The sequence below is a fragment of the Ciconia boyciana genome, chromosome 3 (genome assembly GCF_034638445.1).
Source record: "Ciconia boyciana chromosome 3, ASM3463844v1, whole genome shotgun sequence".
NCBI classification, from domain to species: Eukaryota; Metazoa; Chordata; class Aves; order Ciconiiformes; family Ciconiidae; genus Ciconia; species Ciconia boyciana.
This window is the reverse complement of record NC_132936.1, coordinates 16,858,700-17,000,961: the sequence shown is the minus strand read 5'-3', so window position 1 is coordinate 17,000,961 and position 142,262 is coordinate 16,858,700. Positions and strand designations below refer to the sequence as shown.

Below are 142,262 nucleotides of genomic sequence, written 5' to 3'. Positions count from 1 at the left end.
TCTGCCAGTAGACCACTGGCCCAGTGGATGTCTTCTTCCTAGGGAACAGAGGGACCTGATAAAATGGCTCACGTAGCTGGCGTTAACGTGTAGGCTTGGGCTACAGCTTTTCCATTTATCGAGGCACTTACAGTACATTTTCTCTCCCTGCTACTTGTTTAGCCCCTGTGCTCATGAAGCTTGAGGAACTAGATGATCTCTGAGTCTTGCTCTTCTGTCAACTTCTGGCTGGGATGAGCCAAAGGGTTCAGAAGTTATTAGGAGGAGACAAGAAGGCAGTGTGACTGTTAAGCCTTGTTCCCATAGAAACATGTCTAAAAAGTGTATTCATCCTCAATGGCAGGAAGGGAGAGCTGCAGGGGACAGCTCGCTGTTCCTGAGAGCTTGGCCATGGGCAGGGGGACATGTGGTAGCTGTCTGGTTTGCATCTTCGTGTGCTCGATCCTGCGCTTTTTCAGCAGGGCATAGCCAGGCACCAGGGAGGAAGACTCCCCGCTGGTTGCCTGGTTCTGGCTGCTGATCCTGGGTGAGGTGGGGACCCTATTTTGGAAAAGGGACTGTGTGCCTGCACCCCGGGAAGGCACGTATTCAACACAGCCTCCCAGAGAGGCGGGCAGTGGGCAAAGAGACCGGGAAACTCCCGAGACAAACGTGCTCCCAGCTGGGTTCAGAGAAGAGGGAAAGACAGACAGTCCCTCAGAGGGACTGCACAGGGCTCGCTGCAAACTAGGAGCCTTGTTGAGCTGACCAAAGGTAAGCCCAGAGGCTGGGATCTGCCCTGCAAGGCCATGGAAAGCAAGGAAGAGACCTGCTTGCATCTTATCTGACATAGTTGAGTTTCTCTACACAAAAAGCTTATTTTACAAGTAAAACATAGCCTTAGAGAGTTGACTTTCTTGATGTTTTTGAGCGTTCCTGTTAGATCCACCTTTTAGTTTGCACTGGTTTGTGGTGAACCAGCTGTCACAGGCGTAGTGGTTTGCCATCGTGGTGTTTCACTACAGCATGCAGCTTTGCTATAGCAAAGAAAGCTGCTGTGAGCTGAGAGAGAGAATGACTTCACTGTGCCTTGGTGACAAGGACTCTCTATTCCTAGTACTCACATTCTGCATGGGTGTCCTATGGTCCTTATGTCCTGTCACTGGGCATCTGGGGGCTTTTCTCACAGATTATTGAGGAATACCAGGTAGAAGTTGGCCAGAAAAAACAGGGTTTCTGGAAATTGGGGCTGACCTTTCTTATTTCTTCAATGCATCTTGTAGAAAATGATATTACAGTGTCCAAGTCATCATGTTGGACCAGGCAATACGCTGCAGCATTATGAAGCAACTTTTGCACCCAAGGTCCTCCCAGATTATTTCTCCATGCCAAGCACAATACATCCTAAAGCATCTTGACTTGTTCTGCATGCTAAGGGTGTCCTTTGAACTCCTCACCACCTGCATGTGCTGGGTCACCGAGCAGAGCAATGACGTGACGATGAGCTGTTGAAGATGCAGGTTGTCAGTTTAGTAGACAAGACACTACTGGGTCTGCCTGAAAGGTATTTTCTGAAAAACCTGTGCAGGGTCTTCCCTGAACCATTTAATAATAAGCATGGGTCATGGGGCTGGGGAAGAAAGGGAAACAAAAACCAGACAAAATCCCCATAAACAACACCACATTTTGGGCTTACCTCACTGCTTTTGCTGAATATCTCTTTCCAAGTAGTTACTAAGCCCTTCTGGGACCACATCCTGCTCAGCAGAGCTCCTCTTTTTGACATCTTCAGCAGAATTTCAGTCCTTAAATGGACTGCACTTAATATAAGTTGTCATTCCTGTATAAATCTAAGCTGACATTACTGTATATGAGTGGTCATCTGGGCTCCTTTTGAAATCAGCCATTGTTCTTAAAGAACAGAGCAACTGAAGCCTTGGAAGTATGGAAAAGAGGTGTAGAAGAATAATGAAAAAGATAATATGAAATCATACCAACCCAGTTCATGGCTTGAAGTGACTCCTGTTCCAGTTTTGACAGTGCGATTCTGTTAGAAACGTTCCTTTTTTCTCCACTGGGACGATGTCGCAGCCTGGTGATGACTCAAGCTGCCAATGTTGAAATGCCAGCTGTTTCTACCCTCCTTAGTTGCAATATTGCATCAAAGAAGATGAAAAGTCTTCTATATACGTATGCGGAGATGTGGCTGAGGGGTGAGCAGTTAGTGTTCTGGTAAAGGCCTGATAATGCTGAGCCAATTAAAGATAATTCAGGATATTTAGGTTCTGATTCAGTAACTGCAGGCTGAAAACAGTTTTTGCAGAAAATGAATACATTTTCTTCCTCAACTATTTGGAGTTGTTGGAGAATTTAGTCTTATTTTTAAAGCAACTTTTTAAAGCATTGATGTTTTTTTCCCTCCGTGTTACTTGAATTTGGTAACTGCATATTTATTTGGGTAAAACAAGCTCTTTCTTCTATACACTGAAGTTCTTGTAACTTATATCCTGTTTGTCTCTTTGAAATCCAGAGTTTTTTTGTAACCAGCCTAAACTTAAGGAACTGATGAAGACAACCAATTTAAATGTGCTTAGAGAAGAACTGGGTTAAAAGTTTTGGCCTAAAATGTGCTGCTACTTTTTTTAACTCTTTTTCCCTTTGTTACATTCTCTAAAAGATTGGAATGGAAATCTTCAGGCTTTCAGAATGGCATTTTATATGCACAGTGCTTTTTTTAATGTCAACAGTTGTTTGTGGGTGTAGCTCACCATTTTGGGGAAACTAGCTCACTCTCTTCCATCAGAAAATGTCTTTAACATTACATTTGTTGAATTCAGCAAATTGCACCTTCCGTGATAATGTAGGCTGATGTGTGATCTTTCCCAGACTATACCCAACTACCTTTCTGCATATGGTTTGTTTATTTCCCATTTGTCAAATATACCTTCTCTCCCATGTTTCTGAAATTACATATAGAGAGTTCACACTTCTCTTTTGTTTGTCTCTTTTTTCTTCACATCAGTATTCTGGGTATACCATAAAGCCCTTCACCTAATGTGTGCTCTTAGTTACCTGAACAAGTTGCTTTGCAACTGAACATCCCTTCTAAAGATGTATTTGGGTTTTTTTAGTCTGCATAGGAAAACTCTGTCTACACTGACTTTTCTAAATAGTGTCAATTTCTTGACTGTATTCTCAACCAGCCCAAGACACCAAAGCTGCTCTTCCCTCATTTACGTAGTATTTTGCAATCTACATTAGTACCATGGCTCTTGCCTCCTGGTGTATGTGTCCCCCGTGTCCCCTGAAGCACAGTCCTTCAGGAAGCAGGCTGAGGTTTGCCCATCTCTTGCTCTGGTTGGTTTTTGTTTCTGCCCAGCAGAGAGAAGTGGGGTGCTGCAGGTGCCCAGAGCAAGGGCGTTGCTACTGGCCACGCTCCAGAAGCAGGTCGCAAGGCTGAACGGGAAGGGCTTGAAGGTAAAACCAGGCACAAGGTCACCTTTGATGCAGAAACCCAAGAGATCCTGCTGTTGGTCTACATTTCTCTTGAAGACTGAATTTTACACTGCAGAGAGTTTGGACCTCAAGTTTCCCCTAATTATATCAGCATAGCTCTAGCTTTAATAGCAAATCCCTTCACTTAACCCTCTTCTCTTTTGGACTCCTACACAATTTAATAACATTCAATAGCAAGAAATTAAGGACTTGGACTGTGTAAGATCCCCTTGCACTTCATTTATATGTGCCCATTGGAATTGCCTCTGAACAATAATTTAATAAAGTGCAAACCTGGATGAACAACTATTCCCACATTTATGAAGACCACGTTATGCTGGCAGACTGTCATCTACGCTAAAACAGGACAGGAACAAAACATTCTCTGCTCCACAAAATGAACTTTTTGGAGAAACCACAGGGCTTCCACAGCATACTCTTTGGAGAACTAGGCCAAAGATCAGCAAGCGAAATCTTGGGCTATAAGAAACCAGCACTGGAAACTCAAAAATGCTGCTGCTGATACAAATTCTATAGAAAAAAACCCAAATACCTAAAATATTGATTTTAAAAGCAAGGTCATTGGAAAGAAGCTTATAATACTGTTGTATCCTCAAAACACTCATGAGGAATAAACCCCTACTCTTCACAAACCGCCACTTCACTTTTAAAGGAAAATCACCATTCTCTAACATTTTAACTGCCTGAAAATTTTGAGGTACCATTGCAGAAGCTTTAAACTCTCTTAACCCCAAAATTTTGCTTCTGTGGAAATGAGAATAGGATGTAAAAGCCATAAGTATTATTTTTTTGTTGTTAGAAGAAATTTTAGCTTGCTGTAGGGGTGAGTTTTCCTGTTCTTTTCCATTTCCATTTTCTTTTCTCCCTTCATAACAAATGAAGCATTTCTAGAGGCACAGAATAGGCTTAGAAAACCAAGGCTGATTTAATTAGTCCCTGTATTTGTTAGATTGTAGGTGCTTGACCAGTGTATCTCAGGGTCTACTTACCTCGCTGTAATTGTTTGGTTTCCCACTTTCTTATAAGCAGTGGAATAAGAAAAAAAGCATTTTCCTCCATTGCTGCCACAGTGAATAAACTCTCAGGGAAAGAGCAATAAAAGCTTCAAAGAAATAGATGGCAGAAATATCTTAGTTCTGCAAATGCATACAACATCTTGTTGTTATTATTATTCCTGAAACAAATTCAGGCACTAAATTTGTGAGGTCCAGGGACAGTGTTCCCTGACTTCTAGCAGCAAAAATTTGAAAGCATCATAAATTATCTGATGGGAATGAGGGAAGAAAAGCATCTTAGAGGTGGGTTAGTGAGGAAATAGCAGAAGCTATAGAAAGCCGGGGCCTGAGGGGGGAAGATAGGCCTGCAATTAGGCAGCATGTTGAGACTCCAATCTCAAATCAGTTCTTGGCTCTGTCACAGGCTTTTTTTAAGCTTGGGCAAATTAATTGGTTTCTGTCCCTCAGTTTCCCAGAATGTCCCCAGAATATCTGGCAGGAATTCAAGCACTATTGTTACAAGCTCTCTGTAAAAACTGAGATATTCGGGGTTTAGGCTGAGTTTTTGACAATGCAGAAATCTTACCCAATCAGTAGCTCTTGCACTACTGTTACTTCAAATGGTGCCAGAAAACAGCCTCATCTTTTCCTATATATTTCAGGAATTTAATTTGGATGCCTCCTCACCAGCAAGAACTAACAAAGCTCGAATTTTAAAGTTCTAATTTTAGTTCATCACTATTACAAAGTCAAGGGTTTCTGGGTTTTTTTCTTTGTTTTGTTTTTAATGGAAATTCTTCCCAAAATATGTCAGTGATGAAGAGAGTCAGACACGATGCACAGCATGAAGGATGTGATAGCGGCAGCTCTCAGCACAGGCGGAAACGCTCAGCTCCCCCAGCAGCTGGTTACTGCAGAGTGATTAATAAAGCACTGATAGCAACTGACTGGGACGATCGAGAGCAGGGAGACACGGTGGTAACAGAGCTATGTCAAATAAAAAAAAAAAACAACAAACCAGTGGCTTTCTTGTTTTCCTTCAGGCATAGTCCCACAGGACTTTGTACTCAGGGTGTCTGTTTTTCTTCTGCAAGTAACTTGGATTAAAAGAGGCTTTGCAAAACTTATATTTGTTAGTTTGCAAAGAGGGGAGGAAAATGACAGTAAAGTTTGAATCTACTGTCTGATGAAATGGCATGTGGTGGGGTAGGTCTGTCCATGGGATGGGATATTACTGTGTTATGAATTTCATTTCATATATGCATGGTAAAAATTTATCACCAAGCACTCTCTAAGCAATAAATCTCCCAGCATCCCAGATCACCAAGGACTTGAGCTTTTCCATCCTTTCTCTGGAGCTCTTAGCATGAGTCATCTGTTAGGAACAGCTATCTGAATCCCAGATCATTAATCTCTTGTGATTACAGTGGTGTCATTGCATCTTCATCTGTCTTCTGTTTCTCATGTGAAACAAATCTTTGGTTATTAAAGTAGCCAACAGAGGGGAAGAGGCTAGGGGCAATGCTAACAAGAAGCAGAGGAGTGAATTGAAGTTTTATATATATATGTATATACACTGTTATTTATCAAGCAAGTGCTGTTCCTTGGAGTACAGCAAAAGCCTGGATTAGACTTTGGCCTGACGGTAATGATCAGCCATCAGTGGTGTTAGGATAGATGCAAGAGAGGAAAGTGGGAAGAAATATGTGAGCTCTAGAGAGCAGGATTCAGATTTCAAGGATTAACAAGGATTTCCAGTTGCTAAAAACAAGGAGGAAGCTGCTATGAAAAAGTATCATCATCTGCCTGCTCTGCACTTTTTCCAAACCAATTTGCTCTTGTACTGAGATGTCAGACACAGTCACTGAACTTTCCTCCTTTTTTCCCCCCCTGTTTTCACTATATTTTCTATGACTTTTCACCTTTTGTACCTGTAGTTCTCTTTTTTAATCATAGGTAAAGCTTTCTTGGCCTGTGGTGTGAGCAGCTGATGGGGAGTGATGGAATAAGAGGGAATAGAAGTCCCACTGATGGGTCAAGGCTAAGTATTAATGGCACAGCACAGCTGCCTGCGATTGCTGGAGCTGAAGCTGATAAGCCCAATGATCCCTTCTGCCCTGTGTTCCTGCTAATGAGTTACAAAAGATAGGAAGTTATGTTCTTGTTCTCCTCCTCCCTGTAAAGTAACAACAGCAACTGAAGAGCAGACTGAATGTAGAGGTCCTATGAAGAAACAGGAGTTGCAAGATTTTGGTCATGCTATCAAAGTGAGGACAGCTGGTTTGGGTATAATAGTTGCGTAGTTGTTGCCATTTTAGAGTATTGCTGTTCTTTGTCATCCAGTATTACCTGGAAAAACTGCTGATGGAGTTCAGCTGTAGCTTGTGCCAAGCACTTTGTAGTCACGACTGAAAAGATGATCTGCTGGCTTCAGTTTCCTCATGTAATGAAATGTGAGGCAAATATTGGAGAGGAAACTCTTGCACGAGGAGATGAAGTGAGTCCCTTGTGGTTGTGCTATCAGTCAGCTGCAGAGCTGGGACCAGCGCTCGGCTCCGGAGGGTCTGACCAAGGCAGCTCAGTCCTGTTCCTAGCTTGAATTGACTGATTTTAACTATAACTTCCAGCCGGAAAAAGTGTTTGTTTGTATCCTGGTGTGCTTCTTGGGATGGTGGCAACTTGGCAGGGCTGAGGGCAATGTCCCTCTAATGCAAAGTGTGGGGGTGCATTCATTGGGGACTTAAAATTGTTTTCCTGTTAAGGGGTGTGCTGTGTAATCCATGTGTTTCTGACTGAATGTAGCCAGAGACCCATCTTATTAGCATTTCTACCCACAAACATCTTTAGTCTTCACTTAGAAATGGGAACTATTTTAAAAACAGGCTATGAATACAGATTCAATGATGTTGTTATAATTACTGTACCAGACAAGATGGCTCATTTTAGGAAGGGGAAAGTAGTTACAAATACAGCATCTCATAAAAGAGACTTTAATTAAGTCGAGAGGAAAAATATAATAACAGTCTTTTTAATGTAGATATGCTGTATCAAAGATCCCCAGACTGACAGGAAGATTAAGCTGGTTACGGTTTCTATGTTAGCGTAACTGTTGAATTCAGCACTTGCCAAAATAAAGCCTGGATCATAAAATAGGTGAGTTCCTATATAGCAAACTATGGAAAGTTTTCAGGATTTTTAATTTTTTTTAATTTAGATGAAACAGTTTTATTCACAGTGCATGGTTTAATACCATGCACATTTGTATAATGAGAGATGGAAGATCCTTAAATTAATGAAAATTACCCAGATTCTACCTTAGTTCTTCCCAATACAATTAAATGCTGGGCACAGCTATTCATATATACAGTGCTATTCGTATGTGCAGTGCTCCCACTAAAGCACTGCCCATCATGGCAGCACCTTCAATGGTTTTTCCCATGTCCTGCAGGAGTCCTTCAGTGGTGGTCCTGTGATGTTCCCCGCTAAAACCCTCCAATGACCTTCCCCAAAATCCCCAGCCCTTGTGCCTCCCTGGGGGTGACTCTACTTCCCACCCCAGCTTGTCTGTGTTTGCAGTCTTTTCCTGCTCTGTGTTGCTACCTATTCTCCATCCCTGCAAGGTGGCAGGGCTTCCCTTTAGGTTGGGCTTGGGATGCAGTAATAATCTCAGAGGAAGCAAGGAAAACTTCTTCCATATCCTTATTCTCTGAATGAGCAACTGCTTGCTTGTGTGATTTAGAAAGCCAGGGTGTGTTGGCTTGATCCCTGGCACTGCTTTTGGAGTGGGTGGTCCACCTGGGCTGGCTCCTGGATATCCCCCCTGCTTCCACGCCATGGTTAAAGCCCCTGGGTTTGGCTGCTCTAGCAGCAGACGGGACCATCAGGGACGAACGCTGGCACTTGTACCCCAAGAAGAAAATGGTGGGCTTTTCTGACCAAATAAGCATCAAGTACCTCTTGCACTGTGGGCTTCTGCTGCCAAGTCCTTAAGACCTTGGACTGAAATCAGAGAGGTATCAGTTCCTACATTTGCCACAGACTTTTTTTTCCAAGTCAAGTAGGACCCAAGGTCCATGTCAATAAAGATAACTTTAGGAGCCTGACTCCACTTGCAATGTTACTTATTTCTGGTTAACTTCAGTGTGACCTAAACACTTGGGTCTAGATCTTCTCTATTTATAAGACGTGGATCCTTTGCTTCTTATTTGCCAAAGCTGGTAAGTCTGTTCCCCACAGAGCTAACTCTGTGCATGTGAAATGATTTGTATAATAGGACACTGCTACAGAAATACTATTAATTGTTAGTGAAATTCTGGCACAGAAGTAGTAAACGAGAGTTGAGAATCACTATCTGTTTATGCAGCTTCACTGGGACTTTGAAGTGGGGAGCAAAGCAAGAATATGGTGCTATAGGCTAGACCGTAACTTATTGATAATTTTATTTATAATGGTCCTTTTGAATGAAAGGTATTTTGTGAATGTTATTCGTAATCATTCAGTGCTTCAGAACTACCCTGCTACTGCTGACTGTCATTACCGGGAAAAAGCAGGCCTTTTGGAATTCAAATGAGATGCAGAGAGCATCATTCACCAGGCTGACTCCACTTTTGTTGGCAATCTATTAAATACACTGCCAGTGGGAGTCCGATTCTGCAAGATGAAGAACAGTCAAATCCGCTGGCCCTGCTGCACCCCACGTTGGTTTTCAGCCATGTTTGAAGAAGGGTTACTAAACATCCATTCTGAGCCACGGCTGGTGGTGGGGTTGATCATGGCTGCTTGAAATTCTCTCAAAGGTGGGAATGTTTCACTGATGACGGGAGAGACACTGAAGGCTCATGGACCAGCGCCTTGTTGCAACAGCATCAGCATTTTCATCAAAAAGGTCCTCAGAAAAGGTTTGATGGTTTGATGGTTTCTTCCATCCAACTTAGCTTTCACTTCATTAAGAAATTACAGGGAGGTATTGGCTTGGTTTGGAGCCAGGAAGCAGTTTCCCAGGGCCGGGGTTATCTGCCTGCGTGTTTGGGTCAGCTCTCCGGGCACGGTCCCACAGGCGGGGACTCTCTAGGGACATCTGGGCAAAGCCGCTGTAGCTGTTGTGGTTCTGCTGCTTTGTGCAAAGGCTACTCTGAACTGCTCCATCCTGGGCTGCCTGGGAGATCCCACCTTGTTTTGGCTGGTCCGCAGCTTTTGGAGGTGTCCTTCAGCTGCTTGGCTTCTGCTCTGGGACCGGGCATGCCATGAGCATCCCTCTCCTGCCCTCCTCGGGGGGCCACAGGCTCTGGCTCACTCATACTTCCCTGCTGTCCCAGGGCTCCCTGCCTTTCGGCCCATACTTCATCACAAGCACAATTCCTATCAACAACTTAAGGTTTCAACCCAGAATAGGAAAAGAACAGGTTACAGAGTAGTTTCTGAAGTTAAGAGTTCATTCTTGCTTTCACCTTTGAAGATAAAGCAATGCGAGGATCGTGATGGATGGATGAGGTATTTGCAAGTCCAGCAGCATGCAGGTGTACTGAAGAGAAAGTGGAAGAAAAGACGCACAGATGAGTCAGCTGAAAGTACCACCCTCCTACCCGAAAGCACATGGAACGATAGACTGTTGGAAAGCACCTGGAAGGACAAATACAACCCAGTCTTTTAAATTCCCAGGTATTTTATCTTTATAGTCAGATAAAAGCCAATGTGCTCAAGGGAGAAACAAGTATCAGAAGTACTGTCCTCAGGCTTTGGATGTTACATGTGAATGCCATGTCTGACCAGGAAGGGAAACACGGTCTGGCTGAACCTACCATGACATATGTGTGACGTTAGTTGACAACAGTGTATGAAGTCTGGTAATGGTTCACTTCAAAAGGAAATGATGTTGCTGTCAGGCATTGCTGCATCTGTCCTGGATGTGGTTTTGTTCTGTGCTCTTCAATGATTACCTGGATGATGGACCAAGGCAGTCTGAGCTTGTTAATTTGCAGACAACATGCAACCAGGAGTATCTGCAAGTGCATTGGTGGGCAGGGTGAGAATTCAAAATAACCTTAACAAAAATGGACTAAAACTGTAGGAGGTGAGTCAATGACGGCAAATGCGAGGTGCTGACATGTGTGGGGGAAGACAGGGAACATGAGGGTGAGTGGCAGCCCCCTCGGGGGGAGGGCTGACCGAGGCGGCAGGCTCGCGGTGACCCCGGCGTGGGGCTGCTGGGAGAGGCAGAGAGGAAAGGAGAAATCAGTTCTTTGTGCCCTTGATGGATAGGGTAAGAAATGAGAAGCTTAAATTTGCAGGGAGAAAGATTCAGGTTTTACATTAGAAAGAAACTCTCAAACCGCTAGGAAAGCAGGGTCGTGGCAAAGCAGGGGGAGGAAATGTTTTCTTTTCTTATGTCTCCCTTCTATCAACTGCCAAATTATCAACAGCTGAACTGTTTCTGATGGTGGACAGTCTAGTTCATCCAAATTGGTTTCAGGCAAGTGCTTCTTGTTTTTCAGACCAAAGTGCAGAGATCAGCGCTCAGTCATCTGTCTCCATGACAGCAAAACACTAATTTTGTGGGGAGGGGAACACTCGGAGATTTAAATCGGGAACCTTTTGGCTCTTGAAATCTGGTGGATAAACACTAGTTTTGCTCCTGGCAGATGTTCTTAGCACGACTCTAAAAGTAAGATGTGAAGTTGGGCTGCGGCCGAATGTACAGGCGGTGCGGGGCGATGCGCTGGCACAAAACGGGCTGGAGGAGAGGTGTCTCTGCCTCTCTTCACAAAGTGCTTGGGAACTGGTGAAACGAAGGGCTAAATATGAGCCTGGCATTGTTGTTAATGTTATAAATGAGATGTTAAGCCAGAAAAAAAATGGAGGAATTGAGTCATTCCTTTTTGTCCCTTACCCTCTCTACTTGCCATCTTTAGCTTGCCTCTGCTCGTCATGTTCTCTTCTCGCATCCAGCAACCAGCCACAGGCTTTGGCAGGTTTCCCAGCCCTGCTCCACAGTCCAGCCACCACAGCTGGAGACAGCAAGCTCTGCTGCTGGCCACACTATCCCGAGAGGGTGGATGAAGACACTTTCCTCAATCCAGGACTAGATGATAACATTCTTTAAAAATAATGGGTCCTAGATTTTGCAAAGATCTTGTCGTGCCTCCAGCTGCGCTTACTCCTCTACAAATCCTTATGCAGTGAAGTGTCCTAGCGCTTGCTGTGGTAAGGTGTAGAAATAGCTCAATTATTTAAAGATGCAAAACAGTGATAACCTTGCTGGGTTATATTCCTGAGGCTGAATTCTCTTCTTACGCACTATTGCCCATTCAGTTACTATGAATGCCTGGGTAGGTGAAAGGCAGTGTTGGGTTTCTGTTGTTATAAGTTCCTTCTCAGTTGCTGCCAAACTGGAAATTCAAATAACATATGTGGGTAAAGTTCCAGTCAAGCTGTAGAGGTCCCATTTGGATGCAGAGTGTCAGGGTTATATTCTGATCCTTAGAGAAGCTGAAACGTGTTTTGTGAGATGGAGTCAGGCAGTGGTCAAGGATACTTGAATCTTTTATGACTTATTTGATAAACGAATTTTTTATTGCTATTGTAGCAATCAGGCCAATGGATTGAGTTTTCTTTTTGCTTTCTGATATAATTTAGGAATTGCAAATGCTTAAGCACCTGCATAGGTTTTGTTATCTGCAATATCAAAATTAAATATATTAAATAGAAATGAAAGTAAACCTTGCTTGTTTCTCCATGAGAAGCATTTCCTATTTAATTTCTGAGATGTTACCAGTATCTGCATGATACTGGTATCATGCTTAGGGAATGGCACTTCCTGGTAAAACATGACTACTATTAGCACGCTTTAGGTTATAGTTTTAGGCACAAGGAATTACTCAAGTGCATAATCCTGCCTAGATGATGATCCAACCGTTCCCAGAAATCTGGTGATTTTCAGAGTTATAGAAGATTGAAGGAACAGAGTGAGCATGTGGCAACATGTTCACACCTTCTTTCCATCTGCATCTCCAACCTGTTGAGAGCCACGGGTGGTATTTCTCCAGGTTGATACTTTTCAGTGGGCTCCCATCCTCCTCCAGATTTGTGTAACTCCATTTTTTGCACCCACAAGCTTTTTGTAACCTGCGGCAAGGAACTAGAGATGTTTCATAATCAGGTATTTTCTGCGTGTTCACCATTTTGTCCAGTTGGAGAGCATTAAACAAAAGCAGTCAGAGCCAGGTTCAGAAACTATCATCCTGTTTGCCCTTCCTGTCCCACTTGGATTTTGTGGCTTTCTACAGTGCCTCCGATCCGTTGTCTCTACTGGCCTGAAGATGACCGGTATGTTGAGCCTTTGTTGCCCTTCTCTGTCTCTCCCAGCTCCAGTCGATGCTGCTGGAGGTGGAGGGTACCCAGCCTGCACACCGTGTGCCAGATGGAGGTGTTCCCTGCATGGTCCCAGTCCCACAAGTACAATTTATTTTCTGTTCTTTGCTTCTCTCCTTATTTTTATGTTCCCTCCTTTTAACAGCTACTGTGTTGAATTTTTCAAAAACTATCCCATCCATTAACCATATGGAAAAAGAGAATTTAAAATTCATCATTGTGTAGGATTAGGATTTTTTCCATGTGTGTCACTTTGTATTTATCCATAAATTACTTACCAGCTTGCTGCCCAGCGAGGTCCTTCTGAAATTCCTCTGTCATCTTCAGATTTTTTTTGTTCTAAATAACTCTGTATCATCAGCAACATTTTTTGTGTCATTATTCAAGCTCTTTACAGCTCATTACATCTATTATAACTTCAGGATCTTTTTTCTGAGTAGTAATGGTTTGTTCAGAAACCACTATCGTGGCAGTAAAGCAAGAACTGTTCTTCTCGTGTTTATTTACCCACAGTGAATTTAATTTGCCATTATAGAAAATTATGTTGCTTTAAAAACCAGAAGATATTTATTTAAAACACATTTCAGTAAGAAGCAAAGTTAAAATTAAACTACAATAATGAAACAGACGATCTGTTTTAAGACATGAAATTATGACAAGTGTATTAAGGCCAGAACTTGCTATAATATCTGAGAATTTAAGTTGATGTAAATGAAATACAATATTTAAAATGACATTGCTTATTTCCAAAGTTTGAAAAAGCAAGAGCATTAAGCTCACAAAAGTTACCAGACAAGCATCTAAAACAAGTTTTCTGTCAAAATAATAAGACAGTTTTACAGCTATTTCATCTCAGCAGGAATTCAGTGGGGTTTTTGTTTCAGCATGTTCATCTAGTTCAGCTCAAAGACAAGTTAATTGAAAGCTGAAAAACTGTTTCAGAATAGGAAGAGCAAAGTGTGATTTTTTTTTTTTTTTTTGCACTAACATAGAAGTAAAAGTGGGATGTGAGGAGACCAGCTCTACTGGTTTTAATGGCTTCAAGGATCTTGTGGTTAGTAATGGCCAGTTCAATTCACTTGCCATAGAAAATTAATATGTTAATAAATGAGAAACCTTTTCAATAGCAATCACATTTCATTAAGGATTTAAAGATTATACAACAAAAATAATTGCTTTTTTTAAAAAGTTGTTGTGCTTTGTATCTGTATTTTTAGCCAAATACAGCTTGACCCCAATTACCTAGGAAAAAGTCACAAGCAAATAACAAATCTTTAACTTACTTACATTTTGAAACAGGAAATTATGAGCTACAATAAAAATTAGCAATCTAGATGTACAAATACAGTCTATCCCCCCAGTCCTCAGAAAGCACCGTGTGTACCTCCATCTTTTATTGAGTTGCAAAATGTTGTCGCCTGGTGGATGCCAGGCAATAAGAATGATTTTTGGTTTTTTTAGTTCAAGTAAAATATGCAAAGTATGATTAAAATTAATTAATTTCTTTCTGCAGTTGGCAGAACTTGTTGAAACTGGTAAAAATTGCAAATGGTCAGAGCCAACTCTTTAGGAGAGAGCTGTTGCTGTATGCGTAATTCAGTATTCTCTGGTCAGCCGGCAGCTCAGTGCACAATTCTCCCTGGCTGTTCATATCAAAATAATCTCCTAATCTTACTTCCAAGTCTGTAAGCAAGATATCACAGCCAGAGAGTCACGCATGATATTGGTCTATGGCAATAGGTTAAAATCAAGGGGAACAGCTGGGTGACTTGAGTAATATATTCTGGCTAAAGTCTTAATGCAATTGAGCAGCTATTCCAGGTAAACCTTAGCATTGATAATGGAGGTCTCCTGATTGGGAATGAACTGGGGATTCCCTTCTTGACAATGCCTCTGACACCCTGAGCTTGTGTGAGTTTTCATTTTCAGGGACTCGGCAGCGATGTGCGAACAGCCATCACATGCCGCAGCTTCCTCCGGGTGAGATCTGGCACTGAGGACTTCCCTAACTTCAACAGACTCCTCCTGGACCCTTTCGGCACCGATCCAAGCCTTGGCCAGTGCAAATCTGCATAGCCCCATTGACTGCAAAGGAGGCCAATTAACAGCAACCATGGACTGAGTCTTGTTTATGCATACGTGTGTGTTTTACCTTTAATATAAAATAAATGTGGTAATTGTTTGTGTTGGTAATGGCCTCCCTTCTTCATCTACCCCCTCTGAGGTATGAATTAGCTTTCTTGCTTCTCTGATGAGCTAAATAGGGTGGCCTTCTCAGAGGAGGATTCAATTAACATGCAAATATCAGATTGTATAGAGAATAGCTGACACCTCTGTCTAGACCTTTGTGAACTTAATTCATAAAGCATTGTAAGCAAAATAATTGCTTCTTTTCTGAGGCTGTAATTGCCAAGTACATTATACTCAGTGTTCAGGACGAAATTATCACTGTGCTATCAGACAAAAAATCAGGAACTAATAGGAAACACACAATTTTATGTCGGAGAAATACAAAACAAGGTCATGTAATTTCTGCACATAATTGTGATAATGTAAGGCCTAATTCTGCAAGACCATGAAATTCACCCACTGAACAGGAGTCCTGACCATGACAGGAATTCAGGAGTGGGCTCCTATTAAAATAACAATTGTGAATAACATTCCTAACTAGATTTAAGTTAGGATAACCAAGCACTGCAGTAAGCATTTGGATAAGACACGCGTTAGATTCGATCATAAGATGCATATATAGATAATGACATTTACAAGTTTCAGGGAGTCAGCTGACTTGCTTTTATCACATGTAGCTTTCTAAAGCAAATTATAACAGACCACCTGATTAGGGAGATAGTATCTCAGTTGCTGATGTGAGGAAGAATTTGAGAGTAGATGTTCTCTCTCCAAGTCAGTGATCTAGTACAATCAGTCAGATTTCTTTTGATTGTGGTATTTTTGTGGATGGACCAGATCAAGGAGATGGAGCTAGTCTTCAAAAGCAGGTTAAACATGTAAAAAGAAAAAAAAATCCTTTTTAAGAAAGAAAATATGAACAGAACTACATTGGAAAGGGAGGATGTTAGATGCTGAAATCTCATGTACTAAACTTGCCTAAGCAAAATACCTGTAATGGGGTTATCAGCTTCAAAACAAGGCTCATGTTGGTAGCGTTGCCCTCTGAGCTATTGCAGTGCTCCTGGGATAGCTCAGGCAGCCAGAACACTAACAAAGCTGATTCTTTAAAGTATGAAATGAGGAGGAGAAAAAATGTCACTTAATGTAGAGCAGAAGCAAGTGATGGCATGGGGTAAAATAAGAGAAAAGGACTAGACTCCTGTCCAGGCTGCCTGCCTGGCGTGGCTCGGAGCAGTTCAGAAAGCACCATGCCCTTCCCTTGGGAGCTGCCCTCACCAGGCACTGGAAGGGGATCACTTCAGATGCACCAGGGCGTGCAAATGCATGCGGGGAACCGATGAGATCTTTGCTGCCAGCTGCGGCAGGAGGACTGCGAGAAACACCTCCCCTGCACAGCTCTCCCAGCCCTGCGCAGCCGGTGGCAGGGAGGAGACGCTTGTCAGCACAGGGGCAGGGCTGGCCAGATTACGCGTGCCTTCCCCGTGGTGTTCACCAGGTGAAGTGCTCTGCAAGGGTGGATAAAGGCCTCAGGTGTCCCTGTCCACACCGAAGAAGACAATCTGCAACAGCAGCTGAGAGCCAGTAACTAACGCAACTTGGTGCCCAGTACTGAGCTCACTTGTCTTAATGCAAAAACATGCTTCGTCTTTCCATGTGCGAAGCCCTGATGTGTTATAGTTGTATTCGTTTTGAAAGGAGATTGTAAGGTCTCTTTAACTATGCTTTTTAACGCAACTCGATACTGTTGATGGAAGTGTGCATGGGCTTGCCTTGGACTAGGTGAAGGAGTAAGCAAGCTCTGACACAATTGCTGTATAATGAGAGGTAAGATTATCCCCTGGAGAGAGATTTTCATTGCTACTAGATTAATCTAGTTAGGCTTACTTATGCCAGGCATTTATGAGTATGTTTAAATAAAGCACAAGACGTGCTCCTTTTTCAGGATTGACTGACTGCCTGGGCGCTGCGTGCCTTTCCCTGCCCTTCACCCACATGTCGGTATCCAGTGGGAGTAGCCACAGCCTTTGTCAGCTGAAACTGCAGCTTCTCACACAACGGGACCCCAAGTCAGGGCATCCGGACGGTCCCGTAGGGTAAACAGCATGAGTGGCAGTATGTTACATAAACTATGGGAGAAAGAGATGTTAATGTGATTATGAGACTTCACCATTGCGCTTCTGAATTTCAGAAACTAATACCTTCTGCGTACGCATGCCACTCTGTACCTGGGATTATTGACCGAACTTTAATTTCCATGTTAAATACAATGCAGTCATAGTATTGGTGCGATATTGCAGCAATCTTCTTATTTTTCATTACCAACGCCAGAAACAAAGAATATTTTATGCTGGCATCTGCATTATTTGTAATATGTTCTCCCCATTCATCACAATGATTTTATTTCTTCTCCCCTTCCACATGCATATGCAACATAGCAGCCCATTTGTTTCTCTTATTGTTCAAGATTAAAATTCTCAGAATCGTATTTTCTCTTCCAAGTAAGACTGACCATGCAGTCTGATATTGCTTCTTTTCTGAGAGTATTAGATTTCTGAACAGATAAAATATGGACACTATTAGATGGCATTGACTTTTTTAAAGCTGTAAGTAGTAACTGATAAAATCAGTAACACAAACCATTTTAAGCAACCTTTCATCCTAATAGTTCTTTGGCATAGTCTGATACGGAAATTAATTTTACATAATGGGAGAAGATATATTTACAGAGTCTTGAAAGAGCGTATCTTCTTCTGAGTTATTGAGAAGAGGAGCTCTATTTTCTTTTTGAAGTTTGTCTCATTCTTTGTGGTAAATGACTAAAGATGCTGTTCGGCTCTGTGTGTTAAAATTTTGTGCAGTGGAAGATCTGGGTAATCTGCCGTATAGTTATTACAGTCATGCTGTGTGAGTTTTATAACTCTGTGAGAGTCTGCAAGAGGCAATCAGTAGCTGTGATGGTCTGCAAGAGGCAATCAGTAGCTGATGCTGCTTGGCTGTTTGAAGGTGGGTATTTGCAGCGGTTTGTTAGAGAAAGCAACACCCCAATGTACAACAGAGAGATCTTGTAAAGACGAAGTTGTGAATGTGGAGTGGCAAAGGGTCCTCTGCAGTGCTGAAGTCCTCTGCTAAGGCTGTGACAGCAACTGGAGAAAGTACGTGTGGCTGAGGATGAGGGTGGTGTGATGAAGTCACCTTGCCCCAGGGCTGTGTTGTGTAGATAGGTTCAGAGCCAACTTGGGTGCATGTGTTTGGGGATGGTCCAGCAGCTTGTGATCTGCAAGGAGGAAGGTTTACATGAAGAGCTGAAACAACGTCTAGCAGATACCTAAGCCAGAGGCATTGGTTTTTTCTCCTTTACCATAGGTGGGTTAGGTAGAGTAGATCCTCAAATCCAGAAAAACTACTGTCCCAGGCTCCTCTGGAAAGGAGCTGCAGAGAGACACTAAGTGGAGGACAGAGCTCACACTCTTGTTCAGAGACAAATATCTGGGTCTGCGTCTGTGAAAGAGGACTGTGGTGGGAAGGGCAGCCTGCAGCATTAGGGTCAGGACATGATCCAGAGACCACAGCTGTCATTGTTAGTGAAGTGGGAGCAATGGCACCCGCTTCTGTGAAGCATGGAGATGGAAAGAAAGAGCTGGGGAAAAGCCGTGCCAGTAATAGACAAGTAATATTGTTGATTCATATTGTTGTAACACTCAAAGGGCAAAGCTTGGGGCTCTGCTGTGTTGACTGCTAGGTAAACCCATAATTGCCATCAGCAAATGAGAGCAAATGCCAGCTTTGCTTTGAGGTGAGAACCCCTTTCTAATTAAGGGTAAACTAAAGCCCATGACAGGCCCAAATTACTTGGAAATGTCATGTTCTGCAGTGTGGTACAGGGTAACATAGACACCTACTTTTTGGGGTAATCAAGCAAGGTATTCCTGACCTATAAGACATGACCATGAAAGGTCTTCCTTCAGCTTGTAACTCAATCTTCCATTTTTTGTCTTTCAGAAGCTTGAACTGGGTATTTAGGAGGGGCTCAAGATGACTGCTGGCAACAAAACTTGACATTTTTCTGGCACTTAATGAGATAAAGCTTGTTTATTCTCTAATTTTTTATGTTCTCAAATATGAAGACTGTTACAGGTATCCTGTATTTCATCAAGGCTTACCTCTTCTCTGTGCCTCCAGACTCTTGGAGGAGAAGAACATTTAAAGTTGCATAGCTGTGTAGACTTAGAGTTACTAAAAAATTTCCATTCTCAAGTCCTGTTTTTAGTTCCTTATGCCTTGTCAAATAAGATTGAATCCAAGTGGATTATGTATCCCAGCCTATCCCAGTGCTTGGTGGCTTTGCAAGCTTCAGAAATCTGATCCAGCAAATTTTGAAAAAGTCTGACACAAACCAGTTTAATTTCCTTAAGTCAGAATTCTTGGAGCTCTTTAGCCCAAACTGCAGTACTTCATTTTTGAGCAGGAATTGAAGCTCACTAGGAGGGTTCGATTTGCAACTGGATCAGTTTTCAGTTTTCCCTCTCACCCAAGTTTGGCCAAGATACAAACCTCTGAAAAAAATAAAAATCACTATTTCACATACACTTTAGATATATGGTGGTGCGGGTAAATTCTTGGATTATTTCATCTCCAAACCCAAGGCTCCAGCCCGCGTAGTCTCTGGAGCTCTTCCTTTGTAATTGGGCATTGGAGCCAAGAGCAAAGAAATGCTATGCTTGCAGCTGAAGCATATGGATGCATAAGGCAGAGCTGTGAAAAGCAGATGAAGATGAGGCAGACTGGTGAGTGGGGAACAGATGTAAAGATAGACAGGGTAATCTGGGTGGTAGGAATCGGAGCAGCGTAAAAAGCATGGGAAGGAGCTGGGATTGAAGCAAGAGAAGATGGTGGGGAGGCAGGTGGGTCTGTAACCAATGGGACATATGACCTTCTAAGATCAAATTCAGGATGAGTGGGTTTCTTTAGCATCTTCCCCAACAAATGGACTAGAAATAATGTCAAGTAAAATGTGAGTGTCTTCCTACACAGAAGGCAAGAGTTTGCTGTCTCTGCTCCACTAGCTTAGTTTGAAGGGATTCACAGATTGAAGCAGACCAGTTTGGGTAAGGACTGCTTTGGGGTGGAGCATAGAGACACCTGAGGTGCCCCATACACACAAGAGACAACAGGCTAGTGCATCAGAGGGAAGCATTGAGACATTTCAGTGGAAAGCCTCCTCAGTCACTGCTGCGGGACAAGGCCACCTCTGAGGAACACGGCTGCAACATTAAGCAGACTAGTCTCTAGTGATAGTGTTTGAATAATCCTGTCAAAATGCTGGCAGACATGTTTCAGAACACTCTAATATCTTACATAATATCAGCCAAGGATTGAATTGCTTTGCCAAGCTTCATCAAGACAACTGGGACAGATTGGCAGAGCACATCATACCGCAGGATGCATGATACTTCAGGGGAGAGAAGTACAGGAGAGAGGAGATATTGAACTTAATATCTTTTGTATTAACACTGGCTGCAGAAAATAAAGAGCTCTGTGTGTTTCCATGCCAAACCTGAAGCGGTCCATTCACATCCGTATTGCGAACCCTAGCACTTATTTGTCATCTGGGTTAAGGGTCTGCTTATCTCATACAGGAGAGACAACTTGGGCGGCAATGAAAGGGCTGTGAAGGGTTGTCAGCATTTGAGCAGGACTGATGTGGAGATGCAGTGAATGGACCAGGCAGGTATTAAACTTAGCAGGTAGCCAAGGGGCGTTGATCATAGGAAAGTGACAATCCTGCAGCTTGAGCACAGGCTGGGTGTGATACCTTGGCTAGGAGCAGAAGAAGTGAAAGACTGGGGAAGAAGTGAGGGATGCAGCTGAGTCATGAAGGCAGGAGGTGTATGGGGGTGTATGGGGGGTGCTTCGCGCTTCCATTCAGAGCCAGGGAGATGTAAGCAGCAGTATTTCAGTTGTGCATGACTGATGCAGGCTTGTTTTGAAGAAGCAGCCTGGAGTCTCTGCAAAATATTTGTTGGAGGTAACATTTGCAAGAGCAATACATTTCCAATACAAGATTAGTGCTCTTGAATCCAACTGAGGAGGCTTTTGTGAGAGATAATTTGACTTGAAGGGAGCCCAGGGGTGCACCCTTGTTGGGGCATGGGGGCCAGGAGACCACCCAGCAGTCTCGGCAGGCCCTCTGAGCAGCAGTGCAAAGGGCTGCTGGCTCTCAGAGCTGTCTGAGTGCAGTCATGACATTGGTACAGGGAAGGGACCTTCCCGTACGCTCCCAGTTACATCCTGAGTTTGCCCACCTTGATGGGATGTAAGATGAACAATCCCATGGTCACTGAATACTTGTTTGTAGAGCTGCTACAAAATAATAATGAATTTGCAAGACTAAACTCAAATAATTGAATTTACTCATTTGGAAATTTTTCCTGAAGCCTTGTTTGACTTCTGCATGCCTTTAGCATATGCATATTCTGTAAGTGCCAAAATAAATTCTATATGCAGGTCATGAAACCGACCTTTGGATGGCCTCTCAGGGAAATGCAGAGATATTTAAAACAAGACTGAAAAAGTACCCTTCCAGGGCAACACTTTTCTGGCAGAGATGGCCTAAATGGCCCTTTTTGATCACCATATCAACAGAAGAAAGTGTGTCAGAGTCTTACTTCTAAAACAGAGTAGGATTCAAAACCCTCAAATACTGGATTTAGCAGAAATATGTAATTTAACAATTTAATATTAACTATGTATTAACATAAATTTCATATTAAGTGCTGCTTCATGTGCACTTAGACTGAATCTAAAATAAGGCACAGGTCTGTGGCTGTCCCCTGCATCCTTGGTCCCCATGCTGGGACGAAGCTCAGGGTTTCCTTTCTGTGGACTGAAGGGATGAGGTGGGGTGTACCTGGGTCCTAACATGGACTTGGACAATGTCTGGGTCCCTCTATGCCCAGCAGAGCCTAACAGACATTGTGTGTGTCACAACAGGCTTTTTCTTGCCTTGCAAAAGTCTGCATAAAAGAAACTAACCTTGGACACACTTTCAGCAGAGAAATGATGTGCTTAACATACACAAAGAACAGGGTTCATGCACTTTCCTGGAAACCCAGTTTTCACGGGACAGTCTCTTCTATCAGTGTTAATGATTTACCTTGGGAATACGTTTCTGTAACTCTACTCAGGTTCTTCATCTAAGTAAAAGAAGATAAATTATGAGCTTCAGAGTCTGAGTCAGGGCAGGTAGGTAATGTCTGAGAGGGTTTGCAAACTGGTTCTGGTGGTGACTGCATCATATTTCTATAAATGCTGGTTTCAGTGCTGATACCATCAGCATCATGTAGGCCTATTGCAGCAGCATTGTGTATCCAGAAGAAAAAAGAAAAGGAAAAAAAAGCATTGGTTTGGAGCTGAAATTTACTTTTCCCTCTTCTTTTAAGCTCATGGTTTTTGTATTACTCATTTAATTCTGTGGTCACTTTTCAGGAGCTCCTGCAGGAGATTTTGCCTCCACCTCTTCCCTGGGAAGAAGGTTATACAGGGAGTTTCCAGCTGTGTTCAAGTACTGTGCAAATACAAACTTTAAAAAAAAATCTCTCGTTTTAAAAGGTGAGAGTCAGATATCTTTGCACAGAGTTGCTGGAAATGATGGATGAAGTTTGGAAGCTTGTGACAAACGTGAGTGGTTCTGCTGTCTGATCTATTTGTTTTGTACTTAATTGTGGCTTAGTTTTAAATGAAGCTAAATGCCAGAGCTGTCAATCTAGCACAGAAATGGTACAATATCTGGGAATCTGGCTGCAGAACTCATGTTGCTCAAGGCAACCTGCATTCGTAGTCAAAGAAAAAGGTAGCCCATCTTGCTTTTCCTACACCACACAGAGTAAGCCATTTGGGTGATGGATATGCTGCTGTCTACTGTAAGTGTTGGTGATACTTTCCATGTAGAAAATGCCATCAGTGTGACAGATATTCACTACCAACACATTGAAATGGAAAGCCTGCTGCAATTCGAATAGAAATATCCTGGGAGATTCTCAGCTATGTCGAATTAAGGAAGGAAGAATAGATCAAATGTTTTTTTTCTAAGCTCAGTTAACTCCACAAGAACAGGACACAGCTGTGAATCCCTTAAAGGCAGTACACATTCTCTGCCAAGTTAGAAGGCAATTATTCTTCATAAATCTGTCTTTTTAAATCCAAGCAGATCGATTGTCTCATCCATCCTTTCCCTATGCAAGCACCCAGAAAGGCTCTTTTAGCACCACCTACGACTAAGTACCCTGCTTATCAGGAGAGCCACACCATGGAAGCAATGAAAGCCCTGTCAACCCTGCATATCCCTTTATAATGGTGGATGTAAAGGTACATTCAGATTTTTAATGTTTTAACCAAGAAGTTTCTGTGCTGTTTTTAAACATTGTCTTGGCTTTAGATACCTGACCTCTATGCAAAGAAATAGGACACTCCTAACAATTTATTGTCTAGCTAATAGGCAGAAAAGTGTTGCAAGAACAGGACAGTTTCCTTATGTATACTGTCATGGTTGCATCAGCATAGGGCTTTCCAGAGCTGTGCTAAATTGGCTTGGTTACAAGACAGTCATCTCCTAATAGCCCTGTTCAGCCAAATCACCCTGGCTCTGAAAGTCAAAATGGCTTCTGCGCTTTCTGGTGACCTGTAATCATGGCTAGACATTCAGCAGGTACAGTGAAGGCAAATATTGTTTGGTGCAGTTGTGAGCAAAGTCTATGTAAAAACATGTTTGAGACTTGGGAGGATTGGTTGCCTTCAGGGCTTCAGGGCTCATTGTGATCTGAGTAACATGCTAGTCCTGATGGTTTCCGCTTTTTTTCAGATAGGGAGAATGCTTTGCAGTCTTTGTAAAGTGCTTTTTGAGACTGTACTGATCACACCCATTACGGCTATGGTGTGTCTTCTCTGGCTGACATTTGGTGGATTTACTAAGGCCCTGAAAGACCAACAAACACTACAAGAAAGGGAGAGGAGTTAGCATAAATTGTCTTCTCCCACACTGCAGTGGCACAGCAATGAAAGAAAGGGTGTTAATTTATCTTTTTTTTTTTTTTACGACCATATTAGTATATGTACCTCGTTTGCATTCTGTTGTAATGAAACAAAGCACGTAAACGAGATGTTTGTCCTTATCAACCCACCTTCAGAGCCCAGCCAGAGAGATGTGCCAAGGACAGCTGAGGGGTGAGATGTGGTGTGGAACAGACCGAGCAGCAAGTCCGGGATCAGCTGCTTGGTGGCATTGGGTAGGACTGGGGCGGCCTGGGGACACACGCTAATTGTTGCCAACTTAAATCCAGGGGAGAAGTGTGTGCTAGGTATGAAGAAGTATGCGAAATGCTGCTGTCACTTAGGAAACTTCTGGTTTACCTCCACTGGTATCCTAGAAGGCTCCTCTGGGGTCCACCCCTGATCCCAATATGGCCAACTTCAAAGTTAGGTGAGGTTGTCCAGGGCTTTGTCTCATTGAGTTTTGAAACTCCGGGATGGAGATACCACCGCTCCCCCGGGCAACTTTTCCCTGTGCTTGACCACCAACCCTCATGATGAAAATTTCTTCCTTGTTTCTAACTGAAATTTCCCTTGCTGCATCTGTGACCGCTGTCCCTCATCCTCTTGTTCTGTGTATCTGCAAAGAGTCTGGCTTTGTCCTTCTCTGTCACCCACCAACGCTGTTAGGCAGCAGGAGGCACTGCTGCTTCCCCCAAAAATAGCAAATGAAGGAACTAGAACTGAGCCAACATATTCATAATAGCTTCTGGGGGACTGAAAGGCCATGTGAATCTCAATTTGTGAATCATTTCTGCTACAAAAGCAGACGGAACTCGGAAAAGTCAACAGCTTGGCATTGGCAGTTCCAGGACAGGAATGTGAGTTTTCTTCTTTCACCTTGACTTTAAAGAGACCAAGACAAGGGATGATGGGAGAGGAAAGCGTTAAACAACCTGGAATCTGAACTGAAATACTGCTCTTATTTTGGCTCATCCATAATTTTTGGTTGATATTTCAGTTCCACAAAAACTGGAGAGAAAAGCCTGGAGCATTACTTTCTCAGCTCCTGAGGAGAGTGGAGCACAGCTTGCTGGTGACTTCATGGGGGCTTTGCTCCACAAGTGGTGGGGTGTCACTGGGCTTAGACAAGAGACCTTCCACTTTCTCCCAACTTCTCCACCACGGTGTTGGCCAGTAGAGCTGCATTTTTAAACCCTGAAAGTGTGTAAAACTGCAGATGCGAATCCTCTGATAAATCACAGAAAAACAGGGCTGGAAAGATTCACAAGGGCTCATTTAATCTTTTCTCCAGCCTCAAGGCAGGTTGTACCACTTTATCATGTCTAACCACCACTTGTCTGACCTGTTCGTAGTGTGATGGAAATTTCAATTCCCCCCCACAGCGATCCAGTCCAGTGGTTTGCTGCCCTTACCTGCAGAAATTTCTTTTTCACATGCATGCTCTGACTCTTACTTGCTTTAATTTAAGCTCATCACTCCTGTTCACTGCAGACATCCGAGGGGGATGACTTAAGACAACATTTTACATAGCTGGAGGATTATGTTTCCCTTCAGGCTTCGCATATTTAGGCTAAACCCCAATTCAGTCAGCCTCTGCTCTCAGGGTGTTTTCCACCTCCCTGCTTGGCAGCCGGGGTCTCTCAAGCCACTTGAGCCACTCCTCAAGCCACAGTGCATCGCTCTGGCTGGTGTGGAAGGGTAATTCCCCATTGTATGGGCTCTGCTCCTCCTTTATCTACCCTAGAACATCTGTCTTCTCCACAACAACATGACGCTGTTGATTCATGTTCACTCTGCAATCCACAACCACCCTCTCAGACCTTTTTTTGGCAGAGTTGCTGCAGCTGAACCCAGGCTGTGTTTGCACAGCTGATTGTTCCCATCTACCTCACACGCGTCTCTACTGAACTGCATCCTTTTTTCCAGGCCTCTTCCCCACCTTGTCAGCATTGCTTTGAATTGTCATCCTGCCCTCCTCTGTGCCTGCAGCTGCCACTTGATTTGCCTTGTCTATAAGCTAATAAGCATACTCTCCATTTCTTCATCATCTGTACCCTTACCACATGCTCTTCTCTTCAAATGACTCTAATGTTTTTGGACACAAGGGAAATATGTGATGCTTTACCTGCCACCCACTTAAGAGCTTAAGAGCTCTAAAGAGCTGAGTCTCGTAGAGATGGCCTTTTGTTCCCCTTGCAGCAAGAACCCCACAGCAGAGCTGGATGCATTTTTGACTGATACAGTAATCCTTGCTTCCTCTCTCCAGTTGCTTTGTGTTATGTCAAACAGCTCCCACACTTATAAATGAAGGACAGGATATCTGCTTATAATACATGTCTCCTCTTATGCACATTTTAAGTTCAAGGAATGGCATGGGCTTATAGGAGAGCCTTTCGCTTTGAAGGATGCCAATGTTCTTAATAAATGAAGTCTATAGAAAACCATGGCTCACCACTATGAAAAGAGCACTCGTCTGATAGCATGCTATGGCCGTACCAAATAGCTTCATATTGGGAAGGAATAATGCTACAACAGGGAGCTCATGGAAACATGAGCTGAGATGGGACAGACTCCTCTGCCATTCTGCACGTGTCTTTGGCCAGGAGGTACGACTGGAAGTGCCTGGTCCTGTGCCACTGAGAGTCACACTGAACCAGGGCATTGGACATTAAAACAGCTCTTCTGGAGCAGGGATAATCTCCCTGTTTGTTAGTCTGTAAGCAGCCTGCCACTTCTGGCTTGCATAAAACTGAATTCTCAGGTGATCTGTTGCTGTTATTAAAAATGGCAATAAATTTCTGCCTCTGTGGGGGTATGCTCTTTTTCCAAGAGGCCAGAGTCTGTCCCGGGGAGCCCTGTGCGGAGCCTCGGGAAGCCTGCTGAGATGCTGAGGGCACAGGGGTTGCATGGTGCCAGCCATAAACCCGTCACCCAATGTTGGCTCCTTCAGTATTCAATTAAAACATGCCCAGTATACATCCTGACTACCTGTTAGTCTGTAAGCTATAAAAATCCCACATCCCCCTACCTAAGAGTGGCAAGTTAAATGAGCAGTCCCAAGGATTCAACACCTTCAATTGGACACTGTAATGACTGGCTTAAAAAACTGGGAAACTGGAAGAAAACATCTGTGTTTGCCTGCTGGTGACTCAGGGCTCCTGTTTTCAAACTTGCGATGAAAAATATGGACTAGAAATAAAACTGGTTTGAAAATTGAAGGTCGCATTCACAAGCAACATGTGAATTCCAGCATCTGGAGCTTTGAAAAAAGCCCAAATGTGATAAGGTCTGCAAAGAAATGGAGATTTTATAGGACCAGTTGTAACACAGTAGACGTGATAGTGGAGGCAGGCTGGGAGGAAGCAGGTTAAACTAGCATTATAACAAAATATTTCAGAAAATATCCCTCCCTGTTTACAGCTGGGACAGGAATGCTAACCTGAAACAATTTCACTCGTTTCTTCTATGCTTTCTATATTAAGAGGTGCTATTTTAGATTTCTACTCACTTCATCAATCTAACTGCAGGGTCTGCTTTCTCTCCCTGGGCTGAATCCATCCCAGGAGGAGCTCTGTAGAAGACTATGCAGTTCTGTTGAGTATGAATTTGACCCACTGTGCTCGGTTGTCCTACTAATGCATCTGTCTTGGGTCCAAGTGCTCTCCTGATTTGTACTATAATTATCCTAAAACTAGATTTTTCTAAATTTCATTCTCTCGTAGCTTTTTATAGTTCTGGGAATTAATTATTCAGAGCTGTGGAAGTTCTCAGCAGCGCTTTTCCCCAGCTTTTATGGACAGGGATGCATTTGGCTCATGTACAGTGGAGTGCACGCTGGTGCTTCAGACGGGGACGAGGGAATGACTTTGGCCAAATGTTAAACACACTGTGTTCAGCGTTTTCTTCTCTGACACCATCTCCTTGAATCTTTTGAGGCACTCATAATCTCTGAGCCTAGTAACATCTGTATTCCCTCCGAGGTGTTCACAGGCATTAAAGTAACCCTTTACCCATCACAGCTTGATGCCACCCATAGCATCGTGGGGCAGGGGGACCAGTGTGGCTGCAGAACTGGGCACTGCCAAAAACACCCCCACATTTTGGCTGGGAAGGGAGTAAAGTGGAGCAGGGGTGCAGTGGGGAGGCTGAAGGACACAGACTTCTAGCCTGGAACCAGAAGCTGGGGAGAAGTCAGCAATCTCATTTTGCTGCCTGGAAGTGAGTGGACATGTGGTTGGGGATGGCTGGGCTCTGGGGGACATGCCAGAGGGGTGTCTCTCCGGGGTGCAGGCTGGGGGAGATATGCCCCAGCCCCTAAGGCTTTGTTTGAATTTCACTTGAGTTGGAAGTTATGAGGCATGTTTGGAGGGCATGGAGGCACCAAAACACGGACTTACAAGGCTCCTCTGGTTTTCTCGGCTGGGGACAGAGCGGTCTCCAGCACCGGTGTGTGGGGAGCAGCTCCCTCGCCAGGCTCGCCCCAACGGCCCGAGGAGTCACAGCCACTTCTTTCACTGAGCCCTTTCCCCTGGAGATTGCCACTCACACACTGGGGGTTTCCATCGCATGGAGTGGTGGTGAAGGGTCCACACTACAGCCGCCGGGCTCTGAGCAGGGCCCGGTTCCCCCACGGCTGGCTCTGCAGAAGCAATACAGCAGCAGAAAATGAGACTGAGCCTCTTCTGCCTCTCACATCCTCGTTTGGGTAAGTGCAGAGTGTGTACTTTAATTAGCGATGATACATGAGGGAGACAGGAGATGAAGCAATGTTCAAATTAAGTATCTGCAGAGCTGGTGAGAAGGTAAATATGAGGTCCCAGACTTGGGGGATTTTTTTCAGTCCCTTCTTCTGCAGCAACAGTTTGAGTTTTAATTTAAAAAGCAAAGAAATCATTGTTGCAGCCTTTTTTTTCCCCAAAGCCATCACCTTTGATGTCTACCTTCACAGCCCCCTGTGCTTTATGGCATTGCAAAACCCAGGCAGGGTTAGCTGGGCTCCTGCCGTGGATGGGGGCCGGGTCCCCCCCACGCACAGGTTTGCATCAGGCAAAGGGATGCTGCTCCCATACTGCAAACCCATGGGGAGGGTGATGGACTGACACCTGCATGACACCACCAGCCCTCCTGCAGCAAATCACCCTTTAACAGAAGCAAAACACAATAGACTTCGGGTCTCTGTCAGGGCTGGAGGCTTCAGCAACCTGCCCAACTCCTCTCTCCCATCACTTTGCACTGTCAGGGGGGGCTGTGGGGGCACCTCTGCCCCCAGCCCTGCATGCATTTCTGCTCCCACAATTGGGAAGCACTGCTCACAGCCATGTACTTTGTATTGCTGTCCATGCCCGGGACATCCCAACAACTCATCCTTCACACTGAGCATCCTCTTCCCTGCTGGCGTGGATGGGGGCTTCAGGCTGAAAGCAGGTGGGATGCTGAACACAAATATTACACGTGTCAGGAGGATAAATGAAGGTTTATTGAAGAATAAGTTAACCTTACGTTTCAAAATTGTTATTTCTTAAGCGCTTGACTTCCTCTGTGCCCTGTATGACAGATTTTTTGCTTGTTTTTGTAGATAATACAGTATTTAATTATTGAACAAAGTGTGCTCCATAGCGAAATATGGTTTCTAATACATTTTAAACTGGTAAATACCAAGTATTCACACCCCCTTTGCTACAATTTCACTTTAATAATGATTTTGGTGTTTCAGTATGAGTCAGGCAACAACATGGGAATTGCTGAAGAAATTTCACTGAAAACCTCTCTGAAAAACCAGTAATGAGTCAGAGGAAACATAGCCGAATTTTACTGGTTCAGGCCTGGCTTGGTTGGGTCTGTAATTTCAGAAACCAGATTCCACATCTGGAATTGTCTATAGTTTGGCTATTAATAGGTTGTCTGTGTTTTTATTTCAACACCACCACCAAGGGATGGGACCTGCCTTGGGGAAGACGGCGGCCGCCAGCACCCACTGCTGCCTGGCGGAGAGGACCCTGCTAGAACGGAAGACTTCCTGCAGAGATGACTCAGAAAAAACGACCTTTTTTTCCAATGGAAAAATGCATTGCTAATGTGAAAGAAAACCATAAAGAGAAGCAGCCAGGAGAGGAAGACACTGGAAGACCCCAAAGGCTCCAGAGTCCCTACTTTTTGCTTTCTGCCCCTGCTAGTGTAACTTGTTTACCTACCTTTTTGTTACCAAAACCTAAATTGTATATGCCATTAAAGGCTGGCTGTTCCCAACAGGAGCCCAAAGCAAAGTAGCAGTTGTGTCGCTCTTGGGAGTTCACATGTGCAAGGGCAGAAATGTGTTCTTTGCATGGTTGAGGACAAACCGTATGTTAATTAAGCAATGCTGAAACTCTACCAGTTTATGTTAAAGGTGACCCAGTCCAGCACTTTTTAGGAATTCATCTGGTTTAGGAACTCATTGGGTGACCTTTATCGCTTCTTAATCTCTGTCAGCATGAAGCAATGTCTCTAAAAGTCTCTATCAGACAGCATTAATGTCGTTCAGATACCCTCACCATGGAGTAACTGAATTTCTCTTACTTGCCTGGGTATCATTTTATATAAAACAGGACACCTCGTATCATGATAATATGAAAAATCTGGCTGTATTTGCATGGCAATCTGAGTGCAGAGAAGCTGCTGTGGCTTCAATAAGCTGTGCAACTGTTTGCCTTTGAACGCTGTTGGGTGTATCGGCTGAGAGCGGCCACGCCGGCGGGTGTCGTGAGCACCAGTACCTTGCCAGAACACCAGTGGGATGCTGATGAGAACATGGTGTCACGCATTGTCCAGGATCCTGCCAGCAGGCTCTTTTATTGGATTATTGTCTGTTTGGAGGGGGAAAAAAATATCCTCTGCTTGAAGCAAAATGGCTCATGGCTTGTGTTGTGATAAAGGGCGATTATACATCCCTGAAAACTGCAATTGCTTTTATTTGCAAAGTTGCTGCCCCTCTCTCTGTTGGTTTTATTAAAAAATGCATGTTTTGGTAGCACTGTGGCAAAGGCAGGGCAGGAAGCTTGGCAGGGCCAGAAAGTAACCTGCCCTTTGGAAAAGTCCTCCCGTTTCAGCAAGAGCCCTCTACATTTTGCTGTGATATCCCCATCGGGTGAGCAGCACCAGCTGCCAGTCAGGCTCCTGGGGGGATGCTGCTCCCCTGTCTGCCTGCCCAGGGCCACCACGTCGATGGGTCCTTCTGCCTCCCCCTCCTGCTGCACCCACCAGGTCGGGCACCGAGCCTGCCTTGCTGCCATCCCAGCTAAGCCCGTCCCAGCTAAGCTCATCCCAGCTAACCCTGGCGCCCGGCGGGCCGGAGGCCTTGGCAGTGCCTTTTGCTCAGCCTGCAGGCTGCCGTGGCTTTGTGGGATTGTACCCTGCAATCTCCACCCGATGGGAAACGCACGCGGATTTTTCAGGCAAAGGGCAGAGAGTGAAACATGGTTGTCCGCATGCTTGAATGGTCAGAGGGCTGGAGCACCTCTCCTGTGAGGGAAGGCTGGGAGAGTTGGGGTTGTTCAGCCTGGAGAAGAGAAGGCTCTGGGGAGACCTTATTGTGGCCTTTCAGTACTTAAAGGGGGCCTATAAGAAAGATGGGGACAAACTTTTTAGGAGGGACTGTTGCAATAGGACAGTGGTTTTAAACCATTGGTTTTGGTTTTAAACTAAAAGAGGGTAGTTCGGACCAGATATGAGGAAGAAATTTTTTACAGTGAGGGTGGTGAAACACTGGCCCAGGTTGCCCAGAGAGGTGGTAGATGCCCCATCCCTGGAAACATTCAAGGTCAGGTTGGACGGGGCTCTGAGCAACCTGATCTAGTGGAAGATGTCCCTGCTCTTGCAGGGGGGTTGGACTGGATGACCTTTAAAGGTCCCTTCCCACCCAAACCATTCTATGTTTCTGTGATTCTATATTTCACTCCTTGAAATCAAAGCTCGAGGCAGCAGAATTGGGACATTCATGCAATAGCACAGAAGATCTGGTGATTATCTAAACGCTTAATCAATACCACCATTTAATTATTAGTGTGCATTGTCAAATGCCCAGCAATGTGATTACCCTATTTAAGGATTTTCTCCAGGCATAAACCAACCTTTTTTGAAATTAGTAACTTTTTTCTTATTGAAAGTGTTGTTAATTAATACTTTTATTGTCCTCCCCTGTGATTTGCTTTCTCTTAATTACCAACAGGAGCAATACAAGAGTGCTCCATTGCCTGTGCCAAAATTAACCTGACTTCCTCCAAATTGCACTGAAAGATCCACATGGCTTTGCCGTTGGGTACTGAGCAGGAGACCTTGATCCTGTGGGAAATGCTGCTTTATGAGATCCCCTGATTTCACAGAATCATGGAATAGTTTGGGTGGGAAGGGACCTGTACAGGTCATCTAGTCCAACCCCCCTGCAAGAGCAGGGACATCTTCCACTAGATCAGGTTGCTCAAAGCCCCCTCCAACCTGACCTTGAACGTTTCCAGGGATGGGGCATCTACCACCTCTCTGGGCAACCTGTTCCAGTGTTTCACCACACTCATTGTAAAGAATTTCTTCCTTATATCTGGTCTAAATCTACCCTCTTTCAGTTTAAAACCATTACCCCTTGTCCTATGGCAACAGGCCCTACGAAAAAGTCTGTCCCCATCTTTTTTATAAGCCCTCTTTAAGTATTGAAAGGAATTTCAATATTAAGTATTTCAGGGTCGATTTATGCAGATGGGAGCCGTGTGAGGACACGGGTGTCCTGACAGGAAGGTTTGAGCCCTGGATGAGGGATGCAGCATGAGGCAAAGCCCTGTAACCCCAGAGCTCTGGGGCAGCAGCGTCCTGATGCCGGCGGGTTGGGTCCCGCGGCTCTCGCAGGGCTCTGGAAGGCATCCCGGAGCACGGAGGCTGGCAGAGCGCTCAACTAGCATCTTGTTGGCTCCAACATCCCAGAAAGCACTGTCAGGTTTCTTTCTTTTCCTATTTTGTTCAGCCATATGAAAAAAAAGCGGCCTTAGCAAAACCAAAAGTCGCTGTGGGGAAATATGGTGTTTACTATATTATTTTTTATTGCCCCGATTGAACAAAAATACTTGTTTTGTTTTGCTTTTTAAAGCTTTTGTAATGTCAGGCTAAAACATTGATTTTCATTTAGACACACCAGTATTTTTCAAACTTAATTTCTGGCTTTTGCATTTTCCTGTTGTGGTTCAGAATAGAAACAAGTAACAGCATTGATATTTTCTGCTGCATAGAAACACTTGAGTTTTCTTACTCTATCCCACCTCTCTCAGCATAAATCTGCCATTTTGGACCACAAACCCAGAGTTCACTCTGTTGCATCCCATAGACACGGCAGGCTTTCGATGGCTCTGTGGGACCTCTTCCATTTCGAAGGCTCCCTGTTATTTTCTGCTCAGACAAGTTGCACACAGCATTTTGTGTTTTGATATTGCTGCTGCTGCCGGTGTGGGTTAAAACGCCGGGTGGGAATGCCAAGACCAAAGATGCTGAGGCCCTCGCCGTGCCACAGGATGGTGGGTGGATATGCAAAGCCCTACTGCTCTGCCCTGATAGCAGGTATCCGCGCGTAGAGCCCGTGGGAGAACTGGGTTCTCAGTAGATGCAACTCGAAATAAGCGTGTGCAGGCTATGGAGCGTAGGAAATTCCAATTTTTTCAGTAGTTTTAGTTAAAACACCCCTTGGCCCACACTTTTTTTTGACGAAAAATCCCAGCAAACATTGTGGCAAACCCCGGAGTGGAAAACTACAGTGAAGCACCATGGAAAGAAATGAGGCTTTTTAATTTTCCTTATTTAGTGAGGATTTTCCCTTTTTGTGTAAGAAGCTTTAATATTAAAATCTTATCTTAAACATCTAACTTTAGTGTTTGGCGTAGCAACTGCAGCCTGGGAGGCAAAATCAAGTCCCTTTTAGATTCCCATGTAATAAACTGGTAGACAACAGTAAATGAAATGAAAATGTGCTGGTTTAATTCATAAATTCATCACCTCTGTCAGGCTTAATTTTTTTTAATATTTCCTCCCTCAGACATTCTATTATCAGAGAGAAAAACCACGCAGCCAAATTTCCTTTATGTTGCTTTAATCGTTGCTCTCTTTGACTTTGAAAAGGACACCAAGTGTTCTTATATATGTAAATGTGCCTGATGGCTTTGGCTGTTCATATGCTAAGTCCCCCGTAGGCACTGGGGTATCCCTGGGGCAACCTTAATACAAATGTAGGTAGTGAAGTGCATTTTTTCTTTGTCCAGCTGTGCAGGCTCACATCTGCTGTTCTCAGGCTTACTGCCAATCATCACAGCTCTTACTATTCATTTTTCCTCGCAGGGGAAGAAAGCACCCAAGACAATCTCCTGCTAAGAGAAAGAGCAGAAATCATGCAATGATGGAGTATTGTCACTATTTTTGTTACTTTTTTTTTACATCTATCTGATGTTACTGGCACAGTGGCAGGTATAGCAAGTAGGCTGGAGATGAAAAAGCATGCAAAAAAACCTACGTTAAATATTGTGTTATAACTAAATTCTCTGAACACCCATTTGCACTTGCTCCACATTATATTATTCAAACTCGACAAAGAGACTCTGGAGGGTACTAGCAGATTCTCCCCCTCCTGCCTCTCCCCACCCTCCAAGGTCATTTAAAACAGGCCAGGAAAGTACACTAGAAGATACTGCAGGGAATAACCCTGCTTTGGCAGGAAAAAGCACTGTAAAACCTACCTGCTCTTTTCCACCTCCAGTTTCTGTGATCCAGACAACTGGCAAAACCCCTTGGCTTATTTGTTTTGGTAGTACATTAAATACTGGGTCTGCCTGTTCAGGCGATGCTGCTTGCCCATACTGCAGGTGAGAGCAATGCGTGCAGCTGGCATTTCCCAAGTTATGTTTATTTGCCTCTTATGTCCAAGATGGAAATACAAAGGAAAGGAGCACAAAGAGGGGTTAAACTGATGCAGGCAAAGATTCAAGCCCAAGCATCTGGTAGCAAAAAAATGGGAGGCTTTATAGATGGGCATCCAGGTTTTTATTACTGGAAGATAAAACTTACCAAAGAAAATAGTTCTGATGAACAATTTTCCCCCATATTTCCCCAAGCCCCTGCCATCCAGCTTGGCTTTATCACAGTGAAATAACACTGGCTGCACTTCTCCAATGCTGTTTTCATTTGAATTTCTCTAAAGTGATTCCTCAGTGAGGGATTTCCAAAAGCAAGATTAAAAGAGGATGAAAAAAATAATTAGTGTCTTTTGAAACGTTGCTTTCTTCTGTCAAACGTAAGTTGTGAGGACACTCGGTGATGGAGGGGGATGCTCCTCCAACCGCTCCCACAGGGTTGTCCTGCCAATGCCCCGGCAGGCAGGATGCTCCTTCCCAGGCTAAGCTGCCGGCCAGCAGCTCCCCCCGGAGAAGTGCCATCTGCGTGGGGAGGTCAGCGTGGGGATGACCAGAATGACCATGCCCCCAGCTCAAAGCCAGAAGACGTGCTTTTGCTGTCCCTGCCTGCAGTGGAGGCAAGTCCTGGCTCTCCTGGGAGAGGCAGATCAAAGCCTGTCTGACCCATGCAAGCTTTCCACCAGACACCTGGCCTGAAAGCGGCTGGAGCAATCAGCTGCCTTCAAGGATGCCGCTGCCGACCAGGCCTTCCTGAAGCACCGGCATTTTCCATCCCGACAACCATGACAGGTATCAGGAGACCGATGGGGAAAGAGCGGGCTGAATCCTTAATCCTTGCCCGCAGTTTCTTCCTTTGTTTTTTTGGTGCTGGGCTGTCCAGGTCAAGCTGATGGACCGCTCAAAAACGGTAAATATCGCTTTAATTTCTTCCTCGAGTTAATCATGCCAAACCACAGGAAGGCAGGTAATAATTCAAGATTAGCAATAGCCTTATGAAGCTCACATTATTATGGCAGATATTTAAAGAATAGCAGCGTGCCACACACCTCAAATACTTTAGTTTCCATCTAATCCCTTGGTGATTAAGCCCCAGACAGCAGAAGGAATTTCACACAGTATTTTCAAATTCAGCACAGTTGGAATGATCCAGATGAATCTAATTTAATCCCTCTTTGTTTCTTTCTCCTGACTGCGGAAACAGAATGAAAAGCAGAAAGAAAAAGCAAACAAAAGGTGAGATGCCAGAGCAGCTATGGATTTAAGTTTGCGAAGGCCAACGCTAGGTCATCACGGGAGCATTACAGATAGGCTTAATGAACGTAACACCATCAAAAGAAGAACTTCAAAAAAGCCAGATTACACCCAGTGGGCCCAATCTTGCAAATGTGCCTACTTTCACAGGACATTAAGTTCTTGTAGTAGTACGCTCAAGTACACACTTAAGTGCATAATATGAGAAAGTAACTCTCTACATATGGATCTTAACCTGCAAATGCAGGGCTTAACTGTCTTCATGTGGCGCGTTCTCTGAAGAGGAGAGCAGAGCTGGGAGGCTGCAGAGCAGGAGCAGCAGCCCTCTAACTCATCGCAAGAATGTATCTGCAGCTTCTTTTCATCTCAGATGGTTTGTGAGCAGTCGACTACTTTCTAAGGCCATCCTTCTTTGTTTCCCAAGGGCTTTCTGTAACTCAGGAATTGCTCGTTATCAAGCATCAGGACTCAGAATCGTCTGCAATCTTGGCGCTGTTTCTTTGGTTGGCTATCTGGATTGTACCATCTTGTATCCGGACACAGCTGGAAGGGTGTAATTCTTGAAGAAAGAAGCTGGGTATAAATGACAGTAACGCCTCGTTTGGTTCTTGTTGTGTGTTTCCCAATAATTGTTGAATCCAGAATTATTTTCAGTATTTATGCAATTTATCATGGGATAATATACAAAATGCTGGAGGGCTTGAAGAGAAGAGCAGCCAAGAGTCCTTCCCAAGTAAGTACCTACTGACCATAAAACGTCCTGGAGTCTCCCAGCATAGGCAGCTCCCAACAGAAACGTTTGAGCGCTGTGCTGAGCGGGGTGCAGTGCAGCACAGGGACACCCACCCAAGGATCACCCCAAACCGAGGGCAGAGCATTCGCAGCCGCCGAGCCCCATCGAACCAGGGCATCCCCGTGAGGAACCACTGCAGCCTCCAGCAATGGCTGCAGGTCTCATCTCACACTGTCCTGTCCACTGCAGGACGCGGGGCAGCGCCGTGCAGAGGAAAACCTGCTGCGGTTGGGGCTACCGGGTGACAACCTCCTTACAAATGAAAGTGGGATTGAGTGCCATAAACTGCCTCCTCTCGCCAGACGTCAGCCCCAAGAGCTGTAAATCTCGGAGGCCTCAAGTAGGTACTTGCTCTGTTGCCACCTATTCCTGGGCGGAGGGGGTGTCCTCACCCGCGCCACCGCCCTCCCTGGCAGAGCAGCTGGAGAGGCACGGCAGGAGCCGCAGACTCGTCCCCACGGCCGCCGCGCTTACGTGGGCAATGCTCGCGCAGGGAAGGGTTTGCGGGAAATCAAGGGGATTACTCACGGGTAATCATCTCCTGCAAGGAGAATCCAGCTTCAAGTATGTGAAGTTGGCAGCGATGGTGGTTGCATACAGTTTTCCATTATATGTTCCTGGTCGAGTTGCTTCTAGTTTTTAACTGTTCAGGTTTTTTAGTTTCCAAGCTTGTTCTTTGCCTTGGGCCAACATTTTTATCCTTTTTTTTTTTTAAACTGGCAAAATGGTTGAACTATTTCTGAAAGGCTTTGGAAAAAATGGTTATTGTTGAGTAACATTTCCATCTCTTTGCATCAATGTATTCAGTTTCAATGTATTCAAGCTCTGGAGTACATGTGAAAGGTTTGGGTTTGGTTTTTTTTTTGCTGTCCTTCTAAAAAGCTATTGGACTTAGTACAGAGATAAGCTTTGAAGAACTGCTGCTTTGGTGGTGGTGGTATTTTTCTGTTTGTTCCCGCCCCCCCTTGCCTCCCAAGGTTTATTGCTAAAATCTTTTAAGTATCTTTTTCCTGGTGTGGCCTTGATTTCAGCTCTATTCAGTTCTTATCTCGTGACTGCACTGAATGTGCTCACTTAGTCTCCTATAAGGGGAGGCAGAGTGAAAGCTACCGATAAGGCACAGTGGCAACTACATTAAACTCTCCATGCATTTTTGACTTGAAAATGTGCTGGGCAGGACCTGGGGGAAAAAAAAAATCCTAACGGGAGGATTCATTTCTTTGTCTGTGCTGCAGGCCGTATTTCTGAGCAACGCTTCCAATTACCTCCCTCGGGAAGCAGATTAGCATCAATCCCTAAATCCCCTCCATTTTGTGATGGGGTATGCGGGTGAACTGTGCAAGTTCACGTCTCGCACAGAACCGCGAGCGCCTGTCTCCAGCCGGGCGGGACTGCACCCGTCCACCGGCTCCGCTGACGGTACCAAACCGACCCGCGCCCAGTCCACCTGCACCGCCCTCGGCCTCGGTGCGGGCCGCTGCTGGGATGGGAGGGGGCACTTCGGGTGGCACGGGGGCTTGTCCGCACCCCGGGCTCCGCAGGGCAGCGCGGGCTGTGTGCGGGGCTGTTGTGCTCGCTTCCAGCGCCCGCTCCGGAGCTGCCACCGTCCTCCCCGCGCACCGAAAACTTGCCGCCTGCAGCCGCACTGGAGACGCGCGCAGGGCCTGGCATGAGCCGGTGCCACGGGAGTCCTGCTCCGCCGTCTCCTTATCTGCTCTGGGGTTAAAAAAAGAGGGGAAAAAAAGAAAAAAAAAAAACCACGAAAACCCCTAACTTTTTCCCACCCCCCTCCCCGTGCCCACGCCCGCCTTGCCGGTGAGGCCGGCAGCCAGCGCCGGCGGGGCGGGCGCACCCCCCCGCCCCGCGGGCGCGCAGCCCCGCGGAGCCGCCTCTCCGCGCTGCCCCGCCGGCCCCGCACTTCCTGCCCGCCGGCGGCGGCGGCGGCGGCGGCGGCGGCGGCGGCGGCCCGGGGAGGCGGGCAGGGCGATACCAAGTGGCCCGGCTCGGCGGGAGCGCCGGCGGCAGCGGGGTCGGGCCGCCCCCGCGCGGGGCTCGGCGCTGCGCACGCCGCGGGGCGGCCGCGGAGAAGCGGCGCGGTCCGCTCCGCCCCCCCGGCGCGCCCGCTGCCCCGCCGGGGAAGTTGCGCTCCGTCCCTCGCTCTCCCCGGTCCCTCGGCGACGGCTCCTTCCTCCCCCTCCCTCCAATGCGCCTCCCGCTCATTTCCTCTTTTCCTCCCCGCTCGCCGCCGCTCCGCAGGCGCGCGGCTCGCCCGGGCGCCGCCGCGGAGTTGTAGCTCCCAGGAAGCCGCCGCCCAGCCGCCGCCGCCGCCGCTTCCAGGCCGCCGCGGGACCCCGCTCCGCCAGCCGGGTAAGGGGCCGGGGCTGCCCCGCTGCCGCCCCGCGGAGCGGCGCGGAAACTTCGGCGGCGGTGCGGGAGAGCCGCGCTGCTCTCTGCCGCCGCGGGGACCGTAGGAGAGCGCAGTTGGGGGGGGCGGGGGGGAGCTTTCCGGCTTTTGGGGGGGTGTTTTTTGGGGAGCGAGGGTTGGAAAGATCCCGGTTGGATTGCGGGCGCGGCGCGCTCCGCGCATCTCTTCTTCCCCCCCGCGGGGCGCGGAGCCGAGCGGGGCGGGCGCGCCCTTCGCCGGCGGGGGATGCGGAGCGGATCCCCCCGGCCCCGCCGCCGCCGCGGGGCTGCGATGGCAGCGGCTGCCTCGCCCCGCGCAGCGCGGAGTGTTAGCTCTTCCCTTGCCCTCGGAAAAAATCCGTATGTGCGTATTTCTACCTATTTGTCTGTATATGTTTGTGCATGTACGTATCCCCCCGTATGTATATGTGTGTGTGTACCTACACATGCAGCCCGCGTGTGTCTCTGGGGGCTGTGCGAGTCTTGCCTGATGATAAAGGGAGTTACGCAGCTCTGCTTTATGGTGGTTAATGGTTTACCCGGCGAAGTTCCCGCCGCATGAGTGTTGCAGGGCGCTTCGAGTCAACTCCTTCAGATCCGGACTTCCTATTTGCCACCTTCCCAAACGGCCTCTAAAAAATACTGGCGTTTGCCTCTGGTGAGTAGGCTTTTTTGGCTGCCTCCTACCCTGGGAGATGTCTGCAGCCGCGCTGGAGGCCGGATGGCTGCGGCTGAGGTCACCCTGGTCCCCTGAACCGGTGGCAAGGGGGAACACCCTGCTCCCGGGAGGTCGTGGCAGCGAAGGCGTCTGCCAGCCTTGGTTCGCATCGGGCTGCCGGGGTACCTGCTGGAGCACAGGGCTCTGGCGCGCAATAGCTGCCGGGGTACCGAGAATCACAAGAAATAGGGAATAAAACGAGGCAAGTGTGTTTACAAGTGAGTTCCCATGCAAATAAGTTTCTGCTCGGTTTGGGAAAAGGTCGCGTAATGCATCATCTGGAATGAAAGGTTTGCTGAGAAAAACAGCGGGGTGTTCAGTAGGTCTGTGTCTCCTGCTCGCAGCTGGGTAATTTGTAGCTTTATGACAAAATCCGGAGTGTTTTCACAGGAATACTTATAGGCGAGCACTGGAACTGAGCATTATCCTGTAATCCCATTCACAAATGAAAGTCTGGTAGGGAGATCAGATTTTCTCTGTGGGCGAAAGAAAGAAGGAAGGAATCAATTATTCTTTCCCCCAAATATTCTGCAGTTTTCCCAATAGGAGCCATTTGTCGTGGTTTTGGGTTCAAAAGCTCTTCTTGCCGGAGATGAAACTTGAGCAAAGACCATGGGGCTATTTCAGCAGCCCACTGGCATGATAACACTGTCCTGTGTGAGGTCCCACCAGCATCATTGGGTGCTTCCCGTAGTGGCTGGGGAGCAGAGCCAGAGAGGAGCCCACGCGGGGCCCTGCCTGCTCCGGGGCTGAATATCCACCTCGCTCCCGGCACCTCGACTCTTCTTGGGTGCTTCAGTCGGGAGCGCTTTGATTCAGGGGAAAGGATCTTACAACTGCATATGTTTGATTTCATCTGGCATGGTGAGGCTCAGGAAAAAAGGCAGATAATCAGCCCAGATCTCCCCTTAGGTTAGGTGGGGAGATGCTGGCCAGCCAGCAGGGCACGCAGCACCTCTTCCTGACACCTATTTTCTGCTTTTCTTTTTTCTTGCCTTAAATTTAGGGTTTCTCTGTGTAGAGGTGGAAGTGTAGGAAACTGGGAGGGGAAAAAAAGCGCGTGCTGCTATAGAGTGGCTGTCGCAACGCTGGCAGCAGCTCTGCTGAGGAGTCAACTATGCTGGCAAAAAAAGTGCTTTTTGTTGGCATAGCTTAGTCTGTTCAGGGAATTGCAACAGTGAGAAGAGTTCTGCCAGCTGCAGTGGTGGGGTTTGCTTTTACAGCTGGATGAATGCATCGGCAGTAACTTGCTGCGTAGGTGCAGGCGATGCTTTGCTCGCTGTGTGTCGCAGCTGGCACCATGGTGCCTGGTTCTGCCACCCAAGCGCATGGGCATGGCGATAACACGGGCCAGTTGTTGGGAGCTGGTGATAGAGGTTACTTTGTAGCCTAAGCAATGTTAAACTTGGATTATGACTCTGCAAAAAAAAAAGGGGGGGGGGGGGAAGCATATGATCTGTGATTAGAAATGGTTGCAATTAAAAATACTCATGCAACATGATTTTATTTTATTTGCAAGCAAGACAGTATTCTTTTGAGCATTGATTACGTTGATGTGAGCGAGACAGGAATGCTGGTAGACCAAGGGGGCAATCTGAATTCAAATTATATATTGTTGGGGTTTTTTTCTTGCTTTTAGTGAAGCAAGACTGTTAGGAATGGGGTTGTGTGTCTGCGTATGCAAGATGCACTGATACTCATGGGAGGAGGATCTCACACTTTTCCAAAGAACTGCTGGTCTTCCTTCAAGCACGACTTTTAGGTCAGATTCAGTAACAAGTGCAATATGTTTTCCAGTGAATGAAGGAAAAACAAACTTTTTTTTTTTTAAATGTACTTTTCCTCATGTTCCTAGGATGCTTCCCATAATGTCTGTATGTGGGATCAGTTTCTTTGTTTGTTGTATTAGGAAATACTTCGTGTCCAACTTCAGTATCTTCATGGAGCTTAACTCGGACTGAAGTTAAATTTCTTTTGGCATGAAGTGATTTATCTTAGCTCAAGTTGACTGTATTACTGTATTGTGTGGGATCCTACCCATGGATTGTGGAAGGATTTGCTCTTGCAAAGTTATTGGGTTTTAGCTTTAATGAGCAGAAAATGTTTTAAATCAATGCCTGAAATTTCCGTTGTTCCAATAATCCTCTACCATCCTGAGAGTATAACAAATGCAAACAATTATCTTCACTTCATCAGCCTTTTGCTGTATAAAAGTTTTCACCGGTCAGTTGTGTTTTGCTAACCTGCTAATTAACCCATTGATTTCTGCATTTCTTGACTTCCCCAGATAAATATCTTCTGCCTGTTGTCACACTCCAGTAGCGAAGTAATTGTGAATCCTTAAACAGTGGGTGCAAACACTCCATGAAGGAGCTCCTTACCTCCCTGAGTCTTTCAGTGGATAGGAGAGAACATCCTTCAGCTGAACCTCTGGGAAGTGTGACCTTTCTGGAAATTCAGTGTTGTGTTGCTTAATGACTGGGAGACCCATAGAGTCGACCACGGGACGAATTATGCATTATCCTGCACTGATTGCACTGGAATTAGAAGGCAGGAGCTGGGGGACTGGATCCATCTCGTAATCTAAGAAATATTGCAGTTCTTCTGGATTGCACTGCATGAAATATGCCTTTATTATTATTAAGAAATGCTGCTTATAATTCGCACGGTAGGTTTGCAGATACCTGTAGATACCTGGAAGAGATGGCAATGGTACTTTGACTCTTTCAGTGTTTCTTGTCCTGTAGGTGTGTATCTTTTTAAAGTCAAAGAAAGCAGCAAGTAGTTTAAGGAATTCTCCCTGGTGATCTACATTTAGTTGAGCTACTGTGGAAACCCACACCAGCAGCATTCCGTGCAAAAGATGCCAGCTACCACCTGGTCAGCTTTTCTCTTCTCTTGCACGCCGCATGTTTCCCGGTGATCGAACTGCCTGTGTCAGGCGACACAATCTACTTGAAATCTGGCTGAGGAAAAAAAACCAGCAACAAAACTTAAGACGTAGCTATAGTTACACACAGTGCATGCACCAGGCTTTGAGACCTTCTGCCAGTTTTTTTGGTGACTTATACAAATATGTTTTAGCCTTATTTTCTTTTTCTGCCCTCTCTTTTCAAGGGAGATCAGGCTGCCTAAATGGGAAAGGGTGCAGCTGGATAAATTCATATTTAACAACTGGGGGAAAAAAAAGGATGCTTGCTAGTATTTCAGTTGCTGTAATCTTAATGTATTCGGAGAGGTGTTCTGAGCTGATGGTATCCCTTTAAATATCCACTTGGGTTGGAAAACACTGGGTTTGGGTGACAGGGACACCTGGAGACTTCAAGGGTGGAAGGCATGGCTTGCACCTACAGAGATGCTTGCTGAAACCGAGGCGTACTGAGATCCTGACGCGCTTGCCAAGAGCGACGGCTAAACTTGGGTAGCTGGTTTAGCAATTAGATTATGTTTTTGTTTTGGACAATGGGTTTATCATAATGAATTAAGGGACGAACTAGTCAGAGTGGCAAATGGGTTTGTTTTTGATTCCCCAACCATGCAGCGTGCCAGCATCGGGAATGTACTTCCCACCAGTGGAAGCGCAAGGAGCGTTTCATATGAATGCCCAGGGGACAGGGCGAGTGTGTGTGTGTATGTTCTGGTGTGCGTACACCAAATTCCTGTGATTTCTTGAAAATACAAGCATGTGATGGATGGTATAGCTTGGGCATGGGATAAGGAAATACATCTTGCTGATGCTTGAAAGTTGGCACATGGCTCATGCAAAGTCATTTTAGAATAGGCGGGGGTGGCGGTGGTGGGAGGAGGGAGGAAAAGAAATGCCTTCGGGGGGCTGGGAGCCAGGGCGTGGGCGTGCTGCAAGCCTTCCTCGCTCTGCTTCTCCTTCACCTCTGCTCCGCACAGGCTAGCGTGTCTGTGCAGAAGGGATGCTTTTCCTTGCTCAGAGGTAGCAGGATTTTTTTTCAGGGTTTTTTGTTTTTCTTTCTAAAGGGCATTGTGCGCAGGATGCTCTGTTCTCGGCAGCTCGCCCGTGGTGCGAGGGGAGAAAGCTCGCTGCTTTTGGCCGTGCTGCAGATAGCCGCCGTCAAAGCCAGTTAGCATTTGCAGGGCATCCTTTCCCTTTTCTCTTTAGTGAAGCTTTTTTTTTTAGCAGATGAATGGTGTTTCTCCAAAGACATCGCTTTGTCTGTCTCAAAACTTACCTGGGGAGAAGCAGACTTGCCTTTGGAGGATGATTTGGGGCTGGTTGATGAGAGCTGCTTGCGCGTGAGAGGGGAGTGGGAGTTACAAGGGAAGACGTTGTGGATGCATAACCATTAGCACTGACTTTAATTATGAAATGTGTGTTCAAAAGAAAGCAAGCAAGCGTACTTTGCGGTGCTTAGGAAAGGGCCTAGAAGCAACATCTGTTAAATATGTCAGAAGATGCTTGAAAACCCTGTATCCCCTTCACCAGAGCTGAAGGGACGGCAGCAGCTTGAAGCTTGGGCTTGGAAACGCAGGTCTGGCAGGACCTGCCTGGCCAGTGGGTATCGCAGGCAGCTGCCTTTTGTAGTCCTCTCCGCAGGGTGGTCAAAGCACTGTCCAGGAACAAGCCAGGGCTTCTGCTCTTCCTTCCAGTTTCCAATTTGAGTTTTTTCTTTGACAGTCAATACCCTGTGTCTTGTGTCACCTCTCTCTGTCTCCTCTCCCTGGTGTCTGTCCTCCTAAAGCTCTTGTACCGAGAGAGCTGGAGTTGCTCTATAGAGGAGAGGGGAGAAGAAAGCGGGCTCAGCATAAAAGGCTCTCCGTCATTAGACACTACTTTGATTTTTGCTGGGCTGAGTTTTATTGCTCTTGAGCTCATGTATGTCCGCTTTGCTTCAGAGGGATTCTGGGGGGCTTTCCAGAAAATATGCTCCTGTGTGTAAGAGTTTATTAAAGGAGGCACTTATGCAAAATAAAACGGGGGTTGGAAATGCAGGTACTTGACACTCACCTTTTTGTGACCAGTCTCTGAAAGCCAGAACTATTTAGATGGGAACGAGCATGTGCCAGTGTCCAGCCTCTCTCCTGGCTTTGTGCAATGAGGCCTGAATGGTTACGTCCAGTGGAGGGTGGCAGGTCAAGCCTGTCCCTGGTGTAAGGAGCCCCTGATTCCCCCAAATCCTGTGGCAAATGATTCTCCTTGGCTTAGGTTTGACAAGGAGCAAACCCACTGAAATCAGTTGTGGGAGACCTTTTCTTTTCAGTTGGCTCCCTTGCTGTTGGTAACTCATCGGCTGGGGGGGTTGCTGGGTGCTGCACTCTCAGTGGTGGCTGTCACCCCTTCTCGGGTTGGCGCGATAGGAGTTTGGTCGCTGCATGTGTGCCTGTCCCCTGGGGAGCACAGCGTGAGCCTGGGGGTGCTGTGCTGGTCAGGAGCAGCAGGCTGGTCAGGGGCTCTTCTGGGGTTGTCAGAAGATGTATCAGAAGATTTTTTTTTTTTTTTTTTTTAATGGAAATTGGATTTCATTCCAGCTGAGGGTAATTGGAGCTGTGGTAATGATCTGAAAGCAAATGAGAATGAGCTCTGTAGAGCTCTAGCCACAAATTTCTGTTCTGCTCATGTCATGCTTCTTAAAATGGCATTCGTTCCTAAAACTGGCCATAAAGCTCCATTACTGAGAGCTGTGTTTTTCTCAGGAGATATGCAAAGTGCAGGAAGACCATCCTTCATTTTTTAATTCATCCTCTAGTCCTCCTTTCCCATCTCCTTAAGGATGCCCTGAACCTGCAGGCAGGCTGGTCCAGCCAGGCTTGTCCCCGTGGGAAACCTCCTGACCCTGGTGGCACTTTGCAAAGGAACAAAGAGCCTGCCCTCGTCCTCCTCAGATCGTGAACAGCTGTGGCTGGACCCTCCAAAGCAGCCTGCAGCTGCAGGAGGAGGAATCTGTGACTCCAGCAACATCTCCCTGCTTGGCTGGGAGGAGGAGAGGACTTTTTGCAGAAGAAAACCCCATCGCTGACACCTGCCAAGGTACCGCTGGATCCTCCAGGGTGGAGAGCTGAAGCAGTTGCTGTGCCTGTTGCAGGAGAGGGTCTCTCTTCTGACAAAATGATTTGCTGCCTGCAGGTTTTGCCAGATCTGAGCTTCTCAGCCACACCAACTGTGATTTCTCCTCTCTCAGATCTCCTGGTGTTTGCCCGTGTCTTTCATCACCCCTGGCGGGGACTGTCATCAGGCTGTTCGCAAGGTGTGTGCTGCAGCTTTCCAAAACTCCTGTCCCTTAAGCGAAGCAAACTGTTACGAACCGATAGCACCAGAAAGAAGTTAATTTACTGAATGCTCATTTTTATGGGCATAATTCAGAAGGCATGACCTGGAAGTGAAGATGCCCTTGCTTGCCGCTTCCAGAGCTCTGGCTTGTTGCAGGACATGTTCAAGGATGTTCTTCCTCGGCAGTTGGCTTAGCCGTCATCTCCTGGGGACTGGAGCTTCACAGCCGGGTTCGCTAGTCCCATTTGTGTTGGGAGTTTTTGAGTTAGCTGCTTCTTGGTGCTGAGCTTTGTTTTCAGATGCTTGGTGCCCCTGGCTGGTGCTGGGGGTCTTGTATGCCTCGTTACCTGGCCCTGCTGGCTTTTTACGCTTGGTGGGGAGACATGTTTCTAACAAAAATGCTCTGCATTGCTTGCTCAGTTTCAGGAAAGCACTGCAAAACCATTTTGGGGGAAGTTTTAATATCCTTGAGCTGTATGCATGCGAAAGGCTGGGCTGGCTATTGAATATTAATGCCTGCTAAGTGGCTTGTAAAGAGCGTGCCTCCTGGTGTAATAGTCATTAGATGGACAGACAAACCGTCAGTGGCTTTTAAATATCACGAGGGGTATGGCATCGTGCCTCCCACTTTCCATGCGAGCACACTCTCTGTCTCTTACCTGCTGTTCGGGCGGACGCTGGCCCAGGGAAGACGTGCGGGTGCTGGGGCAGAGTGGTGCCGCAGGCTGAGCTCCTCGGGGCCAGCCACCGCTGCCACCTCTGTCTGTGGCAGCATTAGTGACGTCTCCGTGCCGGGTTCTGCGGCTCTGGTCGGCGCCCACGGCCAGCGTGATGCAGGGTTTGCAGGGTGCCCATTTCCCACCACTTGTCTCCTCTCCTCCCCCAGCTCACCCTGCTGTCCACGTCAAGCCATGGAGATGGCAGGCTCTTGCTTCCCGTTATTTGCCTCCATTTAAACCTAAGCTTGGCCACAACATTTCTTAATGTCTGTCAGCAGTGGAAGGAGAGGGAAAAATCCCTAACTGGAGTAGCAATGGTGGCAGATCCCAAAGCATAGACTTCAAGGTGGTCGCCTGTCAGTCTTCTCCAGGTGCCTGGCTTCACGCAGGTCGTGGCTGCCACCAAGTACAAAGAGGAGGGGAGTTCCAGCGCCGTCACCCGAGTGTCCCTGCTGCTCCCGAGGAGGGGTGCACCCGGCTGTGTTTCAGACAGCCCTGCTGCTGGCTGAACCCCGTCTCCACATCCCCGGTTGTGCTGGGACGGCCCGTGCCAAGGTAAGCTGTGGGCTGTGGGAGGGCTGCCTGCGGGGAAGTGGCAGCCTGTCCCGGCAGAGCGGGGAAGACCCATCAGCCTGGAAAAATCTTTGTCACCTGAGGTTGATGTTTTACAGCCTCTAAAGCCGTGATTGATGTGTGCAGGAAGTTTTGCTCTTAATGTTGCTTTTCCAGCTCTCTGGAGGTTAACAAGACACCGGTGCATCTGGTTTTTGCTTTGCTTTCAAGGTGGTTTTCCCCTTATAATTATAAAGATGAGAATGTGTAAATTTTTTTAAATTAATAAATGGTCTGCCCAGGAGCACTAGTTCCTGATAAACTCAATTTAAACACAGCTGCACATTCTGTAGCTGGAGTGTGGTTTTATGTAGCGTAAAAGAGCCTCAATATGCAGAGAGGGTTAAGGTTATATGAGGCACCTTGGCTGTGCCATAACATCATTTATCACTGTAATTTCATTTTTGAATAAATTCAGGCTTCATTCAGTCCTTGGAAAGTTTTTGAACTCTTTCAACTACTGCTCTGTTATGTCCCTCCATCTGGTATCTTAGCTGATACAAATTTGCAATCTTCTTTAATAAAAGGCAGATGACACTATGTCCTGCGTAGCTGCTTAGCAAATCTTATTTTAGCAGATACCTCCCTTCCCATGACCTTCTTTATTCACTCCATTCCTCCCAAATCTTTATTGTGTAACTTGAATGTAATGTTTAGTTTAGAGCATCCTGTGAAGCAGGGAAATGCAACTGAAAAGGAGGCTAAAAAGGGGAAGAGAGAAACTTCCTGGACAATGAATGTGTAATGACATAATTTAGTTAATTGTATTGGGAAAAAGTTTAAAAGAGGAAATAGAGTAAATAACTGGCACTGTTCTGTCCCCAACTGCCTGTATCCTTTTTAACTGTAGGCTGATTGCTTCTGTGCAAGTCAGACCAGGCATTTGTCTATAGTCTTTTTGGGGAAGAAACAACAAAACGAACCCTGCAATTCAGCAAGGGAAGAATATTTAAGTGAAATTAATTCATCTTGTTCTGACACTTTAAATTAGATTTAATAAAATGTAATGCATTTAGTCATAGCAGAGTCTTTGAATTTCCATACCTTCCTTTCCTTCTTTCATGCACATGCAGCTTCTAGGGGAACTTAGTGCAGTATGTTGAGCTTATACAACTTACTTTGGCAATCAGTTCTATGATAACATCAACTTACCCGACTTGGCTTCTAGTCTTAGCGCTAGTGCTGTCCTGAAAAAGCCTTTGCTTACCCTTGAATTAGTAAAGCTTCCTTACCCTGTTGTGGTTTCCTTTTAGTTGCTTTTGTGGAACCCAAGTTTGGGGTGTGTTTAATAAGCCAAATAGCTTTGCTTGTGTGAAACTGGCCTAAGGACTGCAGATATTAATTACTCATTGAATTGGGCAGAGGAGATGTTTGTACAGCTTCCTCACCCCTCTGAAGCAGGGCATCACGGCATGGTCGTCCTCGGTGGCCAAAGGTTATCGGCCAGCTTGTGAGAGGGTCCATTAGCAGGAGGGACTGGAGCCAAAACTGATGTGTAACGCAGAAATGCAATCTGCAGCTTTGGGTTGAAGCGAGCAAAACTCTGCCGAAGGCAGGGGTATTGTATCTGCCTCCACCGAGATGAATCTGTGGCGGTGTAGCCCATGATGTATTTCATGATAGGTCTTGTTGCCGTGCAGGTTTCTCCTTTGCACAGGTTTCTTTCGGTTTCCGTTGGTTTCCCTGTTGTTCCCCTGAATCTGGCAGGGATAACTGTTTGTGTTACGATAGCATCAGCCAGAGATAAGATTCTTGTACCGCACGCTTCAGGCTGTTCTTCAGTCAATGGTTTAACCACTGCACTGCAGCTGTGTTCAATAAATAAACCTTCGGGGATGTTCAGAGTGGGGTTTTTGGAGATGTGGAACAACAGTTACTCACTGTAGACCTAATCTTCTGCTAATTTAGGTCCAAGCTTTTTGGATTGTACTCCAGGTCTTTCTGTGCTTTAAAGAGAGCTCCAGCACGGCAGATGTGCAATGGAGATGTGCGGGGCAGCATGGAGCGTTTCCTAAAATCCCACAGTAAAAATCAAGGGGATAGATGTGTTCATTTGGTAGGGTTTCTGTGGCTCCTGTGGGCGCAACTCTGACATCTCACAGCTAAGGCGTGACTTTCCTGCTTGGGTAGGAGTACAAGTCACAAACAGTCTTCCAGACAGAGACGTAGGTCTCATGCTCACTTGGAGAGTTTACATTTAAGCACCCAAGTAAACATCTTGTTGTGCTCTCAGGACTTGTTGACTTACCTGGTAGACCTGGGTGCCAAGGGAAACCGAAGGAGAACAACCTTCTGCCAGGGCAGAGATTACACCACCATCCCCGCAACACCCAGCAGCCCCACTCTCCCTGTTTTGTTTTGTTTTGTTTTTAATGGTACAATATTCACCATTCTTTGTTCTGTCTTCTCTGCTGAGAGGTGGACCTGGCTTTGCATTTCACCTCACTGTTACAGGTTAAATTCACCAAGCAGTGTCAGGGTGGCTTCGTGAGCAGGTGTAGGTACTGGTGATGCTGCAACATGCTTCAGGTTGCAAAAATTTGTGTTGGAAAGTTGTCCAAATAGACTGCAGAGGGAGAAAGCCTGAAGACAGAGATCTGGCAGGAGGTGGGCACCTTCTGAAAATGCAGGCTGCTTTACAGCATGAGAAATCAAAGTAGCCTGGGAGCCTGTTCAGTCTGTTCAGTCAGTAGGTGCAGGAGGTGCTCCAGGTAAGCAAACATGGCCTCTGAGGAATGTTTTGAACTCCTCTCTGTTGCCATTTCCTGTACTGTCAGTGCTTGGTGTTTCCTCGTGCTCTGGCAGCCGCCTGGTTACAGTCTTCCCTGTGAGATGTGGTGCTTCACTACGGTGACTGCCGGGAACTTTCATCGACAGTTTTTGGGCTGTGTGACCATCTTGGTGCATACCTCCAGTTTGATGCGTTCAAGTTGAGATTCACTGTTGTTACGGTCGTGGTGGCAGCTGGAAGCAGGTATAGGGCGTATCTCCTACCAGAGCTGATGCACTTGTGGCTCAGCTGATGGCCTGGGGCTTGAGGAAGCAACATTCAATCTCTGACTTAACTGTACGCCTCCTGAGATGTTCCTGGGGAGGCTGCAGGTCTCCGTACATCAGTTTCCCATTGCAGTGTTTGGATTCTAATACATTTCTGGGGGTGTTGCGAGCACATTGCTTAGGTGAAATGGTAATGGGAGAGGTGCCACAAACAGTATCCAAGGCAGAGAAAGGAGGGGCAGCAGTTCATGCTGTTGACACAACAGAATTCTCTCTTAGCAGTACCAGTCCCTCAGGGGACACACAGCCTGAGGTGTATCTGCACTGCAGCCGTAGGAGAGTATTGAGGAGAACACCTGAATTAGCTTTTACATTAGCCAGCATCTAAATCTCTACTTGTAGCACCCTGGAGCTCAGTATGGGCTAGAAAACCTGCCTGGGAGCCGAGGGAAACGAGCCTGCAGTGGCATCTGGGCTCTCTGAGCTGTGCCGAGTGGTGTAAGTGATCCCTGGGACTTAGGCAGGCTGTCAATGAGCTTGGGCAGTGACAGTCCCTTGACGGACAGGGTGAACTGACCGACTCCTCTTCTGGGATGTAGGGACCTTAAAGAAAACAACCTGGAAGACAGCTTCCTCTGGGAGTTTCCTTGCACTGTGGGTTGAATTATATGTTGAGGTGCGACCTCTCAGAGCTGCTGAGTGGGCTCCAAGCGTGGTGGCTTACAGGCCTGGTGTGCAAGGTGGGGAGGAGGAAGGGGGCGAGACGTGAGTGGGAAGAGACTGTGCTGTGGAGGAAGGGGTGGGTGGACACACTCCAGAGCAGTTTGTCAGCCGGCACGAGTGCTGGCACGGCTACACGTGCAGTCTGGATGCATCCAGAAGCATTTGTAGAAGTGCAACAGCCAAAGATGAGGTGCAGTAGTGGGTGATGATCTGGCTGGCAGGGGGGGACACTGGAGGAAAATTAGAATAGAGTAGTTCAGTTGGAAGGGACCTACAACAATCATCTAGTCCAACAGCATAGCAAGTGACAGGACAATTAGTTTCTTGGCTGTCCATGGACTGTTGGTACCCACATGTAAAGGGGACTGCAAAATTGTATGTCCTACAAGCCCTCACCAGTTTGCATTTGCAAGAAAAAAAAGAAAAAAAACCCACAACACATTTTTATAAAATAGCAGAGTCTAGTTGAAAAAGAAATTGCAAATAAGGGAGAGCAGAGACTTCATGTAGTGCTGGGAGTTATCTCCACTGCTGCATGTGGTGTTTGCAGGCAGGTCACACCATTCACAAACGTAGCAATGTTAATAACAGTATTGATTTGTCTTAATGCATTTATGAAAGCTGAACCTTGGAGGTGTGGGAGGGCCTTATTGGTAATCAGCATCGAGATTGATCAAGGATGGTATCAGCCAAAGGGGAACAAATGGAGGCTAGAACAGGGCAGGGTAAAGTAGTGGCCATTAAAGGAAGAATAGTGTCCATAACACTTGAGGCTTCTCCATCACATAGAAAGTAATCTACTTAATATAGAATGTCTATGACTTAAAGCAAAGGAATGGGGTTAAAATCACTTTGGAAAACAAGACAAAAGAAAAATAAAGGTGGTTGCAACAGTTTTGCTGCAAGTAAGGCAGGTCTGAGGATGCAGGAGATGGCAGAGCTGCAGTGCCCGTGGGGGAGGCAGGGGTGGGTGATGTGTGACCATCGGGAGGGAGTTTTACCCCTGCCAGGTAGGTCAAAGCATGGTCTGAAAAAAACTGTTTGTCACCTTGGTTTCTCCCGTCCATCAATGAAGCTGTTTTTATAAGGAGGATCTTTACAGATGATTCTTTGGAGCAGCCTCGTCCTTAAGCTTTTTTGCTAGCAGCTCTGAAGATAGTAGATTGATGTACTCGCCTCTTCCTGCCCAGCCTCCAAAAGTTACTGACATCTCTTTCTTTAGTTCTGCTTTGTAATTTAATTTCTGCCATAAGTTTCTTCTGCTAATTCAATTATACCTTACTTTTAATTGGCAGTGGATCTAAATACTTCATGTGCCATTAACGTAGAAATTAACGTGTGCTGTCTGCTTACTGTCTACTCTGTCAGGTTGGAGCAAAGGTTTTGTATGATTGTAAGAATTTAAGTAGCCATTTTTTTTTCCAAAAGTCTTTTGGGATGCCAGAATGTAGCCAAGGACTGGGAAATGCCATTTATTTTGAACGTATAAACATGGCCAAATAATCTTGCACTATTCTGTAAGGTTTGTTGAATGGGGAAGGCACAATAATTTTGTACCAGCAACACAGAAGAGAAATCAGAAGAGCTTCTGGGTTGTGTTTCCTATTTTGCCATTGACCGGGTTCAGTCCTTACCTTGCCTTTCCATTGGGTTTCATTGGGTTGGCAGCTTGGAGAGATAACATCCATCCCTGTATAAAATGAGGATACTAGGTTTTCTTCCTAAAAAGACATTGAAGCTAAAATGACTTGTTTAAATGCTTGTATTGCTGCCAGGTTGCAACATTTGTGAGTGCCTGCTGGGGGATCTCAAGAGTAATAGAAAATTTCATGGAGGCTTCGATCTTCCTTTCCGTGAGCAGAAGACTGAAGTAGTTAACATCTGCACTGATGAGGGAAGATACCAGGATAAAATAGGAAAAGAATCATTTAGGGAGCACTCACTTAAGGGTTTTTCTCTTTTTCTTTATTTTTTTCTTCCAGGTTCTCTGGGCCTTAGGGAAGGGTTTGTTTAAAACAATCCCCCAGGTGCTGGGAGGACGCGTGTGGCAAGGTTGGTCTTCAGTAAAAGCCGGTCAACCGGCACCACCAGCAATCAGGGGAGAGGGCATCTGCAGGGGGTGGCTGGTGACTCCACAGCAGGGTGGGATGCCCTGACCTCACCTCCATGACACTTATCTTGTTCTCACGATTTGTAGAAGGAGCTGGATTTCAGCTAGCTGCTTGACTTCAGTTCTTTTCAATTTCTTCTGGGTGATTATTTCTGAAAACCTGCAGAGAATTTGTGAGGTTTCCATAACAATGAAAAAGCAAAAAATGTAGTGCTAAATTTTTTAAAAAGGAGGAGATGGAATTGCAGTACAGTTAGCCTGACTTTATTACAGTATTTTCCTCAAAGTTAATAAATTGTTTCCCACCTAGGCATCTTCTGGGTGCTTATGAGTATCAGTCAGCATGGATTAGTCTGGAACAAATCATGTCAGATATCCTCATTTCCTTCTACAGCAGGGTAACATGTCTTGTGGATAGAAGACGAGCAGATGATACGATGTACTTCAATGCTAGTTAGGTTTTTGGCACTGTTTTGATATTCTCAGAAGGAAGCTAGGGAAAAGAAATTTTGGTGAGACTTTTGCTTTATGGATGGTGCAACATAGGTGTGCTAACCATGCTCCAGGCTTAGCTCCAGTATGTTGTCAAGCTCAGAAGAAGTATTGGGTAGGGATTTCCAGAGGTGGACCCTGTGGCTTGGGTCGTTGTAATTGATGCATTTGATAAAATACTGGTTCAGACTCAACAGGTAGCACCAAACTAGAGGAGGTTACAGGCACTTGGGAGGAGGGATTAGATTTTCAAATAGCTTTGGACAAACCCAGAAAATTAACTTGGAGGGTCCATCATTCACACCCGAAGGGATTAACGTGGGCTTGCAGTTATCCCTGGTGAGTGAGTTGGCTGTACAGACTATCCAGGGGTGGTTGGAGGGGCTCCGCTGAAAAATGTCTTGGGTTCATGGTGGGTCACACAGCGCTTTGCCGGAGTCATCCTGCCCCAACAGCAGCAGACACGGTCTTCCATAAACAGGAGGATGCACTTGCTGTGTCCTGTGTTGTGTCTCCTGGTGCTTTGGCATCGCTGGAGTACTGGAGCCAGCGTGGGGCACTGCATCTGGGGGAAGACATGGAGAAAATGAGAGAGGCTAGCAGGGATCTGAAGAACAGGACCCAAAAGGAAAGATGGGAAGGAGTGGGATGTTTGGTCTGGAGAGAAAGCGAAGGATTGGCACGACGGGTTTGCAGTGTCTAGAAGACTGCTGTGAGGGGAGAAATATGAAACCTCTGCCCCACGTCTGGTGGGGTTAGGGCAAGCGGTAATGAGTATGAATGGTATCACGAAAGGAGGAAACTCCTACCTGTAGGGATCATGAAGTGTTGAAGGAGACTGCTGGGAGGCTTTGGTAATGTCTGGGATCTCTGTGGCTGGGGTTTTGCGTTGGGCAGACCAAATGCGTGTGTGAGGCGTGGGCTGGAGGCACCTGGGGATGCGGTCCCAAACCCGGTGGGATTTTGTTTGCAGAAGTTGGGGGGTTACTGGGTCAGACAAGGGTCTGGCAGGAAAGAAGTTGGTGTGGTGGGGCTGGAAATGTTGGGCTGGAGGAGATGAATGCTTCCCAGCCATGCCTGGCCTCAGCGGTGGGGGACATCATGGCAGGCTCTGTGGGAGGGTGGGAATAGGAGCGAGTCACTTGTTTTTGATGTTCTAATCCACAGATTTTGAGAGATTAGGAATCACAGGAGCAGGTGAGCTGGCTCCTGGTGCTCTCCTCTGTGACTCCTTAAGTGCTGACGAACCCTCAGGATTCACAGCTGGCAGACGCTGAAGGGATGCAAATTATTATACTCTGCTTTCTCGAGAAGCATGCTCAATGGCAAGAGAAGTGATTTCTAACCTTTCAGAGCAATGCTTAATGGCTCCAGAAAACTTGAAACTGGCTCCCTCATATTTCATTTCTTTTCCTCCTGTTTTTAGATCTTGGCATAGTAATATTTTGAGGTATAAGCAAACCTTCTGAATCTGAACATGATACTTGCTTATTTTGAAAGATGAGTTTTACAAAAAAGATTTAAAGTAGGAACGGTGGTTTCAGCACATTTTTGAATGCCAGAAGAATTTGCTGTCCAAATTTGAGAGAAATCTGTGCTTTTTTCAACATGGGAGCTGTTTTCTATTTCAGTACAAATAATAAAATGCAAATGCAGGCAACAAAGTTGTTTCTCAGTGTAGGGCAAGAACTGGAGCAGAGTTTTTGCATGTTTAGACTAATTCTGATTTCTTTTTCATCTGGGAAAATTGGTTTTTACAGGGGAGGCCAAAAAGTGGGAAGGTTGTCACTTAGAAGAAAGCCATAATGTAAAGCATGTTTGGTTTGTGTCTTCTCCTCCAGGCAATCAAGCCCTGCGGACTTTCTCTGAAGAGGTTCCAAGATAGGTGGTGAGTACTTTCCAGAGCCTGCTCCTTTCAAGGCACTCTTCAAATTAGTAGTAGAAAAATTAAATTAGTAATGGAAAATACAAGTGTTGGGTTTTGTTCTGCATTGGGTGCAGAAGTTTGTGTTTGCTGAGCTTGTGGCACGCTTTAATTTTAGAGCTGGCAGGGCTAATCTTTGAGTAGGGCTTTGGCATCAAGATGGTCAGCTTTACCTTTGCACCAGAATGAATATTCTGAGATTTGATTAGTGAAATAAATGTTATATTTTTAAAAATATTTTACTTCAGTGAAAATCTGTACAAATTGTGCTGTATTTTTTCCTAAAAGCCTACACTGTCCAGTGGGACAAAGTGTTTTCTGTGTTAGAGTAACCTTAGGGTTTTTTTTCCTTCTGTTCTGACTGTCTGCGTTAATCTAAAGGAACGCAGCTTCCAGAGGGTTAAATGACCTGCATAACTCGTGCTAATCTCTGCTGCATGTGACTGATTTTTGTCCTGCCTGCACCCAAGACTTCCATGTATTTTATTTGTATGCACTTCATTAAGTCCTTATTTGTAAGTAAGTGAAACATTAAATCAGTAAAGAGCTGCAGGAGAATGAGATTGCTAAGAAATGCCGATGTTGTGGTGTTGCAGCCGGAGAGTCACCTCTTACGCTGATGTAAATCAGTGCAATTTCTTCTCCTCTGGTGGAGCCGATCTCTTCCAGCGAGTGCCAGCCAGGACTCTGCTCTGTAGCACCCTTTGCTGTTTGTTAGAGAAATACGTACCCTGTTTGCTCTTTCAATTCTAGATTCTTTTCCAATGAGATTAACCAAATTATACCATTACCCATTAATTGCTCAGGAAATTTACTCTTTAGTTGCATTTCCCTAGTGCACAGGATACAAGCTATTAGAGCTCTTGTGTGTTCAGACTGACTAATGAACTACAGTGGAATGTCCCAAACCTCTAATGGATTTCTCCATCTTCCAAATCAATGTACTTACCATAGATAAGGTGCCTTTTGATACAGATGGTCCCAGGTTGATTTGAAGTGTCCATACAGCTGAAATGTAGCTGTTTGCACTTGTTTCTTGTTGGGGCAGGGGAGGATGCTGGGGTTTGGTGTGTTGTACTGTGCTTGTGTCCACCTTAAATATGTGTTCATTTTGGCCAGAAGATGCTTATTAAACATTTATAAGGGTCTTACTTAATGCCTCTTAAATGTATTTGTCACCAATTACATCTTTCATCCATCAAAATGTCCCCTACTTAATAAACTGTTATTCATGTTTTCTGTATAAGGGGAACTAATTTAACCCCAGATGGTTCTTCTGACTAACACTTATGTCCGTAAACCATGAGTCTTATAAGGCCAAATTATGAATCCTGTGTGCCTTTTGCCAAAATGCTCTTGTGAGTAATAGCTTATGAACCCCTCCTCTCCCCCAGCCCCGCAGCTACGATTGGATCTGTATTATAAACCTGCATGCTGTTTGTCCTGATAATTGCTGTATTGGGACCTAAATCATCAGTTGATCTTTTTGAGATGTTGAAAGATGAATCAAGTTCTTTTCCTGAGGGCAGAGGGGAGTATAGGGCTGGTGACTGTAATGCAATGTGTGTAAAGGCCAGGCAATTTTAAACTGTAAGTTTAGGTTGTACTTACAATTGGATTTTCTTTTCTTGTTGTTTCAGGTAACACCTGAATAGGTTGTAAGTAAAAAAAACCTTGTTAATACTCCAGACTGTGCTTGCCAGAGTTAATGTTTCTTTCTCCTGGGTAGTCCCTTTAGGTAGTACTTTCAAAAGCATGAAGATCCTGTGGTCTTTCGGGGAAACCTGGGGTCCCAATGCACTTTTGCAAACAGAGTGTAGAGGTGTCGGGTGTTTATACATCACATTTTTGCTGCTTTAATGGTCTGTATTCCTTCTTGCCTTTTCAAATTCAGGTGTGTCCTTTATTCCAGTTTGGGAATTTAGATGATCTGTACAGTATGAAGGTACATCTCCAGGGTGTAACAGTTTCTGTATGGAGCCTTACAGTAGTCTGGCTGTGTCGGTTCATATTAAGCATACAGTAAGAGATACACGTGAAGGCAGACCGGTGCTGAGCCAGCTGGGCATTTACCAAAATGTAATGTGTGGCCAGTGGCACATGAGTGGCTTCAGAGCAAAGTGTAGCATCATGAAAACAAAATATATATATGAAAGTGCCTGAAAGTAGCTCAAATTTTACCCCAGCTGAGCACACCTAGAGGTGAGGGTGCTGGCTGGGGAAGAAGGGAACAGGCACTTGGGTGCTCTCCTGACGGGGTACTGCGGGCTCTGACGGGGCAAGCTGCTTACCTGTGTTTCTGCCTGTAAGCTTATAAGCAGCTCTGAGCAGCGGAGACCGGGGAGCCAGACACACGATGGGAGACACATCAGCGTTGGGGCCGCCCAGGGCAGGACAGCTGAATCGGCACCTGTGCTGGGGTCTCTCATGCCTCGGCGTGTTTTGGGGTGCTGCTGGGGCGCTTGTGCCAGGAGTGTTTTGGGGTGCTGCTGGGGCACTTGTGCCAGGAGGTTGGAGGTGTGATGTGGGCATGAGGGCCATCTCGGTCCCAGGTTTGATGCGGTGGGGCTGCAGCAGTGGCATCACCATAGCTGTGTGCTGTTTTGGAGGAGTGCGTGAGCAGCTGCGGCCAAGGGAGGCAGAGGATAGGGCATGAAATGGCCTGAACAACAGAAGAGACTGCCTGTTGCTTGCACAAGCGTGAGGCTCTGCAGCTGAAATGGGGCTCCTTGCTCCTCCAGTGCAGCACTGCTGTGCATCGCCACAACATCCAGGACTTGAGTTTTGAAGTGAAACTTTTGGCAGACAGAGACTGACAGATCTGTCCTACCAAACTGTCTTTGAGAAACATTTTGTTTTTAAACTGCAAGCTGAGCTGAAACCTGTGCAATCTGTTTTTGAGGGAAGGTGGCTCCCCTTGAATGGGAGGTCACATGGCGTACTGGAGGGTTGGGCTCCTGGAGATGCCTCGGGACCACCCGTGGCTCGGCATTGAAATTGGTGGATGTTCTTGCCGGTGGTGCTGGGGTGTTTTTGGAAATACTCCTGTATGTAGAGTGGGGCCGTGGGCACCTCCCCATGGCCTGGCTCTGGGACCTTCTCCATCGCTAGGACATCCCCCCTCACTGGGATGTCCTCATCCCTGAGCCCTGGTGCCTACCTGCACGGCTTCTCCTCTGCTGTCCCTGCCAGCACCTCCCTGCCTTCCCCGCAGCCCACCCGTGTCCCCATCTCCAGGGTCCTGCAGGGTTACCCTCCCTGTGAGCATCTGGGCTCTGCGGCGAGGAAAAACCAGCAGCAGAGCTGGGCTGAGCACCGAGGAGGAGGAGGAGGGAGCAGGCAAGACAAGGGGGAATTTTGAGGCTGTTTTCCCCTTTCCCTGGGCATCCTCTGTGCTACAGCCTTGGAAAACTCCCTGGTTTGAGAATTCAAGTCCTGTTGGGGAAAGGGAGACCTTTCGGCGTTGTTACTTTTTCCTGTTAGCTTTCCCCACAGTCTGCTAAAACCCTCTGGAGGAAGCTGCGAGGGCCAGGTGTTTGCCATACATACGACTATACCGCAGTGGGGGGAAAAAAAAGTGCAATTAATTGGAAAATGTGTCTTAAAAAAGAACAAATGTGGAGCACAATAGCAAATGAAGTACCTCGTGTGAGTGGCTTACATAACGAAATAATTAAGAATAATTTATTATGGTTTAATGTGTCACTAATCAAAGCTTGCGTTTTTCCTCCCTACCGCCTTTAAAAATAGGTATTTGAGTCTGTTGTCTATATTTTTAATATAAAAAGGTTTCATTATTTTCACTAATGAGGCATTCCTGTGTTGTATTGTGCGTTTGCTTTCCATATACTCTGTTCGCTCATTCAAGGATATTAAGAAAATAATCAGAATGAATGGGCAACACTGCTGTTCATCTGTGTTTGTTTTTATGAATGAATCTTCTGCCTGGTTGCACAAGGCTTCGGGGTTGCCTGCTTTTTTGAGAGCTCCTAAAATTCAAACGTTTTCATCAATTCTTTACTGTGATGGGGAAAATTTAAAAGCAGGCTTTGCTTTAAAAAATGTATTAGCCAAGATTTCTAAGCTGGAAGATAGTGGGGTGCCGGGTTTGTATTATCCTATAATAGCACTGTTTTCCCCGTCGTGTACTGTGCCTCCTACAAACACCGCCTGCCTTCTACATTTTGTATAGATGCTGCTATATAGCATGAAAAAGGAGTGTCTCCTAATGCAAGTATCTCATGTTGATTCACTGCTATACAACTGTTCATCCTCTAATAGTGTGGGATTACAAAGCATTATCATCCTCAGATTGACTCAGGTAGTGCTATTTTTATTTAAGCTGTATTAAGGTATCATTGTGAATCTTTGGTCTTGCAGCATGGGCGTAATACGATTTACTATTTTTATAAAAAATCAACAGGGCTGTACAAATCCCGTCCATAGCAAGAGCTGCAAAGATTAGTCATGAGCTCAACACTTTCCTCCCCCCTTCCCTCTACAGAGAGTCATTAAATTTTTAATTTTTGTGTGACCTCCCTCATGTTGGCCAGGCTTGGAATAAAATAAGAGGGTGCCTTGGCTTATGGTCAGGGACTTGGTACTTGCTAGGAGAAGCTTTGGTGTAAGCGGGGTGCTTTGGTGTAAGAGGGTGAGCAGGTCTGGGGATGCTCGGTGGAGCTACCTGGGCAGCCACCGAGGGGATGCAGTGGATTTCATCCATCTGAGCCCTTGTGGGCTCATCTAATTCAAGGAAATGAGACCTCCTGTGGGACATTATACCAGCACTTGCGTCCCTCCACCTTGCTGGCTTTTGGATCAGGCCCAGCCCCTCTCAGTTAAAAAAAACTGCAGTAATTTGGTGTGGATCCTTTCCTCGCTCCTCTCCTGCTTATCACCCTGCAGCAGCTTGGTGCCCTGATAAAGCAAAAATAAACATACGTCCTGGGGTTGAGGTTGGCTGAGGGGTGCAGTCAGAGCTATCTATGGACAGGATGTCTGTCTGGCTGGATGCCTGTGGGTTGGATTGACCGCCAGCCGTTGTGTTTCCAGAGGGGGAGGAAAAAAAAGCATGGTCAGGGATCATGGTGGTTTGGATGCAGCCCCCTTTCTGGGGAGCATAGTAGGAAGGACATCACCCATGGGTGGGCAGGTCACCCCCAGACTTCCCACCTCCAGGATTTGCCAGGATGGTGGGGCTGCTTCAGAGCAGGGGATGCAGCACTGTCTCCTTTGGGGAGTTTCTGGCCATCTTTCTGGCCTTTGTCGGTGTTTGGAAGAAGAGGCGATGGTTGACAGAAGGGGAGCGGTGGTGGACCTGCCTGTGGGCATCCTCCTGGGCTCTGCATCCCAGGGGGGCTGGGCTGGTGAGCTGCTTAATTGCTCTAATTGGCTCATGGCACCCAAAGGCACCAGGATCCTGGCGGGAACACTACCGTGAGCAGCCGTGGCTGTCTCAAGAGTGATCCCCAGTTGTGTGAGTATGAACACATGTGGAGACACAGGGGCCCTCAGCCTGGGGCCTGCAAAAAAGCCTGCAAAAAAATGTGAGTGAGTGTTTCCATCCCCTTCAAGCCTTCATTTGAAATGAAGTAGACATTCAACAATGGGTATTTTTACAGCTTTCTCATTAATTATCAGGAATGCAGAATAACTTTCAATAACTACTTGATTTCTACCTTACACAGAAAAAAAGCCAGTGGTAGTGGCTGGATGCTCCACAGTTTGGCATGGGCAGCACAGCACATCCATTGGAAGGGGTGAGAAGATGCCGTAGGTTTGCCAGTGCAGCACCGCAACTGGCTTCTTGCAAAGGCTTTCAGTCCCGTTCCCCGCTAGCCATGAGCTGTTGAGTTGGGTATGGGAATCAGCTGGTGAAGTCTGATCTTCATTATGCCATTTAGGGTAGAGGAACATAAATTGTCAATTGTGCCATAATAAAATATGTGAATAATTTTGATGTGGGATGCACGCTGTGTTTCAGAATAGCCAAGCTTGAAGGAAGGGAAAATTTTCTGAATGTTAATTAAAGGTTTTTTTGAAGTGAAGGCTGAAAACTCCAACTTATTTTGAGGGTTTTGACCTATCTAATGTGTTTGTCTCTTTAAAAAGAACAACACCCCCTTTTCATTATACCCCTTTGTATGTTTAACATGTATTTTAGCTGTATTTAAGTATTTTGGTAGCAAAGTTAACCATTTCACTAGCTAATGACATGCAGACTTACAGGTCTAATGAGCATTTTGCTGCAGCCTTGTTGCAGCATTTCTGCTGTGGCCAGGGGCTTGGGCTCCATTGCTTTGTTAATGGTTTTTTTTGTAGGGGTTGGTTTGGGGTTTTTTGGGGCTTCTTTTTCCCTCTGACACCACCAAGTGTTGCATCTACATTGGCTGTCAGGTCCAGGCATCTCCCTCCTCCTGCACAGCGTTCTGGTGAAGCTTTAGTGTAGCGTCAGTGAGGTTGGTGGGGTGCAAGCTGGTTTTTGTGTGAGCAAAGAGGGTCTGAGCTAAGCTAGACAGTTTTCTTTCCTTCTCCCTAAGCATTCAGTATTTATAAATACTGCCCTTGAGTAACCAGAAAATCTTGTCTCTTAGCAATCAAAATCCAGATTGCTCCCTTCCAGAGAGCTGCCCCGCATCGCTGGGGAAGCAGATGTGGCCATCAGACCCTGGTTGCTGTTTTCTGGATGAAGAATCAGGATCCGCAGTTGAACTAGATGATCATTGCAGGTCCCTTCCAGCTGATCTCCTCTCTTCCGCTCCTCTCTTCTCATGTAGACAGGATTGGGGAGCTGGAAGAGGACTGGGCTGTAGATCCCAGCTGGTATCTCTGTTCCTGCTTTGGTGCAGAAGGGGTGGGAGAGATTTTCTTTGCTAGGTGCTCACTGGCTAGCTGCCTTATACCCTAAAGCCTGAGAATTAATTGTCTCAATTTTGATTTCATCAGCAAATGGAGTGTGGTCACAAAATGCAGTGAATCTGCTACAGTAAAACTGAAGTGGATTGAAATACAGAATTTTCATTTCAGAAAAAAAATCGGTCTTTAATGAATTTCAGGGGAAATATAATTTGACGTATTCTTCTATAAAATACCAGAAAAAAGTCATTTAGGAAAAATTTTAATTTTTTTAATTTGTGGGAGAAATTTCATTTAAGGGATTTACTATCAATAGATTATTCGTGGCACGTCAGTATTAAGGCATGTATCATTATGGGTGTGTATCATGTTTCATTGTTTGTTATGTACTGTTACTACCTATATGTCAGAATAGTTAATTATCTAGTTTTGATCATTTATACTGGAATCATTAAGGCAGTTTGGTTTTAAGTCTTTTTCTAGGTTAAAATACCTTTTCTCTGAATGGTGATTAAATATTTTAATGCTGTTACAAGGAGCACAATAGATATGTTAATATAAGAGTATGAAAATAGAAACTTCAGGATTCAAAACCCTGAGCAGATTGGTTTCAGAATATACTAGGAGTACCTTCCCTGAGTTTGCATATGCTTCCTAAGTGTTTTGAATCTGAAAAAAAGAGCTGTTTCCGTTGGTTTTGCTTAGGTTTTGGTTGGGTTTTTTGTTTTAAGTTAGACCAAATGTATTTGACAAACTCTGCTCCTCACTTTAATAGTCAGGTAAGAGCATTGAATGGTCCCCGTTCACCACTATAAATATAGTGGGAGATGAATTTACCTGCAAAATGGTGAGTGAATTGAGGATTGAGAGATGATAGCATATACAAAAGACGTTTCAAAGCAGGAAGGCACTAAATGTTGAATTTTGTAGAGTACCTGGGAAATGACTTCAGATTGTCCTCTTGAATCAGTGGGCTTTTAAAGATTGTAGGCTGGGTCTCTAAGGAAAGGGGTTCAGTTTTCGAGGCCAGCTGGTTCCCTGGTTGTTTCCAGACATCTACCAGCCCTGCGGTTGCATTCCCCTCCAGCCACATGCTTTCTCTGCACCCCGAATAAAGTGTGACCTAGTAGGATGGTGGGCCTTTACCATGCTTTCCATCCCTTCCCGTGATGGGAAGGGAGTCGTTCTGTCTATTTCTAGCTAAGTGAATATAAAACTTTGATTTTTATTTCTCATTGCATCTCAAGCAACCTTCTCCCTTCAGCCTCCCGTGCTCTGTGAGATGCCCGGGGCCGGGGTGACCATGACTCTGCCTGGAGTTCCAGGCACCCCGGGGGAGCAGAGCAGCATCCACCTCCATGACAGCACCCAGGGAGAATCCAGGGTTTATCATGCCTAAAGGCAAGTCAAAACCTGCAAGAAGTGGTTTAATAATTGGAATGTCAGCCGACCCCTGAGTACAGTGATGCTTGCTGGATGCTTTCATAAATCTAAGGTTTAGGGATGACAGTTATGATGCATGGCACTGGGAGAATGTGAAACTGCAGTCATTAAACAAAAATGGGCTTTTAAACTAATGGCAGCTGCCTAAACAGTTCTGCAGTGAAGCAGATTCCCTTAGGCTACCATTCTTCAAATAATACAGGTCCTATTGACTTTAAAAAAACAGGAAAATACTTTGTTTTGGTGCTGTAGCACTGCTTTTACATTCATCCCAAAGGTCAGGCTGCTAAATGTTTGCTAGGTTTTAAGCTAGAGGTGTTAGAAAATAATGAATAGCAACATTTCCAGATAATTCAATCGTTATTCCCCTGAATTAAGACACCTGCAATACCAAGGATTCGCACTTGTTTCTAGATGGGTTTCCAAGTGAGTGTGGGGGCACTTTTCTCCATCCAAACTCGGCTGTGTTTAACCCAGTAGGTAGTTCTGTACAATGTCTCTGTTATACAGAATTTTATCCAAATACCTCCATCAAAACCTGTTCCAACTCCTGCTGGTTTAAAATGAGACATAATAAAGCAGTGTGTTGCCTTGTCTCCTTTGAAGCCATCATTCCCAGCCTAAAGCTGGAGGTGTAAAGATGCATGTGTTGCCTTTTCCTTCATGCCAAAGAGATCCTGATGGACAGGCGCTACCCATGATCTGAAGTGCGTTGGCCAGTTTCTTGAAGAGGCATTTCAAGAGTGTTTGGTGATTGCAGAAGGCCAACCCATTCTCAGCCACCCGCTTTCACATCTTTTGTAACTTTTACTTTACCCAGGCTTTGTTTCTTCCTGAAAATAGCTTGTTTTGGCTCAGTCTCCCTGTCCCCCTCATTCTTCAGCTTGATCAGAACTCATCATCTTTTTTCTTTCTTTTTTTTTCCCTTTCCTTTTATTACAAAGAATAGAGGAGAGGACAGAGTAACCCTGACTGTGAAAGGATGCCAAACAGCAGAATTTGGTTGTTTTGTCTCATCTCTCTCTTCATACCATACATAGCTCAGAGTCCACTTCTTTCCCTAGAAGCCCAATTTCAGCCTGGGGCTGGCCTTGCTTGCTGAGTAACTCCAGATTGATTTTTTCTTTTCAATTTATTTATTTCTATTATTTTTAAAGCAAACAGTTCCATTAGAAATGTATGTGAAATCCATTGCGATCAGTCATATTTCACTTTGAAGCCCTCCATGTCATGATATGACGGTTTGAAGTTGGATGTTGTAATGCTCTCTAGTTTTTCTAGGAGCCCTGCAAGACCGAGCAGACGTTGGGAAGGATGGGCTGGAGGTCTGGCGGTCTCCTGCTCTGTTGGGGAGGTTGAGCGCAGCTTTCGGAACCTGATGAGTTTTCTTCCGAATGTCACCTGCAGTCCTGGCTCTCTGCAGGTTTTGGCTGTCCTGTGAGACCTGGATAACATACTGCTTCTTTCCACCACTTTTCTTATTTGCTTCCGTAGTCTGTCCTAACCATAAACCTGTTTTCTGTGGGCAGTTCTTTGTGGTTGAGGAGAGCTGTCTAACTGCGGTGACTTCATCCAGGTTTTCTTCTTCCTGGCGATTATGCTTGAGTCAGGAGAGGCGAGTGGAAGAAGAAAGGTTAAATTAGCTATGACATGAACATTTGAACAGATGGCTGACCTTTGTAACACCAACAGCCGTTTACTTTTAGAAATTCGCAGGCTGTTTTAAGTTTGTCATGCTCTTTACGACCATCTGATTGTAGATAGATGACACAATTTGTTAGCTTAGGCTCCGTCGCTTAATTTCCCTGCTGTTTGAAACGCTGAGCTTTCGGTAGAATAAGCAGGATCCAGGAGCATCGGTGGGATTGGCTCCCTTTGTGCCAACTTTCTTTAAACTCCTGGAAGCTGAGGGAGGAGGGATGCTCCTGGTCATGCTGGAAGGAGCTCAGCTCGCTCCCGCAGGAGAGCTCAGCCCTAGCACGGACGAGGGCCATGCAACAGTTAATTGTGGACAGGGTGGAGACAGATGATCATCTTGCCCCAAATCACTTAACCGTCTTAAGGGTCTACCCTTGCCTGCCTGAACGAGCGAACTAATCTTTCAGTGAGCCGCACAAGTGAGCCCTGAGCTATATATGGTACGAAGAGGGAGATGACACAAAACAATCAAATTCCCCTATCCCCCCCCCCCCCAAACCTGTGCACCGTGTGCCTGCTTAACAGGGGAAGAACATCACTGTTCAGAGCAAATTGTTTCAGGCTATGGTGGGTTCTCTGTCCTCTGAAGGCTTTTTAGGTCAGGGTTGCCTATCTTCTGAAAACATTTGTGGTGTAGGCCAAACAGGTGGTGGCTTGATGCAGAAATTCCTGGAGTAGTTCTTTGAGTCAAGAGGTGTGGGACTAGATCAGTTGTTCTCAAACTAACACATTTTGTGAGGTCACAGCAAATTCCCAGGGGCTGTGCTTTGGACAGTTGTGTGGTGATTTGGTAAAGCAATATCTGCATGGTGGCCACACACTACGTCCTTGGCACCATCCTGGAGACCTGCTGGGATGAGTGATGCCAAGGGTGGAGGAATCCCCATCTGGGATTCAGTCGAGTCAAGGGTGGAGGAACAACTGTGAAGTGCTTGGAAATTGTCTTTATAAGGAGTGCACCATGTTAGTCCACCAAAAAGTGAAAGAAAGAAAGAAAAAAAATCTGTATCAGTGCAGCATGTATTTCTTTTACAGAGGTCTGGCTTATCACTACAGTTGGCTTTTCCTAATTACTGCTAATGCTTCTGCAGGCTGTGCACTTGGAGCTGGAATGTAGCTGGCCTGGAGTCAGGGTGCAGAGGCTTTTATCGGGGCCACTCAGAGACAGGCCATCTGCAAGATGTATTTATTTTTTTCTTATTTGTCTTCTCTAAATAAAAACGTGATACTGTGAGAATGTCCATTCCATCCTATTGCTTCACTCCACCAAAGTTGCCATTTTCTGACAAACTGTTTTAGAAAGTTATATTTAGCAAAGGGCTGTTTACTTAATTCCTCTCCTATTGTTGCTGCTTGTCCATGAAACCCAAATCTGATTGCATGCAAGCTCAGCTGTAGCTCAGTTCAGAGGATTCTTTAAAACATAGTTGCTTTCTGCTCTTGTTTGCCTTTTTTAGCTCCTTTTCTCTCACAATGGAGGAACTGCAGGTACTTCATATCTGATGAAGACAAATCCAGTACCTGCAGAGCCAAGGGCTGTTAGAAGCTCCGACAGCTGTGTGGTCTGGTTTCCTTGCTTACCCCAAGTGTTGGAGCTTCAACACCCTTGGCATCCTGCAGCTATAACACAGAGAGTGGAGCGAGAATTAGATTTGCAGGGGTGTTTCTTCTGTCTGCAGAAAGCCGTGTGAAGCTCCACAAAGGAGCAGCCACTCATCTTGGTTCCCCAGGTCCTGCTGGCTCAGGTCCTCAGCCAACAAGGGGGAGACTTCTCCATGATTACCTTCAGCAAGATTGGCTTGTCGGGAGGACCTGGGAGAAAGAGCTTTTTTGCCTCTTTTTTTTTTTTTTTTTTTAATTGAAGAAAAGTTATTTCCTTGGGCTCAGTGCCCTCTCTGAAGTGAACTTACCTGCTTGGGACACTGGGATTTGTTTTAGAAATAAAATACTCCTTCATCATGGAGCTCTGTGCAAAACTGTGCTGTTCACATCACTGGGGGAAAAGGGAGAGTCCCTGGATGAAATGAGTTGTTGCAGGGTTTTTCTTAGACTGATAAACTTAAGGCTGTCCCTTAGATTAAAGTGAGCTTAAGCAAGGCTTAATATGCTTTGCCCACAGTTACTGAGATATAACCCAGCTTTGGCCACCCTAGCCTAGCAATGTGTGTTTCTGGAGGAAGGTAGAGCATAGGGACTGTAGTTAGAAAGGGAAATGCAATTATAAAAGCAAGAGAGCAAACAGTTGTTTATAATCTATAAAAATTGATACTCATTGGTCTCGGGTTCGCCTTCCTTGCCTTAAGGTTTTCTCATTAGAAGCAGTTTCTGTAAATACCATCTCTTTCTTTCCCCTTGGAGAGATTTCAAATTGCTGGGCTGGAATTGTTGTCTGGGTAATCAATAAACTTTAATCTACATGACAGGTTTTTTTCCTTGAAGGTAGTTCTTTCTGTACTGAAGATAACATGTCTAACACAAATGTAAAATGAAGAAGGGTTAGATTCGACTTGACTCACTCTTACAATTTTGCAATATGAATGTCTTCCTAAACAATTACTGTTATTGCTAAGTGGACACTAAATGATTAATCTACTAGCAGACAGCCAGTGCAGTAGTGTCTTTGAAACAATTTTTGAGCCTCTTCCCCACTGTTCTTTCCCTGCAAGACTGCTTTAAAGTTAAGACACTGACAATAAAATAAATTGTGATTTGTAGCCCAGTTCTCTTTCAGTCTACTCCTTTGCTTCAGTGTTGCACTTCTGTCTCGCACTGAAAAGCATGTAATGAAAGGGGTTTAAAGTCTGCCCTGAGCCCCGAAAATATTCAGTCTTGTATTTCATTTGAGGCATATGCTTAAATTGTCATGGGGGTGGCTGGATTTATTTGTGTACTTAGATGCATGCTTAATCCGGGTAAATAATGATGCCTGAAAGCTTTTGTTGATGGGAGGTGACAAGTGCTCTTCTTTGTGAGTTGATGGCATCATGTGCAGAACATGTGAAAATATTAATTGATCATTTTACTGTCTGGAGTAGTCTTTGTAATGGGAATACCTGCTTATGTCCTGGTTTTCTTCTCAGAAGGTCTCTCCTTTTGGCTACATGGTGTGGAGAGAGAACTTCCCAGTGCTTAATTAAGGAGCTGAATTTGCAGCTGAATTTAGGGAGATGACTAAACACTTTCAAACGCAATTATTTGTGAGAGAAAAGGCAAGACTGCAGCAAAGACTCCAGTTTGGTTCCTCATACATTCTGTAAACTTGCACATTTTTAACATTTTTTACAGCTACGAGTCATAACACTACATACCACGTTGCATCGAGACAACTGACTCAGAAAAATCCTCTGGAGTCTGTTGATGCCGTGGACTTGCCTATGTGCTAGTGCTGGTTTTAATTGTCTTTCTGTTTGAGGAGATGTCCTCAAATCTGACCTCAGGTTAGAGGTTAAGCTGTTTCTCATTACTTTGAATAGCAATGATGTGTTTGGTTGTACACCCAGTTGAGCCGGCTCAGAGCTGGTGAGCAGCAGTGGAGCTGGGCATAAGTCATGGAGTTACTCATATAGCTTCTTACCCTTGCCTTAAGTTGTTCTGGTTAATAATATAATAATAATTCTGGACAATAATAGGTTTGCTTCCCTGGCTTGTGTGATGGCAATTCTGTTATTGCAGAGGTTTTGAGTTTAACTCTCAATAAACTGCAGGCACAAAGCCACTTACTGCGTCTATAGTTGAATACTGGCTTGATGGAGCTCCAAAATATTTTCTCTGCACTTGGAAATAGTTTCTCGTCCCCTAAAGGCAACCCTGTGCTCTGATAGCAACACTTCCATTGGAGAATGAGAAGGCTTAAAAACTGGCTCATACTGCACACTTTTTTAGTTCCAGCTTTCTCAGGTAAATGAATCACCTTTTCTTAATTCCACGTGGTGGAAGAGACAGTCATGACGGTGCTTATAAATGATGCAGTTTGCTTTTGCTCAGGATGCTGAAGTCCGGGAGTGAACTCCAGGCAGACTTCTGTGCTGTGTTAAGGTTATGCAGAGCAAAGCTTGGTTTTAGTCTTAACGTATTTGCTACCAAATTTTAGTAGGTACATATGAGACAGACTGCACCCACCCAGCAACAGATTATTTTGGTGGTATAGCTTTGGTGCCTGTTCCAAAATGACTCAGATGACCAGTGCTTAAAAATAAGCACCCTCCCCTCCTCCAGACCTCTGGGTGTGGGAGCCCGTGCTGCAACTTGTGGCCAAGGAGACCAGAGAGGGGTGATGGTGTGCTGAGGTCAGAAAAGGAATGCAAAGATGCTGAAGGAGACCACCAAGAGCGGTCTTGCCTGTGGGTGTTGCAGGATGAGGCTACAGGTGGCAATTAATCCCATTTAATCTTATTTTTAAGATAGTTTTCTCCACGCATCGTCAGACTCTCTCATCATCCTGTTGTTTAGGTTTCTCTGTGAACTGGGGGTGGTCAGCATGTTTCAAAATAGCAGCTTTCACAAAGCCGTGTTGATTGCAAAGCCCAATCTTGTGCTGTTGCCGCAAGCGGTACGTAGACGTCCAACCCGAACAAACTAAGAGGTCCCCTCTCAGGTGTTTGCCCTGCTGAGAGACTGTTCACCTCCCTCCCTGATTAGAAACTGCTCCACTTTCAGTTTTAGCTTACTCACAGCCTGTTTTATAGTTTGGGGTTCTTTTTGTCAGTGCTATAGGTTTTTTCCATCTGCTGTTTACCATCCTGATGCAGTTACAGCAAAAGCTCCTCTCCCTTCTTGTGCTTTCGTTTTAAGATGCATCAGCCAAGTCCTGCTAGTCTGCCACTTTCCTTAGCCTTTTTTTTTTAAAAATTTGTATCACTGAAGAGCGTTTTGATCTTTGCTATTTATTTTTATTTGCATGATCTAATTCAGCTTGACTTTGGCAATTTCTCTTTACCCCTTTGCTTCCTGACCTCCGTGACACAGCTGTCTTTGCCGAGCAGCCCTTCCTTTCCATTCCTCGCAGGCATTCTGCTTAGTCCTAAAATCCCTTTTTTGGTGATTGTTTCTCCAGTTAGATCAGGAATCATTCCCTAGATGTCTCCCACACTTTGCTTGGGGTTATAAGTACCAACTCTTTCTTTTTTCATCTTTGCCATAAAGATAGTGTAAGCTTCTTCCAAGTGTGTCCTTGAGCACTTCAGTCCTGTTGACTTCCATGCCGAGTTCCTTTGATTCCTCAAAGCTCATGGGAAATTGAAAATACTAATTTCTATATTTCACTTCAGAGCATTCTTCTACCTAAACCACCTCTCCATGATTACAATCACCTCCAGAGTTACTTTCTGTGAGCACTTACAGCTACTTAGAGTGTCTAATTTAGTATTGCCCTTTTCTAGTTCAGCAGCTGGAGGATTACAGCTGCTGTCTGCTGCTTCCAGGAATATCTGCGGTCAGCTTTTAACATTAATAGTAGGTTCTTCAGTTGAATATTTTGGGAAGTTACAGTCCCACAGTAAGATAAGCCCTGTTAGCACTTTCATCTTGCTGTGGACCTTGCAATCTATGCTGCACTCCCATGCAAACTCTGAAGGGTGTAGGACAACCCGTGCTGTTGTACCTCCTTCTCCCAAGCAGCGTGGACCCTATAGCACCATAGACCGGCCATGACTGCCATCCTCCAGAATTTCTTCTCCTTCTGCTTCCTGACTTTTGCATTGCATTGCCCTGGCTCCCAGTATCAGTATGTTAATCCGTGATCTTGTTTCTTACTCATCATCTGTGAATTTCTGGCTAATTATCTATCATCCTTTCTGACTGCTGCTATTGATGTTAATATGCTCTTTGTTCTCCTAAGTTTGGATGATATTATGTGCTCTTTTTTTTGTCCACGTTTACCAGTCCCCCTGTCTGTTTATTAAAACCAGATGCAGGAATTAACTGATTTTCCTGATTATCCCTTCTCTAGAGTTTTTTTCTTTTTTCTTTAGTTTAAAACTCTCAGCTGTGCCTGCTGTGATCACAGAAGGCCATCTCTCATCCACAGAGAAACGTCCTTTTTCCATGAATGCCTTCTGGTGGTGGAACACTCTAAAACTTCCCTTGTAGAGTCAGTTCTTGAACCATGTGGATGACATTAACTTGTAATGGCTTTTCCTTCCTTTTGTAGTGTCAAAGGAAAGTCCCTGGGGATGCGACTCAGAGGCTAAGCCTGGTCTCCCCAGGCTCTCTCTGTAGCCTAGAGGGAGGTAGGCACACCAGGGAGCATCTAAAACAGGCTCCTGCTCCAAATTGCCTTCCTAGTCTACTTCTCCCACTGGCAGAGAGGCTATCCTCTTCTGGGCTAAATTTAGTCCTGAGCCTTGTCCATGCCTATGGTTGAGTTCTCCATCTGCACACTGAGAGCAGGGGCACTTCATCTCTTACCAGAAGGCCAAAGATAAATCTCTCAGGGAACAAGGATCGCGAATACTCTTAATAATAAGGACCAAATAAAGTGGTGTAAGTAAACAGAGAGCTGAGAACAGTACAGTGGAGCAGCCAGGGGCACAGCATGGAAAAGGAGATCGAGAAGCAGAGTATGATGGAGAAAAGTCAGGCCCCCAACACGTGAGCTGTGACCTTGCAATCAGAAACAGCTGAAAGACTTTCATGGTGCAAAGACATCTTGCAGCATCTCTCCAAGCAGGAAGAATGAGTCCAGATTGCTGTGTCTACAGAGGGCGATTGTTTTATTTCCCATTTAGAGGGTAGACACAAAATCAGATTTCCACTCTGAGTTGTCTGATATTTTTAGCCTGTGATTGGATTGCAAATACACACTGGATATTTACATTTCTGGAAGCAGGCTCTGGTGCTATCTTCTTAACCAGGATCCAAGTTAATTTGCTGAGCTTCCAGATGGGAGCCATTCATTTCTCTATTACAAATTTGCAGGAATGGTTAATTTAATCTAGATTTTCTAGCTCAGTAGTTTGCCTCTTCTAACATTCAAGCATTTTCCTTACCTCCTCTTCTGCTTTTTTCTTTTTTTCTTCCCCTTGAGCTGAATTATCCACTTGTGCAGAATAAAGAAAATGGGGTTTGCAGAAGGAGCCACCTGTCTGTCATCCATTCTGCATGGAAGCAGATTGTCCTTCCATCCCCTACAGAAGGTTTTCTAAGAGGGGACTAAGCGCAAGGGGTAGCTGGTAGAGCTTCTTAGCCCTGTTTCACTTGGTTTGTTGAGGCTTATGAAATTTTGCTGGCTTCTTTGTTTTAAACTATTCAATGATCACCTTATTCTGGTCTAGTACATGTGCTGAAGATGATGTTAAACTACTGGCTCTTTCTCTGTTGCGGGTAGATAAGGATATTTGCAGGGGGAGGCTCATAATTTTCCTTAGCAACATTCAGCCTCCAGTGCATTGAGTAACTTGTGATTGTATTATAGCCATTTCTTTAATGACATTTTAAACTGCATGTCTCTTTACAATCACTTCTGCCTGGGGTTCTTAGATAGCCATGCAAACACTATGTCTATCATTGCCATGGTGTGCAGTACAAACTGAAGAAGCAGGCGGGGTGCAGACAGGTAGGGTTAGCTCACAAGCTGGCCCCTTTCTTCATTACTGCATTTTCCATAACAGTTAAGACTGTGGTAGGAAAAAATGATGCATCACGTTTTAGCTACTCTAGTTTCAGAATGAGTGTATTGAACCAGCTTGAGGTCAACTTTATTATTTCTTCTTCTTGTGTTACGAATTCCCAGTGCTCCCAATAGCCGAACCTCATCCCAGAAAAACACAGAAGTGCTGCACAGAGACTGCATCGCTAAGCCCCGGAGACACAGCGTGCCCAGAGCAACAGGCGCCTTGAGGGCTTGTCCTGAGTAGGTTGGGTCAGTGACCTGCAATACTTAGTACATGGGTGACCATCTACAATTGTCCTGTGTGGTTCTTGTGTTGTTTATGGTCGTGCAGCAGTTGAAGGAGGCTGGGGTTGGTAGGCAACATGCAATATGAAACTGTCCTACTTCATTCCTTGCTCAGGATTGTTGCCTGTGAGGCAGCAATGATGGGGATGACATGATCACAGAATCACAGAATCGTATAGGTTGGAAAAGACCTTTAAGATCATCGAGTCCAACCGTAAACCTAACACTACCAAGACCACCACTACACCATGTCCCTAAGCACCTCATCCAAACATCTTTTGAATACCTCCAGGGATGGCGACTCAACCACTTCCCTGGGCAGCCTGTTCCAATGCTTGACAACCTTTTCAGTGAAGTAAAATTTCCTAATATCCAGTCTAAACCTCCCCTGGAGCAACTTGAGGCCATTTCCTCTTGTCCTGTCACTTGTTACCTGGGAGAAGAGACCAACACCCACCTTGCTACAACCTCCTTTCAGGTAGTTGTAGAGAGTGATAAGGTCTCCCCTCAGCCTCCTTTTCTCCAAGCTAAACAACCCCAGTTCCCTCAGCCGCTCCTCACAGGACTTGTGCTCCAGACCCTTCACCAGCTTCGTTGCCCTTCTCTGGACACGCTCCAGCACCTCCATGTCTCTCTTGTAGTGAGGGGCCCAAAACTGAACACAGTATTTGAGGTGCGGCCTCACCAGTGCCAAGTACGGGGACACGATCACTTCCCTACTCCTGCTGGCCACGCTGTTTTTGATACAAGCCAGGATGCCATTGGCTTTCTTGGCCACCTGGGCACACTGCTGGCTCATATTCAGCCGGCTGTCAATCAACACCCTCAGGTCCTTTTCTGCCAGGCAGCTTTCCAGCTTTCCAGTACAACATAAAGTCTTGCTGCCTCCTGGTCTGTGGCTCAGCCCCCAAGGTGCTGGGGTGATGCTTTCACCCAGGTGATGCTCAACCCTTACAACAGTAGGGCAAAGTGGGGTAGTTGGCTATGCAGTCAGGAGGCTCTGGCTGCTCACTTCTGGTATCCTTGGTTGTCCTTGGTACTTTTACATTTTGGGGATGGAAGTGTCAATATTGGTTTTCCCCACAGCAGAGGAGTAGACAGGTTTTGGAGTATTTTATCGGGTGATGGAAGCGATGGGGGCTCGCTTCTGGAAGGTGGATGATGGAGCATGGGGCAGGGCCGGGTGAAGCGATGTGCAGTTGTGCCCAGGAAGGCAGGCACGGGCTTGGCAGCGCAGCCCAGCGTCAGGACTGAGGGCAGGGGATACATTTTGTACATGCTCAAAGGGTCCAGGCACAACCTGGACCTGATTCTGAGCACCACTGGCAGGCTGTGGAACACCACAAAGGCAAAGGTGGCGTGATGGAGATGATACAGCAAAAGATTATTTGGCTAACAGTACTCAAGCCAGCATCTCAGGTTAACAGACAGTAACCCGGACAGGGTGGAAAATTATTTGAAATTATATAAATGGCACTATAATATATATTTTATTGGACCATTGTTTTCCATCTTACTCTACCACTGTAAAAAAGGATGACTTTAAAGGAGAAAGAAACAGCATTGGTATTAGAAACAAAAGCTTCTGTAATGTAGCCGTGAGATAAGCTTGTTACATCGAAACGGTCGGCCTGGAAGAAGTTTTCTCCCCGCTGTGCTGCGCGTGCAAACTCATTAAGACCCCTTAGGAATTTCTCACAGTCTTCTCCTGCCTTAGAGGGAGTAGGACACTAAAAACATGGGATTATGCCTGTGCTCCCCCCACTCGCAGAGCCTTGCGGTGTGTGTGTGTTGTGAAAATTTCTCGGCGACGCTGCCCTGCAGCAGTCGGAGCTGGTTTGGGCTACCTAGCAAATCCTATTAAGTCAGGAGTGTCAATACAATGTGTACAACTTTGGTTCAGAGGGGGCTATTTATAGCTGCAGTAAGAGTATTGTGTGCACAGGGCTTTTCTTTCACACCTAATCAGGGACCTTGGCAGATTCAGCACCCTTTACCTGCTCAGCAGCTCGGGCGCCAGACCTCTGAGAGCACCAGTGTTTTAGCTGGAAATCCTGGCCATCTTCTAAGGCCATCTGAGGGCCATCGTGGAGGAGGACGTCGTGATTTTCTGCCTGTCTCTCTGTGCAGCATCTCCTTCTCTCCTGGCTCACTGGGTTCAGCGGTTTGGCTCTCTGGGCGTGTGGTGCCCTGCCGTCACCACGAGCGCTGCAGTGGGAAGGAGGAGGGATGCCGTATATACGTCAGCGATGTCATTAAGCTTCGCAAGCTCTCTCCATGATGAGTGAGCTTTCTGAAATGTTTTGGGGCAAAGTGCATAGGATCTGGAGTTTGGAGGGCCCGAATGTGGCAGAGCTCCAGGGGCAGGGTAACAAGGAGATGTGCTTGGTCTTCGTGGGAAGGATGATTTATGCACCCCATTGGCAATGTCAGTTCGTGGTTTTGGGGTCTGGCTGGGTAGATAGGAAGGACTGGCCTAAAAGAAGTTTCCAGCCTGGGGTAATCCATCAGTGGAGCAAGGACCTCCTTTGTGAGCGTGTGTTCACAGTCTGGTTTTAGGCTTTGGCGTTTGGCGAGCACACTAATGGTATGTCAAATAATTGCCACTAATTTAGTTTTAAAATAACACGGTGTTAGTGGAGCACAAACAGCAGAGACCAGCGAGAACCTTCCCGCAGCTGGCTTAGGCTGAGGTCCCCCCACCACTGCTAGCCCCTGGGCTGCTGCCACGAAGCACAAACAAACGTGTTAATAAAGCGTACGAGCTTTCTACATGCTTTACTGCATTACACTGAGCAAGTTGATTATAGGGATTGTTTATTTTATGGTTTTTTATACTCTTATTGGGAGCCATTTGTTAGTCTGCACAGCAGTCTGATTAGCTGAGAGTTGCTAGCTCTCTGGTATATGTTGACCTATAAAGTGAAGGATGCAGCGATAAACACAGTCCATTTGGCTGCTGGAGAAGTCTGTAGGCTTCTTTGGAGGCTGGAAAGGAGAGGTCTTGACACTTAAATGCCTTTCCCTTGGGAACTTGCCTGTGTTTGGCACGGGGGGCCTGCGCCGGCATCCCTTGTGGGGGCTGGCAGCCCATTTCAGCCCACCGGCACTGCTCTCCGCTGCTGGGAATCTGGGGTCTGCGTGTCGGTGGGTCTCTGTGCCCACCCCAGCGGTGAACTGAGAAGGAGCTGCCTTACTACAGGTAGTCTCGTGTGGGAAGGGAGCAGGATGCTCGTGTCACTGCAGCCACAGATCTGCCCCGTCGGCAAAGCGGTGCGGCAAAGCCTCAGGCAGCGGGAAGGGGAAAGATGCTGCTTCTGTAGACAGAGGGAGTAGGGAATTGTAGCTGACTGTGGTGCTTCTGCCATGCTTCCTAGAAGTAAGCATGATGCTCCTTGCAGAATGTGGTTCGTTAGTTACGTAGGTTTAAATTAAAGTCTCCTTCAGGGTATGAGGGCACAGCATAAGGCTTCTGCTTCGCCCAGCAAAGGCACCTCTCCATTGCTCCACATAAAATAACTTCCAGTTTTTAAGCAAAGGGATATTTGACCTTGGTCTGTTGCTGGAGGGTGTTGAATGGCCACTGGACACGAGCAGATAAAATAAGGACAAGGTGACTAATGACACCTGCAGCCTTGCAGTGATATTTTTGTGAAATGTCTCCAGTGTAGCAAAAGCCCAGGGCTGTTCTCGCCAGCATCCTCTTTTTTTTTTTTTTCTCCTTTTTTTCTTAATTACAACAAAAGATTTAATTTTTTGTTAACAGTCTAGGAAAAACCTTTGTCGATAAGGCTAGCAGAGGCTGTGGAGAGCTTTGCCCTCTGTGCTGGTGCATTCAGGACGCCGCTGCCGGTGTCACGTGGGATGAGGTGGTTTGGGGCAGCAAACTGGTGCTGCTCCTGTCCCCATCCCTGCAGCCTTGGAAGAGGCCAGGTCTCCATCCAGGGCAGGATAAAGGTATATTTTTAACCACTGTTTTGACAGGATGAGTTCAGCTGCTTGGTCAAGGTGGATCTGGGCTGCAGCGTGCCTGAATGGTGTGTCAGTGTGCAGCCTGCCCCGGTCCCTTCTGGGTGCCCCAATACATTGACTTGTTTAGAAAATCCAGTCTGGCTGGCTGAGACAGGCCAAAGAGGGCTGAGTGAGAGTGAAGCAAGGGCTGGTTGTTAGCTAACGTATTCTGCTGTCCTAAAGCCAGCCTGTGTCTTACCATGTGTTTGTTGGGTTGGACTGGCAAAAGATGTCCACATGTCGTCTCTGCTTCTTGAGATGCACAAAAATATTTGTCAGCCTTTCCGAAAGATTTTTAAATTAATTAAGGTATCTGCAAGGCTGCATTGAATCTACTTTTTTTTTCTAGCGTAGAGGACCACTGAGTGGTTGGAGTGGCCCAACCGTCTTAGCTTCCACTTTTTTGTATTCACAAACATCTTGTTGTTGAGATTGTGGAGCAAAGCTTGTGTGTCTTCAAGCCTTGTAGTGCTTGAACCTATTGAAGCTGTCCAGTCCATCCCTGAGCTACTGTGCAGTGGTGTACCCACCAAATTCTTCTTGTCATGGAGGTAAAAATCAGCACTGAGATAGTATAAAAAAGGCAGATGCCTTCTTGCAATTTCAAGTGGCTCCATTTTATCTTTGAAGTTTGCTTTCATCAAAATGACGGCTTACACTTGTTGTCCAAGCAGTATGGCATCCAGCAAGGAGTGAGGGCATTTTTCTGCCTGGGATTAGGCATTGCCAGTCACGCCAGGGTGGTGCAGAGCTGGTGTGACGTTTGCAAACGATCACTCATAAAATCCTTGCTGTGATTAATTAGGGTTTTCAGAGCTCTGAAACAGTCATTTCTAAATTAATAATGTTCACATCTAAGTGTCCCTCCGCTGGTGTGGGGTTTCTTTTTGAACAGAGGTTGAAACAGGTAATTTTGCCATTAGAGCCTGAATATGTAGCCACGTGAGGCTGCGGGCACAAATTGGGTCTTGTGTAAATGTGTTTGCTCCTTGAAGGTTTTCTTCTCTTTGATGCAGAAGTCTTGCTGCTGTAGGTGTAAATGTGTATGCTGACCTAGTGCCCCCCTTTTTTTAAAGAAAGATCTGTGAATTTCCAATAGACACATTTTTGAAAACCAGGGGATCTTTCAACTTTTTATCTTCATTTTACCTTTGAGGGAAACTAAGTGCTATACCAGAAATTCCCACGGTGGACGGATGACCAGCTGGGGTGGTCTCCTCCTAGCTCCAAAAGTTCAACCTGGGGAGCTGTAGACTGCAAAACCATCAACTGCTTGGAAACCCTTCAACACTTTCTACCTGCCTCTGTCTTTGAAACTAAAGTTTGGGATGTCTCTTGAGATCCTGTATCTTGTTTAACCAAAACACCCAAAGATACTACAAGTAATGATGTCTGAGGAGCTGCAGGAGGGAAGCAATAGCCAACTCCTGGCTAGTAGGGATTCAAAACTGTGTTTGAACTGGTGGGAAGGGACAAATAATCCAATGCTAGCTCTTCTTTCTCTGAGATGTCTGCAGTGAAGCTTTGGAGGTGAGAGCTGCATCTTCTGCTGGTGCTGGATGTCCTAAGCCTGGATGGTTTGGGGGGGGGGGGGGGGGGAGGGTGAAAGGGGGAGACGAGCTGAGAGCAGAGCCATCTGCTGCTTTTACGCCGTAGCAGCGCTAAGGATGCATTCCCTTTCCGAGCTCTCTCTTCAGGCTTTGCCTGCTTCTTTACTCGAGAGACGTAATTCGGTGTTTGGGAGCCTCTTATTTTGCCCGTGTAGGAATGGGGCTGCTGAGGGGGATAATGGAAATGTTCGGGGTGATGGGGTGATGTCTGTTCTCCACCATCGCCCAGGAATTTCTGAGTGTTGGAAGGATGTAAAATGTAAAACCCATCGCTGGGCGATGAGGGTTTGTGAGTGAGGGTGAATACGTGGTTTGTGCACGTGTTTTCGCTTCGTATTTAAGAAAAAAAAAATCATCTAAAAATAAACTGCCGGCTTGCCTCCGCTTCCTGGTTTGTGCGGGGCTGCCGCAGAGCAGCCGGAGGGATGGGGCGGCCGGCCCGGCCTGGGGAAGCCCCCGCCTGAGCCCGGGGTGGCTGGAGGGGCGAGGTGAGGGGGCGAGCGGGGGGCGGCCGGCACCCCCCGGGCAGCCGCCGCGGAGCAGGGCTGATGGCACGCAGCCGGCTGGTCTCGGGGTGTGGGAGGGTCACGCTGCCGCACCCTGTGGGTGTCTGTCCTGCGTGGGGTGGCTGTGCGAAGTCCCTCTGCAAATATACATCGTGGCGTGGTGGTGTGAGCGTGTAGGTTCTCCGTCGGCCCCGAGTGTATGGGTATTGGTGGGGAGGGAGGTGGTTGGCTTTGAACCCTAAATTGTAGAGAGTGGTTCAGAGGTCTGGAGTGGAAGAATCAGCTCTGGGTGAAACGGGTGAGCAAGCCGAGCAACAGTGAAGCCATCAAAAATGTGTAATATAATGGCAGCCTCTCATGCCGATGCAGCAGCGTGGTGTTATGGTGGTGTAACCGGCACCGAAACTTTGCTCGAGAGCTGCCAAGACGCTGTGCAAGAGCAGCCGGGCCAGCTCTTGGGGGCTTGCTCTGCGGGCAGGGAGGAGCAGAGTGGCGCTGGGGCGGCGTGCCGAGCTGGTGCTAGGAGAGCTGCAGATGGGAAGTGAGAAAGGCAGTGCCCGGCTGAAACTGCAGGGCAGTGTGCTCGTCGAGAGATGCCCTGGGAGCTTATTTTTTCATCAAGGTTGCTATGAGACTTCCTAATGTGTTGCTTTTTCTTTTTTTTCCCCTTTTTTTTTTTTTTTTTTTTTAAGAAAACCTAATTATATTGTGCAGGGGATGCACCGGCGATTAAAATGTTCGTAATACTAAAGTGTTTACGAGTAAGCTGGCAAAGGCAATAGGAAGTTGCATAGTTTTCTCTGCTCTTTACAGGCAGGATTGAAACTCCCCTAGCTTGTGGTCAGTAAGATGTTGCAGAGCCTGGTTCTGGCCTGAGCTGCCAGCAGGGTCCTTTACTTTCTTCTCCGTGTAAGCTAAATCCATTTTACGCCATGAACCTTGTTTTTACCTCCATGAACCTGCCTTGCTTGTCTCAAATCCAGAATCTGGTGGTTTGGAAAGATTTCTCTGAAAGTCCTTCTAAGTTTTATCAGTGATTTCTCGTCACTAGTCCTACCGATATATATATCGTCTGTATATTTACATTGCATATTTATACTTCACAGCTTGTTAGTTCTCAGAGGTTTAGCAACCTCCTGGAAAAATTTGCACTGATGTGGAATCAGTGGCTTCGGTCTTTTGTGATCTCGGTTTTATGACCTGTATTAACATATTTTTCCCCCAGCCTGGAGGAGATAGCACTTGCAGGTTCAGCAGTGGGCTGGCGGAGCGGCACTGGGGGGGTATGGGCTTGCTGAGCGGTGGGTTGCCCAGCTGGGGTGGCCACTGAGAAGCATCTGGCACTTTGAAAGCATTAGTGGACGATAGATGTGTATGTAAAAGGTACTTTAAAAAGAGCCTGGAACTGGCAACGCATCTGAATAGCAGAGCTGCAATGGGGGAGCATCTTGCCATGCTTGGGGCTTTTCTGAGCAGAGATAAATTTGATGGGTTCAGTTTAGTTTCTGGGTGACTGTAAGCAGTTTTGCACAAGTAATGATGAAGGGAGTAATTGTGGGTGGAAAGGGAAATGTGGCTAGTGTGGCAGAGCAGGGGTCTGATGAGTGTCGCAAATGATCTGTGTTTCTTTCCACCTTTTTTCCTCCGAAGAAAGTCCAAGCCCTGGTGGCTCTGTCTCTGCTGCACGCCCCATGCTTCGGAGCTGCTGCAGCCGCCTGGGGGGATGCTCGGGGCTGCAGCCACTGGGTACCAAAGCACCCAGCCGGGTACCAAAGCACCCAGCCGGGAGGAGATGCTCCTGCATTCGAGTGTGGCACGAGGGACGGGTGTTTAACGAGGTCTACCATCGTCTCCTCCTTGCTGGTGTCACAGCCCAGAGGTGGCTAGCTGCTTCTTATTAACCGTGGGTTACTCATCTGCTTGGTTTTCCTCTGTGGGGGAAGAACCGGTTATAGTGCAGGGATGCTCCTTGGTGTATTTGGCGGTTTCAACTCGCCTTGAATTTTGTGATTAATTGCTGCAGCAATTGAATTTGGTGTCTGAAGGCAGCACCGCAGTCACGTGAGGTGCTTGGGAGGGGACTACAGTAGTTTTTTCTATTTAGCTTCTCTGAAGACTTCTTTTCATCTTGCCAGTTTGGCCAGTTTTGTTGTTGGTTGGTTGGGTTTTTAATATTTTGAGGTGTGTATGTGGTTTTTTTGTTATTAAAGAAAAGATGTAATAATAGCTCCTTGCCTCTTTAATGTAATGTAATTACACAGAGGAGCAAGCCATTGAACGGTTCTGGCTAAAGCTGTGAAAAAGAATAAATTTAACTGCTGTTATGTGAAAAATCTTCCTTCTTCTGCTTTTATGATGATGACTGTCCATTTGTATTTTAGCATCTGTTCCTGTAGGAATGTGGAAGCAAATGAGCTGGCTCAGCAGAAACTGAAACCCAAACTAATCTCATGCCGGAGTAAATGCTCAATAGTCTCATTGTCCGTAGGCACTTCAGCAGCAAACCGAGAAAAAAAAATCAGCATTAAAACCCAGAATAGATGGCAGAGAAGGCATCAAAGCCTTTTTGTTGTTTTCCCCAGTGCCCCGCAGGCACCACACGTGTGCCCGGCAAGCACAAAGCTCGGCAGCAAACCGCCGGGAGCTTTGCCCTGCTGCTTGGGGTGCCAGGCACGGGGTCCCGCAGCCGGGGGTGCCGGATCCTGGCTTCACCATCACTGGCAGGGCAGCCGGTTCCTGCCAAAGCTCTTTATGAGCTTTCCGAGGCTGGCTGCCGTGCATCCCGCAGAGTCCTCCCGTCCTTTCACCCTGCACTTCCCCACTTGCGTAACTGACTTAGGCATGACCCTCCCTGCTCTCCTTGCCGTGTCTTTGGCACTTGTGCATCGCTTGGCCTCTTTGTTTCGATAAATAGCTTTTCAGCCAAGTCACTCCTTAGGTGAGGCTGGGAGTGTTTCGAAGCAGAGGCACTAAGTTTACATTTTTGCCTATTTAATTTTGCAGATCTGTTTCATACCTAAACCCAGTGAGGTTATTTACCAAAAGTATATGGAGAATAATATTTCTCATTTAAAAAACATACCAGTTGCTTGTGAACTCTTGATGCTTCCTCTGGCTAGAAACTGAAAGTGGAATGGATTTTTTTTTTTAATTACTTTATCAGACTGAGAGAAATGTAGAGATTAGTAGAGCATAAACAGAAGGAAGTAAAGTAGCTCTCAAGTGTTTTAATGATCTGAGTAGCCAGTCTGTTTAGTATGAGTTGTCATCCAGCCTTCAGTTTGGCAGTTAGGGGTTTAGTTTGTTAAATTAAATAAAGCATGGAAATGGAGTTTCTAGAAATTGTGGTCCAGCTTAGCTGTGCATACATTCTTCAGTCCCACATGCGGGATTGCTCGGTCTGTGCTGGTATTCCCTGTCTGGGCTTCTCCTTGTGAGGTGGTGTTGTGTATTTTAACTTATTAATGCCATAGACAGTGGGATTGAGTGTGCCCTCAGCAAGTTTGCAGATGAAACCAAGCTGAGTGGTGCGGTTGATATGTTTGAGGGAAGGCATGTCATCCGGAGGGACCTTGACAGGCTTGAGGAGTGGGCCCATGTGAACCTCATGAAGTTCAACAAGGACAAGTGCAAGGTCCTGCATTGGGTCAGGCAACCCCCAGTATCAATACAGGCTGGGGGATGAATGGATTGAGAAGGACTTGGGGATACTGGTGGACAAAATATTGGATGTGAGCCAGCAATGTGTGCTCGCAGCCCAGAAACCCAGTTGTGTCGTGTGTCGCACAAGAAGGAGCATGGCCAGCAGGTCGAGGGAGGTGATTCTGCCCCTCTGCTCCGTGCTGGTGAGACCCCACCTGGAGTCCTGCATCCAGCTCTGGGGTCCCCAGCACAGGAAAGACATGGACCTGTTGGAGCAGGTCCAGAGGAGGGCCACAAAAATGGTCAGAGGGCTGGAGCACCTCTCTTAGGAGGAAAGACTGAGAGAGCTGGGGTTGTTCAGCCTGGAGAAGAGAAGGCTCTGGGGAAACCTTATTGAGTCCTTTCAGTACTTAAAGGGGGCCTATAAGAAAGATGGGGACAGACTTTTTACCAGGGTCTGTAGTGACAGGACAAGGGGCAATGGTTTTAGACTGAAAGAGGGTAGGTTTAGATTGGACATAAGGAAGAAATTCTTTACGATGAGGGTGGTGAGACACTGGCACAGGTTGCCCAGAGAAACTGTTGATGCCCCATCCCTGGAATTTTTCCAGGTCAGGCTGGACGGGGCTCTGAGCAACCTGATCTAGTGGAAGGTGTCCCTGCCCATGTCAGGGGGGTTGGACTGGATGATCTTTAAAGGTCCCTTCCACCCCAAACCATTCTGTGATTCTGTGATTATTCCTGTGAGATCTGGTGCCAAAATCTGCATTTGTTTACTGGCAAAGGCTGCAATGTTTCTTAGCTGCTATTTACACTGTAGTAGAGCAAGTGTTGGCACTGCTGCTTGATGAAGGTAAGCAAAATTCCTGTGTCTGAGTGGAAAAAATGTTCTTCAAGTTTAAGACATGAGACATCTAATATTTTCAGTCAGGGTAAATTTAATGATATTTTATGGGCTGGGAGGCAATGGTAGGAAAGAGGTCAGTAACGTTTTGAAGGAGAGGAAGCAGATTTTATATATATTTTTTTTTAGGCTTGCCAAGCGTTGCCATTTATCAGGCAGCTCCTCTTTATCCCCAGCCCCTGTCCTTGGACCTGCCCAGGACTGATTTTAAAGGACCCTCCACCTCGTTGATACAGGGTGATGTTTGCTGCGGCAAGATGTGTTTCCCCAGCTGGCTGCTTGGCAAAGCAGGGTAGTCCCATCAGCTGCCTGTTGTACGTAAATTATCCGCTTATTGGCACAGCGACAGGCTCTTTTTAGCCCCATGCATGGCGCCTGGCATGGCGGAGGCCAGATCTCAGCTGCCTCTTCTCTGCATCACAGCGGGAGCCCTCCAGCACCCTGCTTTTGGGCTGGGGCAGCCCCTGGCAAATGCAATCCCCATCGCAGAGCTGGAGCAGTGGACTTCCAGTGGTTAACTTTTAACACGTACCGGCCTCTGATGTGCTTTTAGCAAAGAAACGGCAGCTCCCACCGTGAAAACCAGGCTACTCGTGTTAAACATAGCGCTGGCTGGACTGTGTGCGCGCCGTGGTTTTCTCCGGAAAAGCTGCAGGCTTGGAAACACTGGCTGCAGCAGCGGTGTCGTGAAATCGTATGTGTTTTAGTGGGGTTATTTGTGGGTGAGGAGTGGTGCTGTGTTGTTGAGGAGCTCTGTAAGCGCTGCCTGCGGTGCTCCTGGCAGCCCCCGCAGTTTCGTGGTGCAGCCTGGAGAAACGTGCTGCCCCAGCTCCCCTCCCTGTTAGAAGGAGCAGCTCCGGTCGAGAAACAGTCGCTTTTTATAGGAAAAGTAGATCTGGGGGATTTATGCATGCATCAATTTTATTAACTGGTGTGCTGAGACATGTAGGGGTTTGAAGCTTTTTCACAACTCGTGTGTCAGAAGCGATGGGCCGTTGGAGCAAGCGCCCGGCTGAGCAGGCTTGTGCCTGGCCAAAGCTACCTGTATGCCCCAACATACATTCAAACATCATTATGGCATAGACCAAAGTTTTGGCAAATGATCAAACTTGCGGTATTTTTGCATGGTTTCTCCCCATCCGTTTGCTTGCACGGCGACCCAGTCCAGGGTGCCTTTCTGGTTTGCAGAGGGTCCTGCCGTGTTGCTCTGGTGCGAGTGCTGCTTGGAGCTAGGGGAGGAGTTGTGCCAGGCCACCGCGGTCCTGCCCAGGGGGTGAAGCAGCAAAGGGCACGCTTCTCTTGATGTCAAAAGAAAAAAAAAAAAAAAGTCTTTTTCTCAGTGGCAAATCTCTCATTGACTGCAAGCACCGTGTGTCTGTAAGTGTGCATGAACACGTGTTTGCTGAAGAGTTTCCCCTGCCCATACAGCAGATCCCGAGGCCCCTCACGCTCCAAGGGGGCTGCGACCGGCTCGTAGCATTCAGGGTTATTTTCAGTCAGCTTTTTCACTGCTCTAGTAACGGGGGATTTTATTTTTTATTTTCAGAGCAAACTGCCTAATGGCCTTTCTGTTTGTTACAGCTGTTCCTCTGATGTGCCAGATCTGAATCTCCCCCTTTAGAGGGAAAAAAACCTTATTATGGATAAAACACAAATATATGTATGTGAGAAGCTGCACTTGCTGCACATGTTTTCTAGTACACAGATCCTATTGAATAACAAATAGAGAATGATTGTGGTCTCCCCTACTTAAGGCTGTGGTTAGATTTGTTTGGTTTGTTGGTTTTGTACAAGCCTGCTGTTTTGTTTATAAAAGAAATATGCCATTATTCCCTGCTCTCCCGCTGGGTGGGTGGTAGATGTGGTCCTCCCCGGCCACCCGACACTTATAGCTGAAGAAGAAACTGGAAAATCCTTGTGTGACATGCACCGCTAGGTTTTACATGTGGAGATGTTCCAGGAATGTGTTGGAACGCTTATTTCTTAATGTTTTTCCACTGAGCTTCACATCTCTTCCATTAGGCCTTATCAGCAGGTGGGTTTTGAAGCTCCACATTTGGGAGTGCGCAGATCAGGTATCTGATGCCACGACACTGGCGTTTGTCATTAACTTGAAAGAAGATCAGGAGATGGTTTTGAGAGAGTTGGTTAACCCTGGGTGTGGAAGCCACAGAAAAGGTGTGAAAAGCAGGGGGAGTCCATGTCTGAAGGGGGAGAAGCTGCTCATCTGGAATTGTGGAGAAGAGCCTGGGCAGACCTGAACACAGATTGACCCAAGGCACTAAGGTGAAAAGACAAATCCCCTCCTTGGATGAGTTCCCAGTGCAGATAAGGAAACTCGGTGTCACTGTGCAGGCGTGGGCGAGACCTCGTCCAAGACCTTGCAGTGTGGTCCCGGTGGCCAGGAGTGGGGAGGCTGTCGCTGCACTAAGCGCAGAGGAGGATTCCTACAGCACGGGGAAAGGACAATGTGTGTCTGAGAGGGGGTGAGAAGAACCTGGTCAGTTAAGCCAGGAAAGCCAAGGCTGATGTGGGAGTCATGGCTCTCTATACGTGTGTGCAGCAGAGGGGAGGTTGTAGAGAAGATTACATTGGGACCAGATCAAATGCTGTAACCAGCACTGAATACATTCAGGCTGGAAGTTAGAAGATGATTTTGAGCTGTTAGAGGAATCAGGCCTGGGACTGGGCTGATGGGAGCAAAGCCTGGCTGGCTTTTGGGATGAAGCTCAAGAAGAAAGTCAATGAGTGATGCTCCATCTGCCATACCAGGGCCTGAACCTGGTGACCTGGATGGTCCCTTCCCCTGTTGAATCCCCACTGTTAGCTCAGCCGAGTGAGGGGGAATTGCCAGCACCATTAGTTTGGCCTCACCAGTCACACCAGGAGGAGTAAAGCTTGCCTGGGTTACGCACAAGTGGCCGTTGTGTCTCGGCAAGAAGCAGGAAAAACATCCAGTGCAGGGGGACAGCCAGGGCTTTCCAGTGCCACTCGTACCCCGGTGTGACAGATGAGCTCGTTTGACGTGAGCTCCCCTAAAGCTTACCTAAGCATCCAAACATGCATCCGTGTGACACTTTAAGGGCCTCAATGTGACTGTATTTCCAAGAGGAGCAGCTCATCCTTAGGAATATTGAAAATAATGAGTATTAACTGCATAAAGGGTGAGTATATTGAGATACATCCACCCTGGTATAGCTCTGTACGGAAGCCATTAGGACAAAGCTGAGTAACGGAAGCTTATAGGACACTGAGACAGTTTGGAAGCAACGAAAAAAAGAGAAATAACCTATAGCAGCTGAACCGAATTTTGCAGGAATGGTGGCACTCAGCATCTTCGCCTCGGTGCATGCCCGTGGTGGATATGCCGCCTCTCCAGGGCTGGCACTTGGGCAGCTCTGCCCCTCTCACCCCTGGCTGCGAATTCGGTGTTGTCACGGGCTGTTTCTCACTGCACTTTGTCTAATTTCAGCGCAACAAAGCCGCCTTCTCAGCTGAGTGCTCACCGTATTGCCATAATATGAATTAGTAGAGATAACCTGGGAGTTCTGTAACAACAGTACATTTACTGAGCACATTTTGTTGTCTAGTGAACCCAGAACCTGGCAGATAATTGCTATGAGAAATAGTTTTGACTCTTTCGCTCCCTTGTAAAACCGGGGAGGAGTTGATAACTTTATCTTTCCCAGTTTTGGACCAAGCGCAGTTTCGATGGCTATCTCGGCAGGACAAAACCACAGACGTCTGTTCCAAACCGGTGGGTAATTGCTTTGTGCAAAGCCATTCATGAACTAATTTTTTCCTCCAGGAAGGTGAAGCTTGTTTATTCAATCCCATTTCAAAGCAATGCCATTTCTTTCCAGAGACTGTAGCAGAAATGTGTGCACAACTCGGTTCTTTCCGACCTGCCTATATCTTAGTTTTTGTTTTGAGAATATAATTTGGAATATATTTTTTCTGCATTGCTTCTTAATCTGTCTAGCCTGATATTTTCCAAACCTGTGGTTTCCTTCCTACTCTCCCTTATTTTCCATTATTAAATCTTCCAGCCCATTGACAATATCTGAGATGTAGATTTAAGCAACTTTGGAACAGCACAAGTCGTCTTCTCTTGGGTTAATAGGCAATGGGTGCTCCAGCACACTAAGGATGGGTTGAAAAATGACAAACAAGCTTCTTCCTGCAGGCTGACGCTCGGGATGGAGAACAGGGCAGGCAAGAGTTGTGACAACTGAATATATACATTAAAAATTAACAGGTAACTGATGCAGAACTGTACAGAGAAAAGATCTGGGTGGTCTGTAAATATGTATTTAGGGTCTAATTCTGTTACATCCAAGCAAAGTAAATATTCCATCGGTATTCATTAGGAGTGGGGATTTTTTTGGTCAATGCCAGTTACTTGCTTATCAGTACTGTTGCCCAACCTACAGGTTGTCCTGGCTCCAATGTTCATGGTCTACATGTGGGACCGTGCGAGAGGCAGGAGGGAGGCAAAGGGGGAAGGTCCGGTGTGGCTGCAGAGGTGGGGAGGGAGGGAAGGAGCTGGGAGGGATGGATGGAGCAGGTTGAGTGTCTCCATCCATCAGAATAAAGTGGCTGCTGCAGCCCTATGGGCCATATGAGAAAGGGCTAAAAGGTGAATGGGGCTGAGAAATAGTGTGATGTCGAGGTGGCATTGCAAAGTGTAAATGTAGTTCTTTATTTTCCTTTATCAGCAAAGGATGTTCTTGGGGGGGCAAGTCTGGCTCCGCACCTTTAGTAGGGGAGCTGAGAGCCCTGTCCCAGGCTTTCCACGGGCTTTTTTTATCTGGATGGTGCCGGTCGTGCCAAGACGTGGTGGGAACGGCAGCGGGGTGGCTGCATCCCATGGGAGACCCCCAGCAGCCTTCAGCCGGGTCCCAGCCAGATAGGACTTTCTTCCAGCGGCAACCTTTTTGGTCTTCAGCAGGGCTCCGGAGGAGGGTTATTTAAAGCCCTCGTCTTTTCTGTGGAATATAGGAAGTCGGAAGCGCTTCCTCCCTGTAGATCTCTGTCCAAAGCTTTTGTCCACTTCCTTAGAGTCCCACCCTGCTTGGATTCTGTCATGGTTTAACCCCAGCTGGCAACTAAGCCCCACACAGCCGCTCGCTCACTCCCCTCTGGTGGGATGGGGAGAGAATCGGAAGGGTAAAAGTGAGAAAACTCGTGAGTTGAGATAAAGACAGTTTAATAGGGAAAGCAAAGGCCTCACATGCAAGCAAAGCAAAACAAGGAATTCATTCACTGCTTCCCATCTCCAGGAAAGCAGGGCTCCATCACGCGTAACGGTGACTTGGGAAGACAAATGCCATCACTCCGAATGTTGCCCTCTTCCTTCTTCCCCCAGCTTTATACGCTGAGCATGACGTCATATGGTCTGGAATAGCCCTTTGGTCAGTTGGGGTCAGCTGTCCCAGCCGTGTCCCCTCCCAACTCCTTGTGCACCCCCAGCCTACTCGCTGGTGGGGTGGGGTGAGGAGCAGAAAAGGCCTTGACTCTGTGTAAGCACTGCTCAGCAATAACTGCTCATCCCTGTGTTATCGACACTGTTTTCAGCACAAATCCAAAACATAGCCTCATACTAGCTACTATGAAGAAAATTAACTGTATCCCAGCCAAAACCAGCACAGAGTCGCTCCAAAACCCAGCATGCCGGGTCGATGCACCATCGTTCAATGGGGTCATCCTCAGCTGCGGCTCCTCTCCTTTTCCAAAACAGAAGGTTTTGGCACGAAAATGCCGAAGAGGTGTGTCCTGGGCTGGGCTATGGGGTATATAAATGTCCGTCTGTCCGCCGTGCCCCACCACCCCTCCTGCAATTGGAAATGTTGGTGCTGCAGAGAGGAAATACGGGGGTCAGCCTTCCTTTGGGAGCCCAGCTGATGCTTGCTGCTGCGTTTGAGTTGTGAAACTTAAGGGAGATCTCAAGATAAGTCTGACAATTCACAATCTTTGCAATAGAGGGTCAAGAAACTTAAAAAAAAAAAAAGTCAACCACAAGGATGTGAGGGCCTGAAGTGCTTTTAAGGTACTGCCTACCCTCTTCAGAGCATGGGGGAAATGTGGGACTACTTCTGTTGTGCTGGGTGTATCTCAGGAAAGTCCAGCAGCAGGATCATGCCTGTGTTTGCAGAGGTGAGAGAGAAGAGGCTGAACGGGAGGCTCAGCCAGGGCAGAGCATCAGCTGGAGGATCTGCCTGGTGCCTCCATGGTCCAGACTGCCTTCAGCTGAGCAGGTAAAACTTCACCGTCCTCTGGCAGGAACCTCTTCCCCAATGCCAATGTGACTCCAAATATCTACATCAGTTTTGGAGCTGACTCCTCTGATCCTGAAAGTGGTACGTTCGCTGTCCTTCCCTTTTCAACATACATACTGCCAACAAAAAGCCGTTAGCAGGCTTCAAGGCAAATGGAAGCGGCCTCGCTCTTAAGTGCTGAGAGATGATGTCTGCACACCCGGGAGAAAGCATCACGTCAGAAACTTTCAGTTAGTGCACCATCCTCCACCAGCGTGGCCCTCCTTTTAGCCACCACTGCATCCTTTAAACACTTTTTTCCTGTTCCTCTCAAGAGGAAAAAATAAATGATAAATTATTGTGTTGATGCTAGGCAAATGTTGCACTTACGGAAAGGTCTTGTTGACATGGTTTCTCACACAGGATACCTTCTCCCCGTGCAGAAAAGTTGCTGAAAATTTCCAGGAAAATAGATGTGTCATCCCTTTTTTAAAAAAAAAAAAAAAGACAGCCTGGTGGCTAGTGTGGATCTTGGTTTGTGAAAGATGCAGAAGTTGGTGAAAGTGTTGGGTTTAGTGGGATTTTCTGTAGCCCTGTTAGAAGTGGAGCTGATGAGTAGTTGATATCAGGTATAGCCGATGATGTGCTTTTTTTTTTTTTTTTTTTTGCCTTCGCTGAAACAAAGTTCATTAAGATAGTGCCATCTGAAAGGGAGACCGTAAGGCGGTATCAGGAGTGGGTTTTTTCCCTCATCCCTTTCTCCCCCCATGAATGTCCACCTTCAACATCGCTGTTGAGAGAAGACACTAATTTCCTGTTTTTCCAGTCGAGACCTTCACCGATGTGGCACCGAGTGGTGGGACAGGATGTGCCCCCAGTGTGGTCTCAGGTGGAGGTCAGCTCTTCTCATCCCACGCCTGTTGGGGTGCTTCCTGCTGCAAACCCATCGCATCTCCTTCCTGTTACCGAACTCAGTTAGGGATGAAAATACACCCATTTGGCCACTACTGGCATCACTTATATTTATATAAAATTCAGCATGATTTGATTTTCCATTTGCTTTCTTACCCAGCCTGCTGACAGAGACTCCGCTCCAGGCAGCCCTCACCTGCGGCGCTCAGAAAAGCACATTTTGTGTGGATATTGCTGGGAATGGAGCCCTGTGGTGGAGGTTAATGAAAACAGTGATGTCTTAAATGTGGATTGCATGGTTTGCTTCCAAGATGATTTGCATTCAAGTGTTGAATGCCATGCAGAAACGCCAGAGAAGAGAAAGGATTTTCATAGGGCTGTTCTTGGTGGACCTAAAAATGTCATCGTGTGTCTGGGTCAGGGGGTCTTCAGCTGTCTCCTGTGATATGGAGCTCCCCTTCTCTTAGACAGACAGTCATATTGCTCTTCTGCATAATTTATAGTGAACACACTTAAAAGCAAATCATACTGTCGAGTGTTCAAGATTAATGCAAATTGCAACTACTTAGCACGTGGGCTGGGACTGGAGGTGTCCTGCCATGCTGCTGCCTCCGCCGCTGCTTGCCATGGACACAGGTGCTGGGAGAGTCCAGCAAGCACAGTCCCTGACAGCTCAGTGAAGGGGTGGTGTCCATTTTTGTACAGCTTTTGCAGGAGCTAGTCACAAATTAATCCGATGTCTCCTGTTTTCTGGAGAACTTCTCCCATTTTTAATCATGGGAACTTAAGTAAGAGGTGAGAGGGGGTATTACTTATATCCCTGAGCATCATACATGGCTGGAGAGATGGTCTGTCATACCACCGCTGATCAAGCAAAGATGTCCTTGTCTCTGCAATTATATGGAAAATGGCACTTTGTGGTTGGGATCCTCCTAACAGGGACGCCAACGCCTCGCTCATCCCTGCGACCGTCTGGAGTTCACACCACCGAGGTGCTGCCTTGGGCAAACACCCATGTGTGCCCTCGCACACGTTGCCCGTGGGGAGCCACCAGCCCAGGCATGCCTTGGCGTGGGCAGACCTTGGCATCCCAGGAGGACAGCAGGAGTTTGCCCCAGATGGGTGCCTGCATCCCAGCACAGATTTTGCTGTAATTCAGTATGCGGTGTTTGGTATTGCGTTCTCAAGGCACGAAGGTTTGCGGTTGTCCTGATAGTAACCTGAGCACAAACCTCGGATCACGTTCCTCATGACGCTCTTGTCCAAGATGTGTGCTGGGTATGTGGCTTTCCTACACCTGATAGTAGTCTCTGCACTTTTGGCTCCTTGATTTTAAAAATAAATTTAAAAAATTCCTTTGAGTCACCTGCACCAAGACTTGAGTAATATCCTCAGCTAGCGTAGAGCTTGGGCTGATTGCTACCAGCAGAAGATTGGGTCTCCTGCTGCCTGAATTGCTACATCCAGTGGAACCAGGTTCCTTCCTTACTGGTGGGATGCTGTTCTCATGTAGTTATTTTACAGAGTTTTTATTTCACAGGGTTTTTACTCCTCTGCAAGAAAAAAAGTTAAACTCTAGGTTTGCTTTTAGATTTTTAACGTCAGCTTTTTTTTCATTCAGCAAAGAGGAAAATAAAGGTGTGAAACAATTGGATTACTATCAGTAGTGATTGCCACTGAAGGGGAAAGAGAACAATGTTTTGAGAAGAATTTTGGTTTAGTGGAGTGTATTTCTACAGGGAAGTTAACCAGTGGCTTTTGTGCTATTTTAAAGTGATGATCTGTGTAAAAAAGCTTATTTAGAAAGCTAGATTAATAAAATAAACAGATGCATTTATATTAGATTTGAGATTTTTGGAACAAAAAATTGGGTAGTAGTAGAAACAGCTGTGTATTTGGGGGATGAAAATGTTGGTGACAAACAGTCTTTCTCTTTTGGTAGATTTTTTTTCCTCCCAGTGTTTCAGTATTTTTAATTAAGCATCTAAATAAATGTTAGTTGAATTTTTGTTAAAGGTAGTTCGTTAGCGTATCTCCAAAATCACATTTTTCAGCATCTTTCTCCTAAGCATACCTCTGCTAAATAATGCTTTTTTTTAAAAAAAAAAGTTTATTTCCACTCTTTGAAAACAAACCCAGTTCTCCTCTCTCCCCTGTTTCAAATTAGCGACCCTGAAATCCCCTTGATTCTTCCAGTCCCCATGTCTCAGCACAGTACCTGCAGCTGGGGAAGGGAAGGCTGTCAGATCTCGCTTTCCCTTTCTTTTTTCTTTTTTTTTAATTTTTATTTTCTTTTTTCTCATTTAAGCATCATTAGCAGTGAGGATGGTCTTGCAGACCAGCCTCTGAGGGCTGACTATCATCTGTCACTGTCTCTTTAGCAAGTGTCATTGTCCCCACACTCTCCATCTTCTGCACGTGAATGGTTTCGATGCTATGGGGTTTGTTCAGGTGCAGCTGGCTGGCTCTTGATACTGCCATACTTCGGCTAATTATACTGAAATTTAATCCAGCATCCTTTCTCCGAGGGCTGTAATTATTCTGTAGGGAGGACAGCTATGTAAAAAGTGGGAAGACAGCCCATATTTGTCCCTCGAATCGGTACATACGCATCCCTTAATGCAAGCAAACAAGCCTTTTAAGAAGTCGGCGTGCCATTGAAGATCCTTTGATGTTTTAGGGACTTTTTGAAGGTGGCTTTGCACACCAGGAGAGGAGAAGAGACTGATATATTGCGTCTCCACTAGCGTAGCCGGGTGCTCAACATGGGCTGCAGTGCAGAGCATCTCGCCTCGACGGGCAGCGCCTGTGATGCATTGCTGCCCCTTCCGCTGCCCCCTGCGCAGGACTGCTGCGTTAAGGAAGCTTCCTGGGGGTGGCCAGCAAGGAAAGGGTGGGAAGCTGGATGTTCATCAATTAAATAAATGCATCATATGAAACTTCTAACATCCAATGACAAGACAGCCCAACGGTGCTAATTCTGTGATTTTAATTATATTAAAAATATAATGCCCTGTGCTGATTTTTATCACTTTTTTCCCTTTCTTTGTAAACTGCGAGGCTGCAAAGCTCTCTCTGGTTTCCCGGTTCCCATCAGGCACCTTTCCCTGTCCTGCAGGCCTGCACTCACAGAGGTTTATTTAAAATTATATATCACAATAGTATCTTCAATGAACATGACGTGGGTTTTTCCTCATGCAACACAGCCTTCCCCGAAAAAGACCTTGTACGGTAAGACAGTGTGCTGACATGTTTTCCTTGCTCTGTAGCATTATGTAAACAAACTGTAAATTTTTTTTTTTTTTTTTTTTTTAAAGCCTTGCCAACTTTGCACAGCATCTGAAGACAAAATAGGGCTGGCTGCTTCTCCCTTGGTTTTGTTAAAAAAAAAAAAAAGAAAAAAAGGAAAGGGCAAAAGCAGGAGATGAGGAAAATCCACTCATGATTTTCTTTTCCTCTCTGCAATCACAAGCTGCATTGCTGCCCAATCTGCTCCCACCCAAATTAACCCAATTTCCTAATTTACTCAAAATATTTCTGTGCTTTTCTTACTGCATCGGAAATATTTGCCCTATACAGTAATGAGCTCTCCTCCCTGATCTGGAGAATGTTATGGAGAGCTCCCTGAGGAACTGTCACTTTTCTGGTCCCAACGCAGGTCTCATTTTTTCCTCATTAGCAGCAATTCATGAATGTTTGGGAGTGTTTTGTGGTTCTTTTGTTTCTTTGCAGTGAATTTGTACCCGCGCCCTCGATGGCGAACTCTCATCTCCTGGTGATGGGGGTCGGTGTCGGCGGGCGCAGCGGGTACCAGCGTACCCCGGCTTGTTGCAGTGACTGCAACGGCTGGGAAGATACTGCCGCTATCATCTGCAAATGCCTCTGCACCGTGTAGCAATGATTCGAACATAAAATGGTTCTCAGGCTAATGCATTGATGCTCGATGTCAGAGACTAATTGATTTTTCCCTGTAAATCAGCAACATAATCCCGATTAAAGTGACTTCAATAGACAGGAGCAATCCAGAGACCTGTAAGTGAATTTCTTAGGTTTCAGCCCTTGCAGCCAACTCCATGAAATTAATGTGCCAGCCTGGAAATATTCCTCTTGCATAGCTATTTGCAGGATTGGAGCCTTTGTAATTATATCTTTCTTTGGTGAGCTGGGGGTAGGTGGTTGTCTCTAGTGGGTTTTCATCCCAGACGTGGAATCGGGTTTTCAAGACCACACAGTTCCTGGGTACGTGTTTATGGATAAACTTACAAAGTAAGGTGGTTGGAGGTCTGTTACCAATTCACTGCACCTTTTGGAAGGACGTTCGATGTACATACCTGAATTGTTACTGAGTTGTCTGGAACTGAAAATGTGGGTGATACAGGGGGCAGTCCTTCCCCTTCACCCACTTTTTTTAATAAGCTTCTGAAAAGGATTTAACTTGAAAATAAGTTGCAAGTAAGCAATATTACTCATTTAAATAAAAGCGTGATTAGTCATTGAAAGTGAAAAATGTAAAAAGCCCATGTATTTATTTAGTATAGTCTGTTCTTCGCTTGTCAGGTTTCGTTTCTCTTTCTGTTTCCCCAAAGGCAGCAGAGGAAGGAGCTTCAGCTCCTCTTGACACCAGCCTTTCACATCTCAAACCCCTCAGCGTTTCTGCAGGGTTTGAATTTTTCGCAGCATTATTGATTGAGGTTTCTCTTTTGTCTCGCTCCTTCTATTACGAACTTTTCAAGAGGTTAAGATATTCCTTGTTGCACTTCAAACTTTATGAAAAGGTGTTACTTTTGGCCCCAAGTCTACAGCTTGAGAAGATGAAGTGGGTGCTGCAGTAGCTGGTATGTGAGCTGGTATGTGGTTGGTGCTGCTTTTGCCGCAGGGCAGGAAAGAAGTTCACATGAGTTTACCAGGCAGGACAAGGTATCTATAGCAACGTATTTGTATATCCTGTGCCTTCTCTATTGCAACACTCTTTGCTTAGTCTACTGGCATTAAAACGTGTAACAAAATCTCCTCTTTACTCCAGAGTTCATCATCTGTCCCAGGCCCGTGTAATTGCACATTTCCCCTCCCAGTTCAGATCAGATGCGTTTACTGGCCCTGGGCAAAGCATGATCCAGAGGATGTCGTTATAATCCCATTTTGCAGCCTATCTGCTATGTGATCTTTTCTTATCACTAGGCATTTGTTGGTAGCTGGGGTGCCCAAGAACCCGTCTCCCTCTTGCAGCTTGGCCCACAGGAGCTGGAGTCTTCTTAAATACATCTCTGCATTGCCTGAGTTGGTGAGCACTGGTGCTACCAGAGCCCAAAACATTTTTTCCCAAGGGTGTGTTACTGAAGTGTGTCAGCACAGATCTTTAGTGACTGAGGCTTTTATTTGGACTACCTGTGGGGTTTTGTGTTTTTGTTTTTGTTTTGTTTGTTTGTTTGTTTTTTAATACAAGGGTCAAACTTTTAAAAAATACAGCCTCAGAACAAGGTACCACAGTTGCTGAATTGCCCCAGGGGAGCAGGACCTCCTCATGGCTCTCATCTTCACCTGGCTGTAGGAAAAAGGATATTGAGGCTATTTCACAGAATGGTTGAGGTTGGCAGGGACCTCTTGAAATCGTCCAGTCCACCGCCCCTGCTCAAGCAGGGTCAGCTAGAGCAGATTGCCCAGGACCATGTCCAGTTGCGTTTTCAGTATCTCCAAGGATGGACACTTCACAGTTTCTCTGGGCAACCTATGCCAGTGTTTGACCACCATTACTGTAAAATAGTGTTTCCAAGCAAAGCCTTTCTTAACATGATGCTCACAAGGTCCCTGTGGGCTAAATCATTTTGTCTCTTCTTCTGCACCCCAAGGCAGAATGCATCGGTGATGGATCTGATGCTTTAGGTGTTTTAATAAAAAAAATCTTCCTTCCCTATGGGAATGGTTCTTGCCTTTCAGATCAACTTAGAGCAGTATTTGCTGCCTGGCTTATGCTGTTCATTTGCTTTGGGCTCCTGCAGTCCCAGAGGCACTGTGCTACAGGTTCAGGACCATAACACATCTCAGACACGCTTGTTCTGTTTTATAAGTGAGCACTGCAAGAGAAAATGGTGCTAGATTTCCCCCTGCAAAGCAGATAGCTCAGATAATACAAAGAGTATTTATTCTGTTTCTCTGTGCATTCTTTCTCTGATGGAGAGCACCTCTGTCCTACAGACCGGGATTTCACCAATTTTCCTCTTTTTATTAACACTAAATCAGTATCCAAGGGGGTTTGCACAAGGAAGTGCATCTCTAAGGAGTCATTCCTCCTTTTGCAGCCGTATCTGGTTCACTAAGAGGATCCCACTTCAAGGGGGTTTTGCCTTCAGAAGGTTTGCAGTGAAAAAGCCGGGTTGGTCTCTGGCTTTCTGGGTTGTGTGCTTGGAGAACGCGTTTACCCGCAGTAACTGGTGGTTGACAGCGAGTTCGTCTAAAAGTAGGATGCGCTGAGCTTTGCTACAAGTATGTCGAATACTTCAGTGCGTGGATGCTGACAACCAGTCCATCTATTGGTAAAAACACAGAACTGCTACTTTAGCTGTTTCATCGTTAGTTACTCACTGTAGTGCTGCGTAACGGGTGTGCGTCTTGGCCTCAGTAAAAGACCTTTTTTCTCATTGCTAGGTTTTTGCTATGTCATTATTGCTTATTATTTGGACAGAGGATATATTCAGGTAGGAGTTCTCTGGCATCTCGGTTTCTAGCCTGGGTGGATGTAGCTTATTGCAGGCAGCAGCATCACCACCACATAATTTTAACAAAAAATTTGGCGTGAAACTGGAACAAAAATGCATCTGCATTTCCCCCTGTTTGAGCCTGACATGACTGAGCATCGCTTTCATGAGCAATGATATACTTGTGAAGTCTGCTGGTCCTTAATTATACTTCCAAGCTTTTCCTTGTCTGATCACCTCAAGGGCATTCCTGTGATTACGTTTGTTACTGCCATGATAGTGCTGGATGCTCTGAGGGCTTTTGCTCGTCAAGCTAAGCAGGGACGGTCCTCGCTGCAGTGTGTGTGGCATCACTTCCCTGGATTTCACACTGGCGTGGGGGGAAGCGAGGGACTGGCGGGCTGTGCTGGAGTTAGGTCTCTGCTGACTGCCCGGGGCAGCGTTGGGTGCAAGGACTTCTCTCCTCCCTGGCCTTCTACACCCACTGCAGCGAGTGATGTGGCCGGTACAGGCCCCCCCAGCCTAATCACAGGACTGATCTGAGCATCCCAGACCCACTCCCTGTGATTTCCATTAGCAGCCATCCTCTGAGTGGTCTTGTGGCTAAATCAGCCGCTGAGCCTCTGGAAAGTGATTTGATGAAAGCATTTTATAGCAATCGAATGAAATGTCAGTTGGATGCCAGCAGCAGGGGTTGCTGTCATGATTAACGAGATATTTAGGCATTTCATTTTGGAGGAGCTACCTGCAACACAATTCACATCAAAGCTGGGTTTTTTTAGATGGGCTTTAATAAATTAATGTTAATGTTGGTTATTTAATTATTCGTAACAAATTAGTTACAACAACTGCAGGGTTACGTTTGGGTTGAACACCTTATGAAGCCTTTCAGAAAGCTCATATGCAAAAAAGGGTTGTGTTCAGGGCATTGCACATTACTTTTCTGATATAAAAAGATTTAAAAGAGGAGGAAGGGTTGAAATAACCTGTAATTTGTTGAATGCAAAGACTACTTGAATATAAGGCTTTTGAAGCTGATATTAAATGAGCATCCTTCCCCATAACAGGATATATCTTACTGCTAGTAGAAGTAGTGAAATCTAATTACTCTGTTGTCTAGGGGCCTCTATTTTTAAGGGAACAGGAATAATAAAGATATTATAGGAACAGGGAGAAATGGCATTAAACCTTTTCAAACCTCTTAGCTGCCAGTTGGAAGTTTTACCGTGCCTTCCCCAACCCTGTGTGTGATTAAAGCCGAGTTTATTTCTGCTTAAAGTTCAGCTCCTGCATTAAGCCGGCTCTGCTGCTCCTCCTGCCCCTATCCCAGGGAAGTCTGAGACAGCTGCCAGCGAGGCACGGACTGCTTTTGGACCGGGCATCATGAAGCCAAGGGGATTCACTGAGGGACAGGACCCAAAGGCACCTCCTCGCCCAAGGACGGACACATAGTGTTACAATTTCTGCACTTAAAAAAAGGACCGCGGTCGATCCATTATTTGCTCCAAGCCACTGTTTTCTGCAAATTGACTGCAGCAGAGTAGAATATTGTGTTTTCTGCCTTCAGCACTTCAAGGATGAATATCTGGAGCAGGGGAGATTCAAAGATGGAAAGGCAGCGGGAGCACCTGGGAGTTAGTGGTTTAACTGGAGGGCAGCCCAGTGCTCTCCTATGGATGATGCTGGCAGGGACCGGGAGCTGTAGCATCCCTGTGTGTTGGGAGCAAGCAGAGGTGTGTCAGGGGCCCGGAGAAAACTCTGCAATATAGTGGACAAAAATAAAGCTTTGGAGCTGAAATATTGGCAGCTTTTCTAGAAAACAGAAGTGCTAATGATAACACAGTTTTCCGTTAAGCCCGATGCATTGAACTAATGAGCAGCTGGCTGGTTTTTGTCTCCGAGCATTAAGCCACAGAGCAGGATGTGGATTTTTTGCATTGCTGAGGCGACACAGAGACTAAGTGGAATACAAATAAAACGAGTGTAAATTCAGCTGTTGAAAATCTCTCTGCTGTAGAGCAACTTATTTTTTGCTGACCTTTAACTTTTTTTTTTTTAGGTTCTTACGCATGCCTGGGATTTTTACTTTCTGGGAAGCACTTAGTCCCTGTTATATTTTTCCCGGCCTCTGCACGCTTTGTTGCTCAGTTCTTGCAGTTTCTGAGTAGCCACGCAGTGTTGGCCTATTACTAACCTGCCTTCTGCACCGGCTGGGAGCGAGCCTAATGGGCATAACAGACTGTGCAGAGAAATGTCATTTGTGCCGGAGCACTCACAGGGGTTTGGATGTGACTTTGTGCAAAGCTTGTGGATAAACCTCTTGAGTCTGGGGAAGGAGATGCGGCTCAACCTATTGCTTGGCAGCCCGGTTTGGTTATTGCTGGGAAGCCATGAAAGGCTGAAAGGGATAAAAGCCAAAAATACATCATGATATCTTTTTTCCCTGTTGTTTCCTAAGTGCAGATTGACCATCTTTCATTTCGTTGAAGGAGCTTTCCTGTCGCTGGGCAGTCTCGCCTGCGCAGTCACCTGCGCGTCACAGGCGCTGTCAAAGGAGGGAACAAACCCAGCCCCCTCCTGAAATCCTGATCAAATCCTGAGGTTGAAATGCCCTTTTGCCCACATTGAGGAATACTGAACTTACTAAATAAACTTATATAAAAGTATAAACCCCAATAAACCTGGAAGGAGTTGCTTTGCCAAACATTTTGCTTTAAAAAGCCCTTTTCTCTGCTTGTCCGGGGAGGCAGAAGGTTGCGATCTGCTGGAAAGGATGAACTCCCTTGTGCCGGTGCTGCTGTCACGGGAGGAGATGCTCCATAAGCCAAGGGGTTTCAAAGAGCATCTGGACGATGTGAACGCGGCTGGCACAGAGCCACCTGCCCTTTCTGCCCCTTGCCTTGTCCCTGCTTACTTTCACTTTTGAATAGATGGATTTTACTTTTCATTGCTGCTGCTGTCCCTTCCCGCTCGGTCATCGCAGCAGATCAGCCTGCCGGAGTGGGTCAGGAGTTGGGATCCAGACCTGGGCATCGCAAGCCATGTGATAGAGTGGGATTGTAGCAGAGAAATAAAATAGTGAGGATTATTATTTCCTAGATAATAAGGATTAATAATAAGGGTTAATATTTCCCAAATAGTCCCTCCCAAACTGCTTTCCCTTGTCCTTCCGTGGCATACTAGTAACTGAGAGAGCTGGGAGGAGAGGAGAAGAGGCCAGATGAAATGAGATATTTTCCTAGTGATTTGTAGCATCCTTTTTCTGCTCTTTCCCCCTTGCCCCGCGCAAGTTCTGTGCTTCCCGCAGGGTTCTGCCTGCCCCCGGCCCCTCTCCACCGAGTGGGGCTGGAGCTCAGGCAGATGCTCTCTTGCTTTGCAGCCGCTGAACCCAGATCCAGAAGAGGATGGGGAAGCAGAACAGCAAGCTGCGCCCTGAGGTGCTCCAGGACCTGCGTGAGAACACCGAGTTCACAGACCACGAGCTGCAGGAGTGGTACAAGGGCTTCCTAAAAGATTGCCCAACAGGCCATTTGACTGTGGAAGAGTTCAAAAAAATATACGCTAATTTTTTCCCCTACGGCGACGCGTCAAAGTTTGCGGAGCATGTGTTCCGCACCTTTGACACCAACGGCGACGGGACGATTGACTTTAGGGAATTTATCATCGCCCTGAGCGTCACCTCTCGGGGCAAGCTGGAACAGAAGCTGAAGTGGGCGTTTAGTATGTACGACCTGGACGGCAACGGGTACATCAGCCGCGGGGAAATGCTAGAAATAGTGCAGGTGAGGCATCGTCTCTATTTTATATTTTATTCATGTTGCTGTAACCTCTTCAACTTGAGACATCTGGAGCTGGAGTTGAGGGGTGTGCTGAGCTGGGTCCCTCCTGCCCCAGGGAGGCTCCTGAGCCCCTGGTCCCCAAAAGGACACTGGGGGCCATGGCGGGACCTATGAGGTGCAAATGAGGAAAGAGCCCGAGGGACAAACAGAGCACTGTGCAGCTGGCCTGCAGCCAAAAGCTTGCAGCTCTCCCTGGGGATTTCTTAGTGGGGTGTTGATGGGATCAAAAAACCCTAAATGCAAATTTTACTGACCGGATTAATCTCAAAATTAATACCTTGAAACTTCAAATCTGAGTCAACGTGAGCTCCAAATGAAAGGCACATCTTCCTCTCCCGAAGGCTGGGGCCGCATAGCCCGGGGGCTGTAGCAGGGGGGCGTGCAGGGCAGAGCCCCCTGTGCCCCTGCCCCACGTGCCGTCAGGGCTCAGCCTTGGCAGTGGGCTGCTTGCCGTCCGCCCTGCAGCTGGGGTGTGTCTCCAGTGCACTGCAGGGGAATGCATCCAGCCAGTGCCCCGGCGGTTGGTCCTCATGGCTGGGCAGGGGTGGTTTAGGAGGAGGGCTAGGACTGGAGGTGTCCTAAAGAAGTCTTGTCTTTATTCACGTTCTCGTAAGTCTGAAAATGCATTTCTTTACCCATCCACAAAGAAAAACAACTCCTATTCCTATATATTCATATTCAGCTGTAATCCATACAACACCCCACACGCATACACCTAAGTGAGTGTATGTTGAGAGCCAGCCGAAGAGGCGATGGCTTAGCCCAGTTGCAGAAAAGAGAATTACACACCATTGCCTCCTGTATTTTAGCTCAATCCTGCTCGTACATTAATCTAAGCCCTGACTGTCAGTTAAACTGACCCAGCAGTGTGGGAGCTTCTTTTGAAGTGCGAATGAATACAGGAAAGAAAAATAAAAAAAGCTGCAGTCAGAAATTCGTATTTGTTTTGGTTTATAAAGTCCCACAGCTGCCTGCCAGGGTCAGCTGCCTTTTTTTATTGCTACGGGCTTAAATGCTTTTTCTCAGTCCTGATGCTTTATTGTTTGGGTTGTGTTTTTCCTTTTTTTTTTTTTTTTTTTTTTTTTCTTTAATACTCAGGCAATCTACAAAATGGTTTCATCAGTAATGAAAATGCCAGAAGATGAATCCACTCCCGAGAAGCGAACAGACAAGATCTTCAGACAGATGGACACAAACAACGATGGTAGGATCTCCACCAGCACCCCTTCATAGGCTCTAGGTGATGGTATTGGGGGGGGGTGGGATAGAGGGCAGGGATGTCCCCACCGGAAACCCTGGTCTCTGCCTGGCCTCAGTGAGCTTCTCTGGTCCATAACAAATAGGGTGAAGAAGCAGGCAGTGCGTGAAAGACTTTCCTGCTGGGGGGACAAAGGGATGGGAGGGGAGCAGTCCTTCCCTGACATTTCATGGGTAAATCCCCTTCTGCAAAGGCTCCTCTGAAACTGCTCTGAGTCCAATGTCTGGGTTGTTTTCTCTGGGTGTAGCACGAACTGGGCACAAGGTTGCCCTTGATAGAGTTGCAGTCCTGGGCTTGTCATCCATAATGAGGATCGGGGATGTGGTTGGGTACCTGGAAGCAAAAATTCCCCTGGGTCCATAATACTTATTTTCTGTACATGTTTATGGCGTGTGTATGTATACGCATGGTCGCACGCGGTCCTGCAGCATTTACGCTGTTGCAGCATGCACGTCGGGGGGATGTAACAGCTCCCGAGCCAATTATGGAGCCACTCGATAAATTATCTGACAGCGTACCCGTCACAACCCCTCCACCTGAGCTAGCTCATTTCCTTAGGCTTGAAAAACACAGGCAAAATTGAGCAATTTCCTCTGCCCATCAGCCTGCTGACATGTTTCCTCTTGTCGCAGTCGAGGTGGAGCTTTCCCTGGGAATTACCCTGGCAGTGGCCGAGGTGGCAGCTGCCCATGTCGAAATCAGGAGCTGTATCCTACTGATGTGCTCAGTGGGAGCAAAGATTTGGTTCTAGTGCTGAGATGTGGAGACCTGGAAAAATATGATCTTATGTATAGAAAGGTTTATATTTAAGAGCATTTTATGGCTGTGTTTTGGCATCTGCTGCTGCAGCCCCCGGGGAAAATTCCTGGCCTTGCTGAAGTCCTCAAGTATTTTACCTTTGACTTCATCAAAACGTGCACTTTATCCCCTGACTTCACATGTGGAGGCCCCTAAAATAACACGATTAAAGTATTTTTGTTCTGCGGAAAGTAGCGGCATGTGCAGATGTGTGACAGAATAGTGGTCTCAAAACCTGCTATATACATCCTCCATCTGTTGCACTTTGTTGCTGAAATAAAGTCATCCTATTCCCAGTAAAATACCAGCCCTGCAAGCCATGTAGTGCCAAGCAATCAAGTCTGCACAAGGGGAAGTGCGTGTGCTTTTGGTGGCTGGAAATGTTTCCACTTCCCCATCTGACTGTTGGACATCGCTAATAGATTTTGATGTGTGCTTTGCTTTGAAGTGTTGCAAGGAGAGGAGAAAACTAATAAATGTCCCGATAGTTACAAGTGCTCTTTGTCAGACTGATAAAAACTTAAGAAAACACTTGATTTGGGAACATTAGCTTAAAAGCCAGAAATTAGGACAGAAGTATGCCACGGGTGTTTGAGCTTCTGTAATTTCTACAAGAGGAAGGTTTGTTCATTCCTCCCCGTTCAACCTGATTCGGGTGCTGGCCACTGAGCTCAGTCCTCTCCCCGTCCCCGCGGCAGGCTGGAGCATCCTGGGGCTGGTGAAAACAGGCACGATGAGCCTGTGCCTCCCTCCCTTCAGGGGCACGTGGCCAAAAGTGGCAGCAGCCAGCTGCCAAGTGCAAGGTGTTCGTGCCTGGGTCCTGCCTGTCTCAAGCAGAGCAGTTGGGGTTGGGTACGGGTGGCCCTGGGGTGTTGTGTGAGGCTGGGGGTAGGTTGTGCTGGGAGCACGAGATAGACGGGAGATCACCAGACACAGTGCCAGGACGCAGCAAATGCTTGTTTCCTCCAGTTCGTAAGGAAAACTCTTTCATTTCTCATTAATATTGCTACGGCTTATTTCTGCCATGGTTCAGAGTGCTGAAGCAGGAGAGTATTGGTGATAGCAGGCAAGGCAGAGGCTGCTCACGGGCTCCTGATGGCATTTTGTGCAGAGGACTGGTCCTGAGCTCGGGAAAGACCTGCCAGGAGGCTGGGTCGCCCCAGGATGAGGTTGGGAGACCAGATGGGACCTCTCCTCCGTGCTGTGCCACGGGACTGTTGCAGCCAGGGGATGCTGGGGTGGTCGCTCCTCATGGTTGCTCCTCCAGAGATCACCTTTTCAGACCCACAGACTGTTACGGGGTCCGTCCAAGCCAGGCCTAAACCGAAGATGTGTAAACCAGAAATGCTCAGGAGCGACACATGGCAATAGGTGGCTCTCCCAAGGCTGGCTTTTCGCGCTGCGCCGGGGGGCAGGTCCCGTTCCCGTACACCCCACAGGGCACAGCAAGTGGCTTGTAGGCACAGGAGAAGCCATCACTGCTCAGCCCTACGCGTCACAACAAACCGAGAGGGTGCAAAGTGGAGACATTTGGGATATTTAGGTTTAAAATTCCATAGTAATATGGGCATAATTTTCAAAGTGTGCATGTGTTCAGGTACCATACCTTGTGTTTATGTGTCATGTAATTTGTATAGTCTGGTTCTGGGCAAAAAGCTGCCAAATTATATTAGAACAGTTGTTTTTATATTTGGTACGGTCTTTTTAAATAAAAAATAACACTTACCGTGCTAGATTGTTTCGCAGAAGAAAAATGCATCTGGGGTTAAGGGCCTGAGTAGGATTTGGCTGCTGTGCATTGCAGCTACAGCAACGGTGGCAGCAGCAACTGACTTTTTATTTATTATTTCCATTTTGTTTTCCCTCCCTTTCAGGTAAACTGTCGCTGGAAGAGTTCATCAAAGGTGCCAAGAGCGATCCCTCCATTGTGCGGTTGTTACAGTGCGACCCCAGTAGCGCAAGTCAGTTCTGATTAAAGCGGACAGTGTGCACAGAGAATCTCGGCTTGTGTCCAAGCTTTGCTCGACGGATGCCTTCTCAACCATCCCTCCACACTTCGCGGATAAGATCCCATTGCCAGATTGTGTGTGTGTGTGTGTGTCCGAGCGAACCAGCCCTCGCTCCCCTCACTAACACCAGTGCAGCTCTCCTTCGGCAGCTCCGTTTCTGCTTCCCTGTAATGTTACGATTCACTCTACACATTTTAAACGTTAATCGAAAGGTATGTTTACATGCAGCTACAAAAGAGTTCAAATCGCTGGTGAGATACCACTTCACTTAGTCGGTAAGAAAGGTGATGTTCTAGTAGTTCCCGAGAAGATGCTAGGTAGGACTTTTACCCGACATAGCAGATGGTAGATAATTTATTTTGCTTCAGAAATTACTATGTAAAAAAAACAAAAAAAATGTGGACTGAATGGAGTAGAAAGTTAAAAAAAAAAAAAGAAAGAAAAAAAAAAAGCGCAGCTTTCCTGGGCATGGTTCCAGTTTTCTTTTTGAGGAAAATTGCTTGCACTTATCTAATGGTCTTTACTTTCTTTTAATATATATATAAATTATATATATATGGTGAAGTAAAATTTTAAATATTTAGGTCATCTATTTAAGGCATAAAATAGAGTTTGAGCTTTGTTTCTTCTAGTCGTCTGTGATTTATTCAAATCTTGGAGATTGTTTCCTTGTGATATTTATGCATTAGCAAATTGCTGTTCGGAAAGAAATGCATGACTAGCAGTTTGTGGATATTTCACTCTGTTTAATTCCTGAATGCAAATATTTGTTCATTTTTACTGTCAATCATTCCAACGTTACTGTATTAACAAAAGACCTGAAAGGAGTTCATCCTCATTTTGTATTTCTCAGTGGAGTCCTACTTTCTGGTGGTTGCTGCGTTAAATGGCTTTTGAGTGCCCCGAGGTGACGTGACTCGCACTGCTGTTCTCGACTTGGCTACACCTCCTCCCTTTTGCTGTTGATATGTTAATAGTCTTGTGCATTCCAGTGTTATTTAATATCTGCCTAATGCCAAGAAATATTAATTGAAATAAAAGACTACTTTTCTTGTCACTGCCTGTCTTGGTCTAACCCATGCAACAAGTCCCTAGCATCGCGTGTTTGGGGGAAGGACGAGGCTGGCTCCCTGCCTAACGTGTCCCCGTCTTGTCCATACACTGCCTTGTAAGTACGTAGGGTTTTTTGGGAGCCCGCTGTTGTGGCTGGGTTAACACAGCGGTGTTGGTGCCTGTGGGATCCTGCTCCATCCTGGCTGGGTCCTGGGTGAAGGCAATTCCTTGGTGAAGATCACAGGAAGGCGACAGCTCGGTTTCTGCTGGATGCGGAGCAGCTCAAGGCACCAAAGGGAAAGCTGCCGGCCCCACTGGCGCCGCTGTTGTGACGATGAATTTAAAAAATAAAAGTATCTTGTTCCTGTCAGGTACTAGGTACGTGCTGTTAGGGTAACATTTGACATCGGTGGCATGGAAAGCAGTTCTCCCCATGTTCATCAAGTCTGCAGGTAGCTGCTTAAGTCTGTCCTCTCTGCAAAATAAAGTATCAACAAATTATTTGGCCTGAGGTTAATGTTAAGCATGTAATTAAGGGATTTTGGCTCTGTAGAATGACCTAGTAGTGGTTAGGTGTTAATACTTTAATATTATTAAAAAAAGAGAGAGATGGTTGCAATATCCAAGTGGGAAATGTGGTCAGGTCAGACTCGTTCTACAGTACAGGCTCATGTCAGTGCTGCCCAGCAGAAAAGTGTGTTCATTTTTTTTTCCTAGAAATTCAAATCTGAGCTATTAAACCAACAGTCCTTTCAACCGCAACACCCTGCTGACGAGCGCAACCCTGAAAGGAGAGTTAATCAAAAGCCTTCCTGCTTTCCCTGGGTGAGCACAGCAAAAAAAAGCAAGGTATTGGAAAAAAAAATAATTCCATGGTTGCTTATAGTCTGTCTCCAGACTATTTGTGTTCACGCTGGCTGATTGTCTGCCAGAAGACGCTGTGGTGTTAAAGATGCTGCAGATGTTCTTACACTAATGGCTCTTCTTGCACGGGCTGGGTAGCAGTCATTTAGATGCACAAGGTTTGGATGCGAATCGGCCAGGGTGGGCTTTAGCATCTCTCTGCACTCAGGAGAACGTGTAAAAACATCTCTGACCTTGTCACGGGATGGTGCCTCTGAGAGGGACCGCAGCATTTGAATCTTGTTTGTGCAATCTTAAAATGAGTCAGGCATATTTTTAGTCAAGCATGGAGAAATCAATGAAAAGCTTGCAGAGCCTTACTGCTCGTCGGGCTCTGGGGGTGTCTTTCGGGGAGGGACTGGTGTGTAGGGGGGTTAATCACTTGAGAAATGATGTCCAAGTGATTAATAGAAAACTTCAACTTAAGTGACTTTGGTGTTTTGGCAAATTGTATGTTTAATCAAAAATAGAGTCTAACTTAGTGAAAGTGGAGTTTAGCACAGAAACCATCAGCGGGTCCATTTTTACCTTGCTTTAATAAGCTATGTAATTATTTTCTCGCCACGGAGATACCTAGCACTCTGAAAGCTCTGGCTAATTACTGCATAAATTCAGGCTTTTCTGTATGAATTGCAGGTCCTGTTAAGCTAATTCAGAATTATGTCATTGCCTTTCAAATTAAGTTAGTGCCTGTCTGCTTGCAGCTTAACTCCAGCCTGGGTGGCGGAGGTACTTGGATTCAGTCTTGTGTTTCTCTGTCGCCAGTTGCATTAGCCCTTTGTTTTTAAATAAGGCCCTTTGCAATGTATTTTTAGCACTAGCCTCTGAGTAATAAACTCCTGCGAAGAACAACATAAGCATTTCTGCAGCCACTGGGCAGATGGTCTCCATGGATAGTCCCCGATCCATTATGCAGGGCACCCTCCATTCATATTTAAAGGTTAGGAACAGCCATCGACTGTAATGGTCCAGTGGGCAGACTGGCATTTTGAGATCCCCAGGCTGCATGATGGCAGATATATTGCGGATGAACCTGATAATTGTTGTTAGCTCTTTTGGGAGGGGAGAAGTTTCATTGGAAAAGAGGGAAATGGGAGGAAAAAGGTAGAGCAGAACATCTCTGTGCAGAAGCTTCGGAGATGTGCCTGCATTGCTGGGAGCTGTGTGCCTGGAAGCAGACCTTACCTGTTGCCCATCTGTATCAAGTGTGATGGTTTGGACCCGGACACACTTCTGAACACCCTCATGGTCGCTGTGGTTAAAGGATGGGCAGTGCATCACCAGAGGGTTGCGTTAATCCCAGATTGATGGCTATTCCAGACAAGTTAGAAACCACTGAGTACTACAGCAGCTAGCGGATGTTATGGCAGGACCCCTCTCGATCATTTGCCAAAGGTCTTGGGAGTCCGGGAAGGTCCCTGCTGACTGGAAGCTAGCCAGTGTTATTCCAATCTACAAAAAGGGTGTGAGGGAAGACCCAGGGAACTACAGACCTGTTAGTCTAACCTCAGTTCCTGGAAAAATTATGGTCAAGATCATACTGGGTACTATTGAAAGGCATTTATAGAATAATGCAATCATCAGGCACAGTCAACAGGGGTTCACAAAGGGAAAGTCCCGTTGAACTAATTTGATATCCTTCTATGATAAGGTCACCTGCCTAGTAGATGAAGGGAAGGTGGTGGATGTAGTTTTTCTGGATTTTAGTAAGGCTCTTGATCCTGTCCCTCACAGCATCCTTCTGGACAAGTTGTCCAACTGTGGGATGAGTGGGTTCACGGTGCACTGGGTAAAGAACTGGCTGAAGGGCAGAGCTCAAAGGGTTGTAGTGAATGGGGCTACCTCTGGCTGGCGACCAGTCACCAGCGGTGTTCGTCAGGGTTCAATTCTAGGGCCAGTTCTGTTCAATACATTTATCAGTGATCTGGATGCAGGAGCTGAGTGCACCATTAGCAAGTTTGCTGATGATACCAAACTGGGAGGTGCTGCTGACTTTCTTGACGGACAAGAGGCCTTGCAGAGAGATCTAGATAGATTGGAGCACTGGGCAATGATTAATGTGATGAAATTTAAGAAGTCCAAATGCTGAATCCCGCATCTAGGATGGAGTAATGCCGGGCACAAGTATAAATTGGGAGAGGAGTGGCTGGAGAGCAGCCCTGCAGAAAGGGATCTGGGGGTGCTGGTTGACAGCAGGCTCGATACGAGTCAGCAGTGTGCCCTGGCAGCCAAGAGGGCAAACCGCATCCTGGGGTGCATCAAACACAGCATACCCAGCCGGTAAAGAGAGGTGACTGTCCCTCTGTATTCAGCGTTGGTGCGGCCTCACCTTGAGTACTGTGTGCAGTTCTGGGCCCTGCAATTTAAGAAGGATGTGAAGGTCCCTGAATGTGTCCAGAGGAGGGCAACAAAGCTGGTGAAAGGGCTGGAAGGAATGTCCTACGAGGAGCAGCTAAGGACTTCGGGCTCATCTAGTTTGGAGAGAAGAAGTCTGAGGGGCAAGACTTTTGCAACCTCATTGCTCTCTACAGCTTCCTGAGGAGGGGACGTGGAGAGTGAGGTGCTGATCTCTTCTCCCTGGGATCCAGTGATAGGACACATGGGAATGGTTCAAAGCTGCTCCAGGGGAGTCTTAGACTGGACATGAGGAAGCATTTCTTTACCAAGAGGGTGGTCAGACACTGGAACAGGCTTTCTAGAGAGGTGGTCGATGCCCCAAGCCTGTGCGTGTTTTACAGGCAATGCCCTTAATAACTTTTGGTTAAAGCGGACTAACAGCCCTGAATTGCTCAAGCAGTTGGACTAGATGGTCGTTGTAGGTCCCTTCCAACTGAAATTATTCTATTCTATTCCTATTCTATTCTATTCTATTCTATTCTATTCTATTCTATTCTATTCTGTTCTGTTCTATTCACCAGCCAGAAGGAGGAGGCGAGGAGCTGTCGTGCCGTCTGTTATCGTCAGACGTGAGGGTAAGCCCCTGGCCACCAGTTGGGCGGGTTATTTTAAGAGGCTGACAGTGGGCTGGCTCTTCCTGATGGAGGAACAATTTATCCTAAACAAAATCTTTACTGGTTGGGCTATCACTAGAGGGAATCATCTCTCACCTGAAGGTGAGAAGAAGGGTCCCCTCCTTGCTCATCCCCTCCGCATGTTCCCACACCCCAGTGTTTGGTGCTGCTGGGGCTTGGGTGGGTCAGGGCTGGTACCCCGGGGCATCCTCAGCTCCCCCAAACCCTCCCTGCCTGTAGGGCTACAGCTCTGAGCACATCTTTGGTGTCTTCTCTGCCTGGGCCTTGGCACTGGGAGCTGCAGTGCTAAACCTCTGGGCACTGCCAGCCCACCTCCCCAGCTGTGCTCCCAGGCCCCTGCTCCAGCATTTTTTTACCTTTCCTGCACTGTTTTGCCCAGAACCTTGGCAGTTGCCTTTGCCTTAACTGTGTCTGACATGCAGCAGTATGAAACTCGGCACGCAAGGCAGGTCACCAAGTCACCAGGTCTTGAAGTCTGAGTTGGTCACAGATATATTACAGCAAATATGACAAATTACATCCCGAATGACGTTTGCCTCTGCATTCCTGCTCCTGTCACCCAGGCCATTCTGCAGGTAATGAGGTGTAAGCAAGGGAGCCTCTTTCTCCCTGGTGATGCTGGCTGTGCCTGCTCTTCCCTGGCAGTGGGGATGGGGTTGCATTGCAGAAGAGAGCAGGAGCAAGGACAGGTCCTGCCTAAGGGTCCCATCCTGTCAAAGTCACCCACAGCGAAAACTTTCATTTGTGTCCAGGCTGGGACACAGGTTTCTTTCCAGTTGCTATTTGCATTTTGCTCTTTAGTTTCAAAGTGAAAAAAGTAATATCCCAAAAGCCCAGTGTGGGTACAGATTCAGCCAGGGTTGAATTCAGGCTTTCTCCAGCAGTCTGGAGAAAAGGAGGCTGAGGGGAGACCTTATCGCTCTCTACAGCTACCTGAAAGGAGGTTGTAGAGAGGTGGGTGTCAGTCTCTTCTCCCAGGTAACAAGTGATAGGACGAGAGGAAATGGCCTCAAGTTGCGCCAGGGGAGGTTTAGACTGGATATTAGGAAATTTTATTTCACTGCAAGGGTTGTCAAGCATTGGAACAGGCTGCCCAGGGAAGTGGTTGAGTCGCCATCCCTGCAGGTATTTAAAAGATGTGTAGATGTGGTGCTTAGGGACATGGTGTAGTGGTGGACTTGGCAGTGTGAGGTTAATGCTTGGATTCGATCTTAAGGGTCTTTTCCAACCTACGTGATTCCATGATTCTATGAGTCTAAAGTCCCGGCTGTGTGGCTATGCGTGGTTCTGCTCCAGCCTGTCCTCACTGGCAAGAACAGCCATGTATTTCTCCTACGTACTAAAGCACCTCTAATGCATTCCTTGACTTGTTTGCACAGGAGGAAAATGCAAACTGCTGTGTCTAGCTGATGTCTCCAGCGTAGGTACATGCAAGAAGAAACACCCTCTTCCTCCCACATGGGGTTCAGGGTGTAGCCAGTACTGCGCTGAGCACGCCTCAGTGGTCGAGAAGCCCAAAGGAGTATCTGGCCAGCAGCCTCCCCAGGGTTTGCTCCTTTTAACCTCTGCAGGACCCTACGTTGGTTCTGAGAACTGTTCTATTGCATCTTTGCTGTGGTGGTGGCTGCAGGAGCAGCCCACGCTCGCTGCACTGTGGCCATGGGAGCCGGTGGTGGGGGTCTGTGGAGCAGGGCTGGGGCACTCCTTGCTCAGGTCTTAAACTGAACATGTGAATAAAGCTGGGCAAGAATCCAGTGAGAGAAATCAGCGGGTTGTTTGGAGAAACGCTGAGGTGCCCAGACTCCTGAGGAGAGTGCCAGCGAACTCATATAATTAGGATATTGGCCCATCCCCTCTTATGGAGAAACACAGAACTGGTATAGATAATCCTGTGCCTGAAGCTGGGATTTGTCTTCCATTTGGAATGTTTCTCCAGGGGCAAGACATCTTTGTGAGTGTTTTTAAAAGTGTTTTGGGAGCAGCCAGGGCATCACAGCATGGAGCTGGGGAAGGCCATCCTCTCGGGGACAGCAGGAGCCCCTGCTTGCTGCAGCCAGCAGGAGCAGCAGGCTGCCCAGCTCCAGCTCCCGCAGGGATGCCGTGCGGGGCCGCCGCTTTGCCCCCTCGTATTGCAGAGGTGCAATGGCAAAGTGGTGGTGGGAGAAGAGACCCTTCCTCCTCCCGCCAGACCCAGCTGCTGCGAGCAAACACCCGGCTCCTGGGGCTGCGGCGATGACTGAACCTCTCAGCCAAGAGCCAGGCTGCTGCTGAGCCCGTATGGTTTTCCTCTTTATTCTTCTTTCAATACTTTCCTGGACCCTTTTCAGGGCAAATCATTGATTCCACTGTGAGTGGATGCTGAGGGCAGCAGGCGCAACACTGGCAGCTGGTTCCTCGGGGAAAGGTGAGCGCAACAACTGCGCCTTAATATGCCATTAATAACCAGGAACAAAACACAAACACTGCACATGCTTTCCTTGGAGAAAATAAAATAAACTCAGCTAATTTAGATGTTACTGTTGCACAGCCGTGGTTATTCCTGTGCTGCTCTCCTTCTGAATTATTAATACTTGCAAGGCTCACGACTAGCAGGTTTGATGCCTGCTGAAGGACACAGGTAGCAGCACCGCATGCATATGGTGACACTGAGGAGCAAGGCTGCATGCATGCTGGGGACAGTGCCGATGCTCTAGAAATGGGTTGCAGGTGCCAGGGTTCACCCCACACTGTGCTGTCCTCCATCTCGCCAGCGTTGCGTGTGGTGATGCCCCAGCGAGCTGCTGCTGCCAGGCACCCTGGCCATGCTGGGGAAACGTGGTCTTTGGGGAAACTGGCTTTGGTAGACCCCTGTGCCCCACCTGGGGAGCCTATGGGCTAAAGATAACCGCATATAAGAAAAGAACTTCATTTTTAAGCAAGTGTGGCTTAAGACATTTTAAAAGCAGCTATTGAACCCTTCTGAGCTACTTGGCAGGAGATTTCACAGCCACTTCTCACTGAGCTGCTGGTGCTATCAGCCGCCCTTCAGGCACGCTGCCACCAGCCCGCTGTCCCCTGTGGGACCCAGTGATGGTTGCATGGTATAGCAAGGCTCCCCAAGCAGACGCCCGGGGGGCTCCAGCTCTCCCACAAGGATCCCAAAGTCTTTTGGGACCGAGACATCATGGGCCACGTTGGTGAAACCTGCAGGACTGCTCAATCGATGCAACCTGCCAACTCCAAGTCTGCTCAGCCCTTTGATAACTGCCAGTGCTGCTGCTGGAAACTAGGTAAAAAAAAGGGGAAAAAAAAGTTTTTTTTTCTTTTTTTCCTTGAGTGTGATGCTTTCCCGTGGTGCCTGTGAAGGGAGATGTTGGCCACCCTGGCTGCACCTCCATGTGGCCCCTCCTGCACCCGCTGCATGGTACCCGGGTGATGCTCTCCAGGCAGCAGAGGCTGGGGCCACCTCAGTTGCTATGGCAACACCCAAAAAGGAGCCAGGAGTTTAATTTTTTTTCCTCTCAAAGCAAAGCAACTTGCTTGAAGAAAAACCTCACTTTCCATTTTGGATGACTTCGCAGCCCCCCATCATCACCTTCTCTGCACAGTTCACAGCACCTGCATGGGGCAGGATAGTTGAATGGGCCAAAAAAGTCCCTGCTGAGCAGCACATGTGTGACCATGCACGGGACGGTCCGGTGAGGTGGCAACGGAGGGGACCAAAGCCTTCTATTTCTCTGCTCCATTGTAGCAACCGTCTGGCAAAGTCACTCTCAGGGCAATCGTGCTTTGCACTCCCCTCCACTTTTAGGGGGTTTTGCCACCACCCAGAATACAGGGAAAGGGACGAAGGGGACTGTGAAGGACAGTGATAATGAATTTCCATATTCTGGTAGCTGATTCTCAAAGCTGACGTTAGACTATTACTCCACCAGCCAGCAAGGTTTGTGCTGTTTCTTGCATTTCCACCATCATTTTTCTATTTTTAGTTTCTTCTGTGCCAGCCACCTTTTTATGCTGCTTCAACCCAGCTACAAGTTTCAGTGCTTTTATTTGGCTTGTGTTTTTAAACTTCCTTTTCACGCTTGAGCCAGCACCAATTGATGGTAATTCCCCCACCAGCCCATGCTTGCTCGGTTTGGGTGCGGCACAAATCTCAGCAAGCCTCCTCGCAGCTGAACCTGCCTGCAAGCAGGAGGCACTGGTGACAGCCACATGTCTTGCCAGGAAGAAAGGTTCCTGCTCCCAGGTTCCCTGTAGATGATGTGGCAATTTTGGACACACCCGATCATCAGCAATCGTCATTTTGAGTGGTATGAACCGTCATGTCTCCTGGAAACCTTTTCTGCACAGAATCAGTTCTTTTAAACTACATGCACTTGCTTAGCTGTGATGCTCCCTCCTCCGCTGCAGCGTGGCTGGAGAGCTGCTGTCACCAGGGGTGAAAGCACGAGCGGGGGCACGGGCACCGACATAGACATAGACAGTGGGATCAAGTGCACCCTCAGCAAGTTTGCAGATGACACCAAGCTGAGTGGTGCGGTTGACATGCCTGAGGGACGGGATGCCATCCAGAAAGACCTGGACAAGCTGGAGAAGTGGGCCTGTGTGAACCTCATGAAGTTCAACAAAGCCAAGTGCAAGGTCCTGCACCTGGGTTGGGGCAACCCCTGGTGGTATCAATACAGGATGGGGGATGAAGGGATTGAGAGCAGCCCTGTGGAGAAGGACTTGGGGCATTGGTGGATGAAAAACTGGGCATGAGCCGGCAATATGTGCTCGCAGCCCAGAAGGCCAACTGTATCCTGGGCTGCATCAAAAGCAGCGTGGCCAGCAGGTCGAGGGAGGTGATTCTGCCCCTCTACTCTGCTCTGGTGAGACCTCACCTGGAGTACTGCGTCCAGCTCTGGAGTCCTCAGCACAGGAAAGACATGGACCTGTTGGAGCAGGTCCAGAGGAGGGCCACAAAAACGGAACACCTCTGCTATGAAGAAAGGCTGAGAGAGTTGGGGTTGTTCAGCCTGGAGAAGAGAAAGGCTCTTATTGCAGCCTTTCAATACTTAAAGGGGGCTCATAAGAAAGATGGGGACAAACTTCTTAGTAGGGCCTGTTGCGATAGGACAAGGGGTAATGGTTTTAAACTGAAAGAGGGTAGATTTAGACCAGATATAAGGAAGAAATTCTTTACAATGCGTGTGGTGAAACACTGGAACAGGTTGCCCAGAGAGGTGGTAGATGCCCCATCCCTGGAAACACTCAAGGTCAGGTTGGACGGAGCTCTGAGCAACCCGATCTAGTTGAAGTTGAAGATCTAGTTGCCCCCGCTCATTGCGGGTGGGGGTTGGACTAGATGACCTTTAAAGGTCCCTTCCAACCCAAACTATTCTAGGTTTCTATGATTTTCATAGCTTACCAAGGACCAACCTTGAGCCTCATCATTGTTAGGTTGTAGTGTGATGGGGAGCTGCCCACGTACAACCTGAGCTGACACTGTGGCTCCATGAGCCTCCACCAGCATCAGACACCAGCATCTGGAGACAGACACGGCCAGATCAGCCAGTAGTGCTGGCTCAAGGCTCTGCAGTACTGGAAGATTTCAAAGGAGCACCACTCTGCAGGCAGGACTCGCCCAGCAAGAACAAAGTAGCTTCATGCTTCTCCCTGTTGAGCAGCAGCAGGGATTCCACCTGCTCGTGGCTGCGTGAGTGGTGATACCACCAGACCAAACCTCCACATGCTGGTGCCCGGGCTCTCCTGAGCCTCAGGAATAGCTAGCACACAATGATGTGTGATGGCTGCCTTCCTTCAGGCTTGGCTGAGTGAGCTGGTGGAAGCTCCCAGGGGGTCTCTGCCTATCTTCCTCAGCACATGGTAACCAGCAGCAGGTGGTCAGCCTGCAAATGTGGAAAAAAACTGCTGTCAGATAGAGAATGCTAGCATAAGGATGGCAGTGAGCCTGGCCAAGATCATCCTCCTGTGCTGCCTTAGATGCTCTCCAGAGACACATGGTCAGCTCTATGCAAGGACTTGCTCTGCTTGCTTGGTGCCCAGCAGTCCCTCACCAACCCCAGAGAGCTTGGGGTTGGGACAGCATCGATCCAGGACATGGGAGGTGCCATGTAAAGGTCCGAGCCCACACCACCTACCAACATCAGATGCAAGAGGGCTTGTGGGCTCTGCTGGTGCTGTCAACAAGAGATAGTGCCTTGTTTGCCATCCTCCCCACCAGACACAGTTCTTCCTTGAAAGCTGGGTTACTTTGTCATCTTCCAGGTCCCTGTAGATCACCAGGGACCAGGTGGTAGATCATTTGGCCCAAATCAAATCCAAGATGCTGCTGCTGAACTCCATGCACTCAGTTCTCCTGGTGAGGCTTCGCTTCTAATGGAGCGTTTGTGGGTTGTGAGAGGGGATTATGAAGCCCTTGCACATGGTGAATCATGGAGTATAGATTTGGTGCCGGGGTCATAGGGCAAGCTTAAGATGGAGTAAACAAATAAATGAATCACTCACTCAGAAATTAGCACGAGGAAGTCTTTGTTATATGAGAAGTCAGAGTACACCATTGGAGTGGTCCGTGCAGGACTACAAACTGCATCTCCATGAGCTACTATCCATATAGAAATACTGTAGCTTGCTTTTTCATCAAAATAGTTGAGTTTTACTATTTTCAGCATTCACCAAAAATCCAGCTTGGACCCCTTTATTGCCATCAGCCTCAGCTGATCTGGCCTTGCACATCACAACTGCATCTCCAACAAAACCTGCCTGGCTAGTGTCAGCAGCTGTCCCACAGCATGGGTGGCCTTGGAGAAAAATCCCATCTGGATGCCTGTTGTGCATGGGAGGCAGATGCTACCCCAAAATTTTTCTGCATTCCTGGTATATCCAGCTAGGACTGAGCCTTGCAGGGCCTTGTGGCGCAGCTCCCAGTGGGGCAGGCTTTGTGTTGCCAACCTTGGCAGCTCTGACCTTGCAGACTTTCAGTTCCCAGGCACAGAGGGAAAAAATAGCTTACCTGGCAAACAAGTGTGCAGGGCTGGATTGCACTATCCACCACGGAGGTGACCTGGAGGGAAGGAAATGGGATTAGTTCCCACAGGTCCTAGCAAATATCCCGCTGATGCCAACGTCAACGTACCAGCCATTGAGGGTGCAGAAGGGGTTGTGCTCCGGGGCTGCTGGACATCGTGGAGGTTAGCCCATGGGGACACCGTGCTTGCAGACAGCGACTGCGTGGAGTGGGAGGGGTAAGCCATGCTGCCGGGCCAGAGCTCACCTTTGGGACGGATGCCTTTCCTCTGCTCCGTGCTGGCTTCACGCTCAGGGGCCGCATGAGCCTTAGGAGGAGCTGGTGCACTGGCTGCTGGCTCAAGCAGGACAAGGAAAGCAGGTGTCATTCTCCATGGGACAAAGAGCAGTTCTTCCCTTCCTCTCAGCCGCTGTGCAGGTCCCATGAGGGGCTGTTTCCCCATTGCCTGGCAATGAAGCCCCCTGCAGTTGGGTATGCCAGTGAAACAAGAAATGGCATGGATCTCTGAGGAAGTAATGAGCTCGATGCAGGTTCCTCGCTGGACCTGGTATGCCAGGCACAGATGCTCCTTGAATACATGGTCACCAGATCTCACCTGGACTGGGTAGCCAGGGAAATGGAGTGGAGAGACCCGTCCCAGGTCTGGAGGAAGAGGAGGCTCAGCAAACCCAGCTGACCTTTCTCAAACAACTTTAGGATTGCATGAAATGACATTCAGCAGCAAAAAAACCAACATGTACTGACAACAGCCAAGGCAGCTTGGCCATGAAATACATCTTCCCAGAGGCACTGGCTGCATCCAGCCTCACGAAATAACCCCTGTCCCAAGTGCCCTCGAGCGCTGCAAGCTGCACCGGCAGGCTCATCTGCTCCCAAGGTCTAACTCATTAGGTCCTTAGCTGGCGTGATTTTGGCACATATCAGCTAGCAGTCTCCCAGCTACTTCCTCGGCACAGTTTGGGAACCAGCGACTCTTCTGCCTTGGAGGTGAGCTGAGGTCAGCATCGGCTCAGGCTGCTCCATGCCAGGGGCTCGTGCAGGGGATGCATGTGGGGAGGGGAGCATTTCTCACACTATCCAGGCAGAGGAAAAGGGATTTCGGCAGGAGGAGAGGACAAGGCACCCTCCTGGGGGCTGCCGGTTCGCAGTACAGTTTGGGTTTAACAGCAAACCTCGCCAGCTGTGGCTGGGCGCTTGTCGATGGGGAGCCAAGGGGGACAGAGTGGACAAAAGGGGGCTGCAGCCCCACGTGCCCAAATGCACTGCTGAGGCATATCAGCTTGTGCATGGGCACGTGTCTGCAGCTATACTGGGCATTTATTGTCAAATTGCCACTGCGCAGGTCCAGCACAGTGCACGCAGGCAGGCTCTGGCAGGGCGGAGGCAGCAGGAGCATGCTTGCAGCATGGGCATCTCTGCTGGGGAGGCGTGTGGGGACGGGCAGGAGACTATGCTGTCCTGGACAAAGCTGACAAGGCATGGAAATACGGCATGCCACCCAGCAACTGGTAACGCCAGATGGTGTCTCTTTGCCCAGGTCTTCCCATAAGCTTTCTTTGACCAGGACCTTTTGCACAAGCACAAAATTCAGCAGCAGCATTTAGAAACAAGGGAGGGAAGAGCGGGCATGAGGAAGAAGATGGACCGGCAGTGGGAGACTGAGCCTGAGATGCAGCCTGTGGATGTGATGGCAGATCACCTATGTGGGATTTAGACCCACCAAGCAAGGGGACTTTCTTGAAACCGTCCATCTGTCGGCTAACACCATCAGCAGAGCATGGAGTTGATGGCATGGGCAGCGTGGTTCCTTGCTGCATCGTTTTATGCTACTTACAAGCACTTTCATAAGGATAAAGCTAAATGGGTATGCCTTGTTCTCCCCTGGGATGAGCAATTCCCGCCTCTGTCCTGGAGCACAAGTCACTTCAAAGTCTTCACCTCCATCAGCTGCACAGCTCTGTCTTACGGGCTTTTTCCAAAGCAAGACTGCTAGTTGAGTCCCTCCTCAGTAATGTGATTTAAATCACCCTTCAATCACTAGTCATTTCCACACCTTACGGCAATAAGGACAAATTAGTACCTTAAATGAAAGAAAGGTGCTTCTAGGAAATGGGTTTAATTTCTAACGGGTTTTTGAGAAGGGGCTGGATCAGTTGGTTCCTCTGCTGTGGGTGTGTGAAGGAAAAGGCCACAAATAGGAAAAAATGGCACATCCTTGTGTTGTGCAGGGCACCAATACAGAAAAAACACTTTCTGAGTGCCATAGGAGGCACCTGGGGGCTACCGGGGTGTTGTGGTGGTCCCTGCCTTCACCTTCCTTCCTGCCTTCACCCACACCAGAAGCTGACAGCCACAGTGGGTACATTTTTCTGTATTGCCCAGCGCCCTCTAAAACTCAGAGGTTTCAGTGCTTAATCCAAAGGTAGTTGGAAACAAGCCCTGAAGGATGTAGGAGCCTGTGCCCCACTGCCAGTATTTAGCCACCCACCTCATTGAATGGCGGTGAGATTTACCCTCCAGCTTGCCTCTAGGTCATGCCTTTTCCTTAAAAATAGGGGAAAATTAATTTTTAATGTAAAAAAATAGTGATGCTGGGAGGTGTTAAGACCCAGCTGCAGGGGGTGACATGGTGGGATTGCCTCTGGAAGCCAAGCTGAAAGGCACGTTCATTAGCTCTGTCCAGGGGACCAAGAGGATTTTTCGTACTTTAGAGAATCGACCACTGGCTTACCAGGCTGGACGGACATCCTGGATGACTAATTAGTGATTGACAATGAATTGGAGTTCACAGGCATCCCCTGTCACATCCTGGGAGAGAGGATGGAGTCACACAACGAGGACCTGGGTAAGCTGGGGCTGGATGAAACTGGTGCCCAAAGACACCTGCTGTGACTTTAGGTTTCATACAGAGAAGAAGAGCTGAAGTGAATGGATTTGACCCAGGCAGGTTTTTATCTTTATCTATATATCTTAGAGTAGCAAGCATTTTTTTTTCATCTCAGAATGGTAATATTTTACTATTTATGCCACCAGCATGGCAGTGAGAAGCCAAGCTTCAACAGTTCATTTCCTTAATCAAAAGCTGCAACTGCAGTCCCCCACAGCCACAGGTGACAGCGACCCAGGCTGAGGAGCTGTCACCACCTGAAACACCACAGGAAAGGTTTTCCAACACCCTGCTAAAACAAACAGCAACAAATTGCTTGGATCAGGTGGTACCCACCCAGTGCACCCAAAGAGCAGAAAGATGAGAGCGTAACCTCTCATTTATATCAGCCTCTGGCAAACATGATACCAGATGATTATTAGTATTTATTTTAATGACTCTAGGGCAGTCTGAGGAACTACAGGCCAGTAAGCCTGACATCTGAACCAGAAAAAAATTGGTAGAAACTATAGCAAAGTGCAGACATTGCAGATCCCAGGATAAATGTGATGTATCAGGGAAGAGACAAAACAGGCTTTTACAAATGGAATTCTTGCCTGATTAATCTGCTCGTGGTCTCTGTAGGAATGAACACATTCCTAAATGGTCTGAAAAGGGATGGATGGATGGATAGATACAGTGAGATAAGGAAATTTGCTAATGATACAGGATTGTCTAGGATCATCAGAGATGGTGAAAAATATTGCAGAAGTGTTTCTTCATATTGATGACCAGGCAGTAAAAATGTTAGTTAAGCTACCTATTATTAACTACAAAAAAAAAAGACTCGGAAAAAAAATAGTTCTAACTATTCATACACTTTGGGGTCCAAGTTAACATGATATTGGGATCACTTTGGGTAGAGGTCTGAAAATATCAGGTCAGTGCTCAACTTATACCACGAATAAGCTTTTGGGGAGCCTTCGGGTTTAGGATGTTACTGAGCTGGGTAAAAGGGTTCCCTGGGCACTGCACATATGTGGGGTTATGCTGGCGTCCAAAACCTCTGTCTTCTGCTCGGGCACAGCCGGTCCTCCCTGTGCAGCCCACATGCCCATGTTTCTGTGCCCTTAGCTCCTCGCTTTACAGTTTAAACTTTCAGGCTATTAACGTGGCAGCTGGTACCTGGCTAGATCATGTGCAGTGTCAGCGGTACTCATGCAGACTGATGGCAAATAGCTTCACAGCTGCCTAATGCCAGCAGGGAACACTTTGATCAGCCCATCTTGACCCTGCAGCTAACACAGGCCAGCGAATCTGCCTTGGTAATTTGTGTACCAGGCTTGTACCTTTGGCCTGAGCTGGAGACAATGCTAAACATCTGCCGCCGGACTCCTGAGAGTGACGTCAATACTCTTTTGTCTTAAGTCTGGTACTGGCTCAGCTGCATCCATCTCTCCCAAAGATAAATTATACTTTATTGCATGGTATTGCTCAGGACAGAAAAAAAATCTCATTAGGCACCAGCAATTCAGCACTTAAAACTCAGAGTAATAAATAGCTCGACCAGGGTAGCTTTTTGTCCCTTTCCACTTTGTCTTTCCTTTTCCCCTTCCTGCCCACACACACGTGCCCCAGCTCTTGGGAGGCACAGGGGGGCTGGCAGGGTGGCAGAGGATGGCTGCACGGGGTCCCTGGGCATGACTGGGGACAGCACTGGGAAGCCAGGCCAGCAGAGATGTGCTCTGCCTCACTGCAGCCCCACTGGCATCATCTGCCCAAGCAGCGTGGTTTTCTTCTCCAGGAGGGGACAGCAGCAGGAGAAACTCAGGACGTCTCCCAGCGCATGTCTCGGGGTGCATCCACATCTCGGGGTGCATCCACATCTCAGGGTGCATCCAAGCCTCAGCTTACACCCAGACTAAGCCATCCAGCCCTGGGTATGGGGTGACCTCCACTTTCCACACGCAGTAAGCACTGTAAGACATCTGGCTCCAGCCCTCCTCGGGCCATTGGTGCTTGTCTGGCCCTGGGAAGGGGACATGAGCAGGAGTGCAGGGAGCTGGGCACAGCCGGGCTCGTCTCACGCAGAGGTTTTTAGGGAGCCCTCCTTCCACCAGCCTGCCCTCATCGCTCAGCAGCTCCAGATACTCCAGGGAGTCTCTGCTGTGTCCCGCAAACCCCTGGACTTGGTGGCATCAGGCAGAAGGATGCCTGGAGCTGCGGGTAACCCGTATGGAGGGACGCATCCCGGGCGAGGTACGCTGGTGCTGTCTGCTCTGGCCTCCTCCCTTCCCACCATCCTCCCCCCAGCTCAAAAGCCAAAGATTTAAGGAGTTATGTTTTCCCTGCAAGCACTGTTTCCCTGTTGGCTCTCCTCAGTGCAGCTCAATTGATTTGCTGGTAACAAAGAAATTTCCTCACTCTCCCCCCCAAAAATGAAGTGTGCGGGTGGTAACCACAGCCTTGGGAAGGTCCCAGAGCTGAAGGCCTTGGTCTGCTGAGGAGCAGGTGGCAGCGAACACCGACGCCCAGTTTTGGGATTCAGAGGGGAGCGGGCGAAGCGCGGCCCTGGCGCGGGCTGCTGCTGCCACCTAGGCCCTGGCCATGCCGGCCGCTCAGGCGCGGCACAGCCCTCGCCCACACCCCTTCCTCGTCTGTTTTCTGTGCGAGTTAGTTACCCGTTTTCTGCATCTTTCCTCTTCTGAGCCACCAAGGAGAAGGTATCTTTTAAGGTCTCTTCGTTTAGCCCACCCTTCCTGAGATTGCTGCCGTAGCTGCTGCAGTACTTAGGGCCAGGACATGCAGCAGCTCGGTGGTCAAAGCAGAGCAGGACGTGCCGGCTGCTTTCCCCTGCTCCCCGTGGCCGTGGGCTCGCATCCAGCGAGTGTTGTGGGTCCACACTTGCTGGGTTGCAGCCTTCCACCCAGTGAGATTCACCTCCCCTGGGGGAAGACACCCTCTGTGCCCTGATGCTGGCATGGACGTCTGACCCCGCAGATGTCCCACTACCCTGCCCAGTGTCCTAAACCTGAGCCTGGGAACGGGTCTCTGATTTTGAAGCCGGTTTTGCTCCCTGCTATGTCTGTAGCTATGGGAGGAGGAGCGAATGGTGGTCCCGAGTCTGACGAGCAGCACATTCAGCTGGGGATGCAGGGAAACTGCTTCAGGAGGGTCAGATGCCACCTTATGAGGGTCAGGGCTCCTGCGTGAGGAGCTTTCCTCACCCCATAGAGCAGGACATGGCTCTTTCCTTTGCTCCAACAGCCACACCGTGGCAATGGTTTAGCAACTATTCCCATTTCTTCTCCCCCCCTCCTCCATTTTTGTGAGGCAGGGGTGGGTCACCTCTCCTCAGTAGCTCCTCAGCGGCAGCTGCCCAGCTTTGTGACCCCATTCTTAGATCCATTTTAGCACTGGAGCACCGGCATCTCACCAAGCACAGCCCCAGTGGGAAAGCAGACAGAGAGATGGTGGTGTCTATCCGAACTGCAAAACCCTTTGCTGGACCGAGGGGGCTGCCCTGCCGGGCTCAGCACCAGGGCACTGACAGACCTGCTGGGGAGCGGCGTGGGGACAAGCGCACTAGCGTTGGAGGGACCTCAGGAGGTCTCTAGCCCAATGTCCTGCTCCAAGCAGGATCAGCTGCAAGGCCAGCCCAGGCTGCTCAGGGCTTTGTCCTGTCAGGTCTTGGAAGCCTCCAGAGATGGAGCCTGGCCAGCCCCACCAGCAGCTTGTCCTCTGCCTGGCTGTCCTCATGGGACAAGTTTCTCCCTGCACCCAGCCTGACCCCCCGGTTCCAGCTTGTGCCCGTTGTCACTTAACATCAGCTGCTCTACGGAAGATGGCATAGATTGCTTCCATGGACTTACCCCCCAAGAAAACCCCTGACAACAGAGAACCTAAATTAACCCCAGAAGTGATAAAGGAGAATAAAAATGTCGCAGAAATAGCTACTGGAAGAGCCAAGCCTTGGACTGGGCCGCAAGCAGGAAGCTGGAAGCTGATGGGACATTTGAGGTAACAGCCTTAATTTAAAAAAAAGTGCCACTCATTTTGAAGTGTTCTGTGTATTAAAAACCCTAAACCCTCTGTTTCCCATTTCTGTGAACAGAAGGGAAGGGAGTTTTGTTTGGGGGGTGGGGGAGGGTGGGGGTGTTGAGCTGTGCAATAGTTTGATTATTACTTTGTACATAATTTTTCCTTGTACTTTCTTATTTGTGTTTGTTCTCTCTAATAACATCTTGCTTATGCTGCGGTCTAACATCGGGAGTGTAGGATTCATTTGAAAGCTTCCATTTCCCTCCTTTCTCCTGCCTTCCCTGGCTCTGTCAGACAGGGTTGGGGTTTTTTTTTGATGCTTTTTTTTTGAGCTGAGCTCCATCTTGCGGGCTTTTGCTTGGATAATTAGTCACCACTTCATTATCTCTACGAGGATCTCCCTTGGCCCCGTCAGAGGAACACCCCTGGCTTCGCTTGCAGTCAGGGATAATCACCCCACTGGGGGATGAAACCTGCAGGGCACAAGCGCATGAGTCCTACAGCACTCACCTCCCGGGGAGTTTGTCGAGCCATCCTGGCAGGGTGCAGGAGGAATTTCCCTCCCCCGAACCAGCAGTCTCCACGGCAAGTTGGATTTTTCTTGCTTTTCAATTTGGTCAGATGCTTTAACGGTTTAATGTGAGTTTTGACTGCAGGAAAGCAGGACAATCATTGCTGAGAAGTATTTATTGAGCTGTTACAGCAAAATGCTGTTGCTGCTGTTGAACTATACTTAACAGCAAGTAACTGGAGTTTTTAAGCAGGAATTTTTTTATCTAGCAACACAATAGGTTATTTTCTTCTTGTCCTTACAGTAAGGGCAGCAGCACCTCTGTTATCTTACTGAAAAAACTGCATCCACTTTGTCCTGTTCAAGTGTTGCAGCCCCATTCCTTGCAAGAGTGCCAACCTAGCGCTAGTATCTTGTTCTTCCCAACTTAGTAGCCAAATATAAAAGGGCGACGCTTGAGCCCACTGAATGCTCAAATCCTGTTATTCTCCCAAGGTAGGGAACTGCATTTTAAGGATGGATGAAATAATACATGTGATTAGAAGTACTTTGGGAATCCTTTGTACTGAGCTGCTACAGGTGCCCTTTCTCAGCTTGTACGTGGCGCTTGCTGCGTTACCACAGTACGTCGACTGACCCTGCCCTTCCCTGGCAATGGTGAGGTGCTGGTAGCAATCCAGCGGGGAGCACCGCTCTCTTTGCATCGCCGGACTGAAAGTGTCTCTGCCCTTGCCTCCTTCCCTGAATTGCTGTGCAGCCTTGCTGTCTCTTGACCACTTTCTGGACTGGAACATAGCAGCTGGCTCTGAACCACAAAGGCAGGATGAGCCAGTTGATCCTTGGCAAAGCACTCTGTGAGTGTGAACTGAAGAGAATCTAACTGGAAGGCACTTTTTTTTTGTGGGAATACCATGGGCAAGACTGGGACCAGCTCCCTAAAATGAGGGAGAGGAAGAGGGAGGGTTGGTTTCAGTGTGCTGATGCTTTTGTCTTTAGGCAAAGACTAGCAGATTGAGGAAAACTGCTGCTGTAGTATAAGCATCAAAAAACACATGCAAGTAAGGGTCTAATATTAGTTGGACTGTAGCGATATTTGCAAGACAACATGGACATATGCAAGACTGCAGTGTGCTCCCCTGAGGGGGCTCCCTTTGGCAATGCTCAAGCATTTGCCTGTAGTATGGTAGCCTCTCCTTACCGAAATGGAGGGGCCTCAAGGGGCCACCAGTGTTCGTGCCCAAAGCACTCACCTTTGCATTAGTCCTCAGACTCACACCGCAAAGGGCCATATCTTGGTGGCCCTACCGCTCTGAGCGCGCACAGCCAGCTTTCCAAAAGCGGCACCGCTGTGGTTTAGCTGCTCTAAACACCTCCTGTATGCAGAGGACTACAAAACCAGCTGAAGAGCAATAGCAAAGCTTGCCAAAATGTAAGTCCCAACCCCATATATGCTGCCTGTTCTCTATGTATTTTCAGGATAGTCAAATACAGTGTTTTAACTAGCTAAAAACAAATTTGAATTGGAGGCATTTGTGACATGGGTATTGAAACCAGACCATAGCCACTGAGATACCTACTGCCTTCAAAGTGTAAAGAAAACCAGGTGATGCATGTCAAAACCAGGGACACTTCTCTAAAGCAAATTACTCTTACTTCTTTTGGTACTGATCAGTGCTTATTTCAAGAGAAAATAAAAAATAATAATTATTATTGCAATGATTGATGACCTTTTACTTTTTGACAATTAAATAACATATTCGTCTAAGCTCTTCTTGCAATACTTGTAAATAATTTTTTTTTTTTGTGGAAGAGGGTTGGTTTTGATCTGGAAATAAAGCTTTTCATTTCAATCTTACTGCAGATTGGTGCTGCGTTTAGCTATAAAAGATCTGTTTAAATGATAGTACTTGCTGGGGGTGAGGTCTGTGAGAGGAGAAAAGCTCTCCCTCCAGCTCCAGGTTTGCTTCGGGACAAAGCCTTGCTCCCGCAGGCGGAGCTGTGGGTCCCTGCGCAGCGCTGCTCCCAGCTCTGGGTTACCGGCTGGTGCAAATGAGGCAGCAGACTTGTCTCTTCCAAGGAGGTTCATGCTCTGATATCGGCACATGCTTGTCTGCAAGGCCCATGTTGTAGCCTACAAGTTCGCAGCTTAAAAATTAAATTGTGAGTTAAACGCTCATGCAGTAACACAAGGGAAGTCTGCCCCATCAGCAACTTTCCCCCTTGTCCCTTATTTCCTCTCAGTCTGCTCCCTCTACTCAGTATTCTCCACTCTCTCCTTAAAACATTCCCACCTTTGATTTTTAATCTGATGTAATTTCAGATGACCAGTGTTTCTCAACATTTTTTTGGTATACGAAACTACATTTGCACCAAAGGGTGTCAGCTCAACTCCAGTACAGGCCATGTATAGCCACAGGTAGACTTATGGAAGGTCTCAGCTAGACTTGTTTCAGATGTCAAGTGGCTTCACCACTCAAGAAAGAGGAATGGGGTGATGAGAAGCCATGCCCTCACCTCAGGGAGATGTCTTGGTATTTGCTTCAGATATTACTCTCTTTTTCTGAGAGTGATCCCAAGAGAACCAACACCACCATCACCAGTGCCAGCGAGGGGAGTGACCGCCAGGGACATTAGGAGCAGAAATGCCACAGTCCCTGCAAATGGGCCAGCAAAGTCCACAGTGAGACAGACACAGCACTGTACAGAGCATGATTAGCAAGAAGCAAGCTGAAAGGCACAGGCTATTCTTGGCTCCAACTTTGATATTTGTTGAGCTAATTATATCAGACAGATGCAGCTGATCTCAGTTTTTCTGGCATGCAGCTCCTCCCTCCCATATCAGACAAGCTTGCTCCAGGGAGGAATAATTAAGATGTGTAGTTACAACTACTGGATTTCATCAATGAACTTGGCAAAAGAGAGCAAAGGCTTTGATGGCCCAAGACTTGCGGAAGGGAGGTCAGACTAAACCACAGCAGTTCACTGCTTACTTTGTTACATCTTTGCTGTCCTACATGGTGCTCGAGCTTACACTAGGAAATGTATTTCCCTGGGAGGGAATCCCCACAGTCACCATACAACTGATTCCTGTCAATTGGGGTATTTTAAGATCAATTAAAAAGTAGAAATGGACCACTAAGATTCTATGGAAGCCAGGAGCAGGGCAGCTGTGAGATGAAGGATATATACTGAGTATCCCAAAGCCCAGAACATCTGCTCAGCATAATCCAACCTAAAACAAGAAATTTGTGTCTTGCTTAAAAATACACCACTATTACTATAAAGATTTATTACTCCCACAAGTACTAAAAGTCAGCTAGCAAAACCCATTGGGTTTTGTTTTTTGGGTTTTTTTGTTGTTGTTTGTTTTTTTTTTTTTTAAACACAGAAGATGGTCAACAAGATTAACAGTTCTTTTTAAGCACTTGATACTCTCCTCAAACATGGCTTACAGAGCACCAGCTGAGGCTATGACATACCTGCCATGGAAGAGGAAGGTAAAGAACTGAGGTCAGCTACATCTCTTTTGGGGAATATAAGTTAGTCAAAATGCATATTAGCATGTTGCCACTGTCCTGGCCTCCAGCAGAGAAACAGATGTAATTTTTTTTTTTTTTGACACAAACCCCAATGAAATAGCTAAAACAACCAATCAAGTTAAATGCAGATCAAGAAACTAACTGGCAGCCTGCCAAATTCCTCTCAGGGAAGCTTACTAATTAGCTTCTACAAGTGATTGCCTTCAAACTATCTGCTGGAGATGGTCTCCACTGGCTGCAAGTAAAGGAAGGCAGACTGTGCTGCTTGCCCACCAGGGCACTGGTTGCTAGTGCAGATATCACATAAGGTCTCACTACAGCCGTACTCCTGGCTCAACCATCCCCAGCCTTCAAACAGGCAGGTTTAAGAAGTAGCTACATCTCCTTTAGACAACCACAGGCTTTCCAAGAGTAGTTTTTCTGCATACCTGTTAGGTTTTTTCCACAGTTAAATCCACATGGCAAGATTTAGATGTGAAATTGTTACAGTATTAACGTTTAGTTACCATTGATTACTTTTGCTTTCATGCTAGGAGTCGTTAAGTTTCCACATGAATTTGGAGAAGCTAAAAGAAACCCTAGTTTGGATGCAGGGAGTTTTTGAGATTAAGGCTATCGCTCCACTATGTGTATGTACTGAAGTTTGGCTACTGAACTACACTGGTGCAAACAGCTGGCTACCATATGCATGAGAATAAAGGCAAGTGCTATTTCAGTTGCAAGCTTAAAGCTAGGAGTAAAGCAAATAAAGAAATTTAAAAAGTCACTTGAGATGCTTCAAGAGAATCAGGAATGAGGTACCATTGCTTGTTTACCCTACTAGTTCAGCTTGTGAAGAGTGTGGGTAGTCTCAGGTGAAAACACAGAATGGAAGTTAAACATTGTCTTTCACAGCTGCTTGTAAGAAAACAGCTTTATTTCTCATCTTGCTAGAGCCACTGTTTCTATCAGCAATGCTACCCTTTGGATGACCCTTTAAATTTTAACACTTACTCTAAGTTCACTTAAGCTTTACATACTTACTCAATACATTAAGGCTTTCCTCTTTACACATCAGGCATTTGCTAAGGTATGCCTGCAGTCAAGGACCTTCTGGCAAACAGAACAGATCTAGATCTGGGACCAATTAGTTAGTCAGAAACATTCTGCAATTTTAGTACAACAAGTGGCAGCAAACTAGCATCAGGTTGAATAGGTCAGAATGCTCTACTCCAGTAAGCAGACTCGATAATTTTATCAACACACCCTGTATTAGCTCCTAGTATTTACTACTTAGTGTCATCTATCACATTTAATCCAAAGTCAGAAGTTTAACAGGGTAGCATGTATTTTCATGACATTAAATAAGAGATTCTGATTGTATTGCATGCACAAAGGATGTCGAGTCCCATCTCTCATCATCCATTTTATACTAAAGCCTTAGGCAACAAGGGTCAGAGTAGTTGTCACCTATAGTCAGCCACATAGTTTCAGCACTTAAGTTTTGCCATGATATATTTTAATCCTCACACACATAACAAGCAGCTTGTCAGTGGCAGCCATGAAGCCTGTGCTGTATTCTCTCATTAATGACTAGATAGATGTGTTTAAATAGCCATCAGTCCTGGCCACAGCAGTTACAGACTAACATGAATTAAAATGGTACTGCACTGAACTTGCAATACACAACTGTGTTAAGCCTGTATTCAATAGTCAAAGACCAATGCCATTCCACAAGAATTCATGCAGTGTTCAACTTGTTGACAGTCAAGCTTTTTCTAATCACATATTAAAAAAGATACAATTTAGTTTCCCTACCTATTAAGGGAGTTCCTTCACTTCAGTAAGTTGGGAAGGCAAGGGTAGGGGAGGAGATGGCAATTGTGTTATTCATTTATTAGTAAGCTTTGGGCTTGCAGCATCTGGTCTGCCTTCATATACGCTATAAGAGCCATCCATGACAGATTAACTTTTTACAGATTAACCAAACACAGGAACAGTTATTTCAATATACTTTATTTTAAAACAGGTAGGTCACAAAACACTAAGCTTAGCCCATTCTGCCATACACAAGCTACAAATACTTGCTTGACAGTTGAGGGTCAGTCTTTAGTAGCATACATGAAAAGTGAATAAAAATCCATATAAAACAATATTCAAATAGTTTCCATAGGAACACAGATAATTGTGACCCATCTCCTAGTTATTTGTTGCATTTATGCCAAACCTAAACTTTAAAAAAACACTTAAAAATTCTAGCAAGAATTAAGTTAATGGTCCCCCAAATGCCCTAAATTCAATGACTAACCTTGCAGTTAATTACTAAATATTACCTATACATTAATACTAGCTGAAGCACAAGTTGCTGGATATTCGATTCCGCTTTCCCAGGCACAAGAGAGTGGCAGACTAGCAACGTCCTGCTCCTCCACTTCATCTAGGAACCCTTGCTCCTTGATCTGCTGCATTAGTTGCCTAGAAAGAAAAAAAGAAAAGCAACCATCAAAGTGTTTCACTACAATGTGTCAAAAAGAAGGTAAGTAAAGTACTTTTTTTTTTTACTGCCAGGGAGCATGAAGTGAACTCTTTACTAATCATCTGCAATCCAGACAATAGTACCAGAGAAGAAAGAATAAAAAATAAAAATAAAAATCAAAGCAGAGTCTGTGGAGGTCACTTGTGGCTGGCTAGGCTTTAGGGCAAGTGCCAATACCAAGCTGATTTCACCATTTCTGGGTAGGATCTAGATCTGCAAAGATGCACCTGTATATCTGTAGCTACATCTGTATACCACATGCATACAGATTTAATGACTTAGTGCTCAATAGCTCAGAATTTCAGACCTACATCACTGACTATCCCTTATCCCACACCCTCACATTCCTGGGTGACTTGAATCAAGTAAAAGTATGGATGACAGACTGGGAATGTAAAGGAGCTGACCAGTGAGAACCATGCAACTCCTTCCATACTCAGATAGGAGTTGTACTGAAAGACAAGTTAGAAGAACTTCAGTTTACCAAGTTTTTGGACTTAGTTATACTATATGCAAGGCAAGAAGTTGTGGTACTGCATGGCTCCCTATATACTACTAGCTTTTACTTAGACATATGTAGTCATCTTGTCCCTTATCTTTCAGTTATCTAGGCACAAATTTAGCTGTACACCTTTATCATGTAGATAACATTCCAAAAAGCTTTTGCCTGTGCTAGAAAGATCTGCACCATAACTTCATCAATACATCCCTCTCAGTTCAGGGCCAGCTTGGATCACAGATTTTTCTTGCCTAAACAGAAAATGCAGGCAGTCATGTAAGGCTGAAAGAGGGTTGTAGCCTTGGATGATAGTTATGTCTGCATAATTAAGCTCAGCAAGCCTCAGACCAAGTATTACATTTTAACAGAAACCCAGTGCTATAGTGAAAAAGCTAATTATTCTCTTGCAGAGCCATTTTTAGTTCAATTAGACACAAGTCTGGAGTCTTATGGGAAGTCTAAAAAGCTTCATTTGGTTTGAGGAACACTTCAATTGACAGGAGGTTTCACTAAAGGAAAGAAACAATGCAAGGCTCGCTTATAGAAGCAAGGCTAGTAAAAGAATGGAGAAAGCTTCCTCTTACTTTTATGGCAGGAATTTCCCTGAACTTAAGCATTTTCAGTAAATTTGAAAGCAACCCAATAGCAAAGTTAATCATGCTTTAGGGTAACACTGCCGCCCAAATGCTCTCTGCCAGTTTAGTAGGCAGACTTCAATACAGAAGTAAGGGCTTCCTCTACAGGAAACTCCTTTTACAGAAGATGCAATCCATTAACCTGTCTTGCACAGAAGAGCATCCAGGTTAAACTACTGTTTAAGGTGCAGCTTCACAGTATCCTTGCACTCAAAAGGCAGTGCTGCTTTCTTTGCTCACCTGTTTAATAACTTCCCATGGAGATCTAACTCTGCACTGGGCAATGAGCCAGAGCTCAACCTAAACCAAGGAATAGCTCTCAAATAAACAGACAGATCACATTGTGAAGCAGCACTGTGGAGTGTTCCTGCGTCCTGCAGTCAGGATTTAGCAAGCTATCAATTTAGAAGACAGCACACTATTAGAACTGTGATTGACTAGTCTCTAATTACTGGTTAGAGAAGCTAACTGTAAAGAATCCGCAATGATTCTATATGTTGTGCAAGAGTGAAAAACACCAGCTATAAGCCCAGGTTAATGAAAAGACTCCTAACATTACCCCTTTAAAAGCACCTCTCCTGGAAGTGAGTACATCAGAGAAAAAGAGTAATTGGTAGTGTTAGCATTGTTCTAAGCACATAGCAAAAACCTTCAGAAGCATTCCCTTCTTCCACACCGCAAGGAGGTTTTACAAGAGCTATGGCACCAAAACTATAGCCCTGTTTGTTAAGGGGCAGCCAACTGACATGAGCTATTCACTACAGTCATCTGTATCAAAAGCACTGATGGATCAAGATAATTACTAACCATGCTGGTCTTGACATCACATAGTGTATTGTCGGCCTCTGGAATCCATTGAAAGTAGAAGCTGCTGCAACAGTATAGGCACCCATGTTTTCAAACAGGATCCAGTCACCAACTTGCAACTCTGGCATATTAAAACGCTCAACAATACGATCTAGGCCATCACATGTTGGTCCCCATATGCTGCAGGAATAGCAGCTGTCATCTGGTTTAGCCCGCTAAACAAGAGAGTATAATTAGTTTGACTATCAAAACAGCTTCCAGAAGTAGTATTATAATTAGTACAACATTCCACCTCGCAGAGAAGAGGAGGAAGAGCTGCTTGCAGGTCCTTCTCCGCCCTTGGCTTTGAATTAATTCCACTGCATGCTTCATTAAGTCAAATGCCAAATTCTGGCGACATGAAGGGAGCAGTGAACTGAGAAGTGACTGCTGCGACGAGGATTCTCTTACATCCACAATACATGGCTAGTATGTGATACTTCTGAATGAGCATACCTTTTGCAGAACTGGTTTAACATGTGCATGATCATACAAGATGCAGTTGAATGATCCATAGACTCCATCATTCACATAGTACATAAGAGTTTTGTCATTTACATCATCTTCATCTGGAAGAAGTTGAGACACCAGTAAGAGAATGCTTGGAAAGAAACACACAGATAGCTAGAAGTAAGATTAGGTCTAGATTTACATACCATCAGAACCTGTTTGCTCCTTTAATACAATTTTTTTTGCAATGATGTTGACTGCCAGCGTGAATGCTGATGCAACATAGTATCTTCCTGGCTCTGCAATAATATTTATTCCAGAATCTGAAGGAAAGTATTTATCCAGTGCTGGGTTGATTACACTTGTGATCTAGGGAAGAATCAGTTGCCAGTATTAGAACTTCAGCAGTTACTCAGGTGCTATTTTAGAAGTCTGAGATGAAGTCAGACTTTCATGCTTACAATGACATACTAGTCAAGTGTGTTAATAACTATTAGCATATTGTGATCTCTATCAATTGCTTTTGCTTTATTTTCCCATTCAAAGTTTTGTTTGCGATCAAGTTTGCACAAAGCAACAAAAGCAGACAGCGCTTGCAGCTTAAAAATTTAAGTGACCAACCAGGTCATGTTTGAGTCTAAAGGAAATCACCCCTCCTAGACTCATGAAACCAGCATTAGTGCCCTGCAAATCCCCACACTCCAATTTTAATTTCTAGTCCACTTGTAGTTCTGCTAATCATGCAATATCCCCCAGCTTACTGCATCCTAAAGAAGCCATCTCACAGGATCTTAAGAATACAGAAGGCTTTGCCATCACCTTTGAAATTCAGTTGCCTTCATGAACAGTTATTTCCAAGTTCTGACGTTATCAGTGATTATTAAGCTGCCTCTAACTGCAGCATGACTGTGTTATGCCATGGAGCCAAATGACGACAACATTTGCTCTTGATGCTTCATGTAAGCCAATACCACACTATGAATCATAGAATCATTAAGGCTGGAAAAGACCTCCAAGATCATCTAGTCCATGAGAAGCCAGCCTTCATTAAGAGGTATTATAAGTGAGTCAAGGTTAGCCCACATTATTAGCAGAAAACTCACTTTGTGTAACTTATTTGCTGTCTCATTGTGTAAATATGTAACATCATTTAACACCACGTTAGGTTAGACTGGCAGGTGCTCTGACAACACTGCTCTAAGTGGAAGTCCTATTAATACCCAGCCACCTTGTCTCTTCTGAAAGCAGAAGAATTTCTGTATGAAAGCAGACTGGAGAACACTGATCAATTAAAAAATGATCCAAAAGCTAGTTCTAAACCAAATCAGACACTGATCTAGTTTGCTGCCACACAGAAGGACAGTATGGGTTCAGGGCTACTGTTTCACCTTATTTGGGAGCAGTGCCAATCTAGATAGTCTGAAGTACAGCATCAACTGGAAGAAGTCTATGCCAGTAAGAATCAAGCCCGCAATTAAAACCTGCTTTACAAGTTTGATATCTCTGCATGTTTATGCAGTCATTTAGCTATGTATCTAATGGGTTCATCTAATTTTCAGTTTTCAGATTAATTCCCCTTTTCCTCTAAATTAAATTTCTGACCAAGCAGACAAATTTTCTTGCAAATGTGTCTGTATGCAAAAATAGGAAAAGCAAGATTTTGTTTAACCCAGATCAATATTCAAAAAGACTGCACAACCTCAGAAGTTCTTAGGAAAGTTATACCTCTTCAAATTTAAGCTTGACATCTTCAGAGCCAGGGAAGCCACCACCAATATCAAGCAGATACATATTGAAGCCAAGTTCAGCCTAAAATGAGATTAACAGCAATGCTGTCAAGAAAGCAGTTCTTAGTTTATCATTTCAGCTTAAGAAGTAAAGTAATTTCCTTAATATTTGGAACAGAGCTAACTCATCATGTTCAAGTAAGTCACTTGAGTTTGAGCTGCTGATTGTAGTGCATCTGACCAGGTCTGCAAAAATCATCTACAAAGTAAGCCATCATGACCTCAAAAATTCCAACAAGAAGTTAGCAACTTAGCTAGCTTTTAACCCTGTAACAGTTTTACACTTGATTCACTTTTGCCACAACAGTTGAGTAGTAGAGTTCCAGAGAAAGTAGAACTAGACTTACTCCCATATCAAACACACAGCGGGCATCAGAAATGGCTTGAACAAAGGTCTCTGGGTCTGTACATCCACTTCCAACGTGGAAACTACGAAGAGATATAAAATACCAGTTGCTATTTGGCAAATTAGTCGAAGTTCATACAAAACTCAAGTCACCGCATGCAAAGGCATCTCTACTGTCAGGTAGACCATTTAAAGAAATCTTATTTAATCTGACTGTATTTTGATATTATCAACTCACCTTACTCCAATGATGGCAAGGTCAAGTTCTTTTGCACGCTCCAGAAGAAGCCTACTAGTCTTAAGCGTTGCTCCAAATTTAACACTCAGACGACAAACTGCTTTGGAGTCATCAGTTGTAATGCGCAAGACTAACCTAGAAATAGGAAAAAATGAGGGTTTAAGTTCCAGTATAAAAGACATCATTATCAGGCAGGTATGATCTTAGAATGAGACTGAGCTTAAACATACAAGCTTTCCTATCTGTCTCTTCCTAATGTGCCAGTAAGCTATACAGGATTAGATTTCACTGGCTAAAAGTAGGTTTATTTTCTCATAATTCTGCAGCCTATATTAACTAATGAAGAGCAAGTTTCAGATAGCAGGTGTTTCAGAAGCAGGTGTTTCTGTAACTTGGGAACCCAAACAAGAATTACAGAACAATTAGCATAACTTACTTGGCTTTTGGATGGGCCCTTGCAACTTTCATTAGTTCTACTTCACTATCAAATGTCATCATCTGTACACCACTGCTGGCAGCATGTTTGATCTGAGATACTTGTTTGCAGGGATTTGCATATATTATTCGCTCAGGAGGTACACCAATGCTCTGTACCAGCTGTATTTCCATCTGAAGAAAGAACAGATTACACTTGTGAAAGATATTTCTAGATGGATGATCAAACTAATCAGTACAACAAAAGCAACACCACTTGGTTATGCTTAATTTTATATGAACATATCTTGTAAAGCTGAACACATACTAATGTCACAGATCAGAACACAGTCAAGATCTTACCTTACTGGCACAATCAAATCCTGCACCAAGAACAGCAAGTGTCTTCACTACAGCTTTGCTGTCATTACATTTTACAGCATAGAAGGGGGTTACCCGAGGAAGGGCTTTATGCCATCGCAGGTGCTTCTTTACAATATCCCCGAGGTCAGCAACATAGAAGGCATCTTTATCATCCTAGAGCAAATACACATCTTAAAGTTACAAACAACAGATAACAGGATAAGCCTAGAGGTCAGCATTTGAGGAGGAGGTTGCCTTGCAGAAGATCTGCACAGACAACTTGTTCCTTCAGTTTATAAATTTGTAGCATCACAAAATGCAGTGATTTTCCTATCATACTTACAGAAGATGACACTTCATTTATTTTTTGGTCAAGGATATCCTTAGCAGTAAAGCCTTCATCAAGGAAGGTGAATTCAAATTCTTCATTGCTGAAGCTACTCATGATTTCTGAGATTTCAGGTTTATGTGAAAGGATTTAAGTATGAACTGTTGATAAAAAAAAATCATTACTTCATTGTTGTGGTTTAGCCCCAGTCAGCAATTAAGTACCACACAGCTGCTCACTCATCCTCCCCCCCGCAGTGGGATGGGGGAGAGAATCAAAAGAGAAAAAGTAAGAAAACTCATGGGTTGAGATAAGAACAGTTGAATAATTGGAACACATAAAAGAAAATAATAAATTGTAATGAGAAGATAAACAACAAGAGAGCGAGAGAGGAACAAAACCCAGGAAAAAAGTGATACAACTGCTCACCACCCGCCGACCAACACCCAACCAGTCCCCAAGCAGCGATCGCTGCCCCCTGGCCAACTCCCCCCAGTTTATATACTGAGCATGACATCACATGATATGGAATAGCCCTTTGGCCAGCTGGGGTCAGGTGTCCCGGCTGTGTCCCCTCCCAGCTTATTGTGCACCTGGCAGAGCATGGGAAGCTGAAAAGTCCTTGATTCTGTGTGAGCACTGCTCAGCAATAACGAAAACATCTCTGTATTATCAACACTGTTTTCAGCACAAATCCAGAACATAGCCCCATACTAGCTACTATAAAGAAAGTTAGCTCTATCCTAGCCAAAACCAGCACATTCATTTAAATTCATATGGCTTACTTTCACTACTTCACTTATCATATAATTATAATAAGACCACAATGTAGTGGTCATATAATTTACAATTATACAATTCCTACAGCGATCACTAATAGCAGCATAGATTAGGAACTTACATAGATGACAGATCAGATTTAATCAGAACCAAGGAGGCACTCCACAAAATAATCTTGGTAGCTTGAAGGCAAGTTCTGCTCCGTTCAGCAACTGTATGATGTACACAACCTATTCAAAGAAAAATCAAATACTATCAGATATTATTAGTCTAAGTCCCTGTTGTGGTTTAGCCCCAGTCAGCAATTAAGTACCACACAGCCACTCGCTCACCCCCTCCCCCTGCAGTGGGATGGGGGAGAAAATCAAAAGAGCAAAAGAAAGAAAAATCATGGGTTGAGATAAGAACAGTTTAATAATTGGAACACACGCACACATAAAATTGTAATGAGAAGGAACACAACAAGAGAGAGAGGAACAAAACCCAGGAAAAAAGTGATACAACTGCTCACCACCTGCTGACCAATGCCCAGCCAGTTCCCAAGCAGCAATCACTGCCCCCCAGCCAACTCCCCCCTGTTTATATACTGAGCATGATGTCCTATGGTATGGAATAGCCCTTTGGCCAGTTTGGCTGTGTCCCCTCCCAGCTTCTTGTGCACCTGGCAGAGCATGGGAAGCTGAAAAGTCCTTGACTGGTGTAAGCATTACTTAGCAACAACTAAAACATCCGTATGTTATCAACATTATTCTCATACTAAAATCCAAACCACAGCACTATACCAGCTACTAGGAAGAAAATTAACTCTGTCCCAGCCAAAACCAGGACATTGCTGGAAGTTTCTGCTGCCTTTTCCTTCACCTCCGCATCGGAGCTGTTAATATTATGGCTAGTGTCAGTGTCAGCCTACTTACCACTTTAACAACTCTTAAGCACTATTGTAGCTTGCCAGTTTCTGGGAAAAGGGCTTACATGTTACTGCAGACAGAATCTGAGGATGTTACTGACTTCTGAGTAGTAACAACTCTCACTAAGTCAAAGCCAGTTGATTATCTGGATCCTCACTACAGTTCAGACTATGCATAAAGCAGCCATGAGATCAGGGCTTTCCTTGAAGTTGCTCTGTTGGTGGTTAGAGCTTCCCTATTCTACCCATGACCTCCAGGCTACATGAAAAGAAAACCTCAGCTGTCAGGAGTGGCAGATACCGACTAAAAGACTGGTTCCTAACTGATCTGCAGACAAAGTATTAACAGTGACCCCAATTAACACCTTATAACAGGATTTTACAGTAGTCCATAACAAATCTTCACTGTTAACAGAAATCTACCAGCCAAGTAGAAAGCCCCTTGAGAACCAGAACTAAAGAGCAAAAGCACATTCCTCTGCCATGCAAGACCTATGAAGTCCATGGCAAAGTGTATCCTTTTACTGGGTAGTCCAAATAGAGAATGACAGTCTACTCCATTAAGCTGTTGACTCAAGCAGATGTGTGTGCTACCTTTTAAAGACCTCAGCATTGCAAGTGACTCATAGGGAAGCTATGGTTTCATGTAACCAGGTCCAGCCCTCTTCCTTCTCTCAGCATTTTTTACACTCAATCTAGTCATACAGATTTGGACTGAAGATGATGCAAACTAAATTATTCACTAATCTTCAGTTACATCACTGTTCCCTCTATTTTCAAAAGGGCTGGCTATAAACCGTATGAAAAATACCTTCTGTTGTAGAACTTCGTTAATCTGTAACAGCTATAAGACCAACAGAATCATTCGTTTCATACACTGTGTATACTAGAATCCATTAAACTTTATCTACTGAATGACTTTTCAAAGTCAGCAATTATACAACTTCATTTCAGCCTTCAGAAACATATGGCACCTGAACTGCCAGTGTGAAGAACTACTCCACATCTTTTGATCAATTCTCACTTATCAGAGGCAAACCAGATGTGAAATTCAAACTAGATTAAGCTTAAACTCTAATGAAATAAAACTCAACAATCCACCGAGCCTCATTCTCCCTCTACTCTCATTCTCATGCAATGTTAATTCTCCCAGAAGCTGGATTAAAGTCTCCTCTTAAAAGCCTCTTTGAAAGGACCTTAAGAAACAGCAAATTAAACACTTCTCAGGAAGCGGTTTGTTACTAAAGAGAAGCTGCATCTTATCGTAGGATGCTGCACGATGTTGCAGCTTTGCAGAAAGCAGTTCAGGGACTTCTAGCTGTGGTTAAGAGAAGTAAACACCATCAGGAGGAGTTTAGTTTATCCCCTCGGCACAGAGCTGCATAAAAGCACTTTTCCTATTAACGTCTAAAAGGGGAATTTTGCTAGTCACAGCAGACTTTAAGAGGTTCTTGCAAGCTTTCCATCTCCACCTTATTGCACAATTTTAACTACAGCGTAATTACACAGAATTCCCAGCGTATATTTCTATTTGGATTGTGCGCAAAGTGTCTGCAGCTTCCCAGAAGAAATGCAATTTGTGCTAATTTAGAAGTTGCTCTCCAGAACATTCCCTTATTCAGCAGCTGTATTTAGACACAGCTGAGTCATGCCTGCAGGCTCTGTACTCAAATACCAAAGCCGCGTCTAGAAAGGGCGCCCGAGGCGCTCCTGCCCCTGCAGTTACCAGATCGCTGCTGACTGCCATCGGGGAGGAAACGGCTGGCTGCCCTCATCTCACTGCCAGTCTTTTTCCCTGTAAATCCACGCGGTCCCTTAGTCGAGTCGGCCACCCGGCTCGGCTCGGGCTGCGCTGCCTGACTCGGCAGCGGGGCAATGAACTCTCCACCCTCTGATGCCGAGGCTTCCCGAGGAGGCATTTCAGCTTGCCCTGGGGGACGTCTTTAATAAAGCCTACTGCTTCGTGCAGCTCGGCCCCCCCACCCCCGAGGCCCTCAGCGGGCCCCCGGCCAGGGCCCACGCGGGTGTGCCGCGGGACGCGCTCCGCGCCGGGGCGCCAGGCCGCCTTGCGTTCGGGCGAGCCAGGGTGCCCCGAGCCATGTTCCTGCCACGCACCAGCCTCTCCCCACCCCGGAAACAGCCCGGCGGCCACGGCGGAGCCCTCCCCTCCCCTCCCCCGCTCCCGGGACGCGCCGCCAACACCTCCCCAGGCAAGCCGGCCTGACCCGTTCGCAGCCGCCCGGAGCCTGCCTTTTCCCCCCCGCCCCGCTGGGGCCGGGGATTCCCCGGCTGCGGAGGGAGGCCCCGTGTGCCCGGCGGCAGCAGCCGGCGCCCAGCCCGGGCCGCTTGGCAGCGGCCCCGGAGACACGTGGCTCCGCGCCGGCCGGCTTCCGCCGCCGCGCCTTCCCCGCCGCGCGCCCCGGCCCCTTCGCTTCGCTCCGCGGCCCGGCACAGCCCGGCCCGGCACAGCCCGCCGCCGCTCGCCTCACCTCAGGCAGCGGTGGCGGGAGCTGCTGTCAAGCCCCGGCGGCGGCCGGTCCCCTCGCTCCGAGCCGCCTCCTCCTCCTCCTGCGAGCCGGGCGCGGTGCGGGGAGCCGGGCGGGAGGCGCCCTGCCGCCTGAGGAGGAGCGGGGCCGAGAGCGAGCGGGGCGCCGCGGCTGACAAAGCTTCGCCACCGCCGCGGCGCTCCTATATATAGGGCAGCCGGCGTCGCTATGGCAACGCACCAGCTCAAACCAGCCCCGATCGGCTGCGACCGGGTAGGGACTCTGGCCAGCCGCTATTGTGACGTCGGCGGCGAACACGCGCAGGGCGCGCCACGCCCCCCCCGCCCCGCCCGCCCCGCCCTCTGGCCCTGCCGTGCGCTGAGCGCGTCGGGTCTCTGCAGCGGCCTGCGCCGCGCTGCCCCGCCGGCCCCGGCCCCGGCCCCGGCCCCGGC

The 142,262-nt window shown here is 46.5% G+C and overlaps 2 protein-coding genes and 1 long non-coding RNA gene across 7 annotated transcripts; 2 read left to right on the top strand and 1 right to left on the bottom strand.

Moving 5' to 3' along the window:
- The first annotated feature begins 22,598 nt into the window (after positions 1–22,598).
- On the top strand, positions 22,599–30,818 carry LOC140650002 (uncharacterized). Its single transcript, XR_012041816.1, has 3 exons — positions 22,599–22,667; positions 23,197–23,354; positions 29,970–30,818. It is a non-coding gene; the product is annotated as an uncharacterized lncRNA (long non-coding RNA).
- Positions 30,819–38,992: 8,174 nt separating this feature from the next.
- HPCAL1 (hippocalcin like 1) lies at positions 38,993–107,316 on the top strand. Of its 5 annotated transcripts, XM_072858615.1 has the most exons (7): positions 45,959–46,114; positions 46,211–46,331; positions 47,435–47,628; positions 55,849–55,895; positions 101,735–102,137; positions 103,293–103,398; positions 106,125–107,316. In XM_072858615.1, the coding sequence occupies exons 5-7, from the start codon at positions 101,760–101,762 to the stop codon at positions 106,220–106,222; spliced, it is 582 nt and encodes a 193-aa protein (XP_072714716.1). In that variant the 5' UTR covers positions 45,959–46,114; positions 46,211–46,331; positions 47,435–47,628; positions 55,849–55,895; positions 101,735–101,759; the 3' UTR covers positions 106,223–107,316. The 5 variants fall into 5 exon arrangements, with proteins under 5 accessions (XP_072714715.1, XP_072714718.1, XP_072714714.1 ...); XM_072858614.1 differs by lacking the exons at positions 45,959–46,114; positions 46,211–46,331; positions 47,435–47,628 and adding exons at positions 38,993–39,362; positions 53,388–53,457; XM_072858613.1 differs by lacking the exons at positions 45,959–46,114; positions 46,211–46,331; positions 47,435–47,628 and adding an exon at positions 38,994–39,362.
- A 23,877-nt stretch (positions 107,317–131,193) lies between these two features.
- ODC1 (ornithine decarboxylase 1) lies at positions 131,194–142,036 on the bottom strand. The gene is made up of 12 exons (XM_072858611.1): positions 141,814–142,036; positions 138,539–138,647; positions 137,653–137,798; positions 137,310–137,483; positions 136,969–137,141; positions 136,533–136,667; positions 136,296–136,377; positions 135,887–135,970; positions 134,368–134,530; positions 134,168–134,280; positions 133,673–133,887; positions 131,194–131,670 (listed from the first exon to the last, which is right to left on the bottom strand). The coding sequence occupies exons 3-12, from the start codon at positions 137,752–137,754 to the stop codon at positions 131,529–131,531; spliced, it is 1,383 nt and encodes a 460-aa protein (XP_072714712.1). The 5' UTR covers positions 137,755–137,798; positions 138,539–138,647; positions 141,814–142,036; the 3' UTR covers positions 131,194–131,528.
- Positions 142,037–142,262: the final 226 nt, after the last annotated feature.

Coding starts and splice junctions, on each gene's coding strand:
- HPCAL1 (XM_072858617.1), top strand. CDS start 101,760: ATGGGGAAGCAGAACAGCAAGCTGCGCCCTGAGGTGCTCCAGGACCTG. Junction 102,138..103,292: donor AAATGCTAGAAATAGTGCAG/GTGAGGCATCGT, acceptor TTTAATACTCAG/GCAATCTACAAAATGGTTTC. Junction 103,399..106,124: donor GATGGACACAAACAACGATG/GTAGGATCTCCA, acceptor CCTCCCTTTCAG/GTAAACTGTCGCTGGAAGAG.
- ODC1 (XM_072858611.1), bottom strand. CDS start 137,754: ATGAGTAGCTTCAGCAATGAAGAATTTGAATTCACCTTCCTTGATGAA. Junction 137,484..137,652: donor TAAATGAAGTGTCATCTTCT/GTAAGTATGATA, acceptor TATTTGCTCTAG/GATGATAAAGATGCCTTCTA. Junction 131,671..133,672: donor GTGATGTCAAGACCAGCATG/GTTAGTAATTAT, acceptor TTTTCTTTCTAG/GCAACTAATGCAGCAGATCA.